The sequence below is a fragment of the Schistocerca serialis genome, chromosome 9 (assembly GCF_023864345.2).
Source record: "Schistocerca serialis cubense isolate TAMUIC-IGC-003099 chromosome 9, iqSchSeri2.2, whole genome shotgun sequence".
Lineage (NCBI taxonomy): Eukaryota > Metazoa > Arthropoda > Insecta > Orthoptera > Acrididae > Schistocerca > Schistocerca serialis.
In genome coordinates, this window is record NC_064646.1 from 160,936,389 (window position 1) to 161,062,581 (window position 126,193).

General features: G+C 42.6%; 1 protein-coding gene and 1 non-coding gene across 2 annotated transcripts; both read right to left on the reverse strand.

The window, feature by feature from the left end:
* Nucleotides 1-16,731: 16,731 nt before the first annotated feature.
* LOC126419173 (uncharacterized) lies at nt 16,732-99,180 on the reverse strand. The gene is made up of 7 exons (XM_050086302.1): nt 98,965-99,180; nt 90,836-91,048; nt 75,455-75,679; nt 56,816-56,982; nt 43,736-44,176; nt 24,479-24,720; nt 16,732-17,273 (listed from the first exon to the last, which is right to left on the reverse strand). The coding sequence occupies exons 1-7, from the start codon at nt 99,081-99,083 to the stop codon at nt 17,229-17,231; spliced, it is 1,452 nt and encodes a 483-aa protein (XP_049942259.1). The 5' UTR covers nt 99,084-99,180; the 3' UTR covers nt 16,732-17,228.
* Nucleotides 84,388-84,461, reverse strand: Trnat-ugu (transfer RNA threonine (anticodon UGU)). The gene has a single exon. It is a non-coding gene; the product is annotated as a tRNA-Thr (tRNA).
* Nucleotides 99,181-126,193: the final 27,013 nt, after the last annotated feature.

Sequence of the window (126,193 nt, forward strand, 5' to 3'; positions counted from 1 at the left end):
TAACGTCTTTATAAACAATGTCTTTTACGAATACCCACAAGAAAAAATCCAGAGGCTTCAAGTCTGACGAACGAGCCGGCCACGACACATCTCCTCCGCGTCCAATCCAACGATTTGGGAATTGCCTCTGCAACTCATTTCTAGCCATCAGCGAAAAACGTGCCGGACACCCATCGTGTTGATGTCACATTCTGTGTCTTCTTCCTACAGGTATTTCTTCTGATGTGTCGGCAGCTGGGCCAACACCTTGTAGCTAGAGATGGCTGAAAATGCACGCTAGACTAACGCAGACGGGCGTGAAGTACTGGAACAGGCTACGTAATTAATGCTATGAAGAAAAGTACGTAGCGGGATTAATACTTATCTTTAATCAATCATTGTGGTACATCGCTCTTGACTACACACAGGAGACTTTAATTACAATTACTGTAAGGCTAATGGCGCCTTGCTAGTTCGTAGCCATTAACTTAGCTGAAGGCTATTCTGTCTCTCGGCTAATGAGAGAGAAAGGCTTCGTACATCTAGTCGCTAGCTAGGTCGTCCGTCCAACTGGGGCGAGTGCTTGTTCGTATCACGAGACCTGCCTTGTGGTGGCGCTAGGTCTGCGATTACACAGTGGCGACACGCGGGTCCGACATGTACTAAATGGACCGCGGCCGATTTAATCTACCACCTAGCAAGTGTGGTGTCTGGCGGTGACACCACATCTTCCAATAACAAACCTGATGTTTCTTGCAGGAATGTGGTGTACTTCCTACCATTAAGATTTCCTTCGATGAAATAGGGGCCGGCTGGAGTGGCCGAGCGGTTCTAGGCGCTACAGTCTGGAACCGCGCGACCGCTACGGTCGCAGGTTCGAATCCTGCCTCGGGCATGGATGTGTGTCATGTCCTTAGGTTAGTTAGGTTTAAGTAGTTCTAAGTTCTAGGGGACTGATGACCTCAGCTGTTAAGTCCCATAGTGCTCAGAGCCATTTGAACCATTTGATGAAACAGGGCCTATAATTCTGTCCTCCAGAATCCCACACCATACATTCACCGACCACAGTATTTGGTATGCAACTTGCCGCAGCCTACATGGATTTTCAGTTGCCTAATAATGCAAGTTATGCAAATTAACATTTTCACGGTTCGTGAATGTAGCCTCCTCAGTAAATAAAATCAAATTAATAAATGTGTCATCCCTCTGAATCTGAAGTTAAGCCCATCGGCAGAATTCAATGCGACGCATACAATCCGTGCCAGTTAATTCTTGGTGGAGACTGATATGGTAAGGACTATATTTATGGCGACGCAGAACACGAGCAACACTACTCTGGGTCATGGCAGATCCATTTGCGATTTGACGCGAACCAACACAAGGATCTCGAACCACAGTGGCAAGAGTACCAATTTCCATTTCCTCATTAGTAACTTTCCTTTGCCTCATATGTTTCCGATGCGTTAAATATCCTATTGTTCTCAATTTGTAACATACATATTTAAATGTACGACGTGTATGGTAATTACATTGAGGATATCTTTCAGCGTATAAGTCTCTAGCTCTCACTGAATTTCGTTGGCGTCCTTCGTAAATGAGAAACATATCGACTTGTTCGTCGAAGGAATACATCATTCACATTCGCTTGAGTCGACGACACTAGTCTTACCGTTCCTATTAGTGTTGTATTGCGAAACCGTCGAATGGTGTTTACATGGCAATGGCACTTAGATGGATACGCCTTATTCAGCGAATATTTACTATTTGCACGATATACGAGAGAGAATTGTCAGAGCAAGTGCTTACATAAGTGCCAATGTGATAAGAAATACCACTTGATCCATGATAAGAAGATTGCAGCCCTGCATTGATACCAATGGTCATCACTTCGAACACCCTCTACAAACGGACGTTCATACCACCTTTGTGATCTTCGTTGACCTTAAAGACCTTACTGTTACACATCATTGCATTGGTCTCTATAGCCGCTATCAGAAAATAAGTACCAAACTATAGCATCCCATTTAAAAATACAAAGTTGACCTTCATATCTCTGACGCGACCCCACCTAGCTACAAAAAACCAACGTCTTGGTGCAGGCAGTCTATATGAAAGAAAACGTTGTTCTGCTCCTTTTTGTAACAGTTATTACACAACTGTTTATGTTATCTACGAAAAACAGTAGCAGCATATTTTTATTTTGCCTGGACGAAGAACGTTGTGCCGCTGAAACACACTGCTTTTCTATGTTACTTATTTTACAAATAGAAAGCTTCTTTTGAGAAATTACAACAGCACAGGTCAAACACATAATGTTTACTGCAGTAAACATCTCCTCGAGGAGCAGCATATGGTATGGAAAAATTTAACTCTATTCATATTGCAATTACACTAAAGATATACACTCATCATCAAATTTTCTGTTCCAGTTGATTTGCTTTTCACAGACAGACGCACATATCCTCAGTTCACTTGATAATTGCTCACAGAAATTCTGTTTTTCAGCTGGGATATGATGGCTCATGTCACTTCTTCGCACTTTTTATTGGCAGAAGTTGATCATACAAGATAGGGAAAACTGACATGTTATCTGGCCACATATTTTTCCCAGTATCTGTCCGTTTCTTTGTAATGCTTTGACAAAGCCATGGTTGCAGAATGCTTTTTCTTCGCCATTAATGTATTAGTGTCGTGAGGTGAAATTTGCAGCTCTCACTGAATTTCGTTGGCATGTTCTGAATGAGCCTCTAAGCAACCCTTAGACTGGTGCGCTAAGAATCCTGGACTCCTCTAGATCCATTTTGCAGACAAGAAATCCGTTGTTCTTGGCGTTGGACATTAATGTAACATATTCGCGTGTGTGATGTAACTTACGTGAAAGGATCTTTTGTTCCACTCTATAAGGGCACACTCTCTATGACTTGGTGTGATACAGCATCCACAGTCAACGTCTATCTTCAGAAGTTCTGGGAAACGGGCTGATGTAAAACTTTTTTGATGTGTGTAGGCTGTACTAATACCTTCAGCACTTCGTACTGGTTCGTACGAATTCGTGCTTTTCAATCGAATCATTATTAAAATGGTTTGGAGAAGTGTTATCAGTAGTTAGTGACTCTAAGTTAACGTATAAAGTGCTGCGATTACAATCAAGAGCCACGACTCCATTGCATCGTGGTCAGCTGTAAGTTGATCATTTCTATTTTCTGAAATTTTGATAGGATCTTACGTCAGTTTTTTACGGTATTTGTTTTTCATTTATACAGATTATGCACTTTAATTACCAGTTGCGAGATTTCTTGTAAATGTGTGCTACTGTGACTTTTCTTTTTTATTCTCGAAGTCAGATGGCGTTACAGAATTGATCACTGGTTCATGAATTTATTCATTGAAAGTCATAGTTCCGCTAAATAAAATTTTCTGGCTACTACTTGCTGTATTGCGAGGTGCCGAGCTAGCAGTGTATTTAACACTAAATTCTTCTAGAATCTTCATATGTAAATGATGCTCTAAGCCCCCCCTATTCTAACTCCGGCTTTTGCTGTTGCACACGGATTAAAAAGAAACGCGAACTGACTGTAATCGACCCTGCAAGTGGAGTAACAAAGAGTTTGGCACCTGCAATAATTTAATTTGATAAATAAGTTTAATATAGGAAAGTTTCATTAACGTAGTGAGAAATGATAAGGTTGCTCTACCGATTAACAGAATGAAAGTTCTGTCCGAAATAACAATATGATTTATTATGACTAAAAATAATAAACAAAACACATGAAACATTTACAATACATCAAATTGGCTCAAACTGGATACTCAAACAAATGCTGTGAAGGTGAAGTTGTCCCTAAACTAGATTGTGACATTTATGACGAAGTGGTATGTGGAGCCAATTCCTTGCAACTCAAATCTTAAGAGAAACACACAGCAAATCCAACAGTAATTGCTGCTACAGTAGTGAGAACTCAGACAATGAACCCCCAAGACAGAACAAAGTTAGAAAAGATGAACAGGCGGGCTCTGCTAAGCTCTGATTATCACCTAGCAAAATTGCCTGCTTTACCGGTGCTGCGGACGTACATTACCAAGCTGTCTTCTTAACTGCAAGGACACGAGCTGGCGTACCGGAGGCGATGGCTGGTTGCTTCGACGTCCCGTCGAGGTGATGATAATGTCGCGAGTATAGCCCGAAACAAATTATCCTGGTCTGGTTGTTCCAGACTAAAGACTTACTAGCAATACAAATACGCCTCTGAGGGAGACGAAGAAGGTTTGCCACACAATCACTGATGGTACAGTGATTGATTTTAACAAGCGAAGTCACACAGTAACTCCGATACAGTCAACTTTAGCCAAAACTGCTCAAGACAGACAACATAGGCCGCTTGTACGCAGAACGCTCAATTGCCAAATGTACTCGGAAAGTTACGTTGAAGTCGAAACTTCAGCAACTTCGTCAAACAGTTACAATCAAATAAAAGTATATTAGACAGCCAACGGAAGGCAGGCTGTCCAGAGCAGCGAGAGCTCAGTCTTGTAACCTACTCTGACCGAAAGGCGATAGCCGACTCTCTCAAGAGCACCTGTAAAAATTGAACACAGAACATTCCCGCCCCCACGATAGTGGCCGTGGTTAAACGTTCCAATCAGCAACTCGTAAACCAGCGCCGATTTTGCTACGTCACGGAGCTATGCCCTGAGCAAGCCAATCACAGCTACGATTTTGCAGCAAACGCGGGAATTTGCCCGCCAAGACTGGCTGGGAACACAAGTCATTCCCACGCCTCGCTGGTAGCCCGCCAGAAACGGTTTTCACTAAGTTTCTGCGAAGTAACGGAATCTCTAGCCCAGCTGCCCCTTCCGGCGCATCTGGGCGTGTGGCTCCCGCTCTTATGACAATGTCGGCTTTTGGAAAGCATCCACTCGACTCCCTCACACCCGTCGGCTTAACCCTTTCAAGCTCAGCGGAAGTCGCCTGTCACCGGACCACCCGGGTGACGAGAGACGCTGCGTGGAAAGTCCGCGTGTGAAGGAATAGCAACTTTTCACCGCATGCAATTAGAGAGAAAAATCGAATTAGAGTAAGATAGAAACATTAGAGGGGGCTTCTGCCACCTCTCAGTATTAGTCCAGTTTCTAAACAGTAGCCCACTTACAAGTTGTGTAGATAAATGAGTTCCAAAATTTAAAATGTCAAATGGGTCAAATGGCCCTAGGCACTATGGGATTTAACATCTGAGGTCATCAGTCCCCTAGACTTAGAACTACGTAAACGTAACTAACCTAAGGACATCACACACACATCCATGCCCGAGGCAGGATTCGAACCTGCGACCATAGCAGCCGCGTGATGCCGGACTGAAGCGCCTAGCTGAAAATGTCATACCACACGAAAAGGGCACCTATTCGCACAGTGATAAGTGATCACGGATTAGATTTCAGATTTATAGATATGTTGATTCACTCCAAATAATTTCAAAATTTCTGCTAGATGATGATAGTTAGGTGTAAACTAATTGCAGAAAACAAAACCTTTTAGCAGCTTGGAGTGGCTATTTTATAACAAACTGAACTGGACTGGTCGTAGATCAGACACAGTTCTCAACATTAAATTAATTTTATTCAGTTTTAGCTAATCGAGCTGCAGCACTTACCTATAGATATGGAGAGTTGGATACTGGACGGGACTTCGAGCCCGTTCGCTTCAAGTCAGTTTCAGGACCGCTGACACAAAAGTTACATGTATAAAAATAAAATAAAACTTTTCCTTTTAACTTTGCGGTAGGATTTTGGATACGGACAGTGTCAAACTGCCGCTGAGGTGCTCAGAGTGGTCACATCCCTAGTGCGTGTCGCGTAGACCTGCTGACGTCACCAGTCCGCTGTTGCGCGTCCGTTACGGGGAAAGGCTGGTGGCAGGGATCGGGTTAATGGGCGGCCGCGCGGCCGAGAGGAGCTGCTTCCGGCGGGACTGCCGCGCTCTGATTGGCCGCGCTGACCCGCGGGTCGCGGCGATTAGCTCCGACACGCAGGCAGCAACCGACTCTGCGCAAGCAGGTCCGGCTCTCCGCCGTGGAGTACTCTCGCGGACGGGGAGCAGATCAGTGTGTACTATCCCGTCGACAACGAAGTCGTTAGAGACGGAGCACAAGCTCGGATTAGGGAAAGATGGGGAAGGAAACTGGCGGTGACCTTTCAAAGGCATTTGCCCTAAAGCGATTTAGGAAAATCACGCGAAACCTGAATCTGGATGGTCGGAGGCGGGTTTGAACTGTCGTCCTCCCGAATGCCAGTCCAGTGTGCTAGCCACTGCTTTACCTCGTTAGGTTCTCTCGCGATGACCAATGCATGGGGTGAACGAGTCATTGCACCGCCCACTCATTTAAGCTGTAACGCAGTGGTCGTCAAACTTTTTTGCTCAAGAGCCAAATGCAGACATTATTAGACGGCACGTATGACCACAGATGTACCAATCTAATTATTAATAGGTAACTTACATGAATTAGCACGTTATGAACCCAAATAGACTAGTTATAGTAAGGGCGCAGTAAGTTCGCCGCTGATCCCCCATTATTGATCGTTATGTCGGCAACATTCGGAACACTCCTTGTCGACTATTCTCTGTTTAATTGCTACCACTCTCAGTGACCCTAAAACTGTGACACTGTAATTGCCTGACGACCTATTGTTGCATTATTTAATGAATGTAGCTCCATCTTCTGGTGGAGTATGGGATTATGGCTGTTCAATGTTCAATAAAAACAATAACAATCACGGTTAGATATGTTTATTTCTAGGCAACCAGTTTCGACGTCATACTACGTCATCTTCAGGCCAAAACTGTTCCAATCCAGTAACCTTCGTGTTACAAATAAAGCAGTGCCTCTAACTGGTCTCGTAATAGCTATTACGGGCATACGTGCTCGTTGGAAAACACTTACTGACTGTTGTCCAACGAGCGGGCATACGTGCTCGTTGGAAAACACTTACTGACTGTTGTCCAACGAGCGCGTATAACCGTAATGGTATTACGAGACCAGTTAAAAGCACTGCTATATACGTAACACGAAGGAGCAGTTTTGGCCTGAAGATGACGTAGTGTAACGTCGAAACTGGTTGCCTAGAAATAAACCTATATAACGGTGATTGGTATTGTTTTTATTGAATATTGCTGCATTGCCTATGTTAGTGGATTATTAATTGCTTAACAGCGGTAACTACACTTATATTTAAATGAATTATGAAATACGCAGCAGCAGTAGGATTCGTTATGAATAGAAAGATAGGGCACAGAGTGTCTTACTGTGAATAGTCCAGTGATAGTTATAATCTTGTCATAATCTACAGTAAACCAACGTCGACAACGACTGTTCAGGTATAGACGACGACGTTGCAAGCTGAAGATGAAGCGATGGGGGAAATATATGAGGATATTCAAAGGGTAATGCAATACTTAAAGGGAGATGAAAATCTAATAGTCATGTGGGACTGGCATGCAGTTGCAGGGAAAGGAGTAGAAGAAATAGTTACAGGAGAATATGGGCTTAGAACGATGAATGAGACATTAATAGCGAATACTCTGTTCAAGAATCACAAGAGGAGGAGGTATACTTGGAAAAGGTAGATTACATCATGGTTAGACAGAGATTTCGAAATGAGATAACGGATTTTAAGGGGTACCCAGGAGCAGACATAGACTCAGATCTCAATGTAGTGGTGAAGAAGAGTAGGCTGAAGTTTAAGTGATTAGTCAGGAAGAAGCAATACGAAAAGAAGTGGGATACGGCAGTACTAAAGAATAACGAGATAACCTTTAAGTTATGTGAGGCTATAGATACAGCAATACTTAATAGATCAGTAGGCAGTACAGCTGAAGGGCAGTCACAGAATTTGGAAAGAAAAAGTTAGATACTAAGGAGACAACTGCGAAGAAACCATGGGTAACAGAAGAAATACTTCAATTGATCGATGAAATAAAGAAGTACAAAGATGTTAAGTGAAATTCAGGAAAACAGATATAAAGTCGCTGATTAATGAAATAAATTGGAAGTGCAGAGAAGCTAAGCGAAGTGAATGCATGAAAAATGTGCAGAATTCGAAAGACAAATGGTTGTCGGAAGCACGAAATCAGCATAGAGGTAAGTCAAAACAATATTGGGTGAAATTAAAAGCAATGGTGGTAACATTAACAGAATAACGGGAATTCCACTGTTAAATGTAGAGGAGAGAGCGGATAGGTGGAAAGAGTGCACTGAAGGCCTCGATGAGGGAGAAGATTTGTCTGATAACAAGAATTATCGCATAATTAGTTTTGTAGCTAATGCATCCAAGTTATTGACAAGAAAAATAAACAGAAGAATGGAAAAGAAAATTGAGTATGTGTTAGATGACGATCAATTTGACTTTAGGAAGGGTAAATGCACCAGAGAGGCAATTCTGACGTTGCAGATGATAATGGAAGCAAGATTGAAGAAAAAATTAAGTCATGTTCGTAGGATTTGTCGACATGGAAAATGCGTTCGGCAATGTAGTTTTCTGGGCATGGTCACCATTAGACCCAGAAGAAGGCCGCTGCAACCGTGGCCGAAACGTTGGTTTTTCTCCAGAAGCAGTAGTTTTATGCATTATGACGCGGTACCACACCCAGAAAACTTTTATGTCGACTGATTCTGGCCGCGGAAGCCTACGCAATTATATGGTGCAAGATGTTCGAAATTTTGAGAAAAATAGGGGTAAGCTGTAGGGAGAGATGGGTAACATACCAAATGTGCACGAGCCAAGAGTGAATAATAAGACTGGATGACCTAAACGAAGTGATCGGAGTAAAAAGGGTGTAAGACAGGAATGTAGTCTTTCGCCCCTACTGTTTAATCTGTAAATCGAAGAAGCAATGATGGAAATAAAAGAAAGGTTGAGAAGTGGGACTCAAATTCATGGTGAAAGGATACGTTTCGCTGATGACATTGTAATCCTGAGTGAAAGTGAAGAAGATTATGTGATCTTCTGAATGGAATGAACAGTCTGTCGAGCACAGAATATGGATCAAGAGTAAATCGAAGAAAGACGAAAGTAACGAGAAGTAGCAGAAATGAGAACTACGATAAATTATACACCAGGATTGCTGGCCAGGAAGTAGATGAAGTTAAGGAATTCTACTATCTAGGCAGCAAAATAACCAATGACGGATGGAGCAAGGAGGATATCAAAAGCAGACTATACTGGCAAAAAAAGGCATTCCTCGCCAAGAGAAGTGTACTAGTTTGGAACAGAGGCCTCAGTTTGAGGAAGAAATTTTTGAGAATGTACGGTTGGAGCACAGCATTGTATAGGAGTTAAATATGGACTCTGGGAAAACCGGAACAGAAGAGAATCGAAGCATTTGAGAAGTCTTACTATAAACGAATTTTGAAAATTACATGGACTGATAAGGTAAGGAACGAGGAGATTCTGCTCAGAATCGGAGAGGAAACAATACGTGGAAAACACTGATAAGGAGAAGGGACAGGATGATAGAACATTTATTAAGACTTTAGAGAATGACTTCATGGTTCTATAGAGAGCTGAAATCTGTTGAGGAAGACAGAGCTTGGAATACATCCAGCAAATAATTGAGGACGTAGGTTGCAAGTGCTACTCTGAGATGAAGCGGTTAACACAGGATAGCAATTTGTGGTGGACTGCATCAAACCAGTGAGAAGACTGATGACTCCAAAAAAAATGTGAAGTAAACTAAACAGTTACAAATTTAAAAATGGATTAAGAAACAGTCCCGATCGCAAAACTATTTATTTCGGTGGTAACCGATTTCGGTCAGTGTTCTCAGATCCTCATACGGTGAATGGAGTTACAACACCCACTCCATTCACCGCTTACCGTCATGGTATGACAGTCTGAGGACGGTCAAACACTGACCAAAACTGGTTGCCACCGAAGTAAATGCTTTTGCTGTCGATACTATTTTGTAATACATTTTTAAAGTACTTTTAAACAGACCGCTGTTTCTCCACGAGAGATGTTCTCAAAAATTAATTATCACAGATGGTTATTAAATGTTTTGAATATAATTTTTTCTATTAATTGCACTGTATTACAACAGCCTTAATTTACTGTCGTATTCCTTGCAACAAATATGTACCGCATATGTAGATGACCGTCTCTATAATGCTCATACACGATTCTGTGTTACTTCTGTTTGAAATTTGTACCATAGCAGCTTGTCGGTATGAAGCACAACGCAACTTAATTGTGTGGAAGACAAACAATAAAACATTTCCGTTGTCACATCCTTTAACTCCACTGTGGCCGCATTACTTACACGTCAGCCGCTGAGGTTGGCGGTCAACTTTACTTGGCTCATGGTAGAATTCATCGCTGTCAATTAAAATTAAGCTCATCTAAAAACATTACTGTCGCTGTACGTATTTTTGTGGGGAAGCGTACACTCATAAGAAGCTGTTGAAGTTTGTTGACGTTTTTGGTTCCGGGTGTTAATTTCTAGATGCATATTGTTGTAAAATACAGTTAAGAACCGCGGGCCACATGAATATTTGATTTCTGCCGCATTCTGCCTCGGACGAAGCTTGAAGACCTCTAAAGTTTCTGTGCAACAAAAATACACAGAAGAAGGAGAAAGAAAATTGCCAATCTGTTAGATGACTAGTTTAGGAAATGTAAAGGCAACAGAGAAGCAGTTCTTACGTTGTGGTTGATAATGGGCCCAAGACTGAAGAAAAATCAATACACGTTCATAAGATATGTCGACCTTTAAAAAGCATTCGACAATGCAAAATGGTGCACGATGGTCGAAATTCTGACAACAACAGGGGTAAGCTATAGGGAAAGGTAGGTAATATACAATATGTACAAGAACCATGAGGGAATAATATTCGTAAAATGGTATATTAATAAGTAAGAAATTTTTAGTTTTCCCCTTTCGCAAAAATTTTGAACCCACACAATTGTGTGGGACAAGACTACCTAACATATTTAAATTATTTATCATGAAAGCACTCTGGGTCTTCTTGGCAATAGAATATTACGCTTCACACACATTTTTCTTGTCCTCCTTTTGCAGTTATGACTAGGCTGCAAATCCTCAACTGCAGGCCAGTGCTAATACCGGTGTGGCTTTTTATCAAACGGTGCATTCGCTGATTTGTATATTTTATTTGGTGGCTCTCTGTCAGATCCACTTAGATGCTCTCCGCCAGAAGATGATGAAATTAGCACTTACCTAATCACCTGTCGGAAACTCACTGACGTCTTCCTTGTTGGCTTCATCTAATAAAGCTAGAATTTCCTCAACGATAAGTCCTAAAATCTTTTTTTAAAAAAACTAACGTACTGTGACAATAACGTGTAAAACTAACGTTAGTACGAAACGTCTATTCCGTTATCTGCTCCAAATCCTAACCTGAGACAGCGACTGAAATGAGCATACGCCGAACACGTAGTCCCTACATGCGTAACTGTGCGTGCCGGAGTTACTGTCTTTGTAGCTGTGGACTGTTTAAAAATTTTTGTCGAACTAATTTTTAATTGTTTCCGTATACCTTTCAGATACTGAAATACGTCTGTCTAACGTGAAAATGCAATAAATAATACACAACTAAGACTTTTCTCCACGCCTATGATCCCGATAAACCATTTTGAAAATTTCCAAAAATTTAAACACAGTATCTCGCATCTGTAACAAGATATCAGTATGCTTCGAGTTGTATATAAAGCAGTAACTCCTGCACAATCGTTTCACTTGCGACTTAGAGACATAATGCGATAATATGAGGCTACAACGCAAATAAACAGCACCCTACAATTGTGCGTGTTACAACCGAACGGAATAAGATAGAATATAGATATCGGAATTAACAAGAGAGAAATGTAAAACCAGCCGTCCAGAATACCATCTATTTGAACACGAGGTGATCGGACTGCGTACCCCATAGCATCCCATTCCATCACTCCTAGTGCTTGGTCGTCATGATGATGATGACTCCAGTGTGGTAACGTTTATCGTATCCGTAGCCCCACATACAGTTGGGTCCATCGCGATACTGCATGCAGAACCGAGTCTGGCCTGAAGAGACGACGTGGCCCCACTGTCATGTAGTCTTGCCGTGGGCGCACCACACTCCCTGTTACTGTGTCATGGATAGCCGCAACAATGTGCACCTTGATTACAGTCCGCGGTGCTCCCACGTACTGTCATTGTCTGTGAGGATACTTGACTCGCTGCAGACAGTCCTAAATTCTGACTCAAGGAACACAACGCAGCTGTGCAATCCTGCACGGCCGAGCCAACGATGGACGTGCTGAGATCTGCATGGCGTTGAGTACACTCAGCTTGAACACACTGATTTCACGTTTACATGGCAGTCATGAGATCCTGACAAACGCGAGTTGCGATATCGTACAATGATAAAACGCAGTGCAGGTAAGCCATAATCCGCCCGCTGCAGAATTCCTACGTATTAGGATAGATGTTCCGTCTTGCACAAGGCATAGTACGATCTTCTCGCAAACAACCAGCATTCAAATACGGTTTCTGAATGTGAAATCCGCTGTATAATATTTCTAATGTGCAAAATGTAGGCGGCGTTACATAATCTGTGCGGTCGCCCTGAAATGCCAATATTTTGCACATTCAAGGGTGCAGTACACTTCGTGCAGATATCACATTTGTTGCATGCCGCTTGCATGATTTCGCAATTTTAATGATCAGCACTATAGACCAATGCTGTAGTTATACAAGAAATAAGACAAAAAAGTCTACAGATATATCCTTTTTTTAATATTCTAGATATTCGCAAAAAATACCAAGAACCACATATAAAATCAAGGTAAGAAACAATCTGGCCGTAGATACAACATAGCACAATACATGATTTGTAAATTTTTGTAGAAGGTGTAATATGCAGCAATGACTCTGAATTACTGCTTTGTTTGGGATACAGAGTTCGAGAAAGACTTTGACGCGCTTGTCAGTTTTATCAGTGGTTCCAACCCTTTATGAGATCATTACCCCTGAGATCAATCAATCACACATTTGCGAGTTCCCCAACCCCCTCCTCTACCGTCACTAGCATTAGCGCCGAACTAAACTTTACAATAAAAAACAGTTTTCTTTGAATACTTTTATTTTTAAAATGACGAAATATATACTAAATTTCGTTTTTCACGTGTTTTATTAAACAACAAGCGGATGAGACAATGATATAATTGGTACTGCTTATTTCTAACAACTTTTTTTATGGAAAGATGAAGCAATTGTCAGTGTATCATGAGTCCCAGTTAGAATTCCTTCTCACAAAAGAAAGCTTTCTGCAGTCAGGGTGGACACAGGCTACAAAATGTGCTGCGTCTGCACCACTTCTCTCGCTAGCGATATTTGCATCACCCACACCTTGCACCCCCATTTAAAATTATACTTACTGTTCTTAAATCATTTGATTGATGGAATCTTTACTTTTGAAGAGCAAGAAATTGGAAGACTTTGGGCTGCCAATGCTTCGTGACTTAGCACTCCTACTACTACTATTCTACTACTACTACTACTACTAATAATAATAATAATAATAATAATAATAATAACAATAATAATAGAATAGTTTAGGCCCTACAGCAGCCATAACATATTGTCGTGTTGTGGTGTCAATTTGTTCTTTTATCTGTTGCGAAGTGGTTAATGAAGGAATTTCTAGTCTATTGTAGAAACTACTTACAATCTGGAGAGAGAGGGTAAAATTGAGACTGATATGATGAGTTTTGCAAACAGAACTTTTTCTAAATGTGAACATGGATATTGAGCTCTAGCTGTCGTTTGAGCTTTTAAAAACTTTAATTGTTATGTTTATGGTAAATACATCAAAGTGTACTATAATCTGCAGACATTAAGTTTTCTATTAACATAAAAGTTACCGCACCCTCTAACTACTAGATGTATGGCATTTCTTCAAGAACAGGACTTGGAAATAATGCATCTACAAAGTAAGAATATGTCATCACTGACGCTTTACTGCGTGTTCTGCAAGGGATAACTGAACTTTTGACCTTACTCAACAAATCGCAGGATACTGAATACTTTACATGAAAGACACTCATCATACCCAATATTATTTAGACATGTGTAATAATACGGCAACATGGCAGGATTTAGATCCTAGGTGGCATAAGGTAGAAACACTTCTATCAGACAACCCATCTGAGGGAATTCAAGAAAATTACAAGATTCACAATGATGCTTTGTTCTACAGATGCAATGACAGTGGCAATCACTGTTTTCTATGTATCCCTAACGCATGTAGAGGATCGTTAACCTGGCATACTCACTGTGTTTGAGGCACCTATACCGCTATTTCTCAAATATGCACTGATACAGTCAACGGCTTTTAAAAACTTGACTTATGTAAAAGAAGGCTAAGCCAAAAAAAAAAAGTTGTAATATTGAACTCAATACTTCCAACACAATCAATGCTTTTAGTATCTGTCGATATGGATGAGCCAGCGCCACCTGCAATGAGGTAGTGTCAAATACTTACTAATTTTCTATGTTTTTTTTTCTAAATAGGTTAACTCATCTGCCTTGAAGCCAATAACAGTATTTGCTATAGTAAGAAGAATTCACAAACAGTACAAATACACAGTTGGAAAACTTGTTGCACTCGTTACAGACAATGCTTCAAAGATTTACTGAAAGACAATGACATTAATCATGTTTTGATATCTCGCTTTCAACCGGAAAGAAACCCCCCTAAACCTATTTTTAGGGAATTTAATTGATTTACAAGAACATACGTAAATACACAACACACACTCTTGGTAGAGTTTATAGAACCTTATGAACAAGTAGTGGATTACCTGTCAATTTACACCACACTCACCTCCTAAATTACTAAGCAACAACAAACAAGCAAATGATTGTATAAATCCCTTGCCACACCTGTCGAAAGAAGAAATCACTCTACGAGAAAAGGTAACAGACACACTAATCGCACTGATAGAACACGCCAGAACTCCAAAGAAAACACACAATAGACAGTTAGGTCGAGTTCAGACACTTTTGGAGAAACAGTTTCGCTAAGATCACATTCGAAACTTGATGCTTATACATAGTGCGTGTTATGAACTTTTATAGAGAGCGAGGATGTTAAAGACTGCGTTGTGTTGTACCACAATCGCGACAAAAAGCAATAAACAAAATAAGACAAAATAAACGTTACGAAAGGTCATATCCTTTGACAGAAAACTCAAAGGATCTCGAAGATAATACAAAAAAAAGTTTTAAATTTATTTCTCTGTACTTGATACCAAGAACGACAATTTTATATTTTTATGTCTAATATTTTTCTTTCAGCACAACACACAATTGTTGTGTGTTGTGCTGAAAGAGTTGTCCAGACAGACAACTCCATGGGCTGATATCATTCGTCATCCTGTATCGTCACCCGTCACACGTAGTCTCTACGTCGACATCGGTTCTACGTCTAGACACATAATATATTGTTATACGGAATCAGTGGAGAATCTAAAACTGGAACTTACGTAAACCCTTCTTTTTAATAACAGTGAAACGACTATTTAGCATCCAATATCGACACAAAACAAGTACGTTGAAAACGTTACACTCAAAAGAAAAGGACAGTGGATTTCCCAAACTGAGCAAAGACAATACCTGTGTAAATAGAACTACCATCTGTTATTTATAAACTCAAGTGTGTATAAAGCGAGAACTCTCTACAATGTATTGTAAAGTAAGTTATTGAACTATTAACGTGAATGTGTGTTAAAGAGAAATGATTATCAGAATAACAGACAATTAACAGCCACCACCTAACTACTTGTTGAATGGCGTCGCCAAGTTAGAAGATGAACTATGTCACCGCCATTCAAGGGGACGTGTGTCATCCCTTCTTCTAAATTAATCGGATAACCGACCAATCCATAGACGAAGAAAGTTATGTAAGCGTAATCAGTAACTCTTAAAAATGTGAACTGATGTCTTTTGAAACAAATGATTCTAGTTTCTTTAATGACGCATCTTGTCTCCTTCACTCTCTTCTGCCTTAGCTCCCGATGTAGACGCACTCTTTGATAGGAGGTGCGGTATTTCTAATGTCTGGAATGACCGCTATTGTGGCAGCCTATATGCAAACTTGTATAACCAACACACTCTTTGATAGGTGGTGCGGTATTTCTAATGTCTGGAACGACCGCTATTGTGGCAGCCTATATGCAAATTTGTATAACCAATCATAGAACCTGCCTTCATTATCTTTTCATGATTTGCGAAGTCCGATTTAAATTTGTTGTAAGCATTTTTATGCGCCCCAGCACTGGCGATTCAAACATTTACTACCGATACGCTGTCTAGGGCCACCCTATTAAAGACTAACCACGAAAACCAATTTTAAAGTAAAACTTTTATTCATTTTATTTCCTTTATCAGAACGTGTCGTTCTTCCTTACAATTTTGCTGCTCTTATCAATTCCACTAGCAAACATTGTCAATGATTAGCTGTGAAGCGGAGTTGAAATATTATATTACGCATCGACAGCAAATGTCTACATTTGCCGCAAGGATTTTTCATTTTTTTTAACAACAGCATTGCAATGAATTAACTGTATCAAAATCAGTTCATTATCAGTACTGTAAAACCATAATATTGGATTAGGGACTATTTCACTGAATACAACCATTATTCGCTGATAGAATGTTGTGAAGTAAACAGCATTGTTTTAGCAATGTAATACTCTACACTATTAGAGGCAGAAATCATCTTCGTGAGTCTTTATTATAGTCGTGTACAGCTATAGCAAAAATGAAATTATATCCAACAGATTTCTTCCATTGCTTGCTCAGTTGCGTAAATTACCAAACGTAGCTTTACAAGAGAGCAAATCTGTTTCTTCCTGACAGTACTTATTTAACAAACATGTTAGCAGAAACTGAGAGCATATGGATTGGAAATTAATAAAATAGTACCTTCTGCAGTTAAACTAATGTGCTTTTAAATCGTCTATATCTCCATCAGTAAGACATACAAAACAAGGAATACGTAGAAGTTAGCAGCATCTTTTCATAGCATTACACTTTGTATGAAATCTGCTGTCAACTAAATTATAGCTGATGTTCCATAGTTTTCTTGCTGTTACATAAACTTACGTCAGTACAATTTCAGGTCAAATTCTATGTATCAGCTTCGTTAGTATTCTTCATCAAAGTGACATATACTCCACCATTTCACTCTCATTACCTGTCAGTATATTCTCCTGTCAGAATGCAAGCCTCCAGCTGGATTATTCTGTGAACACATCAGATAAATGTTAGAAAGGAGAGTGAAAGAAAAACACTTTATAAATACAAATAATAAAAGAAAGGAAACATCAGAATGTGTATTGTTATTCTTTCCAAGAAGTAATTTACTCATCCGAAGTAACATCTCCAGCAATATTAGAACAAACGTAATCAATGCTCTCTTTTGCTATAGTGTAATTCACACTTGAAACAAACGACTGGCAATAATATCAATGAACGAACGGATGAAAGTTACACATAGAGTACAGAAAACAATTAAATGTGGTACACATGGCTTCAGAATTATTGTACAGAAACTTTGATACAGCACATAAAAATGTTTCAAGGTTATGAGTATTCATAATGTGATACCCAATTCGACGATGGCTGATTAGCGTAGCAAATGATAAGAAAAACGCTTGAGAATTAACTAATTTTATATCGGCAACAAATCTTTAGCGCATGCAACAGTATTCGAAATAAATAATTTGCCCATCTCTCTTTCTTAATTTTTTTCAGAACCGTACGTTCATGTCATAAGTTTTCGTGATGGAAATGGTATCAGGGTGTTATTGGTCGTTCAGGTGCATCCAATGTTTACATAGCTTTTGTCTGATCTCATGTGCCACGCCAAGATTTAATTTCAATCTTTTCATCTCAGAGCAATTACACATTCCGTCCTCGGTTATTATTCTTGGATATACCACAGCCTTCTCCGACAACTTTCGCTCTCTAAAGCCCTCCCTAGCATCGCGGAAGTCTTACACATGTCTTATCATCCTTCACCTTGTCTTGTTAATGTTTGGCATAAATTTCTTTCCGTGCTGAGTCTGACTGCGATGTCACATAACTGGTTTTCTCCTGAGTAGTTGCTCTCTCAGCAACAGTCCGTACGAACAAAACAATTGCGAATTTACCTGTAGTCGCTCGCACCTTAGCTAACTGGGCTTTGCGATTCTCTGCTTTTAGACTTATCAAGGCAGAAAAGTGACGCCTATTGTCCAAATCACCGTCTGTTTGAACAGGAGGTGATCGGATAGTGTACTCAATAGCACCCCACTCCGTCACGCAACTTGCTGAGCCGGAATGATGCTGAATGCAATCTGGCAACTTTCATTTGCCACACTGTCCGCCACGATAGCTGAGTGGTCAGCCTGCCGGATTGTCGTCCCACGGGCCCGGGTTCGATTCCCGGGTGTGTTGGGGACTTTTTCCTCGCTCAGGGAGTGGGTGTCGTTTTGTCTTCACCATCATTTCATCCCCATCCGGCTTGCAGGTCGCCCAATGTGGCGCCGAATGTAATAAGACCTGCACCTAGGCGGCCGGACCTGCCCCATAAGGCCAAACGCTCATTTCCATTGCCACGCTAGTCTACACACACATTTGGGGCCATTGCGATGGTGTACACAGAGTGGGACAGGTCGGAAGGGACGACGTTCTGCATATTATACGCAATTTGGGACTCGTCGGAAGAGACGACGTGGTGCCAGTTCCGTGTGTGTCACTGGGCGCCCCTCACTTTCTGCCGCGTCAAGGGAAGCCGCAACAGTGATCGCCATGCTCACAGGCCTTGGTGCTGCAGATGCCGTCGCACTGACTGTGTCGATAATTGGCTTCATGTAAACGAGCTCATTCCCTGACACAGTGTGCGTGACGTAGCTACACGATCCGGCCGAGCGAACAGTACACTGAGGCGACAAAGTCATGGGATATCTCCTATTACCGTGTCTGATCTCCTTTTGCCTGGCGTAATGCAACACCTCGACGTGGCATGGACTCAACAAGTCGTTGGAAATTCCTTGCACAAATATTGCGGCATGTTGCCTCTATAGCCGTCTATAATTGCGAAAGTGTTGGCGGTGTAGGACTTTGTGCACGAACTGACCTCGCGGTTATCACCCATAAATGTTCGACTGGATTCATTTGTGATGAGTCGGGAGGCCAAAACATTTGCATCAATTGTCCAGAATGTTTTTCAAACCAGTTGCGAACAGCTGTTGCACGCTGAAGGTTCAAATGGCTCTAAGCTCTATGGGACTTAAAATCTGAGATCATCAGTCCCCTAGACTTACAACTACTTAAACCTAACTAACCTAAGGACATCAACACATCCATGCCCGAGGCAGGATTCGAATCTGCGGCCGTAGCACTAGCGTGGTTCCGGATTGAAGTGCCTAGAACCGCTCGGCCACAGTGGCCCGCTGTTTGGCGGTGACATGGCACATTGTCATCCATAAACATTCCATCGTTGTTTGGCAACATGAAGGGCGTGAATGGCTGCAAATAGTCTCCAAGTAGCCGAACGTAATTTCCAGCCAGTCATCGGTTTAGTTGCACCAGGGGACCCAGTCCATCAGTCCATTCCATGCAAACAGAGCCAACACCTTTATGGAGGCACCACCAGCCTGCACAGTGCGTTGTTGCCAACTCGGGTCCAGGGCTTCGCTGGATTTGCGCCACCCTCGAACCATAGCATCAGCTCTTAGGAACCCACTAGTTAATATGGTACGTTATTATATCTGCACTGAGATGACAAAAGTCATGGAATACCTCCCAGTATCGTGTCGGTCCTCCTTTTGCCCAGAGTAGTGCAGCAACTGGACCTGGCAAGAACTCAACAAGTCATTGGAAGCCCCTGCAGAAATAGTGAACATTGCTGCTCCTCTAGCAGTCCATAACTGCGAAAGTGTTGCCGGAACAGAACATTGTGCGCTAACTGACCTCTCGATTATTATCCATAAATGTCCGATCGGATTCATGTAGGGTGATCTGGGTGGCCAGAAAACTAGTCGCTAACAATTGTGGCACGTGGCATGGCGCATTGTCATCCATAAAAATTCCATCAATGTTTGGGAACGTGAAGTCCATGAATGGTTGCAAATGGTAGTCCAACATGACCATTTCCAGTCAATAACCGGTGCACTGAAACCAGAGGACCCAATTCATTCCATGTAAATACAATCCACACCGTTATTGAGCCTCCACCAGCTTGCGCAGTGCCTTGTTGACAGTTTGGGTCCATGGCTTCGTGGGCATGCGCCGCACCTTACTATCAGCTCCTACCAATTGAAATCGGAACTTATATGATCAGACCACGGTTTTCCAGTCGTCTAGGCTCCATACGCAATGGTCACGAGCCCAGGAGAGCCGCTGCTTAGCAAAGGCACTCGCGTCGGTCGTCTGTTGGCCATTAACGCCACATTTCGCTGCAATGTTCTAACGCATACCATCGTCGTACGTCCCACATTGATTTTTGTGCTTATTTCACACAGTGTTGCTTGTCTGTTAAGCACTGTAAACGCTGGTGCTCTCGATTGTTAAGTGAAAGCCTTTGGCCACTGCGTCGTCCGTGGTGAGAGGTAATGCCTCAAATTTAGTATTCTCAGCACACTCTTGACGCTGTGAATTTTGGAATATTGAATTCCCTAACGATTTCCAAAGTGGAATGTCCCATGCGTCTAGCTCCAACTACCATCCCACGTTCAAAGTCTGTTAATTGCCGAAGTGCGGCTGTAATCATGTTGGAAACCCCTTCACTTGGAGCACCTAAGCACAAATGACAGATCCGCCAATGCACTGCCCTTTTATGCCTTGCGTACGCGATGGTACCGCCATCTGCATACTTTCAATCGCTATCTCTTGACTTTTGTCACCGCAGCTATGTCTGTCCTCCCTGACGCAGTTAATATTGTTCATGGCAGTATCGCCCTTTTGAATATTTCGATTGAGAATTCGCAAGACACACGTGAGTTCCAGAGTAGCTCGAGGTGTTATAAAGCGGAACAATAAACCGGGTCTGTCTTATTTCATCAGATGCTTGCCCTTTATTACACGAGAGATAAAGCTGTCTCCTCACAATGAACCAACATTCAAATGGTGTTTTTTTTTTTGTTTTTCTTTCGTAAGCTTTCAGTATAAACAGCGTGTAGATGATGTTACTTCTATCCATATGTGGCTGCTCTGAAATGCTGAACATTTGCATAATGTAGCACGTTGAGCAAAACACGGAAAGTTGTCGTTTCTTGCACGCTGTCTTGTTGACGTTGCTGCTTAATGGCTAGCAATGTATGGACGAGGTTCACAACACCAGAAAAAATGTCACGAGGCACATTTTGAAAGGCGAGTGCGTAGTATATCCGGTAGATGCAGGAAGTGGCTATCGTATGTGACGGTTAACACTTCCTGGCACTGTCACATCCTCCATCTTAGCGACTTATAATAGTTACTCTGAGTTTTCCTCCTTACAACTGCAAGGAAATGCGTGAGCAATCGTTTACAAGCTCTTGGATCGTAGAGCCTATGGAACTAGCTGCTTATATTGTGTCGTCCGTACATCGTGAAGAAGCAGACAGCAGTCGTCTCTCATTCGTTACGACTTTTTGCGACAGGGAAGCGTGCAGAAGTATCGTTTTACTATTACGACACATGGCATAATGATAATGAGAAACTAAAAGATTATTATAGACACGAAGTAGCAATAGCGTCTAATGCTAAGTAAAAGAAAAACCAAATAGCGAATCTGTGAACCCGAAATCGCGATAGTTTCCACATCGAAATAAAATCATAATCAAATAGCGAACTTATTACCATTTAGACTGTTGCTCAAGTTTACAGATGTGTAAAGAGATCAAATGTGTCATAGCATTACAAAGGCGTGCTGTGAAGTAATGCCTCCTAATTTTTTATGTGGAAAGTTTCAAAATTTAATAAAGAAAACTAATTTTATTATAATTCTAAATCTTTATTTGTCAACATTGTATTGTACTGTATGTTAACCGGGGGCCTAGAAACGACGGAGAGGCTCCGTCCCTGCCGCAGCCGCGGTGGTCCACAACCCCACGATGACTACCGCAGTCCACTTCACCCCTCCGCCGCCTCACACCGAACCACTCTTTCAGGGTTATTGTGCAGTTCATCCCCCGGTGCCCCCCCCCCCTCCCCAGGGAACGTCTCACACCAAACGGGTGTAACCCCTATGTTTGCGTGGTAGAATAATGGTGGTGTACGCGTACGTGGAGAACTTGTTTGTGCAGCAATCGCCGACATAGTGTAGCTGAGGCGGAATAAGGGGAACCAGTCGCACTGCCGAGGCATATGGAAAACCGCCTAAAAACCATCCACAGACTGGTCGGCTCACCGGACCTCGACACAAGTCCGCCGGGAGGATTCGTGCCGGGGAATTTGTCAACATAGTCACCCTGGTGTCGAACACATTTCTCACAATGGGGGACCAGCTTATTGTTACCATCACTGTAGAATGCTTTACTTTGTTGACGGAGCCACAATCTCACCTCTTCTTGCACCGCTTCACCATCATCAAACTGAAGTCCTCGAAGCTGTGCTTTAAGTTTTGGAAACAGATGAAAATTGGATGGGGCCAAGTCTGGACTGTATGAAGGATGATCGAAGACGGTAAAACCAAGGCCACGGATTGTTTCAGAAGTCGCAGCGCTCGTGTGTGGTCTGGCATTGTCATTCCGAAGCAGAGGGTCCTCCATGGGTGAACAAGTTCTTCGAATTCGTTCTTTCAATTTTCTGACCTGTTTCCCATTCACCGACATACTTACGATACACAACGCCACGTTACATGTTACAGTTCCGAGCCCTCTAGCGGCAGAGGTTTGCAACTTGCGTAAGCGAAGCGGGAAACTCGACCAAGTAATAAACATGACATGTGTTTAACCGATATTGAGAACAGCAAAAAATGTTGGAGGTATTACTTTTCAGCGCGCTCTCGTATATGCGTTAAAATTTAGGTCCATACACAGGAAATCATCGTTGGCATCCTACATGTGAAATCTTGTGTTTCTGTCTAGGGCAGTGTCTCAGTAGTTCTGGTCAGCCGTCGCCTTGCTCTTATCTCTTATCAAGTATCAAGTGTGTACGTGCGTCACGTTAATGACCTTGATGATTGTACATTATAGTGTTGTATTTGTAGAGCCTTGTTGCGGTTATTCGAAGGTCACTCCAAAAGAAATGCGTCCAACTTTCGTTCTACACATTTGCTGTTTATACTGCTCTCAGGTGTCCAGCCGCGTGTAGTCATCTTCGTAACGCGATATTTCGACATCGTACCTTGCCGTCATGTTCAGGTGATACCAGCAGAATGATTGTGTTCTCTGTATTCTGCCTCCTTTATTCTGCGATCGCTCACCACCCCTTACGCACTACATCGTGGCACAACGCGTCGGTTGGAGCAGGGGAGGGGGGGGGGGGAGCGTGGCGGGGGAGGGGGACGACATGACTGAAAGCTGGGTGCGAACCCCCGTCTCTCAGTGCTTCTGTGGCTTCCTTCGTGTGCGGTTGTGGCTCTCGATTGACGCTGTCATTTTAGTTGGCCGAGCGCTGGGTCCCAGAGTGTGCTTAGGATTTCACCAGTGACGCTGCTGGCGTAGCGCTCCCTCAGAAAAGCTGTTTCACTTGATGTTTGTCTGAAGAAAAGTGCTGTTACAGCGTTCCTGTGATGTGATAAGGAGACAATGACACAGTTTCGCACGAGACTGAAGAGCGTGTATGGGAATGGCGCTGTTGATCGCAGTACAGTTATTCGTTGAGCAAGCAGATTATTGGTGAATGTGGGCACGCCAATACTTCGGACCCCGCGCAGCGGCAGACCGAAAACCGCACGGATTCCACTGTGCAGCGTATTCACAAACTAATTCTGGCTGAAGAACGCGTAACATTGAACTAACTGCCAATCCGAATTGGAGAGGGGGAAGCGAAAATGTGCAGAATATTGAAGTAGTTGAAAAAGATTTGCGTCAGGTGGATTCCGAGAACGTTGACGACTGGACAACACTGAAATAACTACCCACCTATCCTGACTTCACACCGTTGGATTACCACCTCTTCAGTAAACTTAAGAAATACCGTCGTGGAACTAGATTTGAAGATTATCACGCCCTTGGAAAGGCTCCTAAACAGTGGCTCAGATGTGCTGATCCTGACTTTTACCACACAGGTTTACAAGTCTTAGTTCCGCAGTGGCGCAACCCACTTTAAAGGGATGGCGACTATGTGGAAGTATTAGAATAATTCTCTCAATAATGTATCAACATACTGCAAAAAATATCAAAAATATGGAAAATTAATTGGAAGCTTTTTTTTTTAAAAAAAAAAACATTGTGGACTTGCTTTGGAGTGAGCATCGTACATAGACTAACATCAATATCTGCATCCAGATCCAGAAAGTCTTAAAAATATGTTCCTCACCGGGTCCTGTCGTTCGTCCGGCCGGTCCACTTGGCCGAAGGCGCAGTGCTTCGTGGCCGGCGTGAAGTTTCCAGTCACCTGGAAGTGGTGGAGGTAGCCGGGTGGCGGCTCCGATTCGCAACTGGAGGGACCCAGGAGAACGCTGGGAACAGTCCGGCCCAGCTCCACGTCTTCGTGAAACACCCGGAGGCCCACTTGCTGCGCCAGGTCCATCAGCGAAGCCTCCACTTCTTTGTCTCCACCTGCAGTACAGTCAGAGACCGATGGTCAATATTCGATTCGTCGACAGTGCAGCAATTACATAGCGATGTGGGGCAGCGAGTGTCGCAGAGACCTAGACAGTTGCTTTCGTTACATGATACTGCTACAAACGGGAGAAAAGGATTATTAAACTAGTATGTGACAGCATACACTATCTGATCAAAATGATCCAGATGCTAATAGGGCGGATCGGGGAATGCCTCCCAGATGTGGGTCGTACCGGGGAAATGAAACGCCTGGGGTGGACCAAAACCAGCAACGTTGGCGGCGTCTGTGCCCGAGAGGATCGGCTTCACGGCAGCGCGTGTTCTCTAGCTTAAGAGCGGCTGTCTACTACACGCTGACACAGAATGACAGGAATGTTTGAAATGAGTAGTGGCAGCCATGGGCAGCTGGCAGCACTGTGGGTTGGTGACAGTTAGCGAGTAAACAGAACACATGGATCAGTGGAACGGACAACAGCGTGCGTTAGCCAAAAAATGTTTTAAAAAAACAATGACAGTTTGGTAGCGCTTTTTAATTTCTGTAATTTTTCTAATCTTTAATGTAGAAATAGGATTAAGTCAATCAATTGTAATAGTTATGAAAACATCAGATATTATAGCTTTTATAATTTAGAACGTCATGATGCCGTTCCGCCGAAATACGCGATACAGTGATGGATTAATAATTTTTAAAAGACTGGATCTGCCCTCAAGAAGAAACCAACAGGACGACCAAGATGTGAGCGTTCTCCAGCGAACGTTGATGTTCGCGAGTCTGTCTTACGAAGTCCAAGGCGTTCAATTCGTAAGCAAGCAGCAGTGGTTGGAATGTCCCGGAAGAGTGTTCGCAGAATTCTTCATCTTGATTTAAAATTTCATCCATACAAACTACAGATGGTGGAACAATTGAAGGACAACTATTTCCGGTTACGATTAGAATTCTGTCAACAAGTGATAACAAAAATAGACAATGACGGTGAATCCTTAAACAAGTTTTGGATGTCAGATGAGGCACATTTTCATCTCACAGGTTATGTGAATAAACAGAGCTACCGTTACTGGGCAAACAAAAGTCATAATGACGCTCATGAGCGCCTTTTACACGCTAGTAAAGTGACACTACCGTGTGGCGTTTCATCATATGGGATTATCGGACCGTATTTTTTCACAAATGAACAGGGAAAAGCAATAATTGTCAATGCCGATCGTTATGTGGAGATGTTACGAACTTTCCTTGCACTTGCCTGAATAACTTTCCTAACGTTCAAGAAGGACGGAGCAACTTCACATACTGCACAGCAATCAATGCCACGTGTGCGAGAATTGTTTGGCAACCGTGTGATCTAGCGATTCGGTACCATTCCTTGGCCCCCTAGATCATCATATTTATCCGTTTGTGATTTTTTCTTGGGGGGCGGTGGGGGGAGGGGGGGTACCTCAAGAGCATAGTCTACAGGACTCGACCAAGAACCTTGGATGAGTTAAAACAGAGAATTGCGGATGTAATTTACAGTACTTCAGCTGAGATGTTGCAGCGGTCAATGAGGAATCTCAACAGCAGATTTCACAAATGTATTCGTACAGGAGGAGGCCATCTAAAGGACGTAATGTTTTAAAAATGATAAATGCCATCAGTGTTTCGTAAATGGCAAAGTTGTAAGGTTTCAGTTACTATGAATGCAATTTCTTTCCTTCATCACTTCTAGTTTTATTGGGTTGTGAAAATTTTCCAGTTTTTCTGTGTCACCCTGTACATGGGGAGGATGGCAACCGGAAACTACCTCCGACAATAATTCCCAAGAGAATCACATAAGCCAAAAAGACAAGCATATTTAACCCAAAATTTTTAGGAGGTATAAATGGTTCCACAATCGGATCTCCGGTGGGAACTGTGTTAATTGCTCCTGAGAGTAGCAACATGAATCTTCGAAACTAAGTAAGGATCGGTACCTGGAACGAACAGAGTTTGTATGAATCTGGGAAATAAGCAAACTTAATGCAGGAAATGGGAAGAATGAAAACATATATTCTAGGAGTGGCAGAGACGTGGTGGACACATGCTGGAATGTGTGAGGATCACGGAGGAACTATCTACTATTCAGGGAATCAAGGCAATAGATACAGAAAAGGCGTGAGATTAACTGCCTCAGAAGAAGTTTCGAAATCTATAATAAATTTCTTCCCCACTCAGATCGACTGGCTTTAATTAAACTTAATGCCATTCCAATTAATGTCAACATCATCCAAGTGAACGCGCCCACATCAGATTCAACTGAAGATGAAGTGTTCTACGAAGAGTTGAAGCAACTTCTTAGGCTGGTAAAAGGAAGAACATGAGATAATAATGGTTTATTTTAACTCTAAAATACGAGGGGGAAGATTTGAAGAACTAGCCTGTCCATGTGGATTATGGGTACTTAATGATCGAGGCCAACGGCTTTGTTATTTTTGTCAAGAGTAAAGGATGAAGATAACAAACACTTGGTTTGAGTTACCAACTGGACGCTTGTACACATAGAGAGCTCCAGTTGACCCCCTTGACAGTATAGTACGGAATCAAGTAGATTACATTCTGCTAAACAAGCGCTTTGCATCCTCGGTAACGAGGGCATGCACCTATTAGTAGAAATAAAAATAAAAATTACAAATATCAAAAAACATACACAACGGTGGAAAATAGAATACGATCGCCTTACGGATGAAGATATCGAAAACAAGGTAACCACAAAAATCAGGGGAAGAGTCACAAAAACGTTTAAACCACAACCAGGAGAAGGAACAAATATAAACAACGTATGGGACGAAATACATAAAATTGTGACAGATGTTGTGGAAAATGAAATAGGTTACAAACAGAAAACACGAAAGAAAAATTGGCTGACAGACGAAATTTTGGCATTATTTTTTTTTAAAAAAAGAAGAAAGTACAAAAACGAAATAAATCAGGACAAACGTAGGGACATGCAGAAAGTCATAAGAAAGGAGATAAGAGCAGCAAAAAATAACTGGCTGAAACAACAATGTAAAGAGTTGGAACGACTGCAACAAATAGATGACGACTTTAGCTTACATAAGAAGATAAAGGAAATTGCAGGTATATGTCGTAAGAAAATCTTCTCAAATACAGAAAATGACCAAGACGAAATAGAATAGGAGAATCAGCAAAAGAAAATTATCAGGGAGGACTATATAAACAATCTTTTTGCAGATGAAAGACCTGAAATAGAAAATAAAGATGACGAGGATCTATCGGGTCCTGCCATCACAAAAGATGAAATAAGAAGAGCAATATGAACGGCAAAAGATAGAAAAGCAGTTGAAATTATTAGATGATAACGGCATCTCAGTTCTCCAAAAAATATTCAATCAAATTTATAATACGGTTAAATTTCCTGACAAATGGCTGACGTCACACCTCATCCCTTTACCCAAGAAGAACAATGCAACAAAATGCGGAGACTACAGACTAATTAGCCTGATAAGCCACACCGTAAGGATATTTCTCAAGATCATCCAACATAGAATCACAACCAAGTGTGATAGGGATATGGGATAGTCACAGTTTGGATTTAGACGGGGTCTAGGTGCGAGGGAAGCATTGGTCGCGATTAAGGTATTTGTTCAAAAGTCCTACGATCTGAGGAAGAATGTTGCGCTTCATAGACTCTGAAAAAGCGTTTGACAGAGTGCAACACCATAAGCTTGTACAAATTTTGAGAAGACGGGAAAGGTATTCGTTGCATAGAAAATCTGTACTGGAATCAAACTCCTGAGGTCAGAAGTGGCGGCCAATCGACAGAAGCACAAAACATCTTTAGAGGAGATAGACAAGGCTGTGTACTCTCACCACTCGTCTTTAACCTGTACTCAGAACACATATTCCAGGGAGCGCTTGAAGATTATGAGATACGTATAAAAGTAAATGGGGTATGGATTAACAACGTAAGATACGCAAATGACACAGTCTTAATTGCAGATAACATGAACGAGCTGCAAGATCTTCTAACTACAGTGGGAGAACAAAGCACGAATCTGGGTCTGAATATCAGCACCAAAAGGACCAAATTTATGATAAGCACTCGCAGTTCAAATGAGCAATTAATGGATAATAATCAACCCATAAACAGGTTGAATAGATTGCACTACTTGGGGACGTGGTTGTGCGAAAATTGGTCATCGGACATGGAAATCAGATGCAGAATAGAGAATACCCGCAGCGCATTCATGAATTTTAACCTCGAAGTTAGATTTATGAAGAGCTACGTGTGGTCGGTGTTTTTGTATAGCGTGGAAAGTTGCACGTTGAAAGTGAACACCGTGAACAAGCTGGAAGCATTTGAGATGTGATTATGTCGAAGAATACTTACAATTCAGTGAGCAGCAAGAAAAACAAATGGAGAGATCTTGAGAACAGTAAAAAGAGACCGCGAACTGCTAACCACAATCAAACGTAAGGAAACAGCTTACTTAGGCCATGTGATACAAAATGAAAGGTATCACCTTCTTAAACTGATAATTGAAGGGAAGACTGAAGGCAAAAGAGGAATTTGCAGAAGAAAAACGTCATGGCTCCGCAAAATCAGACAGTGGGCAGGAATAAGAAACGCCGGCGACTTGAACCGTGCTGGAAGAGATAGAGAAGACTTGACAAATGTGATCGCAAAATTCATTAGTGGATATGCAGCAGAAGAAGAAGAAGTATCTAGCCTTCGTCTTTATGACGGCTTGAACTCTACTGGAGACAATTTCGAAGAGGTGCCTGACGTATGTAGACGGACAGCAGCCCATTGTTCCCTAAGAGCCGAAGCCAGAGAAGATAGTGATGATGGACGATGAGATCTGGAGAGAAATCGACAATCTTACTCATCGCAATTTTTTTCGATTGGGCTCATGACGGGACTCTGAGCAGTTCAGTCCATTTTTGGAATGTTTATGTCCACAGACCCGCGAATACACAAAGCTGTAAAATTTATTCATATACTTCCGCACTTTTGCGTTTTTAAGCACAATAAGGGGGCCGCAACCTAACCGAGGAAAACGCCCTCCTACTGTAACACACCTCCTTCATACTTCGTTATTGGCACTGCACATTATGGCACGTAATGCCCTCCAGCTGTTCGCCAAACCTAAACCCTTCCCTCTGATGTTCACAGGGTATAGCTTAATTCATCACTACGAATGTCCGCCCCAATAAGGCGGCACGGTAGCTCAGCGTGTTCGGTCAGAGGGTTTAGCTACCCTCTGTAATAAAAAATTGAGTGAACGGATCAACGAACAACTTGAACGAGTGTCATCGGACGTCCGCCACGAACAAAGTCAACGAACGATATAGAACCAAATGGGATTTTAAAAAAAAGAAAAAATAGCTGAGTGGTCAACGTGACGGATTGCCGTCCTACGGGCCCGGGTTCGATTCCCGGCTGGGTCGGAGATTTTCTCCGCTCAGGGACTGGGTGTTGGGTTGTCTTCATCATCATTTAGTCCCCATCCGGCGCGCAGGTCGCCCAATGTGGCGTCGAATGTAATAAGACCTGCACCAAGGCGGCCGGACCTGCCCCGCAAGGGACCTCCCGGCCAATGACGCCAAACGCTCATTTCATTTCACTACGAATCATTCTTTTCCAGTCAACCACTGTCCAGTGACGACGCTCTTTACGTCACCTCACGTCTCACTTAGCACTGACTACAGTTTCTTTTACCATATTTTAAGTTAAGATTCCCTACGTGCGGTCACTGTCCTATCTGGACTGGTGGCAGCACTTTGAAACTCACGAGTGATTCCTTTCGCCGACGTCAAGCGATTATTACAGCCACCGTCTGCAATATCTGTTGATTCCTGTCCTTGAATACATGAGTTCTGCCTTGGTCTTCATTTAGCTGTGGTTCATCCCTCGCATATCCACTTGAAAATCACATCGTCAACGGGCGACTCGGCCAGCTTTAGAAGGGATGAAACGTCGCTGACGGATGTGTTAATCAGGTGACATTCAGGGAAGTCACTGAGCTCTGGTGACCGACCCTTTCCGCTCTTACTGCTTCCCTACTGCCAACAAAGTACTCCCCATCTCCTTTTATACAGATAGGCCGGCCGCTCGTGGCATCTAGTGGACCGCCGCGCTGGGTAGCCGCGCGGCCTCGGGTGTGCGGCTCCCCACGTCGAAGTTTCGAGTCCTCCCTCTGGCATGTGTGTGTGTGTTGTCTATAGCATAAGTTAGTTTAAGTTAGATTAAGTAGCGTGTAGGCTTAGGGACCAATGACCTCAGCAGTTTCGTCCCGTAAGACTTTACCACAAATTTCCAAATTTGCATCCAGTGGTCAATTCCGCACAACATATGAGTGTCCGGATACTTTTCATCAGATAGTGTATGGGATTGTGAATATTCCATATATTGGCAGTCGAGTTTGACTTTAATGTTGCTGCGAACTGCGTAGGATGCACTGCTCATGAGGACCCGTTAGTTTGCATAGTCTGGTTGTCGATCTTGATATAGAAATGATAGCTTTTAAAGGCCTAGAGACATCATTCTACAATGTAAGATTGAGTAAGAAGTTTGCAATTCTTAGAATACTGGAACTAAAGCACAGAGAGAGGACGTAATATAACACATCTACAAAACCTAAGCGCGAGTAATAAAAGCGGAAGGCAAAGAAAGAGCGTGTTAAGAGTGATGTGAAGCAGGGCTGTAGCGTATTTCCACTGATGTTGAACTTGCTAGTCGAAGACGCAATAAAAGCAGTAAAAGAAACTTTCAGAAGAGGAATAAAAGTTCAGGTGGACTAAATATCAATGCTAAGGTTCGCAGAAGACATGGCGCTTCTTCTCAGATGTAAAGAAGTCGTAGAAGACGTGTTGCAAGAGAAGGGCTACATACTTAGCGCGGAATATGTGTACGAATGAGCAAAGCAAAGACGAAGGGGATATAGAGTACAGAATAACAAAATGCCTAACATCAAAGACGCAGTAATGGACGGAGTATAGGATTCTCCCACCTAGGAAGCAAGATTATGTTATATGACCAAAGCATGAAAAGTAACAGGCATAGTTCGACACACCTGAAGAGCTCTACTGATATGAGACGTTGATACGTAACTGAGGAAGAAGTTCGCTGAAACTGTATCTCTGCATCACAAAATTGTATGGAAAGGAAAGAACACCAGAAGTACAGAGAAGAAGAAACTGGAAGAATTTGAAATTTAGTGCTGTTGAAGAATATTAAAATTACGTGGGCAGATAAATTACTAAATGAATGAGTACTGAATGTATAGATGAAGGGTAACAGCTACGACATCAAGAAATAGTTCAAATGGTGGTGATAGGAGCAGCAGAAAGCACAAATACAATGATAAAAATAGAAAACGTTACAACATAAAGCACCAGCCCAGTATTGTATTGTATTGTATGTTAACCGGGGACCTAGAAACGACGGAGAGGCTCTGTCCCCGCCGCAGCCGCGGTGGTCCACAACCCCACGACGACTACCGCCGTCTACTTCACGCCTCCACCGCCCCACAAAACCCAGGTTTATTGTGCAGTTCGGTCCCCGGGGGACCCCCCCAGGGAACGTCTCACACCAGACGAGTGTAACCCCTGTGTTTTTGTGGTAGAGTATGGTGGTGTACGCGTACGTGGAGAACTTGTTTGCGCAGTAATCGCCGACGTAGTGTAACTGAGGCGGAATAAGGGGAACCAGCCCGCATTCGCCGAGGCAGATGGAAAACCGCCTGAAAACCCTCCACAGACTGGCCGGTTCCCCAGATCTCGACACAAATCCGCCGGGTGGATTTGTGCCGGGGACCAGGCGCTCCTTCCCTCCCGGAAAGCAGCCCAGTACTCATCTAACTTTGTAGTTATGTTCATCACATGACGGATATTGGATGACTAAACTTCCATTCCATTCACAAGCGATGTCCATCCTCAAAATCTCTTTTTATTCGCTGTATCATGGAAGCAAACATCCTTCGATCATCATCTTCAAGGATTTTTTGCAGTGTTTGCATCATTCTCAGTTCCACTTCATGAGGATTGATGGCTGGTGGTTAGTGTGCTTCCCACTGCATTCCAAACATGATATATAGAGCCATGGCACCTGGCAGGGTGGTTAGCCGTACATTCCTCAAGACGATTGTCGTGTAAGCTGCTTTTCGTGACTTTCACCAGATGGTCAGTGGACACGCTGGCATCTAACCGCGCACAATAAACGTAACCAAAGCCCAACGCTGAACACCACTGAATGTCTCGGACACTTCTATGGTGATATGCATGAGTAAAATCTTCTCTGTTTACAAAGCGTGTCACTTCGAATAAAACACTCGAGCTTCCGACAGCTGCCTCCACCATCATTACCATGAGGAAGAAACAACCAGGGCTGGCACGGTGTTTTGTAGGAACGTGGACTGAGATCAGCAGCGCTCTGGTCTGCCCCCAAGATACGAGGTATGTTACGCCCTGTTAGAGACGACATAGCTCTTCGAGTGGCCAGTGCTAAGCCACACGTGACATTTCAAACAAAGGGAGCTTGATAAGTCGGCTGCAGGTGAAAATTTCTTGGAGAATGGACTACGGTTTGATTACGAATTTGAAAAGACGAGAGTGTTGGCTCATATGTCATCGCACTGGGGTTCTGTTATAAAGCAGGAGGACGAGATTAGAGTAAACTACAAAAGTTTTAGCAGAGGCCAATTGCACACAATAGTGCTGAGGGTCGGCTCTGCACTTTAGCATAACCGTAGGTGGATGGTTGACACTTGTAGGGAACCGGCACCTCGTGTCACTTGACGCCATTCGTCCTGCATCAGACGGGATCTTCCCAACTCCCTTTTCCACGCATGCGTCACTTCCGCCCTTTCCGGAAGGTTCCAGTTGCTGCTATCGTGACTATATAAGCGGAACAGCACGACAGCCGCGGCAGTCAGTGGTTTCCTTCTGATGATGAGAATAACGGAGACAGTCGTCGAAGTCTCGAGTGTTTTATTCGAGATGACACAACTTGTAAACAGAGAAGATTTTACTGAATTATACAATGATACTCACTGTCGAAACTGACGTCTGGCTCTGCACCATTACAGATGCTGTTGTCTGGTGTATATGATAAAGGACACATGGCAACTCAAGATCCGAGACTCTCTTCCGGTAATCTTGAGAGGTGGCATGAGCCCCCTCTCATATTTCTATCTTACGATTCTCCTCTCTAATTGCATGCAGTGGAAAGTTGCTATTCCTTCACACGCGGACTTCCCACGCAGCGTCTCTCGTCACCCAGGTGGTCCGGTGACAGGCGGGCTCCACTGATCAAATGGTTCAAATGGCTCTGAGCACTATGGGACTCAACTGCTGAGGTCATTAGTCCCCTAGAACTTAGAACTAGTTAAACCTAACTAACCTAAGTACATCACAAACATCCATGCCCAAGGCAGGATTCGAACCTGCGACCGTAGCGGTGTTGCGGTTCCAGACTGCAGCGCCTTTAACCGCACGGCCACTTCGGCCGGCGCACCACTGATCTCGAGAGGGTTAAGCCGACGGGTGGGAGGCAGTCGAGTGAATGCTTTCCAGACGCCGACATTGTCAAGAGACACGCCCGCTGGGGCCTGAAGTAGCGGCTGGGCTAGAGGTTCCGTTACTTCGCAGAAACTTAGCGAAAACACTTTCTGGCGGGCTACCAGCGAGGCGTGGAAATGACTTGTGTACCCAGGCAGTTGTGGCGGGAAAATTCCCGCGCTTTCTGCAAAATAGTAACTGTGATTGGCTTGCTCAGGCCATAGCTCCGTGACGTAGCAAAAATCAGCGCAGAAATTGGCGCCAAGAATCTCCATTGGTGGAATGGTAGTGCTCTGGCAATGGAGTGGAATTTTCCGCCGGTTTTCGAGTTGCTGATTGAAACGTTTAACCACGGCCACTGTCGTGGGGGCGGGAATGTTGTGTGTTCGGCCTGTACGGGTGCTCTAGGTAGTCGGCTCTCGCCTCTCGGTCAAGGACGTCGAAGCAACCAGCCACCGCCTCCGATACGCCAAATCGTGTTCTGGCAGTTAAGAAGACAGTTTGGTAATGTATGTCTGCAGCACCGGCACATAGGGGTTTTCCTAGGTGATAATCAGAGCTCAGCAGAGAGCGCCTGTTCATCTTTTTTCTAACTTTGTTGTGTCTTGAATAGCAGCAATTAATGTTGGGTTAGCTGTGTGTCTCTCTTAGGATTTGAGTGGCAAGGAATTGGCTCCACATACCACTTCGTCATAAACCTCACAATCTAGTTTAGGGACAACTTCACCTTCACAGCGTTTGTTTGAGTATTCAATTTGAGCCAATTTGATGTATTATAAATGTTTCATGTGTTTTGTTTACTATTTTGTGCTTAGTCTTAATAAATCATATTGTTATTTTGGACAGAACTTTCATTCTGTTAATCGGTAGAGCAACAAATCATTTCTCACTACGTTAATGAAACCTTCCTTTATTTAACTTATTTATCAAATTAAATTATTGCAGGTGCCAAACTCTTTTCTACTCCACTTGCAGGGTTGATTACAGTCAGTTCGCGTATATTTTTTTTATCCTTGTGCAACACCAAAAGTCAGAGTTAGAATAGGGGGGGGGGGGCTTAGAGCATCATTTACATATGTAGATTCTAGAATTTAGTGGTAAATACACTGCTAGCCCCGGCACCTCGCAATCTGTTCCCACGGTTCATGGTGACACTTTTCTTGAAATCCTTGCCCAGATTTTACCTGTTGTCATCGGTCTATTATTCAGAGCGAACATTCCAAGATCTCGTGGTGTTTCACTAAACAGTTGTCTTGACTCATCTCATTTCCGCTCATTCTGTAGTCATTGCAGAGCAGCCAGCTGTCTGCTCGACCTGCCAGAATGATGATCTCATGTGTCCTCATGCCAATGCTTCTATATTTCTCAAAGTCCAAAAGATGGTGGTAAGGTGCATATGTACATGCTCTAGGCATTCTGTGTTGCGATCTTCAGCTGGGAAATTCCAGTATCGTTACACACTCCAAACAGCCATCAAGAGCTGACACTTAGTTCACCTATTGGACTGAATTTGTTTGAGTACTAAACAAAAGTGAAAGTAAACTCGCATATGGATTACATTCATTCAGTGTACTAGCGACTGTCCCCCTCCCACCCCCGTCCTCCTTCACACCAGTAGCACAAAGTATCTACGGCCGGACGACTTGGGCCACTTTATAGACTTACGTTCAAAGATCAGATAACTAAGATAGGCAAATGGATAACATCACATTCACATAAGTTAGGCGATTTAAGCACGCCAGTTAACTTCTCAGGAGACGCGAATGTTATATGTAATCGGGCTCCGAATCAGTGTCTCTGTTAGTGAAAACCGTATAAAATTCGCTACGGTAGTTCCTAAGAGTAGCCTATACGTATAGACAGAAAACGGCGCCGGGGTACTTTTAATCCATAAACTGTATACAAAAAGAAGACATACAGGGTGGTCCATTCATAGTGACCGGCCCAAATATCTCACGAAATAAACATCAAACGAAAAAACTACAACGAACGAAACTCGTCTAGCTTGAAGGGGGAAACCAGATAGCACAATGGTTGGCCCTCTAGATGGCGCTGCCATAGGTCAAACGGATATCAAGTGCATTTTTTTAATGAGGAACCCCCATTTTTATTACATATTCGTGTGGTACGCAAAGAAATATGAATGTTTTAGTTGAACCACTTTTTTCACTTTGTGGTAGATGGTGCTGTAATAGTCACAAATGTATAAGTACGTGGTATCACGTAACATTCCGACAGTGCGGACGGTATTTGCTTCGTGATACATTACCCGTGTTAAAATGAACCGTTTACCAATAGCGGAAAAGGTCGATATCGTGTTGATGTATGCCTATTGTGATCAATACGTCCAACGGCCGTGTGCTATGTATGCTGCTCGGTATCCTGGACGACATCATCCAAGTGTCCTGACCGTTCGCCGGGTAGTTACGTTTTGTAACGAAACAGGAAGTGTTCAGCCACATGTGAAACGTCAATCACGACCTGCAACAAATGATGATGCCCAAGTAGGTATTTTAGCTGCTGTCGCGGCTAATCCGCACATCAGTAGCAGACACATTGCGCGAGAATCGGGAATCTCAAAAACATCGGTGTTGAGAATGCTACATCAACATCGATTGCACCCGTACCATATTTCTATGCACCAGGAATTGCATGGCGACGACTTTGAACGTCGTGTACAGTTCTGCCACTGGGCACAAGAGAAATTACGGGACGATAACAGATTTTTTGCACGCGTTCTATTTAGCGACGAAGCGTCATTCACCAACAGCGGTAACGTAAACCGGCATAATATGTACTATTGGGCAACGGAAAATTCACGATGGCTACGACAAGTGGAACATCAGCGTCCTTGGCGGGTTAATGTATGGTGCGGCGTTATGGGAGGAAGGATAATAGGCCCTCATTTTATAGATGGCAATTTATATGGTGCAATGTATGCTGATTTCCTTTGTAATGTTCTACCGATGTTACAACGAGATGTTTCACTGCATGGCAGAATGGCGATGTACTTCCAACATGATGGATGTCCGCCACATACCTCGCGTGCGGTTGAAGCGGTACTGAATTGCGTATTTCATGACAGGTGGACTGGTCGTCGAAGCACCATAGCATGGCCCGCACGTTCACCGGATCTGACGTCCCCGGATTTCTTTCTGTGGGGAAAGTTGAAGGATTTTTGCTATCGTGACCCACCGACAACGCCTGACAATATGCGTCAGCACATTGTCAATGCATGTGTGAACATTACGGAAGGCGAACTACTCGCTGTTGAGAGGAATGTCGTTAGACGTATTGTCAAATGCATTGAGGTTGACGGACATCATTTTGAGCATTTATTGCATTAATGTGGTATTTACAGGTAATCACGCTGTAACAGCATGCGTTCAGATATGATATGTTCACAGAGGTACATGTATCGCATTGGAACAACCGAAATAAAGTGTTCAAACGTTCCTACGTTCTGTATTTTAATTTAAAAAACCTACCTGTTACCAACTGTTCGTCTAAAATTGTGAGAAATATGTTTGTGACTATTACAGCGCCATCTATGACAAAGCAAAAAAGTGGTCCAACTAAAACATTCATATTTCTTTACGTACTACACGAATATGTGTAAAAATAGGGGTTCCTATTTAAAGAAAGGCAGTTGATATCCGTTTGACCTATGGCAGCGCCATCTAGCGAGCCAACCAAATGCCATCTGGTTTCTCCCTTCAAGCTAGACAAGTTTTGTTCTTTGTAGTTTTTTCGTTTGATGCTTATTTCGTGAGATATTTGGTCCGGTCATGATCAATGGACCACCCTGTATACCAGAGAAAAAATGATCCCATCATAGCAAGAAAACTGCGAATATGTTCCCGTTTATTCAAAAGACTCTGAAAAATGAGGTACGAGCTATCTCTATCTGCCTCCCTCAGCACCTTTAAAAATTTTCCCAAAAAGCGTGGCATACAAACACATTCGCGCTCTCTTTAACATGCGACGCAGCTCAAACTCCCACAAGTTCCCCAAATTGTAACTCACTCACCCCCACTAGTCCATTGTAAGACGCTCATACCCATCCACTCCCAGTTACTCTTTCTCACTCACTCATTCTGCCGAACTCACTGTCATTATCTCTCTGTGTCTCTCTGTCAGTTATTGCCTCCTGTGTCACAACCACAGTCCGCTTCGTTCTGTCCTACAACTACAGTTTTCTCTCACTGTCACTAGTCATCTCTTGCTCTCTCTTACTGCTGGTATCTCATTCCTTCCTTCCTACTGGTCTGTTCTCACCTCAGTATCTCTCCCTTCTTCTTCGTTGTCAATGTCATATATTCTGTCTCTCGTTATCACTGGTTCCACTTTCTGGTTCTCTGTATTCCTTTCCGCTTGGCACAGTCTCCTTCCCTCTTTTCTAGCACTGTTCTATCACTATCAACTATGTTACACTGCCACTGTGTCTCGCTCTTTCTCTCACACTGCCTTTGTCTCCTTCGCTCTTTCTATAAGATAACCACTGTCTACAGTCTTCCAGTATTTATTACTTTTCCGTCTCTTTGCCACTGCCACTGTCTTCTTCTCTTTCGGCATAAAAAAGCGCGATTATGTTCGCAAGCCAAACTTTTTGGGAAAATTTTTAAAGCTGCTGATGAAGGTGGAATGAGGCAGCTGGTACCCCACTTTTCAGTCTGAGCATTTCAAGTAAACAATAACATATTCACATTTTTTGGGTTGTGATAGGAGTATCTTTGCGCTGTTTCCCTTCTTTTCCCTGCTGGAGCAAGTTATGTAACTCACATAAATGTAATTTATTGGTTAGGAAAATTTACATAGTTTGCTTATGTGAAACTGAAATAACACAAAACTAATTTTACGCCGCAGGCCGGATTTTGCGTGCGGAAAAACTGCATTTGCTTCAGTACTACAATGAGGGGTTCCCAGATATTAATGGACACACTTTACAACATTTGTTGCGTCACTTTGTAAACTAAGATTTCGCCTTACAATGAATATTATGTGTGCATTTTACGTGAACAAATAGGGTAACTTTGAACCTCAGTATCTTGGAAACGGATAAAGACGTGAAGAAATTTTCACTTTTGTTCGAGATCGGAATGTTAGAAACATCGAAAAATTACAGCCATTTGCTGTGCATAGCCATTTCGGAATCCGTGGCTGGTTTTTTGTACCCAAAAAACACGTTTTTGATATGTTTCTCCATAACAGATAAAGATATTTGAAAGCGGGGAGATGGATCTGCTAGCTTAGGGGATATACTGTTAAAATTTGAGCAATTTGCAGCAGTTATTTATTACATAGATTTCGTCTCTTATCGCATTTTTCGCAGAAGAAGAGTAACTTTGAACCTCTGTATCTTGGAAACGGACAAAGATATCAAGAATATTTTCAACGTTGTTTGAGATCGGAGACTTGGGAATATATGATAAAAATTTTAGCCATTTATTGAACATAGCCATTTTGGAGCACTCGGCTGAGTTTTGGTCCGCTTGTGGCGACGAAAGTGTAGTAAAAAGACGCTTTATTGAGACTTTCAGAGGAATTTCCCATGAAGTAATGGTGCCTCCGTAAGTCCCATCAAGCCCTCCGTCGACCACATTAAATTCAAAAAGAACTAAGCGATTTGCTCTAGTTTCCTAACCAAGAGGAAGTGTGCAATATTCATACTTTGACGCTGTACTGTAGGATAGTGACACTGAGACGATCCTTCTGTTGGGTATAAGAATGGTCCCTAGCCCAAAGGCTACCAACGCATACTGTCGTATGCATACCGATGTATAGAATGTGGCAATTAGTTTCGTGTGGCTCAGTGGAATAGTGGAAGTTTCTGAATTTTGTGCCACTTCATGTTTGTACTGGAGAGCAGTGACTTGATCCGTCAAGATATGCAGGTATCACAAAGTAAACAAACGCCAGAAAGGAAAACGACAATGGGTCACAGAACCTTGACAGTGATGCCTGAAAAAGAACGCAGAACCGTCCCTGCTGGTGAAGATGAAATGGACGCTGTCAGTCATGAAGCGACAGCATGAGGAGCTAGCTCTGGCATTCACCACTATATGGCTCAAAATGGTTCAAATGGCTCTGAGCACTATGGGACTTAACATCTATGGTCATCAGTCCCCTAGAACTTAGAACTACTTAAACCTAACTAACCTAAGGACAGCACACAACACCCAGCCATCACGAGGCAGAGAAAATCCCTGACCCCGCCGGGAATCGAACCCGGGAACCCGGGCGTGGGAAGCGTGAATGCTACCGCACGACCACGAGATGCGGGCACACTATATGGCAATCGCATCTTTTTCACACCAGCGGTTCGCTTTAATTCATCATAGTTTGGTCAGTTTGCAGGAACTATTTATAAATTATATATGAGTATAGAAACATTGCTTGTAAATTAATCTTCCTAGTAGTAAAAACCATATCAAGTCCCTACAGTAGGTCATGCGATTAGCCTGAACGTATAGACAGAAGCGAGGAGGGCATTTCAGTTTATAGAGGGTACGGTGTTCCTACAGTACATCATATCACTACATACTGGTAAAATTACTGCTACAGAAGGGACTCATTACGGCGACTGACAGTGTCCGGAAGAGTATGAAAGCACAGGATTGCATTCTGCACAGCAGAAAGAAACATGTCAGTAGGTATACTGGCTACTCTCTTGAAATGCTGCGCTTCAGATCAGTACTTGGGTGAATGTCCCCTGGTAAACCCTGTCCTTCAGTTAGCCCGACCACCAGAAATCACAGGGAATGAGATGAGGTGATTTCACGAAGCATATGGCAGTAACACTGGCCAGTCAGACTGCACGTCTTTGGTCCCTGGGCACCAAACTGTTCAAAAAAGAATGGGCCAATGATGAAGGTAGTCGTCAAGCCACACCATATGGTTACACATTCTCTATACAGAACACAGACACTGGAGGTGAACATCCCCACACTCGTCAATTCCATGTGTTCACCTCACCCATCAGAGAAAAACGAGTTTATTCTGGCCATAGGATCGTCAACTTCAATCGTTGCGAGAAAGTGGAGAGCGAAATCAACACGTCGCTGTGCGTCCTATGGTGCAAGTTGCTGTACGATATGGATCTTTTACAGATACCATCTGAGAATGGTTCGAAGCACCATCCATACAGTGGGCCAGCCGACTTCACACTACGCCCTACGATCAGGAATTGCGCGCACCGTCGTCTGCCATAGCAACCGTGATTTCATCAACCACCTGTGGTGCAACCGGTCGTTGACCTCTTCTCAGAGCGACGCCCAGTTTTCCAGTGATTCGAACTTCTTCACCACGGTCCGCACAGCAGCCAGCGATATTCTCGCAGTGCAACTGCAGCGTTACAGTTGTTTTGATAATAGAGTTTCACCAATAATGCACTGCTCCTTTGTCCAAGCCCATGTTGACAGGTCAACAAGGTCGCTGCCATTGGTCAGATGTGTGAGACTATGAATCACGATGACTGATCACAGCACCTGTTTGCCATAGTTGGAACTGGAGAGTGACGCTGTAACGCATGGAAATCATGCACCCCATACTCTGGACATTAATCCTACCAAGTTTGGACTCATACGGTAATTAGTTTCCGTGTTATAGCGTGTTAAGGGGAGCCGGAGGTGGTCAAATCCAAAAAATTACGATTTTTTTTTTTTTGCTACTGAAAATTAATTGGAACATTCCTCTTTAATGTAAACTTTGAATTATAGTTCTAATCGCCCTAGAAGTTGAGTTATTACCATTTTCCCCCACGCCTGCAGAGGAAATGGGTGGACGCTGAATGCATCTAACACCCTCTCGTGACTTTCTGGCGAACTGCTTGGGATTTTCTCGGCCTGTTACGCATACAGCGCCTTATGTTACGAATACAGCGAGTGTGCAAGGGTTGGCTACATTGTTTTCTGTGACAAATGAAGTGCTAAGAGCGCGGAACATCGTCTCTTTGCTGTTTACCGTTTCGAATTAGTTCAGTGTTGCGCCTGTTGTTGGTACTATTATACTTCTTGTGTAAAGCGTTTTTCTGGTTAAGATGCCACGTTTTAGTAACCGTGTATATAAGAAGAGGAAGAACGTAGGGAAAAGAAAATTAACACTAATACCAAGTTGCGAAACAGTGCGTTCTTCTGCTAAGCAACACATGGCCAGCCATAGCCCTGTGACATCTTCTAGCAAATATCACCTTGGTGATGGTGACTCCAAAGGTTTCAAGACTATAGAGGAACTGAAACCATATGGAAATGAATTTGTAGTTGAAAAGTTGGAATGCATTGGGCATGTGCAAAAGCGTATGGGTGCACGGCTTCGAAGGCTCAAACAAACTTTGGGTCCAAGTAAGCTCAGTGATGGAAAGACAATAGGAGGGAGAGGCAGGCTTACTGATGAGGTGATTGAACGTCTACAGAGATACTATGGGTATGCTATAAGGCAAAATACTAGTAATGTTAGTGACATGCGAAAAGCAGTGTGGGCATTGTTCCTTAATACTGTCTCTTCCAATGAATACCCTCAACACAGCCTGTGCCCAAAAGATTCCTGGTGCAAATATAATGCAAAAAAGGACTATGATCACAAACATGGTTTGCCAGCAGCTGTGATAAATGCATTAAAACTAATTTTTCATGACTTAGCACAGCCAGAATTGTTACACGAATGTCTACACGGAAAGACGCAGAATCCTAATGAGAGCGTAAACAATTTGATTTGGAAAGTGATTCCTAAAAGGGTGTATGTAAGTATAAAAACCTTGCACTTTGGCATTTATGATGCAATAGCAACGTACAACCAAGGGAACAGTGTGAAGTGTGAAGTTCTGAAGGCATTAGGATTTACAGCGGGGGTGAACACTGTATGAGCACTAAGAAATATTGACAGAGAAAGGATAAGAGGAGCAGAAAGAAGAGAAAGGCATATGAAGTATGATGGAACAACAGGCCAGAAAAGAAGACAGAAGAGGAAGCTTTTGGAGGATGAAGAAGAAGACCCTGATAATCCATCCTATAGTGCAGGAATGTATTGAGAAACTCTGATAGCCATTTCCCGTAAATTTGGAAAGAATTTTTCGAATATAAGGAACATTTTCTCAAAATCCACTCAAGCTAGACAGATTAAATTTTTATACAGCACTCCTAGTGGTCAAACTTACATTGTAACACAGCCATTTGGCAATATGTTCAATAGTTTCATTTCAGTTTAATTATAAAGCAGTTATTTGTAAAAAAAATTTGGGTCATTAATAAAAAAAATAATTGGAAGGAAACTAGAAAAGATCCCTCTGTCATAACTGCAATACTAAACCACTCTATATGTAAAAAAAAAAATTCAAAATTTTCTATTTGGTAGTTTATTCATAAATGTTCCTCAAACTTAGTGATTTTAACCTGGGCAGCATAGGCACCTCTGGCTCCCCTTAAATAGGTAAAATTTAATTATAACTACCGCGTACATAGGGAAGATGAAGGCACTCACCCAACTGCTCTCCATACTTCATCTTACAGCGGAACACCTTGGCGTCTTCGAACTCCACATCCAGACGGACGATGAAGTAGAACTCGGTGCCGTCGACGTCTTGGCCAATGGGCACGCGGTGGCTGTGGCACACGAGGGGGGTGCGGCCGGGGAAGGCGGCCTCCAGCTGGAAGGACGGCCCCCGGGCGCCGAGGAAGGGCCGCTCGGGCACGTCGCAGGTGGCGGCGCGGCCCGACGGCGACGTGACGGTGACGTCGAGGCCGTAGTCGTCCTTGTAGGAGCCCGTCAGGCGCAGCAGGTCGTCGGGGCGCGGCGCGCGCTCGGGGCAGGCCTCGCGGCAGGTGTGCGCCGGCAGCCAGGTGACGGGCCGGCCGCGGTACAGGCCCGAGCTCAGGCCCAGCTCCAGCACCACCGACAGCAGCAGCGTGCGCGCCGACGGGCCTGCGGCGGCAGGGGGGTCAAGCAGTAGGTACAGCAAGGAGCCGAGGCTGCAACTGCAGCCACACACTGAACATCCGCGGAAATGTTCTGTTTTTGTTGCACTACTGCCAGTTTCTCTCCCACTCGTAGATGGAATGTGCGAAGAGTGATTACATATCCGTGTGGACTCAAACGTCACAGCAATATGCTGACAGTAAATTGCGTTTATTGTCTGTTCTGGTTCTGAGCAAGGTTGTTTGGAAGATTTCCCACAGTTCTGAGGTGACTGCCAGGGTATGTGGGAACTCCATCCCAGGTATTCCCAAACGGGATTCCTTCTGCACAGCTCGCCTACTAAAAAGCCCGAAGCAAAATTACTACACCTGTAAAGACGACCTCGGTTTTCATCCTATGGCTGCATGTGTCACCTGGGGATAGTAGAAGTAATGATAATGGTTTCAGCGTCGTCCGCCAACAGATAGCTTAGTGGTGTAGCTACATGAGCGCTATCCGTGTCTACCCTTTGATAGGGAATGCTCACAACCAGTGTGTGCTCCAAACGTGTGAAGCAGACACGCAACCATGCCACAGAGATGGACTCATGTTTACTACAGCCAAATGAGCAAGTTTGAAACAGGTCACATTGTGGCCTTCCGAGTGGTGAGATGGTCCTATTGGAGATTCATCACACAAGCTGGACGTCCTGCATCAGTTATGTAACGATGCTGCTACCAGTGATTATGTGAACATTCTCAGACGAGGTTCTGGACGTCCATGCAGCACAGACACATACCAGGTTCGTTGTGTCGTAAGGGCACCTGTGGCAGATCGTACAGCTACCGCAGCACAGATAAGACGACTCACAAGCCCAGACACGTCAACATGATATGTTAGGAACCAGTTACTAGCAGCAGGACTACTTGCACGTGCCTATCTAGCCAATCTTCCTCTCAAACCACCGTATAGACGTGTACTGCCATCAGAGCATCACTTGGAAGATGGAAAGGCGCGCCATGGTCTTCAGCGATGAAAGCAGATTCTGCCCGCACGGAAGTGATGGTAGCGTGTGCATACGACGCAGTCCTAGTGAGCGCTGGCTTGTGGACTGCATTAGTCCAAGACTCAGTGGCCCCACTCCAGTCCTTAGGGTCTGAGGTGCTTCGGTGCTTCTGGAGGGGACGCTAACCAGCTCTCGGCACGTGCAGAACATCGTTACACCCGTTCTTCTGCCGTTCCTGCAACAGGAATGTGATGTGTTGTTCCAACAACATAATGCTCGCCCACACACTGCCCGTGAAACTCAACATCCTCTGCAAGACGTGCAGCAACTTCCCTGACCAGCACCATCTTTAGACTTCTCTCCAATCGAACAAGTGTGCAATATGATAGGACGAGAAGTGATTCGCGTGACTCACCAACCAAAAACTCAGGTCGAGCAATCGTTGCACAATGCATCCCAGGAAAGTATAAGCCATCTGTGCGATCGACTGTACGCCAGAGTTAGGCCACACCTCGTACTGATATGACTCAACACCAGAAACCTAGAGCCATTTCTACTACTGATCTGTGAATGTACTCTGTATGCACTTTCGCAAGAATAAATCTTGAGTGAATTGGAAACATCTAAAAGGGTTTACTAATTTTTTCCAGCAGTGTATTTTATTGTAGAGTTCCTGGCTTCAAACATCATAATCCATCCAATTTGTGATTATTAATTATTATGAGTAAAATTACTGCTGCAGTATACAGGTCATTGACGAATTATTGTGCTCTCTGTCAGGCAGAAAGAAGGGATTATTGGTTTTTTGGTGATTTTAATGTAAATTTCTTGAAGAAACTTGACAGAAAGAGTCCCTTAGCCACTTTCAATCTGAATTTGGCATCAGTTATAATTTTCCCTATCCGAGATGCTCAGGGTAGTAAACTTTTATAGATAATGTATTAATTCAACAAGCGACGTTAAACAGAACATGCCTATATGGTTGTAAACGGACTGTCAGTTGACGATACACAATCAGTCACTTTTTATATCTTAGTTACATGTACACCATGTACAATACGGAAATACTCCAAGAAAACAGCCGCGAGGAGTGGCCGAGCGGTCTTGGGGCCATGCCACGGATTGTGTGGCCCCTCCAGCCAGAGGTTCGAGTCCTCCCTGGGGAATGGGTGCCTGTGTTGTTCTTAGCATAACTTAGTTTAAGTTAGTTTAAGTAGTGTGCTAGAGTGTAAGTCCAGGGACCGATGACCTCAGGAGTTTGGCCCCTTAGGAATTCACACACATTTTTTTAAAGACAACAGCGAGACTGATTAATGACAAAATTACTAAAGATTTTAAAGAAAGCTTAGAAAATGTTGACTGACGTGAAGCTTATAGTGAGCCTAATACTAACTTTAAGTTCAACATATTTCCTAAGTTCCATTTTTGAAAGTAGTTTTACTAAAAATATAATTAAATGTAATAACGTCAAGTCATTAGAAAACCTCGCATTGCTAACGGTATTAAAATCTCACAACGGCGAAAGCGCTTGTACAAAATATTCATAACGAGAAATGAAGCAGAAATACTTTTTAATTGTAAACAGAACTGTAACATACTAATAAAAGTTGTAAGAAAAGTGCAGTAATACATATTGTCCCGAAATGGAATAATACCGTTAAAAGAGAGACAGGGAAAGAAGCCACAGAAGATAATACGATTTCTTTTGAAGAGAATGGGGGCGTTGCATATGGCAGTTCAAGTGTGGCAGATATTTTTAATAATATCTTTCCACAAATAGGTGAGATATTTCACGCAAATAACTCAGTAAACAGTACAGTGAAGAAGCAATAAACAAGATATTTATAAAACAAATACCAATCTCACATACTCATATGAAATCAGGAAGATCATCGTTACTCTAAAAAGTAAAAGTTCATTCGAGGTGGATATCATCTGCAATAAGACATCAAGAAGTTGTGGCCCTATAAGTCACTTACGTAATGTCATTCACTCACGGTGTTTTCTCTGAAAAATTGAAATGTGCCATTGTTAGGCCTCTCTACAAAACAGGGGACTCCAGATACGTCAATAACTACCATTCATTGTCACTCCTTACGTCATTTCCTAATTTTTTTGAAAAGGTAATGTAGTCCAGGGTTGCCATCCACCTGTGTTTGGATTTCGAAGGGGCCATTCTACTAAGCTATTCATACATTTACTGAGCACATAATAAAATCTTTAAATGATAAAATGTCACCGACTGCGTCCTTCTGTGACTTACTGAAGACGTTTGATTGTGTCAGTCATAATATGATATTGGAGAAGTTAAGTTTTTACAGAATATGTAATTCAGCAAATGCATGATTTGGTTTAAATATAAGAAACAAAATGTAGGAAGGTACCCTAGTTAATTACAGTAATACAACGAGAGATTCCATCATCTGCATGGGGAGAAATTACCATAGGAGTCCCGCAGAGTTTGTTCATTGGCGCAGTAGTGTTCTTGCTTTATGCTAATGACATGCCATTTTATTTCAATGAAGAGACACAATTATTCCTGTTTTCAGATGATACAAGCATTTTCGGAAGCCAACCAAAGAAGTATCAATCGAGAAAATAGGAAGTGATGGTTTTCAAGTTTACTGACTGGTATTTTTGTATCAAGGATCCATCCGAGCTTGAAAGTAAGGGAGAGAGTCACAAGCAGAGCTCTAAACTTCGAAAAAAAAATGCAGCTCATCCAGTTTGTACTGTCAAAAATATCTCACCTTCCATTAACATAGTATTCCAACAAGAAGTAACATACAGGGTAGAATATTGTAAGTTCTTAGTTGTGAAATTTGATGAAAACATAAGCCTGCTACAATGGCTAAGTTCAGCTACTATTGCCATAAGAATAATTGCCAACTTTGGGCATACTGAAGCCAGTATGTTTAAAGTTCGTTTAGGTAAAAAGTATTCATTACACAAAAGAAACTAATTACAATAATGTTTTGAATATTAACCACAGCCTAGCTGTACATTTATTCAGTTATGAAATTTTTGTATAAAGGATCCATCCAAGCTTGAAAGTAGAGAGATATTCACAAGCATAGCACTAGAAGCAAAAATTATCTACATTGCCTCTTAATTAATCTAAATTTGGCACAGAAATGGGTGAAATAAGCAGATACAAAACTCTTTGACAATCTATCCATGGAAATAAAATATCCAACAAATAGCATAAGAGTTTTCAAGTGTGCATTAATGATATTTCTAGATCATGGAGGAATTCTTGAGAAGAGATAAGTGCTTTGTAAGGAAAAAAACTGCAAACGTATAGCACGTAGTAATATAAATATTACTGTTTTTTTTTAACTCTCAGTTGTCGTCCTGTGTTTATTCTGATGACCCGTTCAAAAATGATTCAAATGGCTCCGAGTGCTATGGGACTTAACTTCTGAGGTCATCAGTCCCCTAGAACTTAGAACGTCTTAAACCTAACTAACCCAAGGACATCACACACATACATGCCCGAGGCAGGATTCGAACCTGCGACCGCAGCGGTCGCGCAGTTCCAGACTGTAGCTCCTAGAACCGCTCGGCCGCCCTGGCCTGCTGTTGACACGTTCCATTTCATAAGTCATAACGTCTACCGTGGATTTCGTCTAACAAACAAGCAACTAATTAACTCCGCTCTCTTCATATGACCTGTCATGATGATCTCTTCATTAGCGGAAAATTCCGGTATAGTTTCCCATTCGGATCTGCGGAAGAGGACTGCCAAGGGGTGAGAAAAAGTTTGAATAACCAACGAAAGGATAACTTTCTGCGAGTCGAGGCGTGGATGTTTCAACGTGGTACGGAAACTAGAAAATATCAGTCTGGTTGTAGTGGGGGTTAGTGAAGTCAAATGAAAAGAAGACAAGGATTTGTGGTCAGATGAGTATAGGATAATTTAGACAGCAGCAGAAATATGATATAACGGGACAGACTTTGTCATGAATAGGAAGGCAGGACAGAGAGCGAGTTAATGTAAACAGTTCAATGATCGGGTTACTCTCATCAGAATCGACAGCAAACCAACACCGACAACGGTGGTTCAAGTATATATGCTGACGTCGCAACCCGAAGATAAATAGATAGAGAAAGTGTATGAGGATATTGAACAGGAAAGTCACTACGTAAAGGGAAATGAAAACCATGGGGGATTGGAATGCGGTTGTGGGGAAAGGAGTACAAAAAGCGTTACGGGAGAATATGGGCTTGGTACTAGGGATGAGAGAGGAGAAAGACTATTGAGTTTTGCAATAAATTTAAGATAGTAACTGCGAATACTCTGTTCAAGAATCAGAAAAGGAGGAAACGCCGGAAGATATGGGAAGTTTTCAGTTAGATTATATCATGGTCAGGCAGAGATTCAGAATTCAGAATGGGTTATAAGGCATACCCAGGAACATATATAGACTCAAATCACAATTTAGTAACTGGCTGAAATTTAAGACACTAGTCAGGAAGAATCAATGCGCCAAGAAGTGGAATGTGGTTGTACTAGGGAACGAAGAGATGTGCTTGAAGTTATCTGAGGCAATAGATACTGAAATAGAAATAGCTTAGTAGGCATTTCAGTTGAAGAGGAAAGGACATCTCTGAAAACGGCAATCACAAAAGTTGGAAAGAAAAACATAGGGACGAAGAAGGTAGCTGCGAAGAAACCAGGGCTAATAGAAGAAATACTTGAGCTGATCGATGAAATAAGGAAGTATAAAAATTTTCAGGGAAAGTCAGGAATACAGAAATATAAGTCACGTAGGAATGAAATAAACAGGAAGTGTAGATAGGCAAAGACGAAATCGTTGCACGAAAAATGTTAAGAAATCGAAAAAGAAACGATATTTGGAAGGAATGACTCAGCACATAGAAAAATGAAAACAACCTTCGGTGAAATTAAAAGGAAGAGTGACAACATTGAGAGTGCGATGGGAGTTCCACTGTTAAATGCAGAGGAGAGAGCGGATAGGTGGAAAGAGTACGTTGAAGACATCTACGAGGGGGAAAATTTGTATGATGACGTGATAGAAGATGAAGCAATAGTTGATATGAAAGGGATAGATCCTGTATTAGAATCAGGATTTAAAAGACCCTTGGAACACTTAAGATCGAACAAGGCAAAGGGGTAGATAACATTCCATCAGAACTTCTAAAATCACTGGGGGAAGTGGCAAAAAAACGATTCCTCACGTTGATGTACAGTATGTATGAGTCTGTCGGTACACCATCTGACTCTCGGAAAAATATGATCCACAGAATTCCAAAGATTACAAGAGCCGACAAGTGCTAAAATTATCGCACAATTCGCTTAACATCTCATACGTCCAAGTCGCTGACGGGAATAATATATCTCATGCGTCCAAGTTGCTGACAGGAATAATACACAGAAGAATGGAAAATAAAATTGAGGATGTGTTAGATGACTTTCAGTTTGGCTTTAGAAAGGGTGAAGGCGCCAGAGAGGCAATTCTGACTTTGCGGTTGATAATGGAAGCTAGAGTGAAGAGAAATCATGAGATGTTCATAGGATTTGGTGACATGGAAAAAGCGTTCGACAATGTAAAATGGCGCAAGATATGCGAAATTGTCAGAAAAATAGGGGCAAGGTATAGGGAGAGACCGGTAATATGCAAAATGTAAAAGAGAAGAAAGACGAAAGTATTGAGAAGTAGCAGATATTAGAACGTCGAGAGACTTAATGTATGGACTGGTGTTCACAAATTAGATGAAGTTAAGGAATGCTGCTGCCTAGGCAGTAAAATACCCCATCACGGGCGGAGCAAGATGGATGTAAAAAGCAGACTATCACTGGCAAAAAGGGCATTCGTGGCCAGGAGGAGTCTACTAATAACAAACATAGGGCTTAATTTGAGGAAGAAATTCCTGAGGATGTAGGTTTGTGCACAACATTGTATGGTAGTAAAACATTGACTGTGGGAAAACAGGAAAAAGAAGAGAATCGAGGCATCTGAGATGTGGTTCGACAGAAGATTGCTGAAAATTAGGTGGACTGATAACGTAAGGAATGAGGAGGTTCTCCGTATAATTGGCGAGGAAAGAAATATGTGGAAAACACTGACAAGAGAAAGGGACAGGACGGAAGGCCATATGTTAAGACGAGTAACTTACAAGCTACTAGAAGGAGCTGTAGAGGGTAAAAACTGTAGAGGAAGACAGAGACAGGAATACATCTAACAAATAACTGAGGATAGTTCGCAACGGGCAGCGTTGTAGGTACGCTGCACACGTCGCTCGAGTCGTTTACTTCACGCTTAAACAAATACACTTACATACACACTGGGCTTTCGTTATTTTTCTCTAGACATTTTCTTCCCGCATCACCCGGTTCTCACCAACGTTTTCATTGTCTTTCCCTTGGTTGTGAGGCAAATACCAGAACTGGAAATTTCTCTACAATATATCAAATTGTGACCGGCTTCAGATCCAAATGGATAGCCCATCGAATAGCTAAAAACTGGACCAGATAAAATTCTAAAATTGATGGCCTATGTTTTAAACTCCTTCGTAAATGGGAAACAATTACCAGAAGAATGGAAAACATCATACACGTCCAACATAGATAAAAAGCATGACAGGAAATATTGCTCAAACTGCAGAGGAGTAAGTATAACCAACTTAATCACCAGATCATATGGGAAACTTATAAACGCGAGACGTGAGTAACAACTTGCAGGAAGAAGAACAGGATGGATTCCTTGCCGGACGTCAAGCACAGGCAATATCTTTTGCCTTCAACAGCTCATGGAGGAAACACTGACCACGAATTTAGAGCCACACGTGGTTTACGTTCAGCCTAAGAAAGTTTGTGATTTCATTCCGCTCCGTAAATTGTGGATTGCAATGCTACACGATGGAGTGAGTTGTTTATATGTCCAAGTCGTCAGGAGCTTTATATAGACGCACAGCATGTAGAATTCAAGTAAATACAAAAATATCTGAGGAGGTTCCGGTGACCAAAACATTACATCAAGGATGCGCGACACATCTGCATCACTCGGTATTCACCAGACCATGCAACGCTCTGCCACTGCGCCATCGACCAGTGCCAAAGTTCACGAACCCATTTCAGTCGTAATTGCCGATGTCGTGGTATCAACATTGGCATATGCATGGATCGTCGACTGCGGAGGCCTATCGAAAGGAGTATTCTGTTCACTGTGTGTTCAGCATTAAAATCTGATGCTATTTCCGCCGCACTTCACCGCCTGTCCTGTTTTACCAGTCTGCGCAGCCTTCGACGTTCGACATCTGTAATGAGGGTTGGGCGCCCAACCCCACGTCTAGACGTGGTTTCACCTTGGCTTCGCCACGTGTTGAAGACACCCACCACAGCACTCCTTGAACACTCGATAAGTCATGCTGTTTGCGAAATGCTCTTGCCGAGCCTTCGGGCCATCACTATCTGCCTTCGGTCAAGCTCAGATAGATCGCGCGTCTTCCCCGTTCTACACACCGACAGCATGCTTACTGATACTACACACACCAAAAAAATTTTTGCATCACCTCGGTTACGAGAGTTCCGGAAAGTGTACAGAAAATTGGAATACAGATCAACATAAACATCATTTCCGCCCCTTTTTATTGCTCATGAAAGCCACACATTGCATTTTGAACCACCATATAGCGGAACCTTCAGAGGTGGCGGTCGAGATTGCTGTACACACCAGTACCTCTAATACCCAGTAGCATGTCCTTTTGCATTGATGCATGCCTGTATTCGTCGTGGCATACTACCCATCATCAAGGCACTGTTGGTTCAGATTGTCCCACTCCTCAACGGCGATTCGGCATAGATCCCTCAGAGTGGTTGGTTGGTCATAAACAGCCATTTTCAACCTATCCCTGGCACGTTCGATAGGGTTCATGTCTGGAGAACATGCTGGCCACGCTAGTCGAGCGATGTTATTATCCTGAAGGAAGTCATTCACAAGATGTGCACGATGGGGGCGCGAATTGTCGTCCATGAAAACGAATGCCACGCCAATATGCTGCCGATGTGGTTGCACTAAGGGTCGGAGGATGGCATTCACAAATCGTACAGCCGTTACGGCGCCTTCCATGACCACCAGCGGCGTACGTCGGTCTCACATAATGCCGCCCTAAAACAGCAGGGAACCTCGCTGGACAGTGTGTCTAAGGCGTTCAACCTGACCTGGTTGCCTCCAGACACGTCTCCGATGATTGTCTGATTGAAGACTAATGCGACACTCATCGGTGAAGAGAACGTAATGCCAAACCTGAGCGGTCCATTCGGCATGTTGTTGGGTCCATCTGTGTCGTGGTGTCGTGGTTGCAAAGATGGACTACGTCATGAACATCTGAAGTGAAGTTGATCACAGTTTGAGCATCATGCACCCTATTGTGCACAGTTTGAGTCGTAACAAGACGTCCCGTGGCTTCAAGAAAAGCATTATTCAACATGGTGACGTTGCTGTCAGGGTTCCTCCAATCCATTATCCGTAGGTAGCGGTCATCCACTGCAGTAGTAGCCCTTGAACGGCTTGAGCGAGGCATGTCATCCACAGTTCCTGTCTCTCTGTATGTCCTCCATGTCCGAACAACATTGCTTTGGTTCACTCCGAGACACCTGGACACTTCCCTTGTTGAGAGCCCTTCCTGGCACAAAGAAACAACGCGGACGCGATCGAACCGCGGCATTGACCGTCTAGGCATGGTTGAACTGCAGACAACACAAGCGTTGCTTGTGGAATGACTGGAACTGGTCGGCTGTCGGACTCCCTCCGTTTAATAGGTGCTGCTCATCCACGATTGTTTACATCTCTGAGAGGGTTTGATGACATCTCTGAACAGTCAAAGGGACTATGTCTGTGGTACAATGTCCACAGTCAACGTCTATCTTCAGGAGTTCTGGGAACCGGAGTGATGTAAAACTTTTTTTGGTGTGTGCATATGCACCGTGCCAGGTGACGCTGCTATCACCTGGACAGGTTTGTATCGGTGGCCATAATGCTCAACAAAAATGCATTTTAAGTGGCAGCTTCAATTGTAAAAAAAAAAATTGATATGGTTGCTATCATATTGGGAAGCAATACAGTAAAAGCCAAAATAATTAGTTACTTAGGTTTCTCATCGTTGGCCCTTGATTTTACTAACTTTTTTTTATCGTCTGCTCTCGCGACATTGCTGTATGAAAGTTATTCGTGTGTTTTGTGAAGTCTGTGTAAAGGAAGCCTAAAAGCACAGGGCAAAAGTATCTCGCTAATGACAGCATTGGTTCCTTCCCGAGAACCATTGTATTTGGAAAAGGGATCTCTCGTCCTTAGTTTTGTACGCATGGAAGAATGACGGAGCACGATGCCCAGCCCAGAGGTCTGACTGAATGGATCTTACGTTTATGATATGGAGCTAGCCGATTGTGAAAGAGCAAGTTATTCGAAATTGTCAGAAGCATAGATGTAAGATACACGGTCTGGTCAAAAACATCCGGACATCCTATGTAATTCGGAATTGACCACTGGATGTTAGGAGACGCGGACCCGCTGGTATAAAAGAAGGCGGTGAGTACTGAGCTGTTAGTAAATAAGGAGTAACAACTGGAGAACTCTGCAACTTCGAACGTGGACTAGTTATTTCGTGTCACCTGAGTAACAAATCTGTCAGGGATATTTCAGCCCGTCTAAGGCTACCCAAGTCGGCTGCTGGTAATGTCATTGGGAAACGTGAAAGAACAACTGCATCTAAATTAAGATCAGGTAGACGCCATTCACTCTCGGACAGTAGCCGTCAAGAATTAGCCGAGAGTGGTTATTAAATATCGCAAGAAATCAGCAGAAGGACTCACTCGTGAGTTCTGAAGTTCTACCACCGGTCCAACTACCAAACTAGCACATTGACTGTACACGGGGAGTTAAAAAGAACGGGGTGCGATGTTCAAGTAGCTCCTCACAAGCCATACATTTCTGTATTCAGTGCATTTTAAAGAGCTACGCCACTGAATAGTATGTAACTGGAAACGAATGATTTGGAGTGACGAATTACGCTATCCCAGCCGCAATCCAGTGGAAGTATTTTGGTTTGGCAAATTCCCGGTGAATTTACCTGCCATCATGAATAGCGCCAACACTGAAGTATAGAGGAGGTGACGTTACGATATGGGGATGTTTTTCGTGGTTGGAGTGCTTAAGAAAATGCTAAATGTGGAAGGATATGGACACTTTTACGTCATTATGTACAGCTTGCAGTACAGTAACAGTTCTAATTCGATGATTGTATGAGAATGACAATGCACACTGTCACAAAAAAAGCATCCATAAGACAATTGTTTGTGGACCATAACGTTCCTGAAATGTAGAGGTCTGCCGAGAGCCCCGATATGATTCTAGTGTAAAACCTTTTGGATCAGTTAGAACGTGAACATTGCGTCAGACCGCAGCTTTCAACATCTCCACCTTCTCAGATTTCGGCTTCCCCACACACATCGAGACACCTCACTGATGGCTTTCCCAGCATCGTTCAAGCCATCTTGAAGGCAGTATGAACGTCCATTAACAACTTTATGGCTACTTCCGATTAGTGTATATGGAAAGACGGGTAATAGTACAATATGTACAAGAACCAAGACGGAATAATAAGAATGCAAGGGCAAGAATGAAATACTCGGATTAAAAAGTGCGTAAGGCAGGGATATAGTCTTTCGCCCTTCTAGTATTCAACCTATATGTCGACGAAGCAATGACAGAAACAGAAAGTACATTGCGCTTAGAATTCAGTGCGAATGGATATCCACAATATGATTCGATGATGCCTTTGTTATCCTCAGTGAAAGGGAGGAAGAATTGCAGAACGCCTTCAATGGAATGAACGATCTGATGAGCTCGGACTATCGACTGTGTATAAATTCAAGAATGACTAATGATTTCAGCGATAAACTTGACATAAGGCTTGGGGTCTGCGAAGAGGGCGAAGTGAAGGATTCTTCCTGACATCCAAGTAGCACACGACGGACGCAGCAAAGAGGACATAAAAAGCAGAGTGCATCCGTGGCCAAAAGACGCCTCTACCAAGGATATCAGTAGTTCTGACGAAATGTCGTCTACTTCCGGGGCTTCGGTTTGACTTACGTCGTTTGGTGCTCTGACAAATTCCTCTCACGGTATCATATCTCCCATCTCACCTACATCTACGTCCTCTTCCGTCTCCATAACACTGCCTTCAAGTGCATTTCCTTGTATAGGCCACCTACATTCTCGTTCACCCTTTCAGTTTTCCCTTCTTTGTTTATGACTGGTTTTCCATCTGAGCTCCTGATATTCAAACAGCTACCTGATCTGAGGCCAGTATCTCATTGACGCTTATATTGGGACCTAACAATTAAAGTCCGACACTTGTTCTAGAATATTATCTTCGTTATTGTACTGGGATTTATTATTTATGATAATCATTTCCATAAACAATTATCATTTCATAACATGAGTGAACAGCCTAGACAAATACTTCGTCGGTTTCGAAACCGTATGTGGGATTCAGAGACAATAAATAACCCTTTATATGTCTGAGAAGTAATGCCTGCCGCTGCCCAAAATGAAGGTATAGCTTCGTGAAATATAACTCATGGTCGAAAGGTTATTTTTAATGTAGAACAGGACGCGCTTAATTCAAAAACGTACCTGTAGTGTTGTTAGGTCTTTGGAAATTACACCTGAAATAAGTGCTCCAGTTTTCCAAGAACCCTTGAACGAAGAAGTCAACATCTTCGTCACTCGTGTCCTCGGTTTCGTCGTTGCGCCTCACGTCGGGACTGCACAACACGTCTGGGACGTGTTCAAGGTGTATTCTGTCAATTTACAAAGAACAGATGTGAGCAGATAAAAGTTCCGCAGACATCAAAAGTTCAATCTGCCATACCGTACACAGAAAATTAAAAAATAATACAAGAGCAGAAATTAAAGTGAAAATTTGCAATCAGATGTTGTCGTACGGTAATGATAGCTGGATAATAGCATGTCAAACGATTTCAATGCTAGAGAATGTAAAGATGAGATTTTTTAAACTCAGATCTGTGATACAGAAAAAGTCTGGAAAGTAACTTAGGCTATGCGATTAAAAGCGAAAATAGCTTGCACAGGTAAAAAACTAGAAGTTTATAATGTGCCAGATATCACAGTCAAGTGAGAGAAAGATTTAGGAAGGCCAAAGAAAACACTGCGTACAGAACAGGCAACTACTACAAACTGTAAGAGCATGGGTATCATCTCCTGACAGTGGTACTGTAGGAATACCATATAAATAAGTAAAGTTAAAGAATTTTTGACCGCGCACGTGTACCAACTAACCGTGTTACAAATTGGAATTTGTCATACATTTTTATTTAGTGCTCTATATAGTCACCACGAAAAATCAGCACCTATCGTATCTTTAAATCAGTTTCAGTAGTCACTGCTCATAATGTGACTGTGCCTCATAGTTCTACAGTGCATGGCAAAATCCTGGAGCAAATCCACACAGTGTGTTCCAACGAAATATTCATATTCAGAACTATGTTGAGTTAAGCGAGCCATCTTTTAATTACTATGTTTGTCAGGATAAAGAGTGTCAACACTTCTGCACCACGTCTGTTCGCCTACATTTAAAAATTTTGCAAACCTTCAGGACACACAGCGACCATAACGCTGCCACACTCATTCTCACAGCTTTTTTCAGTCACCACGTAAACGGCGCTACACTATCAGCGTTAATATATTCTAGACCTGATTAGACAGAAAGATAAAAACACGCTGCGGCTCTACACACACTTTCAATAGCAGCACAGTCGTTAAATATTCCAGACTCAACAACATACTTTTGATGAGAAATTGAGAGCTAATCTATCGGACTGTAAAAGTATCTTTCAGAAGCACACTCTGTCAAGTTTTGATGTTAGCGGTTCGTTCATTCCTGGTGTAGATACCCAAATTTTCTTTTCGCATATACAGAATGAATTAAAAGAATATATTCTAGCATAAGTGTGAAGTTCAAGAACAACTGTTAGTACACTTGGTATCTACTTTAAAAAAGCTTTGTGTTTTGCATTACGGCAGGTCTTGTCATGGGGGAAGCCTCGTCAGAGAGGTGCACCGCATGAGCGTCTAGGTAAGTGATTCCAGTGGTGGTTTCCCGTTGCCTTCCACTGGTAATGATGAAATGATAATGAGGACAACACAACACCCAGTCCCTGAGCGGAGAAAATCTCCGACCCATCCGGGAATCGAAACCGGGCCCCTTGGCGTGACAGACCGCCGCACTAACCACTCAGCTATCGGGGCTGACTGGTATCTACAAACGCGGAAAAAAGTGTTAGAGTAAGACATCTGTCCCACCCCTGAAATCCCGATGACATTTTACCTTTTGGGATTGTTGTGACAACAGGAAGGGAATGGTCTAGAAGAAATATTGAAGTGGACCGATTTTAGTGCTTAATCAGCTCTGAGACGGTAGACACATAGATGACAGAGCTTACGATATTCGTGTGTATCAGTTGCCGTGCAATAGAGTAGAACGAACAGAATCCTGTAAAATATTCAGTATATTTTTAGAAAAGAAGAAAAGTGTGTAGAACGTTGTACGATAATGCCAGAAAATATTTTACCATACCTTTGTTCTGAGAAACACACGTACGGACATATACCCCCAACACCTATAACGCAACTTTTTTGTTTTTAGATTGTGCAAAACCCCAACGCATAGAAAAAATATTGACGTCATGTAAAGCAATTTTGCCAGCAAACTGGATACAAACAATGAGATGATAATCTTAGAAAAATTTGTTCTTAACTGCCGGATTAGACTCTCCCTGAGGAGGAGTGTTTACAGCGACAAGAAGAATCATTAAGTCAAACGAAATCACAAATGAATACAAGGGTGAACAAATGTGGACAAGAATAACCGCTCTCATTAGTCATATGTTCCTGCCCACCATCAGATTCACACCAATCAGTCATACGGTCGTTAAAAGATAGCCAAAACTAGATAGCAAGGTAAAACCACAACCATATGGTGCTATAGTAGACGCGACGAAGAAATACGTCTGGCAGCTGGCAGTGCTGTTGCCAGCTTTCATTTCCGGAAAATAAATTGTCCCAGGCGAAATAACAGTTTTCTCTAGAATTGTGCCAAACCTGAGGCACTGCTACAGGGTTGTTGTTGTTGTGGTCTTCAGTTCTGAGACTGGTTTGATGCAGCTCTCCATGCTACTCTATCCTGTGCAAGCTTTTTCATCTCCCAGTACCTACTGCAACCTACATCCTTCTGAATCTGCTTAGTGTATTCATCTCTTGGTCTCCCTCTACGATTTTTACCCTCCACGCTGCCCTCCAATACTAAATTGGTGATCCCTTGATGCCTCAGAACATGTCCTACCAACCGATCCCTTCTTCTGGTCAAGTTGTGCCACAAACTTCTCTTCTCCCCAATCCTATTCAATACTTCCTCATTAGTTATGTGATCTACCCATCTAATCTTCAGCATTCTTCTGTAGCACCACATTTCGAAAGCTTCTATTCTCTTCTTGTCCAAACTATTTATCGTCCATGTTTCACTTCCATACATGGCTACACTCCATACGAATACTTTCAGAAATGACTTCCTGACACTTAAATCTATACTGGATGTTAACAAATTTCTCTTCTTCAGAAACGATTTCCTTGCCATTGCCAGCCTACATTTTATATCCTCTCTACTTCGACCATCATCAGTTATTTTGCTCCCCAAATAGCAAAACTCCTTTACTACTTTAAGTGCCTCATTTCCTAATCTAATTCCCTCAGCATCACCCGACTTAATTAGACTACATTCCATTATCCTTGTTTTGCTTTTGTTGATGTTCATCTTATATCCTCCTTTCAAGACACTGTCCATTCCATTCAACTGCTCTTCCAAGTCCTTTGCTGTCTCTGACAGAATTACAATGTCATCGGCGAACCTCAAAGTTTTTATTTCTTCTCCATGAATTTTAATACCTACTCCGAATTTTTCTTTTGTTTCCTTTACTGCTTGCTCAATATACAGATTGAACAACATCGGGGAGAGGCTACAACCCTGTCTTACTCCCTTCCCAACCACTGCTTCCCTTTCATGTCCCTCGACTCTTATAACTGCCATCTGGTTTCTGTACAAATTGTAAATAGCCTTTCGCTCCCTGTATTTTACCCCTGCCACCTTTAGAATTTGAAAGAGAGTATTCCAGTCAACATTGTCAAAAGCTTTCTCTAAGTCTACAAATGCTAGAAACGTAGGTTTGCCTTTCCTTAATCTTTCTTCTAAGATAAGTCGTAAGGTCAGTATTGCCTCACGTGTTCCAGTGTTTCTACGGAATCCAAACTGATCTTCCCCGAGGTTGGCTTCTACTAGTTTTTCCATTCGTCTGTAAAGAATTCGTGTTAGTATTTTGCAGCTGTGACTTATTAAGCTGATAGTTCGGTAATTTTCACATCTGTCAACACCTGCTTTCTTTGGGATTGGAATTATTATATTCTTCTTGAAGTCTGAGGGTATTTCGCCTGTTTCATACATCTTGCTCACCAGATGGTAGAGTTTTGTCAGGACTGGCTCTCCCACGGCCGTCAGTAGTTCCAATGGAATATTGTCTACTCCGGGAGCCTTGTTTCGACTCAGGTCTTTCAGTGCTCTGTCAAACTCTTCACGCAGTATCATATCTCCCATTTCATCTTCATCTGCATCCTCTTCCATTTCCATAATATTTTCCTCAAGTACATCGCCCTTGTATAGACCCTCTATATACTCCTTCCACCTTTCTGCTTTCCCTTCTTTGCTTAGAACTGGGTTTCCATCTGAGCTCTTGATATTCATACAAGTCGTTCTCTTATCTCCAAAGGTCTCTTTAATTTTCCTGTAGGCGGTATCTATCTTACCCCTAGTGAGATAGGCCTCTACATCCTTACATTTGTCCTCTAGCCATCCCTGCTTAGCCATTTTGCACTTCCTGTCGATCTCATTTTTGAGACGTTTGTATTCCTTTTTGCCTGTTTCACTTACTGCATTTTTATATTTTCTCCTTTCATCAATTAAATTCAATATTTCTTCTGTTACCCAAGGATTTCTACTAGCCCTCGTCTTTTTACCTACTTGATCCTCTGCTGCCTTCACTACTTCATCCCTCAAAGCTACCCATTCTTCTTCTACTGTATTTATTTCCCCCATTCCTGTCAGTTGCTCCCTTATGCTCTCCCTGAATCTCTGTACAACCTCTGGTTCTTTTAGTTTATCCAGGTCCCATCTCCTTAAATTCCCACCTTTTTGCAGTTTCTTCAGTTTTAATCTACAGGTCATAACCAATAGATTGTGGTCAGAGTCCACATCTGCCCCTGGAAATGTCTTACAATTTAAAACCTGGTTCCTAAATCTCTGTCTTACCATTATATAATCTATCTGATACCTTTTAGTATCGCCAGGGTTCTTCCATGTATACAACCTTCTTTCATGATTCTTAAACCAAGTGTTAGTTATGATTATGTTGTGCTCTGTGCAAAATTCGACCAGGCGGCTTCCTCTTTCATTTCTGTCCCCCAATCCATATTCACCTACTATGTTTCCTTCTCTCCCTTTTCCTACACTCGAATTCCAGTCACCCATGACTATTAAATTTTCGTCTCCCTTCACAATCTGAATAATTTCTTTTATTTCATCATACATTTCTTCAATTTCTTCGTCATCTGCAGAGCTAGTTGGCATATAAACTTGTACTACTGTAGTAGGCGTGGGCTTCGTATCTATCTTGGCCACAATAATGCGTTCACTATGCTGTTTGTAGTAGCTTACCCGCATTCCTATTTTCCCATTCATTATTAAACCTACTCCTGCATTACCCCTATTTGATTTTGTGTTTATAACCCTGTAGTCACCTGACCAGAAGTCTTGTTCCTCCTGCCACCGAACTTCACTAATTCCCACTATGTCTAACTTCAACCTATCCATTTCCCTTTTTAAATTTTCTAACCTACCTGCCCGATTAAGGGATCTGACATTCCACGCTACGATCCGTAGAACGCCAGTTTTCTTTCTCCTGCTACAGGGAATTATACAAAATAGCGCTACATGACTGGTTGAGAGAGGCGCGTGAAGCACTCGCTACAAGCCACCGCAGCTGTCAGGGATGAAATTCGCCAACTCTGCTATTCTAGATGATGACCTTAACCTGCTCAGCATCGACTGGGGGAACTACGACTACCCTCAACCATGCACTGTACAGTGACTTATTTGTACAGCATATACGTAAGTGGAGATACGTCTCAAGTTAGTGGTGGTTGAATCGTTCGGGAGAATGGGAGGGTCGAGTGGTGGCTGCAATAAAAGTTTTACGTTACATTAATAATACCGTGAACTTATAAAATATTTTCCTTTATACACTCCTGGAAATTGAAATAAGAACACCGTGAATTCATTGTCCCAGGAAGGGGAAACTTTATTGACACATTCCTGGGGTCAGATACATCACATGATCACACTGACAGAACCACAGGCACATACACACAGGCAACAGAGCATGCACAATGTCGGCACTAGTACAGTGTATATCCACCTTTCGCAGCAATGCAGGATGCTATTCTCCCATGGAGACGATCGTAGAGATGCTGGATGTAGTCCTGTGGAACGGCTTGCCATGCCATTTCCACCTGGCGCCTCAGTTGGACCAGCGTTCGTGCTGGACGTGCAGACCGCGTGAGACGACGCTTCATCCAGTCCCAAACATGCTCAATGGGGGACAGATCCGGAGATCTTGCTGGCCAGGGTAGTTGACTTACACCTTCTAGAGCACGTTGGGTGGCACGGGATACATGCGGACGTGCATTGTCCTGTTGGAACAGCAAGTTCCCTTGCCGGTCTAGGAATGGTAGAACGATGGGTTCGATGACGGTTTGGATGCACCGTGCACTATTCAGTGTCCCCTCGACGATCACCAGTGGTGTACGGCCAGTGTAGGAGATCGCTCCCCACACCATGATGCCGGGTGTTGGCCCTGTGTGCCTCGGTCGTATGCAGTCCTGATTGTGGCGCTCACCTGCACGGCGCCAAACACGCATACGACCATCATTGGCACCAAGGCAGAAGCGACTCTCATCGCTGAAGACGACACGTCTCCATTCGTCCCTCCATTCACGCCTGTCGCGACACCACTGGAGGCGGGCTGCACGATGTTGGGGCGTGAGCGGAAGACGGCCTAACGGTGTGCGGGACGGTAGCCCAGCTTCATGGAGACGGTTGCGAATGGTCCTCGCCGATACCCCAGGAGCAACAGTGTCCCTAATTTGCTGGGAAGTGGCGGTGCGGTCCCCTACGGCACTGCGTAGGATCCTACGGTCTTGGCGTGCATCCGTGCGTCGCTGCGGTCCGGTCCCAGGTCGACGGGCACGTGCACCTTCCGCCGACCACTGGCGACAACATCGATGTACTGTGGAGACCTCACGCCCCACGTGTTGAGCAATTCGGCGGTACGTCCACCCGGCCTCCCGCATGCCTACTATACGCCCTCGCTCAAAGTCCGTCAACTGCACATACGATTCACGTCCACGCTGTCGCGGCATGCTACCAGTGTTAAAGACTGCGATGGAGCTCCGTATGCCACGGCAAACTGGCTGACACCGACGGCGGCGGTGCACAAATGCTGCGCAGCTAGCGCCATTCGACGGCCAACACCGCGGTTCCTGGTGTGTCCGCTGTGCCGTGCGTGTGATCATTGCTTGTACAGCCCTCTCGCAGTGTCCGGAGCAAGTATGGTGGGTCTGACACACCGGTGTCAATGTGTTCTTTTTTCCATTTCCAGGAGTGTAGCTTTTATTCCCCTGGATTACTTTTGCGGTTACTTGTTTGCTTTGATTTTGCTCTTTGGATAGACTAGATTTCCTTTCCAGCTTAATACACGATTAGTCTTCCTAAACAACTGGATAATAAGACAAGACTGGATAATTAGAGAAAGTATGTGTGAACGCCGTTCTCAGCCGCAAATGTCTTTATTTTAAATGAAACACAGTGATAGTTAACCTCTTTATCTTGCTGTTCTCATTTGCATACGACCTTTTATACGCGAAACTTAGTATAAGTCAAGAACTAAGGGTAAATATTAAAAATACTGAAACTGCATAAGTTCGTTACTTATGACAGACCTTAACCTAAAGATGGTGCACGATATAAACAATACTAGTCATGGAGCGCCCTTAGTAGACACAGTAAGAATAAGGCAAGGGAGTTTTTGGCGCCTGTGGAAATGTACCCACCTTTTTCCTCCGACCCATTCGTGAAGAGAATGGAAAAGATGGTAGATGATATTGTGTGTGTGTGTGTGTGTGTGTGTGTGTGTGTGTGTGATAATGTTGGCATAGTCCACCATTCATTGTACAGCTGCATGAATCGCATATGTATCTACAACACAACGACAATAGCGGACGAACGGTGTACACAAATTCCTTTCCATGTGTGTAGGAAGAGACTGAAACCATTGTGTGTAAAAACGCATCAGACGCGAACCCTGCAGTGAAACCAGGATACTGCCAAAACAATCGGGTTTTCTAGATGTTTCAATGAAAACACGAGTAATTTGACGTTTATGTCGAACCGAGGCGACAGTTGCGTAATATCCCGTTCCGGACAGTACTCATGGTCGGGCCGTGTTTCCTGCAAGATGAAGTTACGTCAGCCTCGGATGAGGATCCGCGGCCGGTGCTCTCGGAAAAGATGTTTCCAGCGGACGTCTGCGGGATGTGTGGTTTGTGGTCTGTCTAGAGAGCAACTAGATGGGACATGAGTCCAACTTCGTTCATAATCGCTACAGATGCTACCTCGTAGTTCATTACTGGACACCAACGATTCGTTTACAATATACGTTCGCATACCGAAATGTGCTAAGCACTTACAACCGATATCAGATTAGCCATCTCGGATGGTCCTCACTGTTACCTGGCTTCTAATGTGTTTATTCAAACCAGTTACTGTGTATTTCTGGATGGCTCGATTATTCTCACTAAAACTCACAGTACTCAGACGGCTAAAAAATTAAGCATACGCCATAAGCAATGAAACTTTCGATCTGCAGCAAACGATGCGCTGTTATCAGACTTCGTAACATATTTAGACTGAGTGTTGGATCCCGACTTGAACCCACTCCCTACTGACAATGAAACTTATTATTTTTATCAAACAATAAGGAAATCACGTTACAACTGCAAATGATTATAGACTTCTATACGCAGAGTGTGACCCTGTTTGATGACAAACCGACGCACAGTGAACCAGACTCCTGACCTCTATGCAACACAGATCGAACAGGCATTTGCACAGCCAGAAACAACGCGTTCACGTCCAAGTAAGAGGCGGAAAATTCGAAGTGTTGTGCCACCTACAATATCCGCAACTATGTCCATTAGAGGGTTTTCAAATAATGGATAATATCCGCAACTATGTCCACTACAGAGTTTTCAAATAAAGGATATAAAACTACAACCCGACGTCACTTTTACCTTGACGCCACAAATACATTTAAACCGTTGCGCTGCAGACCTGCTACATGACGGCTCAGATGACTTGTTGTGTGCCCACCCTCTTTGCGGCGAGCGACGCTGTTCAGCGACACCTAGCGCCATACGCTAAGTCATGCGTACATGGATTGTTATGTGAAATATGTTTGTTGTGACTCACTCTGCCAGCCCTCTCATTGTCTACATTCATGTCAAGAAACAGGAGTCGATGTACAAGGGCTAAGGGCCTCACTATTAGAATCAGAATTTAAAACAGCTTTGGAAGACCCAAGACTAAATAATGAAGAAGGGATAGGCAATATTCCATCAGAATTTCTAAAATCATTGGAGGAAGTGGCAACAAAATGTCTATTCACTTTGATGCGTAGAATGCATGAGTCTGGCGATAATCCATCTGACCTGCGAAAAAACATTACGCACAGAATACCAAAGATTGCAAGCGCTGACAAATGAGGGAATTATCGCACAATCTGCTTAACAGCTCATGCATCCTAGATGCTGACAAGAATAAGCAATAGAGGAAAGTCCACTGGACCTGACGGGATACCAATTCGATTCTACACAGAGTACGCGAAAGAACTTGCCCCCCTTCTAACAGCCGTGTACCGAAAATCTCTTGAGGAACGGAAGGTTCCAAATGATTGGAAAAGAGCACAGGTAGTTCCAGTTCTCAAGAAGGGTCGTCGAGCAGATGCGCAAAACTATAGGCCTATATCTCTGACATCGATCTGTTGTAGAATTTTAGAACATGTTTTTTGCTCGCGTATCATGTCATTTCTGGAAACCCGGAATCTACTCTGTAGGAATCAACATGGATTCCCGAAACAGCGATCGTGTGAGACGCAACTCGCTTTATTTGTTCATGAGACCCAGAAAATATTAGATACAGGCTCCCAGGTAGAGGCCATTTTCTTTGACTTCCGGAAGGCATTCGATACAGTTCCGCACTGTCGCCTGATAAACAAAGTAAGAGCCTACGGAATATCAGACCAACTGTGTGGCTGGATTGAAGAGTTTTTAACAAACAGAACACAGCATGTTGTCCTCAATGGAGAGACGTCTACAGACGTTAAAGTAACCTCTGATGTGCCACAGGGGAGTGTTATGGGACCATTGCTTTTCAAAATATATATAAATGACTTAAAAGATAGTGTCGGAAGTTCCATGCGGCTTTTCGCGGATCATGCTGTAGTATACAGAGAAGTTGCAACATTACAAAATTGCAGCGAAATGCAGGAAGATCTGCAGCGGATAGGCACTTGGTGCAGGGAGTGGCAACTAACCTTTAACATAGACAAATGAAATGTATTGCGATGTATTGCGAATACAAAGAAAGAAGGATCATTTATCGTATGATTATATCATAGCGCCCCCTCCCCCCCTCCCATGAACCATTGACCTTGCCGTTGGTGGGGAGGCTTGCGTACCTCAGCGATACAGATGGCCGTTCCGTAGGAGCAACCACAACGGATGGGTATCTGTTAAGAGTCCAGACAAACGTGTGGTTCCTGAAGAGGGGCAGCAGACTTTTCAGTAGTTACAGGGGCAAGAGTCTGGATGATTGCCTGATCTGGCCCTGTAACAATAACCAAAACGGCCTTGCTGTGCTGGTACTGCGAACGGCTGAAAGCAAGGGGAAACTACAGCCGTAATTTTTCCCGAGGGCATGCAGCTTTACTGTATGGTTAAATGATGATGGCGTCCTCTTGCGTAAAATATTACGGAGGTAAAATAGTCCCCCATTCGGACCTCCGCGCGGGCACCACTCAAGAGGATGTTGTTATCAGGAGAAAGAAAACTGGCGTTCTACGGATCGGAGCGTGGAATGTCAGATCCCTTAATCAAGCAGGCAGGTTAGAAAATTTAAAAAAGGAAATGGATAGGTTAAAGTTAGATATAGTCGTAATTAGTGAAGTTCGGTGGCAGGAGGAACAAGACTTTTGGTCAGGTGAATGCAGGGTTATAAATACAAAATCAAATAGAGGTAATGCAGGAGTAGGTTTAATAATGAATAAAAAAATAGGCATGCGGGTAAGCTACTACAAACAGCATAGTGAACGCATTATTGTGGCCAAGATAGACACGAAACCCACACCTACTACAATAGTACAAGTTTATATGCCAACTAGCTCTGCTGATGATGAAGAAATTGATGAAATGTATCATGAGATAAAATAAATTACTCAGATAGTGAAGGGAGACGAAAATTTAATAGTCATGGGTGACTGGAATTCGAGTGTAGGAAAAGAGAGAGAAGGAAACATAGTAGATGAATATGGATGGGGGCTAAGAAATGAAAGAGGAAGCCGTCTGGTAGAATTTTGCACAGAGCATAACTTAATCATAGCTAACACTTGGTTCAAGAATTATAAAAGAAGGTTGTATACATGGAAGAACCCCGGAGATACTAAAAGGTATCAGACATATTATATAATGGTAAGACAGAGATTTAGTAACCAGGTTTTAAATTGTAAGACATTTCCATGGGCAGATGTGGACTCTGACCACGATCTATTGGTTATGAACTGCAGATTAAAATTGAAGAAACTGCAAAAAGATGGGAATTTAAGGAGATGGGACCTGGATAAATTGACTAAACCAGAGGTTGTACAGAGTTTCAGGGAGAGCATAAGGGAACAATTGACAGCAGTGGGGGAAAGAAGTACGGTAGAAGAAGAATGGGTAGCTCTGAGGGATGAAATAGTGAAGGCAGCAGAGGATCAAGTAGGTAAAAAGACGAGGGCTAATAGAAATCCTTGGGTAACAGAAGAAATATTGAATTTAACTGATGAAAGGAGAAAATATAAAAATGCAGTAAATGAAGCAGCAAAAAGGAATACAAACGTCTCAAAAATGAGATCGACTGGTAGTGCAAAATGGCTAAGCAGGGATGGCTAGAGGACAAATGTAAGGATGTAGAGGCTTATCTCACTAGGGGTAAGATAGATACTACCTACAGGAAAATTAAAGAGACCTTTGGAGAAAAGAGAACCACTTGTATGAATATCAAGAGCTCAGATAGAAACCCAGTTCTAAGCAACGAAGGGAAAGCAGAAAGATGGAAGGAGTATAAAAATGGTTCAAATGGCTCTGAGCACTATGAGACTTAACATCTGTGGTCATCAATCCCCTAGAACTTAGAACTACTTAAACCTAACTAACCTAAGGAATCACGCACATCCATGACCGAGGCAGGATTCGAACCTATGATCGTAGCAGTCGCGCGGTTCCGGACTGAAGCGCCTAGAACCGCTAGATCACCGCGGCCGGCGAAGGAGTATATAGAAGGTCTATTCAAGGGCGACGTACTTGAAGACAATACTATAGAAATGGAAGAGAATGTAGATGACGATGAAGTGGGATATGCGATACTGCGTGAAGAGTTTGACAGAGCGCTGAAAGACCTGAGTCGAAACAAGGCCCCGGGAGTAGACAACATTCCATTAGAACTACTGACGGCCTTGGGAGAGCCAGTCCAGACAAAACTCAACCATCTGGTGAGGAAGATGTATGAGACAGGCGAAGTACACTCAGACTTCAAGAAGAATATAATAATTCCAATCCCAAAGAAAGCAGGTATTGACAGATGTGAAAATTACCAAACTATCAGTTTAATAAGTCGCAGCTGCAAAATACTAACACGAATTCTTTACAGAGGAATGGAAAAACTGGTAGAAGCTGACATCGGGGAAGATCAGTTTGGATTCCGTAGAAATATTGGAACACGTGAGGCAATACTGACCTTACGACTTATCTTAGAAGAAAGATTAAGGGAAGGCAAACCTACGTTTCTAGCATTTGTAGACTTAGAGAAAGCTTTTGACAATGTTGACTGGAATACTCTCTTCCAAATTCTAAAGGTGGCAGGGGCAAAATACAGGGAGCGAAAGGCTATTTACAATTTGTACAGAAACCAGATGGCAATTATAAGAGTCGAGGGGCATGAAAGGGAAGCAGCGGTTGGGAAGGGAGTGAGACAGAGTTGTAGTCTCTCCCCAATGTTATTCAATCTGTATATTGAGCAAGCAGTAAAGGAAACAAAAGAAAATTTCGGAATAGGTATTAAAATCCATGGAGAAGAAATAAAAACTTTGAGGTTCGCCGATGATATTGTAATTCTGTCAGAGACAGCAAAGGACTTGGAAGAGCAGTTGAATGGAATGAACAGTGTCTTGAAAGGAGGATATAAGACGAAATTCAACAAAGGCAAAACGAGGATAATGGTATGTAGTCGAATTAAGTCGGGTGATGCTGAGGGAATTAGATTAGGAAATGAGACTCTTAAAGTAGTAAAGGAGTTTTGCTATTTTGGGAGCAAAATCTCTGATAATGGTCGAGGTAGAGAAGATATAAAATGTAGACTGGTAATGGCAAGGAAAGCGTTTCTGAAGAAGAGAAATTTTTTAACATCGAGTATAGATTTAAGTGTCAGGAAGTCGTTTCTGAAAGTATATGTATGGAGTGTAGCCATGTATGGAAGTGAAACATGGACGATAAATAGTTTGGACAGGAAGAGAACAGAAGCTTTCGAAATGTGGTGCTTCAGAAGAATGCTGAAGATTAGATGGGTAGATCATATAACTAATGAGGAGGTATTGAATACAATTGGGGAGGAGCTTGTGGCACAACTTGACGAGAAGAAGGAACCGGTTGGTAGGACGTGTTCTGAGGCATCAAGGGATCACAAATTTAGCATTGGAGGGCAGCTGGAGGGTAAAAATCGTAGAAAGAGACCAAGAGATGACTACATTAAGCAGATTCAGAAGTATGTAGGTTGCAGTAGGTACTGGGAGATGAAGAAGCTTGCACAGGATAGAGTAGCATGGAGAGCTGCATCAAACCAGTATGCGTACGGAACGATTTGAACTGGAATGATCATATAAAATTAATTATTTGTAAGGCGGGTGCCAGGTTGAGATTCATTGGGAGAGTCCTTAGAAAATGTAGTCCATAAACAAAGGAGGTGGCTTACAAAACACTCGTTCGACCTATACTTGAGTATTACTCATCAGTGTGGGATCCGTACCAGGTCGGGTTGACAGAGGAGATAGAGAAGATCGAAAGAAGAGCGTCGCGTTTCGTCACAGGGTTATTTGGTAAGCGTGATAGCGTTACGGAGATGTTTAGCAAACTCAAGTGGCAGACTTTGCAAGAGAGGTGTAGCTTGCTGTCCATGACTCGAGAGGGTGCGTTTCTGGATGAGGTAGCGAATATATTGCTTCCCCCTACTTATACCTCCCGAGGAGATCACAAATGTAAAATTAGAGAGATTCAAGCGCGCACGGAGGCTTTCCGGCAGCCGTTCTTCCCGCGAACCATACGCGACTGGAGCAGGAAAGCGAGGTAATGACAGTGGCATGTAAAGTGCCGTCCGCCACACACCGTTGAGTGGCTTGCGGATTATAAATGTAGATGTAGGTGTAGAATAAAATTCAGAAGAATGGAAAAGATCAATTTGGCTTTAAGGAAGGTAAAGGCGCCAGAGACGCAGTTCTGACGATGCGGTCGATAATGGAAATAAGGCTACAGAAAAATCAAGACACGTTCACAGGATCCGTCGACCTGAAAAAAGCATTTGATAATGTCTAATGGTGTAAGACGCTTGAAATTCTGAGAAAAATAGGGGTAAGCTATAGGTAAAGACGCGTAACACATAGTACCTTCAAGAACCCAGAGGGAATAATAAAACTGACAGACCAAGGACGAAGCACACGAATGTATGCTATGTAAGATAGGGATGTAGTCTTTTCGCCCCTTCTGTATATAGCGAAGAAGCAATGACGGAAATAAAAGAAAGGTTCAAGAGTGGGAAAAAATATAAGGTGAAAGACTATCAGTGACAAGTTTCATTGAAGCTCTTGCTGTTCTCAGTGAAAGTGAACAAGATTTAAAGGCTCTGCTCAATGGAATGGTCTAATGAATGCAGAATATGGATTGAGAGTGAACTGAAAAAAAGACGAAGGTAATGAGAAGTCGTAGAAATAAGAACAGCGAGAAACTTAACATCAGAACTGGTGGTCACAAAGAAGATAAATTAAGGAGTTCTGCTAACTAGGCAGCAAAATAACCCATGATGGACGGAGCAACGAGGACATGAAAAGCAGGGTAGCACTGGCGAAAAGGGCATTCCTGGCCAAGAGAACTCTACTAATATCATACAATTTGAGGAAGAAACTTCTGAGAACGTACGTTTGGGGTACAGCATTTATGGTAGTGAAACGTGGATAGTGGGAAAACCGGAACGGAAGAGAGCCAAAACATTTGAGATGTGGTTCTAAGGAAAGAAATAAGGATATTCCCAGCAGAATCGTCGAGGAAAGGAATGCGAGTATATAGAAAACACTAACAAGATGGTAGGACGTCTGTTAAGGCATCACAGGATAGCTTCCATAGTACTAGAGGGTGCTATAGTGCGGTAAAAACTGTAGTGGGAGACAGAGGTTGGAATACATTCAGCAAATACACTCCTGGAAATGGAAAAAAGAACACATTGACACCGGTGTGTCAGACCCACCATACTTGCTCCGGACACTGCGAGAGGGCTGTACAAGCAATGATCACACGCACGGCACAGCGGACACACCAGGAACCGCGGTGTTGGCCGTCGAATGGCGCTAGCTGCGCAGCATTTGTGCACCGCCGCCGTCAGTGTCAGCCAGTTTGCCGTGGCATACGGAGCTCCATCGCAGTCTTTAACACTGGTAGCATGCCGCGACAGCGTGGACGTGAACCGTACGTGCAGTTGACGGACTTTGAGCGAGGGCGTATAGTGGGCATGCGGGAGGCCGGGTGGACGTACCGCCGAATTGCTCAACACGTGGGGCGTGAGGTCTCCACAGTACATCGATGTTGTCGCCAGTGGTCGGCAGAAGGTGCACGTGCCCGTCGACTTGGGACCGGACCGCAGCGACGCACGGATGCACGCCAAGACCGCAGGATCCTACGCAGTGCCGTAGGGGACCGCACCGCCACTTTCCAGCAAATTAGGGACACTGTTGCTCCTGGGGTATCGGCGAGGACCATTCGCAACCGTCTCCATGAAGCTGGGCTACCGTCCCGCACACCGTTAGGCCGTCTTCCGCTCACGCCCCAACATCGTGCAGCCCGCCTCCAGTGGTGTCGCGACAGGCGTGAATGGAGGGACGAATGGAGACGTGTCGTCTTCAGCGATGAGAGTCGCTTCTGCCTTGGTGCCAATGATGGTCGTATGCGTGTTTGGCGCCGTGCAGGTGAGCGCCACAATCAGGACTGCATACGACCGAGGCACACAGGGCCAACACCCGGCATCATAGTGTGGGGAGCGATCTCCTACACTGGCCGTACACCACTGGTGATCGTCGAGGGGACACTGAATAGTGCACGGTACATCCAAACCGTCATCGAACCCATCGTTCTACCATTCCTAGACCGGCAAGGGAACTTGCTGTTCCAACAGGACAATGCACGTCCGCATGTATCCCGTGCCACCCAACGTGCTCTAGAAGGTGTAAGTCAACTACCCTGGCCAGCAAGATCTCCGGATCTGTCCCCCATTGAGCATGTTTGGGACTGGATGAAGCATCGTCTCACGCAGTCTGCACGTCCAGCACGAACGCTGGTCCAACTGAGGCGCCAGGTGGAAATGGCATGGCAAGCCGTTCCACAGGACTACATCCAGCATCTCTACGATCGTCTCCATGGGAGAATAGCAGCCTGCATTGCTGCGAAAGGTGGATATACACTGTACTAGTGCCGACGTTGTACATGCTGTGTTGCCTGTGACTATGTGCCTGTGGGTCTGTCAGTGTGATCATGTGATGTATCTGACCCCAGGAATGTGTCAATAAAGTTTCCCCTTCCTGGGACAATGAATTCACGGTGTTCTTATTTCAATTTCCAGGAGTGTATTTGAGGACATAGGTTGCAAGTGCAACTCTGAGATAAAGAGGTTGACACAGAGAGGAATTCATGGTGGGCCTCATCAAACCAGTCAGAAGACTGATGAGCCAAAAAACAAAAAGGAGAAAAATATATCTATATATGCTTGGTTGAGTGTAAATGTGTACAACGCTTTTGAAGACTGCCATAAATTTATTTTAGTATTTAATCTCCTTACAGCTTCGTTAGAGTCCATCTGATGCGGGCAGTCAGTCACACTACGTCAAGACTAGCCTTACAGTCCGGCACACTTCAGTAGCAGAGAACGAGTAGGAAGCTATCGCAAGAGCATCGTTTTCAGATTCGTCATAGTCGCGATACTACGGCGGGAAGGAAGACGGCTATTATACACTACTGGCCATTAAAATTGCTACACCAAGAACAAATGCAGATGATAAACGGGTATTCATTGGACAAATATATTATACTAGAACTGACATGTGATTACATTTTTACACAATTTGGGTGCATAGATCCTGAGAAATCAGTACCCATAACAACCACCTCTGGCCGTAATAACTGCCTTGAAAGGCCTGCGCATTGAGTCAAACACAGCTTGGATGGTGTGTACAGGTACAACTGCCCATGCAGCTTCAACGCGATACCACAGTTCATCAAGAGTAATGACTGGCGTATTGTGACGAGGCAGTTACTCGGCCGCCGTTGACCAGACGTTTTCAATTGGTGAGAGATCTGGAGAACGTGCTGGCCAGGGCAGCGGTCGAACATTTTCTGTATCCACAAAGGCCCGTACAGGACCTGCAACATGCGGTCGTGCATTATCCTGCTGAAATGTAGGGTTTCGCAGGGATCGAATGAAGGGTAGAGCCACGGGTCGTAACACATCTGAAATGTAACGTCCACTGTTCAAAGTGCCGTCGATGCGAACAAGAGGTGACCGAGACGTGTAACCAGTGGCACCTCATACCATCACGCCGGGTGATACGCCAGTATGGCGATGACGAATACTCGCTTCCAATGTGCGTTCACCGCGATGTCGCCAAACACGGATGCGACAATCATGATGGTGTAAACAAAACCTGGATTCATCCGAAAAAATGACGTTTTGCCATTTGTGCACCCAGGTTCGTCGTTGAGTACGGCATCGTAGGCGCTCCTGTCTGTGATGCAGCGTCAAGTGTAACCGCAGCCACGGTCTCCGAGCTGATAGTCCATACTGCAGCAAACGTCGTCGAACTGTTCGTGCAGATGGTTGTTGTCCTGCAAACGTCCCCATCTGTTGACTCAGGAATCGAGACGTGGCTGCACGATCCGTTAGAGCCATGCGGATAAGATGCCTGTCATCTCGACTGCTAGTAATACGAGGTCATTGGGATCCAGCACGGCGTTCCGTATTACCCTTCTGAACCCACCGATTCCATATTCTGCTAACAGTTATTGGATCTCGACCAACGCTAGTAGCAATGTCGCGGTACGATAAACCGCAATTGCGATAGGCTACAATCCGACCTTTATCAAAGTCGGAAACGTGATGGTACGCATTTCTCCTCCTTACACGAGGCATCACAACAACGTTTCACCAGGCAACGCCGGTCAACTGCTGTTTGTGTATGAGAAATCGGTTGGAAACTTTCCAAATGTCAGCACGTTGCAGGTGTCGCCACCGGCGCCAACCTAGTGTGAATGCTCTGAAAAGCTAATCATTTGCATATCACAGCATCTTCTTCCTGTCGGTTAAATTTCGCGTCTGTAACACGTCATCTTCGTGGTGTAGCAATTTTAATGGTCAGTAGTGTAGGACAGACGTAAGAGCGGCGCCTCGATTTCAAATGCATGCAACCCGCAACAGGAATGTCGTAATCGTTCCGTTTGTGGTGTCTGGTTCACAGGAGCAACAATACATACCTGATGGCCAGAGCGCCGCCGGTGGGCTGCGGGAAGCGTGGGCGGTAGGCGTCGTGTGGCGGGGGTGGCGACTGCACCAGCAGGCACCAGGCGGCGTGGTGGGGGGCGCGCCCGGCCACCACCACCAGGTCGAAGAGCGACGCCAGCAGGCGGGGGCGCGGCACGCACCGCACCTCCGGCGCCGGCACCTCCACTATCATGCCGCCGCGGCGCAGCGAGCGCGCGCTGTACAACAAACATTACGTAAACTTAATCTACATTTTTCGATTCATTGACCTATTTCCAGCATGTGTTAAGTATGCTTCCCACCATTTTCATTGTTTTACGTTCGCACTAAAACCTCTTAGCACTTCGGATCTTACTAGACATCTAGACACTGATTTCGTTACCTCCTGCAGGAAACGCACTGGTTGATACTTGGCATGTAGTACAAGGTCACTGGAATAGATACTCTACTGTTTGTGAAAATTGCAACATCGAGAAGGACACGTGTAATTACAATTAATGATGAGCGTCAGTGACCACTGATGATAGTCAGTGACCGTGAGAATTCTGTAGTGCGTGAAGTTGCCACATGCTGCAATCAGCGTGTTGACATGGAATCGAGCCTCGTCTATGCTGCTGGGGAATACACTGCCATGTGGTTTGTAGGTGCATTCACAAAATATCGACAGTGTTTGCAGGAAGGCCAGAACAAACAAGTTGCCGACCGATCGTATCCCAGACATGGTCGATGTGTGACACGCCAGGTGAATTTGCAGGCCAGGGAAGCAGTGACATCCATAATTCTACGAAGATGGCTTAGAACAGGGGTCTCCAAACTACGGCCCGCGGGCCGAAACCGGCCCGCGAGTGCCGGCAAACCGGCCCGCGTTAGCTGGCCGGACATCCCCGGTATGCGGCCCGCCAAATATTTGAGGTGGTACCTATACTGCCAACAATTGAGTTTCGAGGTCTATCGTGACCAATACACCGTGACATTGGCTCTGTTACTCGCTACCAGACTGCATAACTAATCTTATTGTTGCGCCGCTTGAAATAACAATGCGTTGACATACTCTACCTCTGTTACATCTTGCAGTAATAGTGTTGCTAACAATGATTTTGAGATTTCGTTAACTTTGCAGGACGGTTTCGTGAAGAATGTGCAGTGACATACTTTTTTGTCGGTGAAATTCCCCAGAATAAAATACGCCAGAATTTCGGTCAGGTACGTCCACCAATCAAAATTATGTAATTAAATAAAAATCGTAGTTCGTTTCAGTGCTAGCTAGTCCCACAACCTTAGATTTTTGCGATTTCATCTTTTCTTTAGCCTTACATTACGTTGATCATGGAGTGCTAGGGTGCTTTAATCCCACTAAGTAGATCTTGGCCCTTATGACTTCGTGGAGGAGTCAATGTGGCCCGCGGACTAAAAAGTTTGGAAATCCCTGGCTTAGAAAAATGGTTCAGATGGCTCTGAGCACTATGGGACTTAACATCTGAGGTCATCAGTCCCTTAGAACTTAGAACTACTTAAGCCTAACTAACCTATGGGCATCACACACATCCATGCCCGAGACAGGATTCGAACCTGCGACCGTAGCGGCCGCGCGGTTCCAGACTGAAGCACCTAAAACTGCTCGGCCGCACCGGCCGGCGAGATGGCTTACACCTTGTTACCACACGTGGCTGGGCATTGCCCTGCTGAAATATAGCATGTGGAGATTCCTTGCTCTGTAACATTCCCGAAGCAACAGTTGGTACTCATATTTTCATCAGTATAAGTGAGGCGACACTGCATGCTATAGCCAATGACGCTCCAAATCATCACACTTGACGTTTGCCAGTTATGCCGCTCAACAATACAGTCTGTCCAACTACATTCACCACTACAGCATCTAACATGTATACGGCCATCACTGTAGCAAAAACTGAAACAGGACTCGTCCAAAAACGCTACATTATCCCATTCAGAACACCAGTAACAGCTTTCACGTTCACAGTGCAATCTGAGGACTTTCTGGTCCGAACGAACACTGAATCGCAAAAGTGTACAACTTTGCCTCCGCCGTTTGCCGATAGGTGGCGACAACGGTAAATAGCGGTCGAAAGAAACATATCGCAGACACCAGGCAGTTAGCTTGGACCTCGGTCAACATAACCTCATTCAAACATTAGTCGATTTGTGTCTGCATCATAAAACTGTTGTTGATTGAAAATGTCAATTTACGAGCCTAATTCTCGTCATTTGCGGGAGGTGTTACTGTTTTGTTTTAGTATGAAGAAAACAGCGGCCGCGCCTCATCAAATGCTCTCAAGTACGTATGGTAAGGACGCTATTAGTGAAAGAACGTGACGTGAGTGGTCTCAACGCTTCAAAAACAGTGATTTTAACGTCGTAGACCGGCATAGTGGTGGAAGAGAGAATGTTTTCGAAGATGCAGAATTGAAGATATTGCTGAGTGAAGACTCGCGTCAAACTCAAAAGAATTGGCACGCTTAGTGAGAGTGACACAGCAAGCCATTTCAAAACGCCTCAAGGCTATGGGCATGATCCAGAAAGAAGGAACTTGGGTCCCGTGAGAGCTGAAACCAAGAGACGTTGAACGGCGTTTGTATGTTTGTGAACAGTTGCTTCAGAGGCAAAAACGGAAGGGATTTCTGCATCGCATTGTGACCAGGGACGAAAAATGGGTTCATTACGATAACCCTCAACGCAAAAAATCATGGGGATATCCCGGCCATACTTCTACGTCGACGGCCAAACCGAATGTTCACGGCTCCAAGATCATGCTCTGCATTTGGTGGGAGCAGCTCGGCGTCGTGTACTATGAGGTGTTAAAACCATGTGAAAGAATCACAGGGACTCGTTATCGAACGCAATTAATGTCTTTGATCAGAGCTTTAAAAGACAAACGACCGCAATACAGCAGGAGGCACGATAAAGTGATTTTGCAGCACGACAACGCTATACGTTACAAAAGAGGTCAAAATGGGAGGTCCTACCCCACCCGCCGTATTCTCTAGACATTGTTCAAAACTGGCTCTGAGCACTATGGGACTTAACATCTGAGGTCATCAGTCCCCCAGAACATAGAACTACTTAAAAGTAACTAACCTAAGGACATCACACACATCCATGCGCGAGGCAGGATTCGAACCTGCGACCGTAGCGGTCGAGCGGTTCGAGAATGAAGCGCCTAGAACCACTCGGCCACACCAGCCGGCCTCTAGACATTGTTCCCTCTGACAATCACCGGTTCAGATCAATGGCGCATGGCCTGGCTGACCAACACTTACGATCTCATGAAGAAGTCACAAATTGGATCGATTCGTGGATCGCTTCAAAAGATGATCAATTTTTTCGACGCGGGATCCGTACACTGCCCGAAAGATGGGAGAAAGTAGTGGCCAGCGATGGAAAATACTTTGAATGATACATGTGTAACGAATTGGTTTCGTTAAAGCCTAAAATGTTGTACCCTTGTAATTCTGGATGACACAGGCACTGCAATATCGGTTTCTGCTTTCTGGTTTCTGATCAATGGAAGCCGATGCAATGGCACCCACACACCCAGTCCAACCCTCGGCAGACAGCCTCGAACCGCCGTCGCAGCCATGTCCACATCCAATGCAGTGAGCCAATGGCGAACCAACTTTGTAGGAGGAGCTGTTTTGTTCGTTTCAGCTATGCGGAAAAAATCACACTCATCCTGCGCTATGGTCACAGTGAGTGGTCCAGTACCTTCTAGCCATTAAGTGAAACCTGCTTCCACACCTGCATCGCTGTCACTGCAGCGCGCCCAGAGCGAGCCGCAAAGTCATCGTATGAGAAACCTCTTTTTACGTAGACAAATCGTCCTGCCCTGTTCGAACTCACTCACATGCTGATATTGGGTCCTTTGATGTCGACAAGGCATACTGACACGTTTCCACTACGTTCGGCGGCTCTGCACCGAATGAGCATGGAATGTTGCTGTTGTTGTTGTTGTTGTTGTTGTTGTTGTCTTCAGTCCAGAGACTGGTTTGATGCAAGCTCTCCATGCTACTCTATCCTGTGCAAGCTTATTCATCTCCCAGTACCTACTGCAACCTACATCCTTCTGAATCTGTTTAGTGTATTCATCTCTTGGTCTCCCTCTACGATTTTTACCCTCCACGCTGCCCTCCAATACTAAACTGGTGATCCCTTGATGCCTCAGAATATGTCGTACCAACCGCTCCCTTCTTCTAGTCAAATTATTCCACAAATTTCTCTTCTCCCCAATTCTATTCAATACCTCCTCATTAGTTATGTGATCTACCCATCTAATCTTCAGCATTCTTCTGTAGCACCAAAGGAATAACTCGGAATTAACCATACAATGCACGGTATTTGCGTTTTCAGCGATTTTTTTGTTTTATGGACATTAAGCTATGGATCAAGGCATATTTCTCTGTTAAACATTTCGTTAGTAAGAAGATATCATACTGCCACCGTTGTTCAACCTTCTCATTCTGATAGCATTTCCAGAAAATCTTACGGCGACTGTGAGTACTTTAGCTGCCACGAGAGACAGAGTCTTCATCGCGAGTTGTAGCAGTTTTCTCCGAATTTGCCTGGCGTTCTCTGAGAAGCAGAGAAATGGAAACCTCCGACCGCGAACACACCCTGTAACTAGTCCGTTATCTCCTTACAGCAGCTACAAAGAAAACATTTTATCTATAGTCAAATTTTTTCAGAGATTTTTATATTAGACAGGTAAAAATTTTTAAAATCTGTGCATTGAGGCAAAAAATCAAAAGAGAATTTAAACGCAGTACCTGCCTTATCTGAGTCAAAGTCAAAGGTCAAGTTGCTCCGAGAAAATATTGTGGAACTTGCACAACGTGATCCGGCGACAAACCCGTGAAGACTATTTACAACACATCCGCCGGGGAAGCTTGAAGAGTCACAAGTTGTATCTCCTCTACGCTTCGAATTACGTCTAACCTACATGCAAACTTACCTGACTCCAAAAAAACTATCTCCAATAGTTATTTCTTACCTCCAACAATTGCAAACTAAGCAAGATGCTTTTTTCCATAGCAAAGATCGTTGTCATCTCGACAAAAAGCGTTGTCGTCCCAATTACGGTAGCGCATCACCTCTGGTACTGGCAGCTCGAATATTACAATAATATTACAATACGTAGAGACTCTGCACCGATTCATGCTATTATCCTCTGAAGCATTAACAAATTTCAGCATCTGTGTGGTACCACTCAACCTAAATGGGCATATAATAAACGATAAGGGAATACTTCCTGATTCAGCGATAGTGAGTGCTATCAAGAATTTTCCTACACAATCAAACAACGAGCAGCTAAAATCTTTCATAGGAATGACGACCTTCTATGGGCGAATTTTAAACATACAGTTGATGAATGCAGAGCCCTTACGCCAGCTTCTACGAAAAAACGTACTGTGGAGGTCGAAAAATGACTGAAGTTGCATTCCTACTCATCAAAGATACTTTTGCGGATGCAAAATTGTTACACTACCCAGATATGACTTTGGAGTTTGGTTTTAAGACTGATTCATCGAGGGTTGGTTTATTTTGCTTTTTGTTTCAAATAAAGGACATCAATAAACAGCCAGCGTTCTGTCATATAGCGTACGAAAGACGCGTGTTATCATGTTGCGAGCGCTCATACACAACAATGGAATTGGAAGGTTTGGCGGTTGTGTGGGCGTTTCGAAAATTCCGCTAATACTTGTTTGGAGAACGCACTACCGTGTACTGCGATCATCGAGCTCTCACATTCTTGCAACAATGCAAACTACTTCACGCTGGACCTTGGCTTTACAAGAAATGATTTCAGAGTAGCATACGTAAAAGGAGAACATAACCACGTCGCAAAAGCTTTATCTAGACTACCGAAGGCTTGGAGGACAATACCACTGTGGAAGATGAGGAGAAGAAACATAGGATCTTCCTGATTAAAGGTTTGGAATCCAGGAGTTATTATTTATACGTGTCTAGTAACCTATCTGTCCTCCAGCAACGAGATGATAATTGGCCAATAATTTTGAATTTTAAGTGTTTGTTAAGTGATTCTAGCATATAGATGCAAGTCAACAGAATTTCAGTACTGACAACATTTACATTTTGGCGTACATGTGCACAACGGACATTTTAGCATTTGCATACAAAGAACACCAGTAACATTCAGACGCAATCGAAGATAAATGTAGAATGCCTTTGATGGAGTATGCTTACCCGTACATTAGTGTATATGTCTTACTTCTTGGCACACTTGTCCACCTACATATGAAGGGCTTATTTCAGTAATGGTACAAGGCCATTTTTGTTCATTGTGAGATACAGCGCCCTAAAGGTAAATGAGCTCTGAATAGTCTGCAGTTGAGATACCAGAAATATTCAAGCCTATGGCTTCTTGCTAGAGATGAACCTTTCTTTCTGTTTGTTTGGATCATTAATTGCAGAAGCATTATAGGCAGAAAAGTGGAGGTAATGGACTTGTACCACTATTGAAATGAGCCCTTCATATATGTTCTTATTTCTTGTAAGCAGATGGTGTCTCTTCATGAATACTGACACAGAACTATGTGCTATGATTAATTAGTCCAGTCCCTGAAGGAAAATTAGGGGAAAAATCGTGTAGCCGCAAATTTTTGCCCAGTGTGCCCTGGCCTGCGGGGAGTGAACGTTGGGGAGGCAGTGGGTTAAAAGTAATTTTTAATTTTTTGTAGAATAACTCGAAAACCACAGTTTCTAGCAAAAATATTTCCCCGTACAAAATGAAACCACATTAAATCTCCTACGAAAAGAGTCCGGTTCAATTTTTCTCTAGAACTAATAGTTTTCGTGTTTATCAGATATAAAAATCGCAGAGTATTAAAGCATTTGCTGACCAGTTCTGTTATGTGAATAGACTAAATAACTTCATTGAGCTCCTGTTTACGGAGTGGATTTATTTTCAGTTTCAGAGAAATGCATGAACACAATCCGGCGACCTATAGCGCTTCTACCTTCCCCCCCCCCCCCCCCCCCCCGTCCTGGACTTAGATGTGGTTAATATTCGTGGGATTAAGACTTCATTAATTTTACACCATTAGAACAATATTTTTAATAATCTGCATTTTTTTCTGTCGCCTGAACGCAAAAATTGTTAGTCCTAGAAAAAAATAAATGACCCTTTTTTGTGAACGAAATTTAAAATAGTTTTAATTTCGTACTGGGAAACATTTTTGTTAGAAGCCCCGGTTTTATTATTCGAGAAAAACATTAAAAAGTGAGCTTTGAACTCACTCCAGCCCAACGCTTGCACTCCATCAGTCACGATTTTAGCATGTTCTTCAGGACGCTTCCTCCCAGCACTGTGCAAAAATTTGCGTTTATATAATTTTTCCCCCTAATCGACCAATTTTGGCCTTCGTTGATTGGGCTGACTTGACAGTTGCGATTAATACTAAAATGTGTCTAATTGGTGCTAGGTTCTTTTTTTTTTTAATTTTCACAAATGTTTATAGTCTCCGTGGAACCTTGAGTTTAACCTTCAATAAACTCTTAGCGCCTGTCGAAATCAACGTAAATAAAATGAAGATTGAGATTCTCTGCCGCCTAGAAAGCAAGATTACGCAAGATGGCCGAAGGAAGCAAAGTATCAGATGCAGATGATAGCCCATCTTGAATAAAAGAGGAAGGAAAAAATTGAAGGTTTTACTTCCCGACGAACAAGCAGCCACTATAAATGCCTCACAATCTCTGTATGGAAAAGAGGAGGAATGATATCGGTCGTGCCTTTTTCAAAGGAACCCCAGAAGAATTCGCCTTTTTTTACCATCTGACCTCTCCTTGCAGCCTTATCATTCCCTCGCGAAGGATTTCCTTCGACGGCTTACCTTCTCTGTCGTTAGCATCCGTTCTGCACAATATTGGATAGCTTTAATTTTCAGTAGGCCGTCCTCTCACCCAACCTGAGCACACACACAAAGTGTGTCCCAGTTCCGTTAGGACTGCTTGAGTGAAATTCCAAACTGCGGTGCCATCTCGTAGAAAGTTTTCTGCGTTACAACCCTTGAAGTTTCAAAATCAGATGTGTAGAAAGTCAAAGCGCTAGTATTGCTGCAGCAAGCAGCAAAATGTGACAGTACGTGTCTGACAGTCGTTGGAAAATGTCAGTGGAGAACCGAGGCAACAACAAGTTTCATGAGTGTTCCAGCGTTTGTGGGCGAGAGTACGTCAAATTCGAATACCGAGAGGTTGGTTCCTGGTTGCTCCTCCATGACTACACCCCAGTCCACAAAGCAAAGTTCGTGCACGAGTTTTTCGCCAGCAAATGGATCACAGTCCTGGATCACCCACTGTGTCCGATGGACTTGCCCCCAGCCGACTTCTGGTTGTTCCCCAAATCGAAGGTGGCAATTAAAGAACACCGTTATGACGCAGTGGCGGACATCCAAGAAAATTGTACTTCGGTACTAAATGCAACTCCAGAAAAAGGACTGCAGTGACTGTTTCAAAAACAATTTAAAACGATTTTAGTAGTGTTTTGATTCAGGTGGAGACTAGTTTGCATAAATACCATGATTTTGTGAATATAATCCACGACTTCTATTTTTCATGGCCACAGTTCTAAGGGAACAGGGACACAGAGTGTACATAAATAGGAATACTTAATGTATGAAATTAATCGAGCCAAAATCCCGCTGCTTACTTGGGAACTTAAAGGACGCAGTTCATCGCTACACGTGACGCTTCAGATCGGGTCTTACGTCAATGTAGTATTTAGAAACAAATAATCCTGCTAGAGGAACATCTGTAACTGAGCTTAATAGCATAGGTTGAAAATAACGCTTCAGTTGTGAGGTTGTTTTTATTTTCGAACCAAATTAGAATTATTTTGATACCTTCAACTGTTAACGGGCGTTGATATATATCGACGGGGACAGGTGAAAATGTGTACCCCGACCGGGACTCGAACCCGGGATCTCCTGCTTACATGGCAGACGCTCTACCAATCTGAGCCACCGAGGACACAGAGGATAGCGCAACTGCAGGGACTCTCGTGCACGCCTCCCGCGACACCCACATTCTCACCTTGTATGTCCACACAGTACTTTCGTAGTGTCCCACGCCAACACACTGATTACTCGTGGAAGACATTCTTTCCAAGTCCCGTAAGAGTTCGGTGAATATGTCTGCATCCGCACAGAAGAAGAAGGTCATGGCTGGTGTTACCAGAACTATACTTACATGGATATGGTGTCTGTTCTTTCGGACATGTCCGAAAGAACAGACACCATATCCATATAAGTATATTTTTATTTTCGGGCTAATAGATGCTCACCATCAGGTTTGATACTGAAAATAAACAAGAGACCGAAGCTAATAATAGTTGTTACACGCAGTAGTACATAACAGAAAAAAAGGGAAGGCACACACAACATTTTAGAACACAGCAGTCGGGCTAATTGCGGTAAATCCTGAGTCGACGCCAAGGCGACACCAGACAGTAAGCGGACGACTGACTGGGTAAATAAATACACAATAAACACTAGGAACTTACTTTATGCTGTGACCCCGAACGCCGAGGAAGGACAAGTACAGGACATGGTGTACCACCAGCGAGCGCAGAGCACGTAGTAGAATACACGAAGGAGGCTGGTTGATTGATTCGGGGGAGGGGACCGAACAGCGAGGACATCGGTCCCACACGACGGAGAAAGGAAACTGGTAAACTAAACTGGCAAAAGTACTGGCATCTGTCGACGTTGTTTTTCCCGTCAACAGGTAGCAATAATTTTGCCACTCTTGTTTACCAGTTTGGTTGCTCCTTTACGTACGCTACCCTTGCTCTGCGCTCGTATACTCGTCCATATATTTTACAAATTTTATTTTATTTTTAATTATGCAATTCACTATTTTTCAGGGATGTTCAAGTACAATTCAGTGTCGCCTGTGTGCCGAGCAGGATAACCACTTTAGCAGATGTTGTTTGTTCCTGTGGAACGTGGTCTGTTCATAGCCTGCACCTTTTGTGGGTAGCCCATAGGGAGTACAGGAGAGGTAGCACGTGTTATAGCTGACCGTTACTGGAGTGTTGGTTCCAAACTGGACCCTCTCTCTCTCTCTCTCTCTCTGGCTCCTCCTTTCGATAACAATGACGTGATTCCTTTCTTGCTTCCTTTTTGGCGACTTCAAAAAATGGTTCTAAACACTGTGGGACTTAACATCTGAGGTCATCAGTCACCTGGACTTAGAACTACTTAAACCTAACTAACCGAAGGACATCACACACATCCATGCCCAAGGCAGGATTCGAACCTGCGACCGTAGCGGTCACGCGGTTCCAGACTGAAGTTGGCGGACTTCGTCCTGACGCCGAAATTAACGTCTTTTATGACCGCCGTGGCTGACTAAGATTTCACAAGCCAACCTGGGCAGGCTCATTTGTATTCCGAACAAGGAATAAACTTCCTTTCTGTTACTGAAAATCATCGTGCTATAACTCAATGGCCCTATCCCGACCAGGTCCCTTCTCCACCTGTACAACGTGATAAGAAGGGCCTGCATTAATTGTTTCTATAAGGGGCAGTCAAATGAAAACAGTAAGTAAGCTGTTTATTATTTCAAAAGCAATCGCCGAGCTGTTAATACGCTTGGCCCACTGTGAGACAATGCGTTCATGGAAAAATGTTTACATTTGCCCACGGAACCATGATCGTACCCGAGCGTGCACCTCTTCGACCAAAGCAAATTGACAGCCAAGAGCGTTTTTCAAATGGCTGTGAGCACTATGGGACTTAACTACTGAGGTCATCAGTCCCCTAGAACTTAGAACTACTTAAACCTAACTAACCCAAGGACGTCACACACATCCATGCCCGAGGCAGGATTCGAACCTGCGGCCGTAGCGGTCACGCAGTTCCAAACTGACGCGCTTAGAACCGCACGGCCACACCGGCCGGCGAAGAGCGTTTTTCTTCAGGGCTTCAAAAATACGGAAATCGCGTGGGAAGAGATCGGGACTGTATGGAGAATGTGTAAGGGCTTCCCAGCAAAACTTATGCAGCATACTCAAAAGAACCATTGCATATGTAGACCGGACTAGGCGGCAAAATATTCGCTAGAAATCCCATACGCATCCTCCATATAGCACCTGCGGCCGCGGCGTTCCTTCCGTCCCTTTACGACGCACCTGCACGTACCTGTGAACATTGTCTCAGCAGATCATCAGTAGGGAAGCCGAGAGAAACCTACTGTACTTCGACGTGAACCAGGCCGCAATTAAAGTCACTAATCTACGTTTCGGGAGAGAGTTTTCACACGAAATGAAAGGTTGGAAATTTTGTCCTTAATTAATATATTCTGAAACTTAGGTGAACAAGTATCACTGCCAAGCCCGTGCTAGTCTTAACACAGTCACTCACAATCCCTTTCACTCCCGTTAGCAAGTTTATGGTGTTGCATTTCCCGAAAACGTAATAGCTATAAAAATACGGATTGTTTTTGACTGAGAATGCTCGCCAAATATTAAGTCACTCGCCAAATATTAAGTCTGTCAGTACCTAATGCAGTCACAGTTTTTAGTCACCGACCTGCTCAATACGCCACGCGAAATTTATGTCTTTTCTCATCACAAAATTCACTTAAAAATTCCGAAATTTCTACACACCCATCGGAATAATTATGCCGTCACTTTACAACACTTTTGATGTATGAAACACTGCTAGATACGGCAACTTATCATTTCCATCGGAACTACTGCTACACACGTCCGAACTGTTTCATGGCTAGGCTCCGACTCCTCTCTAGAATACTCTAAGTCTTCTTTACCAGCAGAGAAAGGCGCGCGAAGAATATTGCTTTACCATTGGTCAGTTTACTCAACAGCCAATAGCAAAACAACATTCTCCCGCGTCAGTCCGCGCTTTTCATCAATAACCAATCGCAAAATAGTAAATCTAACGACTGCACTTTTTACCAACGTCATTATCTAATATGCTGAAGTTTTGCTTATGCATTAAGTTAGTTACTATTGTTATTTATACCTGAATTAACTTTCCCTTTACCATAAACTTACTTTACAAATCTATTCTGTAAAAATCCCCTTTGTTCACATCCATACTTCTTCGAAATGTTCCCACACTAAATCCTACTACATAACTCGTTAAACAATTATCTTCATATTAACCTTAAACCACACTCAAGCATCATTCATACTGCTAAAACACATCTATAACATTTTACATAAACAAAAACACATAATAACACTTTATGAAAATACTATAACAGTTTATGAAAAACATTCTATTACTTTAGTGCACTCTAGTGGGCACAATCGAAACTAAATCACGGACCCCTATCCAATACTCTATCGGGTGATACATAAACTATGTGTGCGTCCAGTCTCGCATCACCGTCTGTCACTATCCAGCTCTGAGACACATCTCCACTTAACCGCCTCCAAGACAGGATCGGTATACGCCGCTACGCCTCACATCTCTCTCCAGTCGAAACGACCTTGGCAACTTGTGAGTGGAGTTGTTTCGAGTACGCTGCAGAAGTTTCTGCATACAATCCCGATTTCTCCCCTCACATTTTAGAAGTGAAGTGATCTTGGCATGTTCAGTTTTTACCATTTTAAAAAATTCATCAAGGAAAGTTAATTATTGTCTAACGCATAATGTACTTATTGGTCTATAAGCCCTTAAAAATCATACCCAATCTGCACTGGATATGTGACCTACTTTTATTTGTGTCTCGCTAACTCTGGTCGCAGCACTTAGTTTTTCCTTAATCCTCTTTCACATTCTGCACTGTTAGGATAATTAAATCTAGTAACTAACACTTTTGGCGTAAGTGGGCTCGTCTTAGTTTAATTTTGTGCGGATTCCTGCCTATGGATGCGACATTGTTGACCACTTGATATCGTTTCAACTCATCAAATCTTGCGGAATATTGTAACTGTGATTTTTATCCTTTTTCGCGTCTTAGGAAAGCCTGCCTCATAAAGTTTCACTTCTATTGTTGGGTGTATTAGGCCGCTTGATAATGTATCTCTATACATTTCTTTTAATTGGCGTTTGTTGCTCCCTGTAGGTACTTCAGTTTCAGATGATACTTGCGCACATAATCCGACACTACAGATATCTCTCGGCTACCCAAGCATGTCTCACAACCCACCTCCCATAGCTTCAGTTCTCCTAGTACTTGTTGATTCGAGTCCCAGGATGATATACTGTTATAATCTCTCAGAAAGTTTCAAAACAGACAGACACACGTCACATTTTTTTCAAAATGGGTTTAGAAAAATAAATACCGCTTCTATGAAGAATTCACTGAAGATGGCAGTGTAGGCATTTCGCGTTATCGCGAAAGCAATTTAGCTAGTTTGTGGGATTTTTTCCAGACTGGAGCGTAAGTCTCACATTTACAAAAGAAAGCGCCTCAAGATAGAGTAGAGCGACGCCTGTCAATATTGTTACAATAGGCCATAGGTTAGTGATATGTTCAGCATAATGCTACATTAAACACGAGTGGATTATATAAAAAGTCGTTCAATTTCGTTCTGGGCTTCTAGCGGAATTGAAGGGGAGACCAGGGCTAGTTGGTATATATTTTGGCTTTTGATTTTTTTAATGTTTTGTGCAGTACTTGTGGAGATTCTGGTGAATGTGGCGGATTGCTTTATCTTTTGGCTACAAAATCATGTTGCACCCATTATTTAAATACGTGTCTCGACAACTCTAAAAATACTTTTTCTGAAAGCTTGCATCCTAAGCCTGGTGCTGGTATGCCTCTAGCGGCGAGTTGGCATAAGCTGATACACATACGGATACTTGAATCACAGAAATTTACGAAGAAAAACATTTTATTTTATCAAAATGTGGGGTAACTTCCTTTGAAAAGAATAAATTGTTCAAAAATTATATTCCTCGCAATGAAGTCGCATTTGAACAAAAATGAATTCTGCTTGGACGTATAAACAACAGTATGATCTTAAATATGTAAACAAACAATAAATCCTTCAAGAAAAATGAATCTAGCTTATTATTAGAGCTACCTATACTTATTCAGATAGAACTACAGCAATGTTTTAAATCAGTCACAAAAGTAGGAATTCGTCACTCGTACATCTGAGCAGGTGGGTTCAATTTTCGCACAATTTTTCTTTGGTCGTATACAACTGAATCTGCCCATTGTCTGACAATCTCCAGTTTTGCTCTGTTTGACCTTGGTAGATACTTGAATTTCGTTGCGATCGGATTCGACAGTCTTCTCAGGATAACGGCGAGGAGGTACTCCACCAAAACACTCATTTACATCAAATTCGGCGTGATCAGGAGGCCCTTGAGATTATGGGGGATTCGTTACTAGTCTTGTTCGATGTGACATGTAGGAAACTTTTTGAGTTTCTCCAAGATTCGTGGGGACTATCGAATGAGGACCGTACCCTCACCTATGCAAGAGGCTGAAGGGAAAGCTCTTCACCATGGAGCTTTCTTCAGCCGCTGAACTGTCACTGAGGGAGGACAAGCTGTTGTTATTTCCGGCGAAGTTAGTATGTGACAAGCCGTCACAAGAGTCCTTAGAAGAAAATTTAAGTCGACGTTTTCTGGGAAGTTCTTTTTCACTTATAGCTGGATTATTTTATTTTTCTAATGGACAGTAATGGAGGATTTAGCTGGTTTAGGTGCGGGGCACGTTCTCATAGGCGTGCCAACTGACCTCATATCTAACTATGCCATCTAGGCCTAGGCCGATATTAAAAACGAAATGGATACCACACAATCCGAATCAACAGAAACAAAATATTGTAATCGTGCGTGTAACAACAGTTAACAATTTTTTCGAGCCGGCCGGTTTGGCCGAGCGGTTCTAGGCGCTACAGTCTGGAACCGCGCGACCGCTACGGTCGCAGGTTCGAATCCTGCCTCGGGCATGGATGTGTGTGATGTCCTTAGGTTAGTTAGGTTTGAGTAGTTCTAAGCTCTAGGGGACTGGTGACCTCAGAAGTTAAGTCCCATAGTGCTCAGAGCCATTTGAACCAATTGTTTCGAAAACCGCTCCTCAATTCCATCTACAGGTTCACCAGAACAAAAGAAATTACGATGAAAGAGTTTACTCACCAGTCAGAATAATATTACACAGGGGTCCTTTATTCATGACGCATCCAAGCGGACTGAAGCTAAAGTGGATGTCGCACCTTTACATACACTCCCCACTAAAAGGATCGCAGCACTTTCATTTCACGGTGACAGAAAATAGCAGCTGTGTGCCGAGTAACTCCTTATTCCTACTAACACTGGTCTTCCATACTGTACAAACGTGCTCTATACCCTTTGATTTTCTGTCACTACATTCAGGATATATTCCTGTAATGGTAACATGAATATGGATCTTACCTCCATTTGAGACCGACGTGCCGAATCATGGCTCGCAGATCATTATCCGTACCTCGGAGTGCGCAGAAGAGGTTCTTGGGAGATTCTGGAGTCTTGAAGAGGAACTTGCGGTCATAGCCTGGGAACTTGTCACCGCGAGGATAACCGGTCTTGGCGCAGGCGAACTTCGGGTGGCCGGTGAACTGAGCCTCGAACCAGTCGTCCCGTTCCCACCTGGGCACAAAACAAGACAAGAAGGCAAAAAAGACTGAAAAAATCTGGGCGATGTCGCAGTCATTCGAGACAGTGCTCCAGATTGACGATGGTGGCAAAGGAAGCAGCCTTGGACCGTACCAGCAGATGTCATCGTATTCATTCATGAGATTCAGGAAAAACGTAAAATTTAAGAACAGTAATTCGAAGAAGGTTTGGAAGTAGCCTCTCCCGAATATTAGCAATGTGTCCAGACCACTTACATCTTATTCGTATGAGCCAAAAAAAAAAAAGACCAGGCCGTAGTAACTTACAAAATATAAGTGTGTTGGAGCTATACTGACCGAAAAAAGTATTTGAACACCTGCCTGTCTACCAGCGTCTACATGCTTAGAATCAAGGAAAGCAGCGAATGGAAGACGAAGACATAAGAAACATTAAAAAATAGCGTTACTGTGAACTAAAGGCAGTCAGTTCAAATGAATATTAGTAAATCTGCGAAATCATAATCTAAAACTGCTCAAAGAAACGTAGGCGCTTCAAAAAGTAAGTTACACATGTCGTCCAACACTTAGACCATTGCGCAACGAGAGTGCCGTATTGTCAGAAGAGAGTACACATTCTGGCTTTCCTGAAGACACAGTTCTGCGGCTGTGCAGATGACACATGCCCCCCAGTGTGCGAATGAAATGGCGCGGCAACTGGAAATGTACTCCAAAGTTGAAGTACATAGGTACAGGTAGCGGGAACAGAGAGGGGGGGGGGGGGGGGGGGGGGAGCCGAGGTGGAATGGACTACTGGGACAGAACGGTCCAGGTCGTCTAATTTCGTCTACAGGCGCTAGGGTGCACACAGACTGACAAGTGTTTTAACAAATCAATGTCTGTTATCGTTTAGTAAGGTTACAGTTACTGTCGCACGCAAGTTGCGTAGTCCGTCAATAAAAGTGATCGAATTTGAACCATTTCCAACTAGAGTCTGTCATACTTTTTTCTTCACAATCAATGTTTAGTCCACATAATCGGGATGTTCTTAGCTATCTTTGTGTACAACGCAGTTGGAAAAAGAACGCCGGCCGAAGTGGCCGTGCGGTTAAAGGCGCTGCAGTCTGGAACCGCAAGACCGTTACGGTCGCAGGTTCGAATCCTGCCTCGGGCATGGATGTTTGTGATGTCCTTAGGTTAGTTAGGTTTAACTAGTTCTAAGTTCTAGGGGACTAATGACCTCAGCAGTTGAGTCCCATAGTGCTCAGAGCCATTTGAACCATTTTTTGAAAAAGAACGTGTTTACATTGGTTACTGATTATTTTCTCAATAAATGGGGTATAATGGTTTCTATTATAGTCCGTTCCTCCACGGATGCCATTTATTCTTCATTTCTGCCGCACTGTTTTTTGCAGATGGTACGTCGTTATGTACGGAAAACGGAGAGACGAAGCAGGTCCACGAAAAACATGGAACAAGCTGTTGATTAATCGGGTTTCTGCCTGTTATTCGCGTCTTTTTATGCATGATATTTCAACTGCGCGACTCACAGTCTTCTTCAGGTGCTGTCTGACAGCACCTGAAATACCGTGCAGCAAAAGACGCGAATAACCGGCAGAAACCCGATTAAACAACAAGAGAGTGCCTCGCAGGGAAAGTCTGAAGAATTACATGGAACAAGCTGTACCTAACTGATAAAACTATGACCCACAAAAAAGCATCGAAATAATTTCTCGTGTCTTTGACTACTTTAAAACGAAACGTAAAAATTATAAACGACAATCCCCTTTCAACAAATGACAAAACATACGGAAAATATCAGAGTGGTTTCGATAAGAAGCAAAAGTAGTTGGAACTTATCAAATACCTTAGAATCCCCAAAAGCGAGGTTTTGGTAGAACTATGAAAAATTCTGCGCAGATTAGTGTATCAGATTGCTGAACGAAACGGATGCTTCCACCCATTCCACACGAAACAAAAATGGCTGGAGAAAACTGGGTTCTTGGATTTCTCGCTCGCCATCCTAACTTAAGTTTCAGGAAGCAGTGGGCTCATAACTAGTGTGCCGACATGGATACGGAGGACGATGAAGCCTAGCTTACTTTTAAGATGTGTCATCGAAGAAGGAAAAAAAAAGAGTCCATTCCACCCCGTGCGTGCGTCTGAACGCACTTAAAGACAGCTATTGTATGTCCATCCTTCTGACTAAATGCCTGAGAGACTTCGGCAGTTCACTTACGTAATAAGATGGAACACCGGCAGGTGTCCTTGCGATGTTATTTGTTATATAGATACCAGTTGTTGGCTGCAGACGCAACATCGCTGTTAGTCTACGGAAACCAGTTCATAGAAGTTGGCCAATATGGAAATTTGTAAATTTGTGGTAAGATCCTATGGCACCAAACTGCTGAGCTCATCAGTCTCTAGGCTTACACACTGCTTAATCTACCTTAAACTAACTCACTCTAAGGACAACAGACACACCCACGCCCAAGGGAGCACTCGAACCTCTGACAGGGGAAGATGTTGGCCACTGACGGGATCCTGTACACGACTGGAATTCACACCCTCAGCGTCAGTTGACGCCTGAAGATGGTGTACTGAATCAACGAAAGTGTACTGAATCAACGAAACTGGTAGCTGTATAATAAATAACATCGAAAGAACGGCTGCAGGTGTTCCATTTTATTACATGAAGGCACTTAGTTTGTTGATATAACAAAAGAAATATGCCGTTTTATGTTATTTTCATTTGAAAATTTTAGTACAAAAATGTTTGAATAAACGGTTCCAAATTTTTATAAAAATTTTTTTCATCACTGAGACCTCCAGAATTTGCTGCAAACGTTAGGCGTTCCGCCCTGGTCTCCCCTGTGATTATTTTGGCTAAAATTCACCTTGAAACTCTGGCGCAGTGAAATGGTGGCAACAATTTGGCCAAGAATGCACAGACCAAGGGCCGTATTTCTATTGTCGACGAGCTGAACGACCGGTAGACGTTTAGACTGTTGTTTACAATGTCTTGGTCAGTACGAGTATAGCTATGGCTACAAAATAACGGGACTATTGCTGTAAAACATTTCACGTCATAGATATACATATTTAGTTATTGCCGCCTTCAATATACTCCCCTATCCCTACAACGCTGCAATGATGCAATTTTCCATTGATGCAAACGGTGCTGGAAGTCTACCTCTGTGAGCTCCTTGATGTCGCGTCTCGTTTTTTCCTTCACTGCTTCTACGAATTAAAATGTTGTTCCTGTTAATGCAGATTTGATCTTGGCGAACAAATAAAAGTCCTATGTCAAGCGAATAAGGAGGGCGGTCTTACAGTGGCATCCAGAACTTCGCTAGAAACCTCTAACAGACAATGCGATATGAGCTGGTAGGTTGTCTTGATACAGAAGTCATGACTTGTTCTTCCACTGTTCGGGTTGTTTCTTTTTATTTTTTGTTTCTTATTTTCTCACGGAGTTGAGCAAAAACCTCCAGGTAGTAACGATAATTATCATAATGCAGGGCCTGTGTTGTTAAGAATATCGATGCAGTGTTTCTTCGGCCAACACAGGCATTGCAGTATCGTATTTATCCACCGATACCAAGCAGTGACTCTCAGTTAAAATGTACTCCTCTGTACGGGAGTCACATAATGTGTGTACAAGCACAAATTGTGACGCTGGAACGACGACATATGTCAGTTTAAGTATGGCCGTGAGTCGTGCACGGATAGCCAAAATAAGGAGAACGCTCGCGTAAAACGGGAAAACGGGTTTCGAGTCGCAGTCCGGCATAAATTTTCATTGTCGTCGTTCCCTTACACAGCTGATGATTATTCGAACTCGCAACGGCGAATACATTTCATGTATATCAATGTTGTAATGTTGATTAATACTTTGACCTTCAGGATCCCAGTGAAGATACACCATTCCATTAACATCGAAAAAAAGAAAAAAAAACAAGCATCTTCGCTTTGTATCTTCATTTGTTCATTCGAGCTTCTTTCGCTCTCGGTGAAATTAGGCCCTTCCAAGCATGGACTGGCGCTTAATTTCTAGGTTATAAGTGAAAAATCAAGATTCGTCACATGTTTCCAAGAAATTACGGCCATTTTCAATGGTATTCAAAGTGTCAACAACAACATTTTTACGAGATTTTCTTTTTGGTTCGTTAGTGAGAATTTTCAACGCCAGTTTCGCACTCATTATTCTCATGTTAAACTGGTTATGTAAAATTTGCCTTACTCACTCTTTGTCAATTCCAGTAGTTTCAGAAAGTGATCGAATACTCAACCGACGGCCAGAGCGAATCACAGTACCTGCGTTTACACGTAGTAAAGTTTTTGATGTTGAAGGCCCTCCCGGACCCGATTCATCTTGAACGTCTTCTCAGCCATCTTAGAAACTCTTGAAGCACTCAGTTGCCAGCCGTTGTGGCCGAGCAGTTCTTGGCGCTTCAGTCTGGAACCGCGCGAACGCTACGGTCGCAGGTTCGAATCCTGCCTCTGGCATGGATGTGTGTGATGTCCTTAGGTTCGTTAGGTTTAAGCAGTTCTAAGTTTAGGGGACTGATGACCTCAGCTGTTAAGTCCCATAGTGCTTAGAGCCAAGCACTCAGTAACTCGCGTACCTGATAAACAGCATTCGCCATACACTTCTTCTAATAACAGATTTCAGTAGCAGTTTTTCCAATTTCAAACTAAACTTAACGTCAATTCGTAGCTCTGTAATTACGCTTATCATTTTTCAGTCTAAATAAAGCAGCAGCTCTTACACAAATGAAGTTCATGGTTCAAATGGTTCAAATGGCTCTGAGCACTATGGGACTTAACTTCTGTGGTCATCAGTCCCCTAGAACTTAGAACTACTTAAACCTAACTAACCTAAGGACATCGCACACATCCATGCCCGAGGCAGGATTCGAACCTGCGACCGTAGTAGTCGCGCGGTTCCGGACTGAGCGCCTGAACCGCTAGATCACCGCGGCCGGCTGAAGTTCATGGCGTTACTGTTTTGTGTACAGACACCAGAGACCGCATTCGATTGAGAAGGCTCTACGCTGCACACCTATTGGTTGTTTATCTTTGGCGCTGTGTGACAGAATCAGTTTTGTTATTTTATAGGTGTGATAAAAAGTGTCGTGTAGCTGTTTCACTTTCAAATGTAGTGCAGCATCATTAAACGTTATTTGGCCTTCCATAATAATGTGTTAATTACGTTCCGATGTCCCATCGTAGTTTTAATTACATGCAGTAGCGATATATCCTCCTCACAGATCGCAAGAACAGATACCACACCATTACTTCCCATTTTACGCCTTCGTAAACGTCTAGGACAAACTGCAGAACCGGACAAGATGTTTTGCATGAACATGCCGAGAAAAACGAGTTAGGTAGAAAGAGGAGATAGACCATTCCGACCCCTTGCGAGCAAAAAATATGCAGACGCCCCTGCGCGCATTGATACTTTGAGGACTCTCGTGGCTGTGAATTCAGCACAAAACGGAAATCGTGATGTGCATCCAAAGAAAACAACTCATTTCGTGTCACTCATGAGCAAGGATCACTGTAATTACGCTGTGGCACAATGCATTAATATCGCTCGAATTGCGACAAACGTTATTTATCATGGTTTTTCCGAAGATAAGAACTTGCAACGTTAGTGGATAGTTCGAAGCAAACGTCCGGAAAAAGTGAATATGGAAACTACATGTATGTCGTCAGTTCACTTTCAACCCGAAGTTTATGAATGAGATTAGAGAAACGAACTGTTTGCGTTACCTCCAAGAAAGAAGCTACTACAGAAAGTAATCCCCAGCATTCCAAACTGGGATGGGGAAGAAAGCAGCGATGCAGGTGCATCGAGAGAATTCAGTGCATAAATAACACTCAAACTAATTATAACTCAAGAATTACCCTAAAATAAAAAATCACACAAATTCAATAATTTTTTTCAGGAAATTGTGGATTACTCCACGCTATATTTGCTCCTCGATACTACAGCTTCATTTCTAGTAGAAACAGCCGATATTTTTTTCCTATCGCAAGATGTGTTAACTATTCTAGTGAGAAAACATTGTTCAACTTTTGATTGAGATCTTATACCTGGACATTTCACGTGTTACTCAGAAAGCTCAGAAATAACAATAACAGCCGAGATTTAACTTTTAATAAAACTAAATGCACAGAAAAAAGCACTACTAAAGAAATGTAATGTAGCCTTATGAAGTATAACAAATTCTCTTCGCCGTGTTCTCTCGTGAAAGCGGACAAAAAGGTTATCTGACGCGAAACAGAAAACCAATTACACATAAGTGTGAGTAATATCTTGTCAAAATGTTTTACACTGGCGCAAATACGATGTCTGTTGAACAAAAGCAGAAGGATAAAGTGAAATTCAGAGCACATTGCCTATGCATCGACTTTAAGAGCTCTATCGTCTAAAAGCATATGCTTATTTACGAAAGCAAAAAATGGCTTTGTTATGCAGATCAGCGCTTCAGAAATGGACGAAGGAATTTAAATGCAGACCTGGTACTTCAAAATGGTTGGCTCAAATGGCTCTGAGCACTATGGGACTTAACTTCTGAGGTCATCGAACCCCTAGAACTTAGAACTACTTAAACCTAACTAGCCTAAGGACATCACACACATCCATGCCCGAGGCAGGATTCGAACCTGCGACCGTAGCGGTCGCCGGCCGATGTGGCCGTGCGGTTCTAGGCGCGTCAGTGTGGAACCGCGTGACCGCTACGGTCGCAGGTTCGAATCCTGCCTCGGGCATTGATGAGTGTGATGTCCTTAGATTAGTTAGGTTTCAGTAGTTCCAAGTTATAGGGGACTGATGACCACAGATGTTGAGTCCCATAGTGCTCAGAGCCATCTGAAGCCATTTCGTAGCGGTCGCGCGGTTCCAGACGAAAGCGCCTAGACCGGGTACTCTCGAAGATATCCCGTGTTTATTGAACGCTAAGTCAAAAACCTTTACTTCCCAACAGAGACTAGCATTTTTGACATCTGGAGAAATGAATGTTGATGTCTGCGTATCTTACGATTTGTCGGAGGACATAGCGATCGATCTACAATCTAGTGTTCAAGTTTGCATGATCCCCAGGTTGTGCAAGTAGTGGCGCAACCAATTTATTTTGACTTTTACACAGTTATCACTAGTATTTTGCTTCAGAGTATGATTAAGGCAGTTGAGGAATCGGAAATAAATATTGCAGCAGTGACATCTCATACGGGTAAAAAAATATAAAAGTTTGTAAGAAATTTTGTGCCGATGTAGATAAAACATATTTCGTGGATCCAGCAGACGATAACAGGAATGTATGGGTTGTGTGACAAAAACAATGTAATGTCTCTGCGCTCTGTTTTGAAATTAAAATTTCCTGAGGTTCGTGCTCTTTATGTAAGAACAAGAGTATATGTATCTGAATCGAAAAGCGAAGATGGAAGCCATGAAGAAATGTGCCATAAGGAGGAAGCAGCTATGGACTGCATCTTCATCTGATAAATAGCATAATAATTCTGAAACAGGCTACATTAACATCTGCTTCTTCATCGAACGAGTGACGTATTTTTCATCTTAATTATCATTTATTTGGACCTAATGTGTAACACATCTGTCAGTCCACTTGATTTGATTTGTCCAACTGTGTACTGAACCAAACCGAAAGTAAAATTAAAGTGTAACACGACACTGTGTGTGCTTCGCAGCCTCACTGTGACGTCAGTGGACTGCTGCCAATAGCAAGCGGTTTTGCCGAAATGCTCCCCCCCACCCCACCCATTCACCTGGCAAAAACCATCACTGGCACAGGTGTTTCAAGATTCCTCTGGAGCCCTCGAGTTACGGGCACGCATTCCACGACTATTCGCATCAATATAGTACGAAATGCCAGCGTTTTCCTGATCACGTTTCCGTTGTGTGGCCAAGCAGTTGCAGATGCTCACCTGAAGCGCCCCTTGCGGCTACCAGACTGGACAGAAGCTCTGGTGACGTCATCGACGGCGACGGCAGCCGTCAGCATCAGCAGCAGAATGGGTCCCACTTTCCGAGCGGAGAGCCCCATGTTTGCCGCAGCGCTGCTCCGAGGACTGCACTGAAACGCCTCACATATCGCGCAGTCTGTAACCGCCGCAAACAGGATCCGCTCTCTGCGGCTCTTGTTTTGGCCGCGTTGTGAAATATGGCAGCCGGTCGCTGCCGACAAAGTTATCGCTCCGACGTCCTTCCGGATTTTTCTCAGCTCCCTCCTCCCCCCTTCTCAATCTCTCTCTCTCTCTCTCTCTCTCTCTCTCTCTCTTTCTCTCTTCCTCTTATTAATTGACGGCTCCGCCAAACGAGTATTGACCACGCTGAGCACTTAGAAAGATGCCACATTTCTTCTATGAAGCACCCTGCGTGCCAATGCTTGCTTTCTAACCTATAATCTGTTCAAAATTACACTACTGACCATTAAAATTGCTACAACACGAAGATGACGTGCTACAGAGGCGAAATTTAACCGACAGGAAGAAGATGCTGTGTGTGCAAATGATTGGCTTCTCAGAGCATTCACACAAGGATGGCGCCGGTGGCGACACCTACAACGTGCTGACATGAGGAATGTTTCCAACCGATTTCTCATACACAAACAGCAGTGGACCGGCGTTGCTTGGTGAAACGTTGTTGTGATGCCTCGTGTAAGGAGGAGAAATGCGTACCATCACGTTTCCGACTTTGATAAAGGTCGAATTGTAGTCTATTACGATTGCGGTTTATCGTATCGCGACATTGTTGCTCGCGTTGGTCGAGATCCAATGACTGTTAGCAGAATATGAAATTGGTGGGTTAAGGAGAACGCCGTGCTGAATCCCAACGGCCTCGTATCACTAGCAGTCGAGATGACAGGCATTTTATCCACATGGCTGTAACGGATCGTGCAGCCACGTCTCGATCCCTGAGTCAACAGATGGGGACGTTTGCAAGACAACAACCATCTGCACGAACAGTTCGACGACGTTTCCAGCAGCATGGACTATCGGCTCGGAGACCCGGAGACCATGGTTGCGGTTACCCTTGACGCTGCATCACAGAGAGGAGCGCCTGCGATGGTGTAGTCAGCGACGAACATGGGTGCACGAATGACAAAACGTCATTTTTTCGGATGAATCCAGGTTCTTTTTACAGCATCATGATGGTCGCATCCTTGTTTAGCGACATCGCGGTGAACGCACACTGGAAGCGTGTATTCGTCATCGCCATACTGGCGTATCACCCGGCGTGATGGTATGGGGTGCCATTGGTTACACGTCTCGGTCATCTCTTGTTCGCACTGACGTTCTTTGAACAGTGGACGTTACATTTTAGATGTGTTACGACCCCTGGCTCTACCCTTCATTCGGTCCCTGTGAAACCCTACATTTCAGCAGGATAATGCGCGACCGCATGTAGCAGGTCCTGTACGGGCCTTTCTGGACACACAAAATGTTCGACTGCAGCCCTGGTCAGCACATTCTCCAGATCTCTCACCAATTGAAAACGTCTGTCAATGGTGACCGAACAACTGACCCGTCACAATACGCCAGTCACTACTCTTGATGAACTGTGGTATCGTGTTGAAGCTGCATGGGCAGCTGTACCTGTACACGCCATCCAAGATCTGTTTGACACTATGCCCAGGCGTATCAAGCCCGTTATTACGGCCAGAGGTGGTTGTTCTGGGTACCCAAATTGCGTGAAAATGTAATCACATGTCAGTTATAGTATAATACATTTGTCCAATGAAAACCCGTTTATCATCTGCATTTCTTCTTGGTGCAGCAATTTTAATGGCCAGTAGTGTACTTCCGGATTAACAGCTACGATGGAAGTACCGCTTTCTGCCAGTCCCAGGATATCTGTAGATCTGTAGCAGCAGCAACCACCCGAAGTTGTCACGCTTTCGCCCCAACACCACAAACTTCCCGCTTGCACTATGTTACAGTTTGAGCCAGCTTGCAGTCCTGTGTGAACGTCGTACTCTGTGATTTAGTTTGTTCTTCTCTTTTTACTGTTGCAGGAGTTATTTTATTTGTAGTTACTTTTATTTATTGTCTTCTGCCGAACAACAACAGAAGTCGTTCGTCAAAAATTATGAGTGGAACAGTTCCACGTCTTTTTTTTTTTTTTGCCCGCGAGACTCCCATACAAGGTCAATAGAGATAAATAGTTTGCGCGTTATATGTCTATTCTGAGACTGGAAAACTTTATAGTGGCCCTCTGTTCTCCGTTAAAAATTTAATCGATATAGTAATTTTTAAGAACTTTTCTCTTGGACAGCAGCAGTTCTTATTAATACTTGCTAACGAACATAAACAGTCTCGACCGCAAGAAACTTTTTTGTTTTTCAGGTTACCAATTTCAATCTGTTTTAGACCATCTTCAGACATCATATCACGATGTTAGGCGGTGGCGGTGTACGGAGCAGGCGTTACGGCTCCACGAATTCCAACTGCTGCAGCCCTGGTCGTATGCAAAAATACAATTGTGAAGATTGGCTAGGAAATGTCCTAGAAATAAAATGAATCTGGAATAAATGAAACCTTGAAACGCTTGGGGGAATAAACTTTGTATGGATAAGCGAGTCAGCCGGCCATTGTGGCCGAGCGGTTCTAGCCGCTTCAGTCCGGAACCGCGCTACTGCTACGGTCGCAGGTTCGAATCCTGCCTCGGGCATGGATGTGTGTGATGTCCTTAGATTAGTTAGGTTTCAGTAGTTCTAAGTCTAGGGGACTGATGACCTCATATGTTAAGTCCCATAGTGCTTAGAGCCATTTGAACCATTTGATAAGTGGGTTAACAATATAGATTCATTTCCCGTGGATGCGATTCGCTGTCATGCTTGTGTTTGTGACTGCAGAAAGGGAAATCCACGCTCAACATGTTATCGGTTACTGTTAAGAAATCAGCTCTTTTTAAAGTTAGTCACACACATTTCTTTCATCACATCTGTCATAGCGACGACAGTCATGTTAGGGAAGTTTCTGACTCACCATTACAGAAACGACATATTGTAGAGGATGATTCAGTTGCGTGTTTGAACTGCTTAACATAGAAAGACATATATCTACGTAAGAGAATTATATTTTCGTAGGTTCTGACATTTTAAAAGAAGGCCTTATCAGCAACTAACTACAAATGAAATTCGTCTCAGGAATTCAGTCTATATCACGCAAAATAACCTGCTATCCCTCCCCCTCTCCATCCCAGCGTCCTTCTTAGCCCTACCACACTGTTGTCACTCTCATCACAAGCTGCTGCTGCTTGAAAACTGCCTTCAGGTGCGAGATACTGTGGTCATGTGTATGTGAGTTGTGTTTGCGTGAGTGTGTGTGTGTGTGTGTTGTCAAATTTCGAAGAAGGCCTTGTTGGCCAAAAGCTTAGTTTCTGACAGTCTTTATGTTGTGCCTATGTGTGAATCAGCATCTCTGCTATATGGTGACTAGAAGCTATCCTTTTCATGATACTGTTGCATTCTATCCTGGAGTTTCCTTTGCTTGATTTTATCTGATGGCTCTTCTTCCACCGTATAACCAGTGGCATTTTCCTTTGTTACCGCTTTCCAATGCATTACTATCGTCAGGGTCCGTCCTTCTTTCTCTTCTTTCCTGTTTTTCTCTTGTAGCCTTACAAACTGCACTGCAGGCTCTACTTACAAGCCACACTGTATCAACAATCTTGCCCACACACACACAGCTACAATACCATGCTGATTGTTGGTGCAGCATATCATGTCCCACATTACACCCACCAATATCATTAAGCCTACACCTCCAAATTGATCACTCTTCCTGTCTCACTCTCACATATGTTATTGTATAAGCATGTTATTACCCATGCTTAACCTGTGCCACAGAAAACTTGTATCTCATCCTACCAACCCCTCCTCACCTCCCACTACTTCTCCTTTCTATTCTAGTTCGCACCTACTAACTTCACCTAATATAGCCACATCTGCCTTTCCCATTTTCACACTTATATACCCACAGACCTGAAACCTAAATTGCAATCTTTTTATTTATTTATTCTTTACTCTCATTGTGTCTTCACGCCATTTTCATATGGTATTCGCCATACATTACTGGCCTACTCTCTCTGTAATAATCTCATTTCCCCTTGCTTCACCGTTTCATCATTTTCGTAATTTTTTCTACGTGTTTAGCTGTATTTTTGCAAATTTATGTACAAATTTTTTCAGACTTTATCCTATATTATTCACGTATTTTTAAACATTTTTGACCATCACTATGGATCCTTGCTCCTGTCATCTGCATCAATAGAGAAATGTTTTCTTATCCATGGACAGAAACCAGTCTCACATACTCTTCCTGCATTGTTTCTTGGCCCATACAATCGAACTCAGAAGACCTTACCATCAAATTACCCGCCTTCAGTTGCCACAGTTCCTTCCACAATGACCTTCATCTGTTCAGATTCTGCCAGTCCTTAACCCTCACCAAGATAGTTCTCCAAAACCAAGTCAATCAAACCTATCCCTATTGCAATACCTTCTACCATCCCTAAAATTCTCCTGCTATGCAATCCCAAATTCCTGGATCTCCTAAGACACACTGAAACTCTTGCGCTCCAGGAACTAGAACAACATGCACAATGCCACCTCAAAAAACTCTCTGCCCTCTTGAGTTTATACTCCTGTCTTAGACTACTACTATACACCTTCTCTACAACAAACTCCAAATCGCCCCAAGTCCCCTCATAGCTGATAAACCCTGTCTTGCAGACTTACTACATTTACCCCACCACAAAAAAATCCCTCCCACTACCACACAGAATCCAGAACCTAAACAGACACAAAACACACTCATGAAACTTTCCTCTAGAAACCTTAGGCCCGCAGAAGTATTAGTCCTTTGCAAAGGCCACACTTTTGCCCCAGCTGAAATTCAGTCATGCAGGGCTTCTTAAAGAGCTTCTCTCCCTCTCCTGGACCCTGCAGTGTAAACTCTTTTTCACCACCAACCCTACCAATCAGACTCAATCAAAGATCAAAGCTGAACCCTGCCTGACTCAGTTCACTCTTCCATCTGGCGATGATCCATCCCCATTCCCCTCCAAATCACCTCCTGTTAATTTTCCAGAATTTCTTAACCATGAACCTTGCTTCACTATCATTCCTCAAATCACTCAACATGCAAACTAACGTTAAATTCAATCAAAGAAATGGCAGCCACAACCTAAAAACTGATCCTGATCTTATAACCCTCCCTGCTGACAAAGGCAGCACCACTGTTGTTTTGTACTGCAAGAATTACCTGGGAGAAGGACTCTGCCAGTTGTCAGATTCGTCTGCCTACAAATCCAGCCACAGACACCCCATTCCAGAAATCCAGCAGGATCTCCAGATTCTCCTAAAATCCTTAGGCCCATCCAAGAACCTATCCCTGTGTCCATCTCTTTCCTCACCCCTAATACTCCCTGCACTCCTACCTTCTACATGCTTCCTAAAGTCCATAAACCCAACAAACCAGGATGCCTCATTGTGGGTGGTGACTGTTTCCTCACTGAGAGAATCTTTGCTCTCATAGACCAACACTTTCAGCCTATTACCTCAACCTACCCTCCCATATTAAAGACACCAAACAATTATTCCACCAACTCTCCAAAGCTAATGTTCCTTTACCACACAGTGTCCTGCTTATCACTGTTGATGCCACCTCCATTTATACTACATACCTAATCCCCAAGACCTTACCACGTTTCCAATGACTGATGGATTCCAAACCAAACCTCCTTCCTAGATGCCATGACCAACTATATGCTCACCTACAATTATTTCTCCTTTGAAGGCATTACCTACAAACTAATCTGAGGTATAGTTATGGGCACCCACACAGCACTATCCTTTGCCAGACTATTCATGGGCCATGTAGAGGAATCCTTCCTAAACACCCAGAATCCCAAACCCCATACATGGTTCAGATTCATTGATGACATATTTGTGACCTGAATCAAGGGTGCAGACACGCTATCCACATTCCTCCAGAACCTCAACACCTCCTCCCCCATTCAATTCACCTGCTCCTACTCAACCCAACAAGCTACTTTTCTCAGTGTTGACCTCCACCTCACCTGTGATACCAGACATGTGATCTACAAGCTAAGCACCAACCACTGTGCTGCATTGTATGCAGATATGACAACCAACAAGCTGTCTGTCCATACAGATGGACACCGGCAAATTGTGGCCAAGAAACAGCTGGACCACCCAGATGCTGAGCCCCCTCGCAACACAATGTTCTTCATTTCAGTAGCTACATCACAGTCTGTGATAAATGGATCCTTCACACAAATACCAACTTTCTTAATTGTGCAGATGGGAATTCTCCCTGCAATATAGTCTACATTCCCTTAAGCCTCCATTCCTCAACCTTCCTCAACCTTCATTAATCTTTGTCCTTACCCATCTGTCCCCTTCCCTGTTCCCATTCCAGCACTAAACAGCCCTTCATTCCACGAATGCATCATCATTCTTTTTACTTCCCTCCTTTTCCTCAACCCCCCACCCTCCTCCCCACCCTTCGTCTAACCACCCAACTGCACATAGCTGCTTTACCTTCTCACCACCTCATCCTTGTAAGCTCCCACAAGCAGCCCATTCTGTCCTCTACCACTACCACTACCATGCTATCCCTCTCCCTCTCCATCCCAGCCTCCTCCTTATCCCTACAACACTGTTGCCACTCTCATCACATGCTACTGCTTGAAAACTGACTTTAGGTGCCATATGGAGAGTAGAAACTATACTTTTCATAATGCTGTTGCATTCTATCCTGGATTTTCCATTGCTTGATTCTATATGATGGCTTTTCTTCCACCCCAGAAGCAGTGGTATTTTCCTTTGTTACTGTTTTCCAATGCATTACTACACTCAGTGTCTGTCCTTCTTTCTCTTCTTTCCTGTTTTTCTCTTGTAGCCTTAAAAACTGCACTGCAGGCTGTACTGATAAGCCACTCTGTATCAACTATCTTGCCCACACACACAGACAGCTACAAGACCATGCTGATTTTTGGAGCAGCATATCATGTTCCACATTACACCCAACAATATCATTAAGCCTATACCTCCAAATTGATCAGCCTTCCTGTGTCATTCTCACATATTTTTCATGTTACTTCCCATTCTTCTCCTGTGCCACAGAAACTTGTATCTTATCCTACCCCCCCCCCCCCCCCCCCACTGCTTCTCCTCTCTACTCTAGTTCACACCTACTAACTTCACCTAATATAGTCACATCTGCCTTTCCCCTTTTTCACACTTCTATACGCACAGACCTACAACCCACATCACAATCATTTTATTTATTTTTTCCTTATTCTCATTCTGTCTTCACGCCATTTTCATGTGGTATTCACATTACACTACTGGCCAACTCTCTCTGTAATAATCTCATTTCCCATTGCTTCATCATTTCATCATTTTCATAATTTTTCCATGTGTTTAGCTGTATTTTTGTACATTTATGTACAATTTTTTTCAGATTGTATCCTATGCTATTCATGTACTTTTACACATTTTTATGCATCACCATGGATCCTTGCTCCTTCCATCTGCATCAATAGAGAAATGTTTCCTTATCCATGGTCAGAACCCAGTCTCACACACTCTTCCTGTGCTGTTTCTTGGCTCACACATCCCCAAAAATGACCTTGCCATCAAATTACCCACCTCCAGTTGCCACAATTTTTTCCACAATGACCTTCATCTGTTCAGATTCCGCCAGTACCTAACCGTCACTGCCGGCTGTTGTGGCCGAATAGTTCTAGGCGCTTCAGTCTGGAACCGCTCTGCTGCTACAGTCGCAGGCTCGAATACTGCCTCGGGCATGGATGTGTGTGATGTCCTTAGGTTAGTTATGTTTAAGTACTTCTAAGTCTATGGGACTGATGGTCTCAGATGTTAAGTCCCATAGTGCTCAGAGTCATTTGAACCATATCACCCTCACGAACATAGTCCTGAAAAGCCAAGTCAATCAAACCTAAACCTTATTGCAATATTTTCTCCTATCCCTAAAATTCTCCTCCTATGTAATCCCAAATTCCTGGATCTCATAAGATGCACTGAAACTCTTGCACTCCAGGAACTAGAACAAGATGCACAGTGCCACCTTAAAAACTCTCTTCCCTGTCAAGTTTTTACTCCTGTCTTAGTATACTGCTGTCCATCTTCTCTGTAACTATCTCCAAACCTCCCTCAAATCCTCTCATAGCTGATAAACCCTCTCTTGCAGACTTATTACATTTTCCCCCACCACCAAGGACTCCCTCCCACTACCACACAGAATCCAGAACCTAAGCAGACCCAAAACACAGTCATGAACCTTTCCACTAAAAACCTTAGCCCCACAGAAGTTTCAGTCCTTTGTGAATGCCTCACCTTTTGCCCCAGCCCGAAATTCAGTCATGCAGGGCTTCTTAAAGAGCTGCTGGACCCTGCAGTGTAAACTCTTTTTCACCACCAACCCTACCAATCAGACTCAAGCAAAGACCACAGCTGAACCCTGCCTGACTCAGTTCACTCTTCCATCTGGCGATGATCCATCCCCACTGCCCTCCAAATCACCTCCTGTTAATTTTCCAGAATTCCTTAACCGTGAACCTTGCCTCACTATCATTCCTCAAATCACTCAACATGCAAACTAATGTTAAATCCAATGAAAGAACTACAATCCACAACCTAAAAACTTACCCTGACCTCATAACCCTCCCTGCTGACAAAGGCTCCTGCACTGTTGTTTGGAACTGCAAGAATTACCTGGCAGAAGGACTCTGCCAGCTGTCAGATTCATTCACCTACAAATCCTGTCACAGACACCCCATTCCTGAAATCCAGCAGGATGTCCAGTCTCTCCTCAAATCTGTAGGCCCATCCCAGAACCTATCCCTGGAATCCATCTCTTCCTCACCCCTACTCTTTGTGTGTGTGTGTGTGTGTGTGTGTGTGTGTGTGTGTGTGTGTGTGTGTGTGTGTTGTCAAATAAATTTCGAAGAAGGCCTTGTTGGCCAAAAGCTTAGTTTCTGAAAGCCTCTTTGTTGCGCCTGTCTACAACTCAGCTTTTCCACTATATGGTGAATAGCAACTATCCTTTTCATAATATTGTTACATTCCATCCTGGATTTTCCATTGTTTGATTTTATCTGTATCACTGAGACAGGGAAGCCTCCCCATCCTTGGCAAGGTCCACAGTTTTATTCCTTATTGCTACAATTTGACCAGTTGACCAGTGTCTGATGGATTGGCATATTAGATGGATTAGTGGTTTATGCCTCAAGTTATAGCAGAATGTACAAACTAGAAGAACCATGGCAGCACTTGTAGTGGAAATGCTTGTGGTTATGATGTTATAGCATTGTTTATCGCTATATTTTTGATTATGGTTGAACATTTATTCTGCTGTAAGTCATCCATTTTTCCATCTGACATAGCGAGTGTAATGAGTTGGGATTTAAGATGTTGTTGAGCAACAATATTTTTTGTATGGGTAACACTTCTGACAATTTTTTCTGCCCAGTACAATGTAGGCCATGAGAGCGAGATAATGGCTCTACCCGTGACAGGTGCTGGAAGGCGAAATTGCACTCCTACTGTGTTACAAGTTGTACCCTTTGTTAATATAACTCTGTTTTGCAGTGTGAGTATGGGTTTTCCATTTTGGTAAAAATTTGCAATGACAGTTTCTGGTGCAAAACCTGAAAAAAATACAATGTGCTCCCACTCTCTGGAAATATGATTGTGGAGCTAACACTTCTCTTTGACACTCTGGTACACCAGTTTTTCTTAATAACAACCATACCTCATCGCCTGTACATGAGTTTGTATCACTTTGGCTGGACAAATTACAATTCTTTCTCTCATGTAGTGCTGTAACTGTGCTAATGGCATGAGGCCATTAGCTTCACTGTGTTCTGAGATTAACAATACTTCTTGTGTTTATATTTGGATTCACTTGTTAATCATTCCCCACTTTATTGGATAAAGGTGAAAAGTAAAACACTGATATTGGGCATTCGTACCCACCATCAGAAGCAGAATGGGTATATGCAATTTTGCTTTATCTGAATTAATGTGCCACATCATAGAATAAGGCTAGGTTTCTCTCAATTACAGTTACTAGGTGTTTTAATCCTAAAGGGAATTATTTTTGTGCCTTGTGTAATCCTGGTAGGAACTGTGTTGGAGGCAAGAGGCAACAGTGTAGGTATCAGCTGTCCATACATAACATAATGAACTGCATCTTGCAGTGTTGTTACTTTTAGCCTCAAGTCCTTCTATCAGCTAATGCATGCCTATGCTCATTCTCCTATCAAATGCACTGAGTAGAGTCTGTATTATTTCCAAGCTGTTATTCATTGTCTGCATGGTACCTTTAGTATACTGTGCAAATTCTGTGATCAGTTATCTTACAATTCTTGTGTTATTAAGCACATTAGGTTCCATGTTTTCAATTGTACTCCAGCAGCCATGTCATCCTCAGCTCACAGGAATCACTATATGCGGATCTGGAGAGGCATGTGGTCAGCACACTGCTCTCCTGGCCATATGTAAATTTATGAGACTGGAGCCATTACTTCTCAATCAAGTAGCTCCTCAGTTTGCCTCACAAGGGCTGAGTGCATCATGCTTGCCAACAGTGCTTGGCAGACTGGATGGTCATGCTTCCAAGTGCTTGCCCAGCCTGATAGCAGGTAACTTCAGTGATCTGACAGGAGCTGGTGTTACCACTGTAGCAAGTCCATTGGCTTCCTGCATCCTCTTTTCTATTTTATTAAAGTCTGTCATATTTTCTCACTATTTGGTTTAATTATGCCCACAATTTCTCATATGAGAGTGTCAGCTCTTTTATATTTCATCCAAAATATTCTCTTTCTGCACTTCCACCTGTAATTCCATGAATACCTCCTGTAACCTGTGTACCTCATTTTGTACTTCCCAAATGTTGTATGTTAGTCTTAACATCCATCGATGACTAGTTAATAGTACAGCCAAATGTCTGGAGAACAATATCCCAGAATTGAGCATTTGGTTCAGCTGTATTTGGTACTCTGTGACAAAATAAAGCCTTATCGGGACTACGATAAGTTTCCTGTATGTCAGTATTTCATTAATTTCTTCACTTTTCCAAAAATATGTACACCTACAGAAAAAGAAAATAAGTCCTAACCTACTCATTACTAACTTCTGAACCCTTTCATATAAGATATGTTGATAACTACATAGCAACACTCAAAGCTAACAAATGTACAGAAAGCTCTCACAGAACATACAAAATCTGATCGTAAGTTTACATTATGCAATCCAACTATGTAAGGCATATTCTGTATCTCTTGATTGTCATCAGATACCTGTTTCCGATCACCTACGGACAGTGTTTCTGAGACTGGTTCAAATGACGGAACTTGTGGTAAAGCATCAAAAGATCTGTTGAATGGTTTCTCCTTGCTTATGTAAACACAAGATGTTTTCATTGGCAATAGAAACTTAACATTTACCATTAAACTCATGCCCTGGTACTTAGTTAAAAACTTTTTGGTTTTGCCTTTTGGTGTAAATGGGTTACTTAAAAACTTGTTGGTTTTGTATAACTCTGTATTGTGCCAGTTTCACTACACATTGCCCTGTCTGTTCCTGGTGGTCTAAAGATTTTGTACTGGCTCATTTTACTCTTTGCAAACTTCACATAAACATTTTGTGAGTTCTGTTACTGACTAGCTGTCAGTTCCAAGCATGGATTTTATCATGTAAAACGAGACGGCCGTTTTCTACTCAATACTGCCTTGTGTGGTGAAAGTTTGGTACTCGTGCAAACTTTAGAACTGTGAATGGTAGGTGTATGTTCCAGTTATTGTGCTGTGTGTTAACAATGTGGCTCATCATTTTGGAAATCATCCTGTGAATCATTCCTGTTTGTCCATTTGCTTGTGGATGGAAAGGACTTGGTCTTAACTTGCAAATGTGAAGCAAATGAAAGAGCTGCTTCATTAAATCCAATATAAAATTTGTACCTTTGACTCTTATTATGGCATCTGGTACTCCCAACTTGAGGCCTCATTTATTTAGTGAAGCATGTGCTACAGTGTTAGCTTGTCTGTCTGAGATTTCTACCATTTCAGAGTATCAGGAAAATTGATCTTTTATTGTTAGTATTTGTTTATTTCCTGCAAGGGTTCTATTAAATGATCCTAAGCCATCCAATCCAAACATTTTGAATGGTTTATTCACTTCTGGCAATATTTGCAATAGAATTTTTTGGTGGCTAAGATCAGCTCCGTGTGCATAAGATACATAATTTTGTACATACTCTTCCACATTAGTTTTCCACCAGTATTTTTTGGCAACTCAACTCTCCTATCTGTAGTTGTGTGACTCTCATGACCTGATAACAAATGGCCATGTGTGTGTTGCAAAACATCGACCCTGATGCTGCTGGAACTACCATATATTGTCTGCACTTCATCAATCTGCAGAGTAAACCATTGTGCATCATGAAGTATGGCTGCAGTTTAAATACCTGGCACTCTACTTCATTTGCTTGCGCCTTATACCAGTCAGCTATGTTGCAGTGCTTCAGTTCTTCTGCTCAATGTGTTCACATTTGTGTGATTCTTTCCTTGTTTATGATCTACTTCATAACTGAATTCATCCAGTTTTAGTACCCATTTCATTAACAAGCTAGAAGGATCCTTTACTTCTAACATATGTTTTAGCAATGTGTGTTCTGTTACTACTTCAAAATTTTGATCATACATATAATTAAAAAAGTATGTAATTCCATAAATCACCACTGGTGATACCTTTACTGTCATAGAATAATTCTCTTTTGCCTTGATGAGCATTCATGGGTCACAGGATTTTCTTCACCATTTACATTTTGATTGAGAATGCACCCTGGTGCATATTACTAGCATCAGTTGAAAGGATGGATTTTTTTCAAAATCTGGGAATATTAATGCTGGATATGATATTAGTGTTTTCTCCAGCCTCTCAAATGCTGTTTGGCATTCTGTTCTCCTTTTGAATTTGGCGCCTTTTTCACAATAATTGGTTCAGTTGCTTTGCAATTTTTGCAAAATGTGTAATGATTTTCATGTAATAATTCCATAGAACAAGTAATGTCTAAAGTTATTTAGTTGTTGGCAGTGTTTTTAAGTCACAGACTGCTGAAATAATTGTGGACCAGTTTTTACACCTTCTGCACTAATTACATGGCCAAGATATTTAACTTTTGTTTGTGTAAAAATGGCATTTATCTACATTGAGCATCAGGTGTGCTGTTAGTAGTCTGTTAAATACTTCTTACAAATGCTTGATGTGTTATTCCATGTCTCTTGAAAATACACTGGCATCATCTACCATACAGTTTTTTAGGTTTCAGTCCACAAAGTAATCCATTCAAGAGTTTCTGGAAAGTAGCTGGTGCAATGCCCAGATGGCATTCTTCAGTACTGCTAATTATCTGGTGGAGTCTTTAAGACAGTTTTTTAGTCCATCTTCTGGAACAACTTCTAGTTGGTGATACCCACTACTTAGATCCATTGTTGAAAAATATTTGTATTGACCCATATTCTCTAATGACCAGTGATATAAGGAATAAGATAAACATCAATTACAATTTTGCCTGTAATCACAATAGAATCTGTACTACTTAGAATCATCTGGTGGCTTTTTTGGACAATGACTGCATTTACACTCCGTGGACTACAACTATGTTCTATTATTCCCTCTGCCAGTTGCTGGTCAAGAAATTCTTTGATCAATAGTTGTAAATGTTTGAGAACACCGTATGTCTCTTATAGACAGGAACACTGTTTTACATAGGTATATGATTTGTGTAGTAGGTGTCACTGGTTAAGGACAATTTGTGCTAAACAAATCTAAAAATTACAGTAACAAATCTTCCATTGCTTGTTGATCCCTTCCTGGCAAGAGATTCACTTTACAATGCAATACAGATGGATTAATGGTTTGCTTGCAGCTCTGGTCATCACATGACCTGTCGTTATTTCTTCATTCAGAACATTTAAACTGGCAATCACCAAGCCCTTTAGCAGACTGACCTCATCCCTGTCAAGATTATCCAGGCTAACCATAATTTCTCTGTTTATATTACTAATGCATGATATGCTTCTGCATACAAAACAATGCTTTTTGTCTAAATCTTCATTTCTTGGAAGTGGCTGTGCCACACAAAACGTTTTTAGGCTCGTTGGCATCTACAGGAATCCAAACCAGCTTTAGTGTACCTGATACTACATTATTGTGGAACCAATCTTTAGTGTATGTGTTCACACTTCAGTTGGTAACACCCACACAATTGATGTACCTTGCAACATTGCCTCACTAGTAGCTGTTGTTCCCAGTGGGAACAAAGTTTCACTGAGTTCAGTTGTGTATCATGAAAGATTGATTTTTGCATGATGTTTATCCAGAAAGTCTAGTTTGATAACAGCCAGTCATCAACATTGACAATACTTCCATTATTCTTGAGAACTCCTAGCTCCAGTGTTAAAGTTGAGCAGTGTTGTACCCAATGACTTCAAATCATTATCACCCACTCCATGTAACTTGTACCGTGCCTGTGGAGACCTATGTCTGTTCTTGCCTAAGACATCCAGACTAATGAATGACACATGCACACCTTTGTGTACTATAAATTTATGTTCCTTGGCCAGTACTATGTCTGACAAGCAGCATTTCGTATCTGCATATGTATGTGTATTGTTTCGTTCTACTGGAAATGGCTGAAGTTGTTTGGCTGTTTGCAGTGTTGTGAAGTCACAGACTGCTGAAATAATTGTGGATCAGTTTTTACACCTTCTGCACTAATTACATGGTCAAGATGTTTAACTTTTGTTTGTGCACAATGACATTTATGTGTTTGTGGGTAATAAATGCTCCTCTCATGTTGCTTTCCCTGTTTCTTATTCCTACAGTCTCATGTGTTACAATCAACTTGACCATACTCATAACAATCTGGATGGTGACATTGCTTCTGCAAATGATCCTTACATCCACACATGATTTCAGAGGCAAAGACCCAATGGTCATTACACCCATTAATAGCAATATCTATTTCCTACAACCATGTGGCAATCCTAATAGCTTCAACCAGGTCAGATTGATTCTCCATCGTGACTCTGTGTGACATGTCAGCAGAGATAGTGCATAAGAAAGCATCAAGGGTCCTATTTTCAGATTTTCACAAGGTAACTGCATCAGCTTCTGCTCCTTGTGTTAGCTTGTAAGTCTCTGCATTGATCTTCTAGATTCTATCTGCGAAAGATTCCACTAATTCATTTGTTGTCTACACTAAATTACTCAGTCCCTCTTTAAAACAAATCTCATGCTGTTTTGCCTCTGGTAGTGCCAGTGCATACCATAAGATGGCTCCTGGAATGTTCCTGTCTTGTGAAGTGCCTCATGTTACATTACAAATGTTCTAGCTTTACCCATTAACTGTGCATCAGCCATACGTAAAAATGTTTCATTCTTTCAGTTGCTCAGTTCAGCAGTATCTGAAACATCTCTAATGAACGCAGTGACATCCTCCATTGTTTTTCCAGAAAAATGTATTATTAAATTTACTGCTGGTGGATCAAGAGCAGGGGAGGGTGCACTTAGCATGATCTTAGCTGCTCCTGGCACTGACTGCAACTGTGGTACCACAGCTTGGAAGATTTCAGCTCGGTTATGCAGGTCTTCATTTTCCAGTTAATATGTTTTTACTTCCTCTGTTAAAGCAGTGTCAGTTTCATTCACAGTAGCAGTGCTTGTTTCCACCATTTTGTGGATTCTACTTCTGCTCTTACAAAAGAAAGAGATGGGAAATCTACATTTATATTACACACAACAATACAAAAACTAATTCGTATGCCGGATCATAACCCAGTGAGACTTTGAGCAGTCCTGCACCAAGTGACTCAGACCTTCCACAAATGTCACAAATAAATAGTACAATCTTAGTGCTTGGGAACTCATGGCAAATAAATTACAAAATTTGCACATCACTGCCATGAAATAAATTCGCTGGTATTTCCTACAGTTTTACAAACAACACTCTGAATTTTGACACAAACATAAAAATACTCACTCATTGCATTGCATTGCATCAGGTTGGAAGTCTAGATGGTGACAACGATGATGCTGCAGATGTGGTCCTGCTACAGTGGCGGCCGATGTAAACACTTCTGACACCAGTTTAGTAGAGGTCTGGATTAAAACCCCTACTGTTTCAAGACAATGGAGCATGGCATGCAGTGGAGCAGGCAGATAGCCACACTGGGTCTAATGATACAACATTGGCAGAGCAATAATTTATTACATGAAAGTTTACAATAGTTTGCTCTCTGTGTCAGCGTCCAAGCCAGCAGCAGTGCAGTGCACAACCTCAGGACTTGACAACACAGTCATCAACAATCTCTGGTGTAAGTCACTCTGTGGCATCTGGCTCATGTAACCATGGTGTCACACAGAAGGCAGGTCACATTGGCAAACCAGTGTAGGTCATGATGCAGACTAATGTTTTATCAGAAGACTCACGTAGTTATCGAAGAGGTGTGCTGGAGTAATCTTTCAGCAGCACTGAACAATGTGAAGCTGAGCAACAGCATACCCCTTCCTCCAAGGAATGCTGGGGATGTTGATGACTGTTTACAGGTACCAGTCATTGGCAGCAGTGGTTAGCATACCTCCCAAGTACTGCAGCACAACTGTACATTGTGTCAGACATCATCAGTTTGGCTCAACAAGCTGGAGGTGGAAATCTATTCTCATCAGTGGTTGCAAGGTTGGCAGCTCATAGTGACTGAGTACAGCAGAGTAGACAGGTAGTAGTCTCGAAGGCTGAAGTCATCTTCGCAAACAATAGCAGCACATCATAGCTCAGCATTGTAGCTCATGAACTGCAATGTAAAGATGGAGTTCAAGGATCAAATACCTGAGTATTTGCTACTGATTGTCTGAGGCAGTGATGTAATATCTGTCTGGCAGTGACTGAATGTGGCATACTTTTCTGAGCCCATGAATGGTCTTCACCACCCCTCTATTTCACAAGAATGGCTTTCAGGGATTCAGCTTGTTGCCTTTCCCCTATATCAGCAGCTTGATAGTCGTTCTTATGAAACTTTTACTCTCTCTTATGAAATCAAAATGTGCTGTTAAAATGACATAATGTCCTCTCCTCACTGAGGTCATGTTGGTGAATTTAAGATTCAAGCCTCAGACTCATGTGTTGTTCTGCTTTCCACATTGTCAGTATTCTGCTTGTTTGTCATTTTGATTGCGATGTGGACCATTGTCCTCACTTGTCTTGGCTTAGTGTTGGCTGGAGAGAACTTTGAGTAAATTTTACATTTGGCCATGATACATCTGTGCTTTGTAACAGTTCCTTGATCTTTATATTAAAGCAGCAATAGTAGCAGTTTCTCTGGCAGTTTCAGAAACAGGGCTTCATTGTGACCTGAGGGGTGATATAACCAAGCAATTATAATTTCCTGTCCCAGGAACATTATGATGGTGGCCTTAAATTTTGCCTTTAGGCACAGTTCACTTACATCAATAATTTCATAATTAGGTTCACAATATTTTTAACATGAACAGATAAAACACCATGTTTTGCACATGTTTCAAAGTAGCTAATTGCCCATTCATAACCATACAGTACGCTTAATTTTAGTTCTTGATGGCTATGACAATATTCATTTACTAAGGGCACACTGTGGTTTTAACTTTTCAGTCAGTTCTGAATTTTTTTAACTACGTGAGAGACTGCAGATTAATATGCAAGAACATTACAGTTTGTGCTTGGGATTTATCTGTATGAGGTAATTTACTTCCTCGTTTCTGATGTTTATTGAGGTACTGCTCTGTATTAACTGAGCAATGAGGCTGAGAAAATGTACAATTTTTTCATGTTTGACTAGTTACAATTAACATACATGAATATAATCTATATTTTTGTAAAAAAGAAATATTTGTCTTAGTTTTAAAGAATATAACACCAGATCAAATTTTGTGCTTAGTTTTAGGCATGTAATTCATTTATTAATTTATTTGGACCATTCCTAGCTGATATCTTTTGTTCTAGAGTGAAACCAGTAGTTATTTCATAATGTAAATTCTATTGTTGACATATAAACAAATATAAACTCGATAATAATTGTAAACATTTGTAAGACAAAATACTAGTACTTAAAGTATCTATTTGGCTATTTTCAAAAAATGTTAGCGAAGTCAGCCCTTATATAATTCTGAAGTAATTGACAGTTTTGTCAAAAGCAGTATTTGTGTAACTATATTTGTTAATTTCATGATTTAGACAAATAATTCAGCTTAACGCTTGTAGTAGAAGAACTGTTAAAAATGCAGAATTTTTCGATGTATTCAGTTAATTGAAAGAGTTAAGTTTTAATTGTAATTTCTGTAAATTTAACTTTGAACAATGTGTAGTTTAGCACCTATTATTGTGAGGATATATAAGGGCCTGATTTTTGATCATGAGTTGGTCAGTCCACTGCCAAGTTTCAGATGAGTAACCTGTGCTGGTTAGAACAACAACACTGCTTCAACTTAACAGTGTGATAAGTGTTAAACAATTAGGCCATGCTTAAAAACAATGACAGTGTCTGCTCCATACATACCTGATTATTCTTCAAGAACTGTGAACTTTGTGGTAAGGATTTTACTGCTCGTAGATGTTCAACAACGAGCTATTGTAGCAGTATATGGAGGTTCACCTGCAAACTATTAATGAGGATTATCGAAGGTTTAACAATAGTGCACTGGCCAGCTCACTGTGTATTACTGGGGGCTTCAGAACAGCAAAAGTAAAAGACTGTGAAACATAACTGTGTGCCTGTCAGCTACATTATTTACTATAGTCAATGTTCAAATTACAAACCCCATTTTTCAGCCAGTGTAGCAATGCAGTACATTGACATGGAGGACAATCAAGAACTGAAGAAAGAAAAAGCAGAAACACACTGGCAGGTGAGGAGTACTGTACGTAACCAAAATAAACAAGGACCCGCGAACTTTGAAAAGTGAAATCAAGAGTGGTTTACAGTGTAGTGATGATACAGTCAATCAGTACTGGGGTTTTAAGGCCACAGTAGGACAGCAGCCAATCAGCGAGCGGGTTCTGTGGAAGCAGCCGTTAAAAACATTAGCAGCCAAGCAGCACACATTTGGACACTGTTGATCAAGATAAACAAGATACTTCGCCAAGAGAATTACAACATGCAGCAGACAAAACATTGAAGTGACAACTGCAACATCAGCGGCAGTGAGCAGCAGAAGATGAGCAATTAAAAGCAAGGTAATTCATTAAAAAAGCTGTTCTGTATTAAGTGATACATAATGAGTGACCTTAATGAACAAGACAATGTGGCTGAAGGCAAATGTGTATAACTTAAGTTGTTAAATGAACAGGAAGATGTAAGTGTGACTGGTTCTGTAGACGGTGATGATTATAAATCAAACATGAGTGTAACTTTGTATGATGGGAACAAAAGTCCTATACTAAAAGCATGTTCTATGGTGTACGGTAAGGTGAGAGGAATGGACAAAACAGTACTGAAGAGCATGAGATCATTAAGGTTAAGGAGGAGAAAACTAGTAGCAAAAGTTGGCAAGGGCAAAAGTTTATGGCAGACGAAAATTTGGGAGCAATGATATGGTTCAAATGGCTCTGAGCACTATGGGACTTAACTTCTGAGGTCAGCAGTCCCCTAGAACTTAGAACTACTTAAACCTAACTAACCTAAGGACACCACACACATCCATGCCCAAGGCAGGATTCGAACCTGCGAACATAGCGGTCGCACCGTTTCAGACTGTAGCGCCTAGAACTGCTCGGCCACTCTGGCTGGCTCAATGATAAGGCAAATTATGATTAGTTGTTTGAGTAATATTAGTACAAAAGAAGACATGGAAAGTAATATGAATAGGACAGAAAGTAATATGAATACGATGGAAAGTAATATGAATAGGATGGAAAGTAGTATGAAAGAAGGCATTAGTAGTGCGAAAAAATACATTAGCAGTGTTGAAAACAAAACTGATAGCATTAGAACTAACATGGTATAATGGTACATCCTCCCCCAGGACTCATATGAAATGTCCAATACCACCTTTTTTATATGCATCTGGATAGTTACCAGACAATTCAGTGCTTCCTAAGGCCTTGTATGTGTGTCTATATTTATATCATTATGTCCTATTTGATAAAAAAAACGATATTCATTGCGAAGGCATGTGGAATGTTCTAGAAGGATGTGCATTGTCACAGTTATCGGTGGATTGTTGTCATTGATAAAATTATGTACATATACTAAATTAAGTAACTAATCAAGAAATTGAAGTAATAAGTCCTTAGAAATAAATAACTAGACACTGCAGAGATGTTAACATGAAAAATCAATGCTTCTAATTATTGAAATTGTAATCTAAAAATCCAGTAACCTTAGACCTCACTATCCGAGAAGCAGCTTAAAAGTTACTACCAAGCAATATTTTCATTTGTTATTTATTGTTACATCTTCCTCTGTAATCAATATTCTTTTAATTACATTTCTAATTAACTCTTCAATTGCTTACATCTCGCAGTTTTGCAATTTTCAGAATTTGATACCTTATTTGTATGTTTTATGTATTTAATTGGATAAAGCATGAGCTCTGTACTATCATTACATGTTAGTAACCAAATCCAAACTGTAATGTTGTCAGGCGTTTTTTATTCCGGAGATCAATAGTATGAGAGATGTTATTGTAATTAAAGTTCAGAATGATTTTCTTATGGAAAACTAAAGATATTACTATAAAAGATTGTCATTGAATGTTGTATTTTATACCTTATTTGGCTGTAACATCAGTTTCTTTACACTTTGTAAATTTTAATTGTAACATCAAAATTGTACAAAATTAATAACACTTTATTTTGGAAGTTATTGTTAAAATTCTATATGAAGCGATGCAGAGAGACTGCGAGTTAGTTGTTGAGTTGTTGTTTTGTGAGACAGTTTTTGAAGTTACTTTTGGAAGTCAAAGAAATCAGTGAAGTCTGTCTGTGTTTTGTTTACATGACAAGAGTGCATTTCAGATGACAATTAATGTGAATAAAATTTTGTGAAGCATGAAAATTTCCTATTTATTCATCAATGGACCAGGCAGAAGAAACTTAAGTTAATTAACATTCAACAAGAACCATTACATTTGGTGGAGTTGAGCTGAGATTGATATTTGAAATGTGGAAATATGTTTAACAAGTGATGTTTCAGGTGAAGATAAGACAAATGCCAAGCATAAATTGTCTTGAAAAACTTTGTGTTATGGGTGCACAGATGGATGGATGTTACTGCATGAGAAGAGTTGGTGTGGATAAAAAAATGACCAAATTCTCGGACAGCACCATCAACCTTCAGATGAGTAACAATTTATCTTTTTAATTAAATAGTTTTGTGACAGTGACAAACATTTGTGTGGAAAGTTGTTATATTTTGTAATTTACCATGGGCAATAATGACAAGGTAAAAATGAGTGAGGAACCAATGGAAAACATTTCAGACCTAGGAGCAAGTATTAGTGACTGTCACCCAATAGTTGGGTTGGGTTGGGTTGTTCTGGGGAAGGAGACCAGACAGCGAGGTCATCGGTCTTGTCGGATTAGGGAAAGACTGGGAAGGAAGTCGGCCGTGCCCTGTGAAAGGAACCATCCCAGCAATTGCCTGGAGCGATTTAGGGAAATCACAGAAAACCTACATCAGGATAGCCGGATGCAGGATTGAACCGTCGTCCTCCCGAATGCGAGTCCAGTGTCTAACCACTGCGCCACCTCGCTCGGTCACCCAATAGTAATCAAAATGTAGATCCAAACTTTGGTGGAGAGGGTTCCAGTGAAAATGTCACCATGAGTACTCCAAATGCACAGGGAAAAGTAGGCGGAGATAATTAGTTAATTTTATTAATTCAGCATATGAAAGAAGCAAAGGAACAGATGGGACAGATCAGGCAAGAAGCGAAGGAACAGTTGGTACAGATTAAGCAAGAAGCTTAGGAACAGATGGGACAGATTAAGGATATTGGTCAACAGAGTCTACAGGTAAGTCAGCAATTCAGTGAACAAATGGCGGAACTAAAGAATACTGTTACTGAATTCCCAGCATGTAAGGCTATGAGTCCACAGGAAAGAGAAGAAATAGTCAAGAAAGTAATGGAGCAACAGGGGAAACTGAGAAAAAAAATCACAATAATAAGTGTGATTTGTGGATTATGGTGTGGGAACTTGTTTCACAGTGAATGTGTTGAACTTACCAACAGTGAAGTTCGCCTGGTAAATAGTTCTAAGGAAAAATTAAGTTCTCCTGTGGTGCATGTGAAGTTAGTTTACACAAAGGACCTTTGAAAATGGTGTCTACAGCAAAATATCAACAGCTTGTTACTGGAACCAGTCATAGCAGCAGTGAAAAAGTAAAGGTAGGTGATGTTATAACAATCAGTGATGAATGCAAAAGTTCTGATATGCAAGACAACTCACAAAAACAACCCTGTAAAGGATGTGGAGTTTAACTGCTGGAAGTAGAAAACAGTGCTTGTGATGTAAATAATATGAAAAACCACCTGAGATTAACCACTGCAGTTGAAGGTTTAACAAAAACAGTAAATCAACTATTAAAAGACAGTTCAAAAATGAGAATGCAGCTCAGTACAGTGACTGCCACAAACCGTAGATTAGGAAAGCTAGCATCACATCTGACAATATCATCTCGCAAAAAAAAGTGGAAAACCCCGAAAAAATATCACACTGATTGCTAAAAATAACAACACTAAATGTCTAATAGCAAATCTAGGGTCGACTACTGAGCCTGTAACACACGGCCCTGCTCCATTTATTCAAAATTCTAATGTAAGTTCATCACATCCTCCTGTATTACTTGAAAAACAAACTGAGAGTGCAAACGAAAAAAAAATTAACCACAATAGGCGAGTTGGAACAAATAAACAATAGTGAATCAATAACCCACAGTGTAAACCAGAATCTCTGTGTGAATACTACCAGTATTTCCTCTTACAAAACAAAAACAGGGCAAGAAAATATTGCAACAATGACAGATGCATGTAACAAATCAGAACAAACAAATAAGCCTACCAATAAAGATCTTACAGTCCATGAAGTGACAGAAGATCGATGTGTTTGTTTGAACAATTCGAAAATTGGAGCTAGTATAATTGAAACCAGTCCCTACATCTCAGCCAGACCTTCTGATGAGAAACCTTCACCCAATACAGGTACAAATTGACGTGATGTACAGTGTAGGAAAAGAACTTTTCGATCTACAGATCAGCAAGTATCATTCACAACACAAAAACAACAAACTAACAACATACACAAGACGAAGCAGAATGCATCTGTACAACCAAAAATGCTGTATGCAACTGCACTAAAGAAAAGTGTAGAGGAAGAAAAACCTCAAGCATCTGCCATAGCATCAGTCAGAAATTCAAGTACTAGAGAAAGAAAAAAATCAGATAATAGGCACTGGTGAAGAACAAGGAATACTATATGGCAAGAAAAGAGCATGGTTTCATTTAGGAAAAGTAAAAAACAGCACAACAACTGAAAATGTAACCAAATTCCTTGAGAAAATCTTTCCAGGATATAGCAACTTTCATGTAGAAAAACTGGAAACAAAGTGTGTGATCAGCAGCTTCAAGATTGGTGTGGACTTCCATTTAAAGGACAAGGTGATGGACACAACACTATGGCCAAAGAATATTGTTGTCAGGCGTTTTTTATTCCGGAGATCAACCAGTGCCCCAGTAAAATAGTGCCTGAAATAAAAACCCAGGGCCCCATAATATCTCACAGAAGTAACAGTAGAGATGATACTTATATGCCCATAGTTATAGCAGTTGTTTTTATACAGTGTTTAAGAACCAAGGTGGACCTTCTATCATTCTTTGTAGAAGAAGTCAAACCAGATGTTTTATGTATCTATGAACACTGGTTAGATGAAGCAGAAGGTGACTATTGCAAAGCCATTGAATACTGGACACAGTAAATTCATGGTATCGGACTACTACAATTCATGGTGGTGTATCTGTATTTGGAAGCAAGACTCATAGTGTAAAGGAAATAGACTTATAAAACTTTTCCACAGACCTAGATCTAGAATTAGCTTCACTAGTGTTAACAGATATTGACCTTATTATTGTCTCTGTGTACCACTCACCAGATGGTAATTTTGAAAACTTTATTGCACAAATGGAAACCTGTTTGTCCTACCTAACACGTCTTAAATCTAAAACTGCACTGTGTGGAGATTTCAACATACATATAGGTGATGGAAGCACTAAAGAGAGTCTTCATGACTTTGATAAATAGCTGTGGGCTGTTTGTTGCAAACCAACTGCCTAGACACAGTTATCACTAACCTCAATATCTGGGACTATAATATCAGTGTAGTTGAACCAATGATTGCTGACCATAGTGCATTAGTAATGTAAATAACTATGAAATGCTCGAGTCAACTGCAACCAAGCTCATGGCACTCCAGTTACACATTTAGTAAAAGGATTGTGGTGTCACCACCAGACACCACACTTGGTGGGTGGTAGCCTTTAAATCGGCTGTGGTCCATTAGTATACGTCAGAACCCCGTGTTGTAATTATTGCAGACCGAGCGCCACCACATGGCAGGTCTAGTCTAGAGAGACTCCCTAGCACTCGCCCGAGTTGTACAGCTGACTTTGCTAGTGACGGTTCACTGCCTACATATGCTCTCATTTGCAGAGACGACAGTTTAGCATAGCCTTCAGCTACGTCATTTGCTATGACCTAGCAAGGAGCCATATTCAGTTACTATAATAATTACTTCAAGAATGTATTCTGAACAGATAGTATAGTGAATTATGTACCGTCAAGAGCGACGTTCATCATTAATGGATTAAAGTTAAGTATCAAACTAATTACATCCGCTTTCTGAATTCTCATTCCTTGTCATGTTCCAGACCTCACGTCAGTATAGTTCTTCCCTCCTCACACCAGCCTGCGTGAGCTAAAATGCGTGCATTTCGGCCTCCACTCATAACATGGTGTTGGCTCTTCTGCCAACACAAAAAGGATCATAAAGAAGAAAGACTAAATGACCTTAAAATAGCCCTGTCAAGTGTAAGCTGGCAGCAAAAAATTGCAGGAATGGGGGCAAGTGCTTCATTCGAATGTCTGTTCCAATCATTAAAAGTTCAGTTTGATGATATATTTCCAGACATCCACAAGAAGTATCCTACAGGCAAAGCTAAAGGAAGGGACAAACCTACTACAGGGAAGATGTGGTATACCCCTGAGCTAAACAAATTAAAATGCATTGTGCTAATTTTCAGGGACCATATAAAAGCAGCTAGAGACCTCCCATCTAGAGACCTGCTTCATTGTAACTATGTACGAGCCAAACAAATTTACAGAAAGCAAGTGGAGGAGGCAAAAAAGAGATACAATGACAGGTTCATTAAAGAGGCTCACAACACATGCAAAGCAGCTTGGAATCTGGTAAACGAGTGCAGAACAAAGCCCACCTCAGCCTTAAATTCTGGAAGCCCTGATGCCTTCAATCAGTACTTTGTTAGGATAGTGAAAGATACTATTAATGAAATACCTGACTCAGGCTTAGTCCCCACAAGTCACATGAGAAACATAACCAGTAGCGCTTTTGAAAACTGAAAGGAAGTGCACCCTAAGGATATCGTAAAAATAGTTAAGTCATACAAGAACTCAGAGAGTGAAGATATCTATGGCATGTCTTGCACAATTCTGAAGAAGATTATTCTAGGGCTCGCTCAACCATTATCTATAGCAATTAACGGATGCTTATTCTCTGGTGTCTTCCCAAAATTTCTTAAATTTGCATGGACAGTACCAATCTACAAAAAGGTGACCCTTGTGAAGTGTCCAGCTACAGACCAATTACTATCATTCCTATTCTAGCTAAAGTTATGGAGTCTGTTACAAAACTCCACTTACAGAATTATTTTAAAGTAAATAAGTTCCAGGACACACAGCATGGTTTTCGCAATGGAAAGTCAATGTTTATGGCAGCACTGGACTTAACCAGAGAAATAAGGCAAGGATTTGAAGAAGAGAAAGTGTGGCACTGACAATCTGTGATCTTAGCAAGGCATTTGACTGCATTTTACACAAGATACTGCACAATAAATTGAAGTGTTATGGTGTCGGAGGTGTTGCTCTGGCAACTTTTCAGTTTTATCTGGAAAACCGGAGACAAGTTGTATCAATTCATGGAGCAACATCACAAGAACATAAGCTGGAATATGTAGTACCCCAAGGGCCCGTCATAGGGCCTTTCCTGTTCCTTATTTATGTCAATGATATGGGTTATAACAACAATATGTTACAGTTTGCTGATGACACCACCCTTTTTACCAAAGGAAAAACTGCTGCAGAATCACTCCAAGAAATAGATGTACTTTTCCAAAACATTAAACAATGGTTCACCAAAAATAAAATGAAAATGAATGAAGAAAAAACACAACATTTGATTTGCACCCTTAACAACATTGGATGCCATGATAATATGGAGGCTGCCAAACTGTTGGGCTTCATTATAGACAGGAAACTAATAATGAACGAACACACAGTCTACGTTTGCGCCAAGCTCTCCTGTGTAATATACCTCCTGAGGAAGTTAAAAGGTGTATTGAGTGAACAATATCTCATAACAGTATATTATGCCCTATTTCATAGCCACATCAATTATGGCCTACTGTTATGGGGACATTCTGGAGGTTGTAAGGATGTGTTAATTCTACAGAAAACAGCTCTCAGAATAATCACATTAAGCAAAAGACAGGAGCACTGCAGGCCTATATTCAAGTAGTTAGGAATTACAACAGTCTACAACCAGTATGTGTTTTTATGTCTCATCAGCATGAAAGAAAACCAAGGAGTCTTCAGCATGAGGCAAGATATACACAATCACAATACCCGTAACAAGAGGAGCATTGAAATACCCAGGTGTCAACTGATGGGAACGCAAGACAGCTTTCCAGTGGTTGCCCTATAGATGTTCAACTCCCTGCCTCAAGAAGTGCAGTGCCTGCTGCTAGGAACATTCAGAAGGAGAGTAGCACAG

Coding starts and splice junctions, on each gene's coding strand:
- LOC126419173 (XM_050086302.1), bottom strand. CDS start 99,083: ATGGGGCTCTCCGCTCGGAAAGTGGGACCCATTCTGCTGCTGATGCTG. Junction 75,680..90,835: donor CACGTCGGTCTCAAATGGAG/GTAAGATCCATA, acceptor TTTGTTGTACAG/CGCGCGCTCGCTGCGCCGCG. Junction 44,177..56,815: donor AAGACCTAACAACACTACAG/GTACGTTTTTGA, acceptor CTGCCGCCGCAG/GCCCGTCGGCGCGCACGCTG.